Source organism: Vulpes vulpes, chromosome 10, assembly GCF_048418805.1.
Source record: "Vulpes vulpes isolate BD-2025 chromosome 10, VulVul3, whole genome shotgun sequence".
In the NCBI taxonomy this organism is placed as follows: Eukaryota; Metazoa; Chordata; class Mammalia; order Carnivora; family Canidae; genus Vulpes; species Vulpes vulpes.
Genome location: NC_132789.1, coordinates 8,519,256 through 8,663,130, shown reverse-complemented (window position 1 = coordinate 8,663,130; position 143,875 = coordinate 8,519,256). Strand labels below are relative to the sequence as shown.

Below are 143,875 nucleotides of genomic sequence, written 5' to 3'. Positions count from 1 at the left end.
ATCAACTTCCACAATGGGCAGCATTCAGTGGTTTTCCAGAATGCTGGCAAGGAAACATTGGGTTGCTGCTGGCAAAGACCCACTGGCTTGGGGTTTGACACCAGAAAAATTGCCAGAATAATGTGAGTAGAGTGGATATCACAGAGTTTACTATTTTTGTTCTTTGCATTTTCTTTTCTTTTTTATTTTTTTAAAGCTATCTCAAATTGTTTGTTCGTTTGCTTGTTTATGTATTTCTTAAGTAGACTCCACATGCAGCATGGAGCCCAAGACAAGGCTGGAACTCATGACTCTGAGATCAAGACATGAGCTGAGATCAAGAGTTGGATGCTTAACCAATTGAGCCACCCAAGCACATATATATATATATATATATATATATATATATATATATATATTTGTTTGTTTTTTAAATAAAACATCTCAGGTATTTAAAAAATGATATTAAGTCCCCAAATTGGAAACAACCGAAGCGCCTCCCAAGAGGTGAATGGATAAACATCTTCCTATCTATCCATACTACGGATACTTCTCAGAAATAAAAAGATGTGTTCTATTGACACACATAACATGTGGAAGCTTAAGACCATTATACTGAGTGAAGGAAACTAGTCACAAATAGAGCTCACTCTGTGTGATCCCATTTATCTGAAATGCTAGAAAAGATAAATCTAATCTGTAATGGTAGAAAGCAAATCAGCTGTTGTCAGGAACTGGGTGGAGGTAGACTGACGACAAAGGGCATGGAGAAAATTTTATGGGCAATGGAAATATTCCATATCTTACTGGGTGGTGGTTACATGAGTGTATTCACTGGTCAAAATTTATTGGACTGTAGACTTAAAATGGGTGCATTTTATCATACCTAAGCTGTACCTAAACAAAGTTGATTTTAAATGCAGTACTATAACAGACTCCCACAGAACCAGCTTCCCATTTAGAAAATAAAACATTAGAAAGAAAATTGCACCCAATGTGTACCCATCCCCAATTCCTTCCTTTATCCTTTCCTCCTAAATATGATGTGTTTCATAAATGGATCTTTATATTTTTACCACACGGAAGCACTTTCCTGAATATGGTGTTTTTCTCATGTGTCTTTATGCCTTTAATTGCATCATGTATATTCCTAAACCAGGATTTTTCAAACCACAGGTTGCAAACTGTTCATAGATTGTAAAATCAATTTAGAGTGTCATACCAGTATTTTCTTTCTTTTTTTTAGATTTATTTATTTGAGAGAGAGAATGGGGAGGGGACAAATGGAGAGGGAGAAAGAGAATCCCAAGCAGACTCCCTGCTGAGCATGAAGCCCTACTCCATCCAGGCTGGACTTGGGACTCTGTCTCACGATACTGAGATCATGATCTGAGATGAAATCAAGAGTCAGAAGTTCAACCAACTGAGCCACACAGGCACCCCACATGATCAGTATTTTACAAATTAGGATAGACTAGGGTAAGATAGAATTAAAAACTAATAATGAGAGTATATCACCTGTAGTAAGAATAAGTACTGTCTTCTGAAACTTTAGCTCCAATTTTACATTCGTGTGTACATGTACTGGATTGGAACATAACACATCTTTCTTTATAGCACAATGTGGCCCCAGAACAGTTTGAAAAACACTGTCCTAAACACACAATACTGTATTATCATTTTAAACTTTTATGTAAATAGTATCCTACAGAACTAATCCTTCCCTGGGACGCCTGGGTGGCTCAGCAGTTGAGCCTCTGCCTTCAGCTTAGGGTGTGACCCTGGAGTCCCAGAATGGGGTCCCACAATGGGCTCCCTGCATGGAGCCTGCTTCTCCTTCTGCCTATGTCTCTGCCTCTGTGTGTATGTGTCTCTCATGAATAAATAAATGAAATCTTAAAACAACAACAACAACAACAAAAAACTAATCCTTCCCCAACTGGCTTTTGCTCACTCAACATTAGCTTCCAGATATATCCATATTAATCCACATAGCTTGCTTTCATTCATTTCCACCACAGCAAAAACATGCCCAAGTTACTTCTCCACCCTCCCATTGTTGGACTTTTTTTTTCTTTTGCCAAATGGGACATTCAAAAAATAGCTATCTGTCACTATCACCACCATTTCACACTGGGAAGGACATTTTACTATAAATAAAGCTGGAAAGCCCTACTCTCAGAATCAAAGGCAATCTTCTAAATTAAATAAATCTGGCTTTATAAAAATGCATTCTATTTGCCCCTGGGAGTTAAGATTGTTGATTTTGTTCCTTGTTGACTGTTAGTTTGTTTGCATGTTGTTGTAAACTGGGAAAAACATAGTCCACCTACATATAACATAGTCTTGGGCTAGCTACTTCTGGGAAGGGGGAGAAGAATTGAGTAGAATGGAGTAAGGGTTCCAAAGGAGTCTAAACTATGTTTTACTTCTTTTGTTACCTAAAAACAAGTCTAAGTCAAATATGACCAAATATTAACATTTGTTAGTTCTAGAGCATGAACAGGGTCATCCAAGCTTTGCTCTAAGCATTAAATAGTTCCCCCCCAAATTTAAAATATAAAAAAATTAAAAAGAGAAAAAATAAATCACCAAATTGTACTTGCTCTAAGTTTTAAAGAGTTCATTAATTTCTAATGTTTCAGCATTGGGGGGTGGGGGCCTGAGTGGCTCAGCTGGTTTAGCGTCAAGCTCTCGATTTCGGCTCAGGTCATGATCCCAGGGTCACGGGATTGATCCCATGGCAGATTCCATGCTGGGCATGGAGGCTGCTGCTTGGGATTCTCTCTCTCTCTGTCTCTCTCTGTCTCTCTCTGTCTCTCTCTCTCTCCCTTTCCCTCTGCCCCTTGCCCCTAACTTCCTGCTTCATGCTCTCTCTCTTTCAAAAAAGAAAAGAAAAATTTCATCATCAACCAGAGTTAGGAAATGTCCATCATAGGTAAAACAGATAAAAGATAGTTTGTTCTTCAGGGTTTAAAATCCAGCTTGTCTGTTTTCTCTGTGATCCTGAGGAAGTCATTTAACTTTCCTGAGCCTCATGTCCCTCATATGGAAAAAAAAAAGAAAAGAAAAAAGAAAAGAAAAAAAAAGAAAAGAAAAGAAAGAAAAGAAAAGAAAACTTCAAAAAAAAAAAAAAAGAAAAGAAAAAAAGAAAAGAAGAAAAGGCTGCAATAACTCAAATGTCCATCCATGGATGAGTGGATAAACAAAAGGTGGCATATCCATACAATGGAATATTATTTGGTCATAAAAAGGTACTGACATAAAAAAAAAAGGTACTGATACCTGCTAATGTCAATGAACCCCAAAATCATCACCCTCAGTGAAAGAAGCCAGACACAAAATGTCACATAGTATGGATTTTGTGACCACATAATCCACTTAGATGAAATGTCCATGATAGGCAAATATAGGGAGACAAGAAACAGACTGGTGGTGGCCAGGAGTTGGGAGGAAAGAGGAATAGGTAGTGACTGCTAATAGGTATGGGGTTTCTTTTTGGGGTGATGGAAATGTTTTGGAACTAGATAGAGGTGATATTTGTGCAACACAATGAATATACAAAAAGTCACTGAATTGTACACTTTTTAAAAAGATTTTATTTATTTTGAGAGAGGGCACACACATGAGACAGTGAGCACGGGGTGGTGGGGGGTAGTGGACAGAGGCAGAGAGGGAGAGAGAGAGAGAATCTTAAGCAGACTCTGCACTGAGTGTGGAGCCCGATGCAGGGCTTGATCTCACGACCCTGAGATCATGACCTGAGCCGAAACCAAGAGTCGAACATTTAACCAACTGAGCCACCCAGACACCCCTGAATTGAACACTCTAAAATGGTTCATTTTGGGGCACCTGGGCGGCTCAGTGGTTGAGCATCTGCCTTTGGCTCAGGTCATGATCCCAGGGTCCTAGGACCGAGTCCCATATCAGGCTTCCCACAGGAAGCCTGCTTCTGCCTCTGCCTATGTCTCTGCCTCTCTGTTTCTCATGAATAAATAAAATCTTTTTTAAAAAGTGTTCATTTTATGTGAATTTCATCTCAGTTTCAAAAGGTAGGAGGGCTGTGACTCCTAGCATTACTGTGGATAAAAGTAAACATGAACACATATGCAAGGTCCTGGCACTGTCTGGCTGGGAGGCACCATCATTGCTCAAAGGGCCATCTCTCCCACATGGGGGAAGGCAGGGCTGGGCTTGTTTTTCACCTATGAGGTCAAGCTAGTGACTTGCCCAAAGCCACGCAGTGAATCACTGGTAGACTTTGCATTAGAACTTACTTGGCTTTTCCAACCTGTGAATCCAGAACAAGTTCACTCCATTCTGCTTCTCCAACTTGATACTAGAATGGCATTTTACGGTGTAAAAATATTTTTTCTCCTGATGATCTTCTAACACTTTGTAGAGGCTTAGCATGGCAGAATGGTTAGAAATGATGGCCCCTGCTGTCAGACAAATCTGGGTTCAAATCCAGGCTCTGTCACTTCTTAGCTGTGTGTTTTTTGGTGAGTCATCTAAGCTCTCTGACTCTTGATTTCTCCATGTTTAAAATGGAAATAGTTACTTGAGTGGGAATGAAACCAGAAGATATAATAAAGCAAGAGTTAGGTCAATGCCTAACATGTAGTACATTCTCAATAAATAATGGCTGTTAGTGGTCAAAGAAGCTACTTGGGCAAAGCACTTAACACATAGGGTTAAAAGTGACAGAAGAACAAAACTATTTCAAAGTCACTCTGTCACAGGCCCCAGATGCTTGAAAGCAGTGGTCCCCAAGGGGGGGTGGGTGGGAGAGGGGGTGATTTCGGCTTTGCAAGGGATATATAGTGGTATCTGGAGACATTCATGAATGTCACTATTGGGGGGGGGGAGGTGCTTCTGGCATCTAATAGGTAAAAGTCAAGGATGCTGCTAAACATCCTATGATACACAGAGCAGCCCCTGACAAGAGAGAATGATCTGGCCCAAAATGTCAATAGTGCCCAGGATTGTGAGACCCTGCTGTATAGTGAGCCTCTCATTGCCAGACTTACTTCCAAATGACAATGTGGTCCACCCTCCAGATACTGGGATAGCTTTCACAGTGAGTAATTTTGTGAAGCTAAGGAACTTTTAGCAAGGTGATAATCATCCTAATTTCTCTGTTGAGTAAGTCCAAATGGAAGTACATTTGAGGCCTTCTCAAAGAGAGACACACCTAACATCAACATAGACTCCATGAGGGCCAAGGATGGTTCAAGAGATTTTACTCTTTTAAAAGATTTTATTTATTCATGAGAGATACAGAGAGAGACATAGGCAGAGGGAGAAGCAGGCTCCATGTGGGGAGCCTGATGAAGGACATGACCCCAGGACTCTGGGATCACAACCTGAGTCAAAGGCAGATGCTCAGCCACTAAGCCACTCAGGTGCCCCTCAAGAAATGTTAAAGACCCATGTAAATCCTCCCTGTCAGAGGCTTGTGGGAACATCCTAAAAAATCTGCCCCCCCCCCAGGGGTGCCTGAGTGGCTCAGTTGGTAAAGTGTCTGCTTTCAGCTCAAGTCATGATCCTGGGGTCCTGGGATTGAGCCCCACATCAGGCTCCCTGTTCAGTGGGGAATCTACTTCTCCCTCTCTGCCTTTCTGCCTCCTTGTGCTCTCTCAATCTCTGTCAAATAAATAAATAAAATCTTAAAAAAAAAAATCTGCTCTCTCTAATCATGCATGGAAGGCCATGAGCAGAGACTGGCACACAGTAAGCCTTCAATAAATGCTAGCTATTCTTATCATCTTCATTGCCACCTTGTTACTACTATCTCCCCAAGTACATTGAAAGGTACGTTCTCACAACACCCATCTGAGGTGTGTGATATTGTCCCCATTCTGCAGATGAGAAAACAGAGGCTCAGAGCAGTGATGCGACATTTTTTCCATCAGCTTCCTCTCTGATCTCCAGCTTCCATACTTACGCACCAGTCCATTATCCCCACAGACACCAAAGGGATCTTTTTCAGACTTATTTAGAGAGAGTGTGTGTGTGTTGGTGGTGAGGAGGTGCACAGGGAGAGGGAGAGAGAGAATCCCAAGGAGACTCCCCACTGAGCAAGGAGCCTGTTATGGGGCTTCAATCTTACAACCCCAAGGCCATGAAATTCAAGAATCAGATGATCAACAAACTAAGTCACCCAGGTGCCCCCAAAGGGATCTTTTTCAAATGAAATCAGATCTTATTTAGGAGAAGATGCTCTCTGGGTAATAATGTACAGAATTTTTTTTCATTTTTATTTTTAAGTAATCTCTATACCCAGTGTGGAGCTCAAACTTACAACCCCAAGATCAAGAGTTGTATGCTCTACCAACTAAGCCAGGCCAGGCACCCCTATTATGTAATATTTTCTGATCCAATGTTTCTTTATGATTCAAGTGTCTCAAAAAAAATTAAGAGCAATGCCATGGTTGGGTTAGATGTTAACATTAAAAGGAAACTGAGTGAAAGGTACATGGGAACTCTTTGTACTATCTTTATAACTCTCTGGAAATCCCAAATTATTAAAAAATAAACTTATTTTAAGAAATGGATCAGATCATGTTACTTCTCTAAAACTCTACAGTGATTTCCCACTAGCCTAGGAATAAAATCCAAATATCTTCCCATTGCTTCCTAGTCCCTGAGAAGTTTGGTCTTTGTCCATTTTTTCAGCCTCCCCTCCCAACATTTGCCCCTCACACTATCCTCCAGACACCTTGGCCTTCTTTCAATCTACCAACACTGGAAGATTGTTCCTGCTTCAGGGCCTTTGCACCAACTGTTCCTTGTGTTACAACAGTTCTTGCCCTATGTAGTTCTTCACCGTGACTTTATCCTTCAGATCCTTTTTTTTTTTTTCAATTTTATTTATTCACGGGAGACACACAGAGAGAGGCAGAGACACAGGCAGAGAGAAAAAGAGGCTCCATGTAGGGAGCCCGATATGGGACCCGAATTGCCCTGGGCCAAAGGCAGGCACTCAACCACTGAGCCACCCAGGCGTCCCATTTATCCTTCAGAACTTGATTCAAATGTCAAATCCCCTGAGTCTCTCTCCTATGTAGTCATGTGACTCCTTCTAATTCTTTCACAAAATTCACCACTCTCTGAAATTACCTTCTTTGACTTGTTTCTCTGTTCCTGTCTGTCTTCTCCAATAGACTGGGAATTCCATGAGGGCAGAGACTATGTTGGTTTGCTTACTGCTGTGTCCATAGCTTCTTAAACGGTGCCCGAAACAGACTAAGGCTTCAAAGAACACTTGCCAAAAAGAGTACCAGTGTCTGTTGGTAATACCACAGGACATTGAAACAAAGCTGTGGACCCTGTCTAAAGCTTGCACCCATATTTTTTCCTATGGTTCTCTACTTTGTACGGAACCTCCAGAATACCTGGGAAGGTCCGGATGTGCTGGTAAACTTCATCAACATCATGTCTTTGTATCATTTAACGATGATCCTGATGCTCATTTAACTGGGATGAGAGACGGAAAAGAGTTCACCCCAACTTTCTGGAAAGAGTTCTAAATTATTGGTTAAGGGCCAAATGTAGCCCAGATAGGTTTTGTCAGTCTCATATAGTGTTTTAGAATAATTTGAGTTCATGACCAGCCAGTTTAAAAATTAGAACGTTTCACATAAAAATTCATATGTCCAAGTTCATCTGAAAACTCAGAGGATCTGGCCACACTGCACCTATTTTTCACATGGCCTCAATGAATTGGAACTGGAAGAAGCTGGCTCCTTAGGTGGATGGGGTGTGGGCTCTACAGATCACCACTCAGGTGCCTGAGTCCTCCTCAAAGCTAAAGTATTCCTAGAAATACTGTTGAGTTTTCAAATATTTTGGCCATTGCCACTCTTACATCCATGTTTTATACTCAATGTATAAAACAAGAGTTTTATACTCAATGTATAAAACATATCATAGTAATAAAAAAATAAAACTTGTTTTATACTCAATGTATAAAACAAGAGTTTTATACTCAATGTATAAAACATATCATAGTAGTAATAGTTAATATTAAGTGCTTACTGTGTACCACGGTGCTGCTCTGGTGGACACAAGGGAAGGAGGACTAGAACCCCAGCAGTTCCCCATCATCTCCAGCAGCCCCTAAGAAAGCTCTGTGGATCCAAGGAAGAGCACTCAAAATCCCATTTTAATACACTATCCACATTATCTAGATAGGCGGAATGAAGTATAGAGAAGGGAAGGGACATTCCACCTATTAGGCGGTAGCCTTCCAGGCAAATATTTGTCTACTAGTCCTTAGGGAGGCCATTAGTATTGATAATGGCAGAAAAAGGCCAACAGGGGATCAGTTCTTTCTTGTAAGAGCTGTTTGGGGTTTCTGGGAGCCATACAGGGCTACTCTGTGAGTCTATGCCACTCTCAGGCTCTAAGCCAGCTAATAATGCACGCAGACATGTCAGCAAAACTGGACTCAAGGGGAGTTGTCCAAAGAAGAATGGCATGTGGATAGGAGCCCTCCCTATGCCCCAGTCCAGTCTGATGTTCTCCTCCAGCCCTGATGACGTCAACAGATATTAACTTACTGCCATTTTGTGTGGAAAATCATGGCATTCTTGTGGTAGAGATGTGTTTAGATCATGCCATTTGGTTCCACATTTATGTGTCAGGGTTGTGCTAGGTGTAGGGGATTTACAAGGGCTTTGGTTTCTAGCTGTCCTAAGTACTAACACTCACTCTGCAATTTACTAGCTGTGTGACCTTCAGAAGAAAACCTAGCCTGTGTCTCACTTTCTTCATCTGTAAAATGGAGATGATAGAAATAGTACATAATTCCTAGGATTGCCTTGGGAATTTGACGGGATAATTCTTGGCACATACTAAGAAAATGAGTGTTTTTTTCTCCACTGCACTTATCAGAAGCTGATATTTTTATTTGCATCTTTGTTTATTGTCTGTTGGCTTACTAGATGACTCTACATGAGAAGGGCCTTGTCTATCTTACTCACCCCTGCTTCCCAGCCTAGAACAATGCCTGGCACAGAGTAGGTGTTCCATAAATATTTGTCTGCTGAATGAATTGCTGTCTTCATATTCCTGCTCTAATTGCCATTGCGATGATGCACCCTGCCCTGGAGGAGCCCAAAGTCTCACTGAAACCAGCAAGAGCCACCCTGACCTCAACAGCCAGCTGTTCACAACAGTGCTGGGCATCGACTCTGAATGTCACCAACTGGGCCCTGTGCCCTAGGCTGACAAACGACACTTGTGTATCTTCTGGTAGACAGAGCTGCAGCTCGGGAGAATGAGTTTAAAATGGGAAAGTGGAGTTAGCAGCTGAGCCAAGCAGAGGGAACCCTGAATCTCAACACTCCACCCCAAACCCTCCTGCCAGCAAGGGAAACACATGCAAGGAGCGGCCCCAGAGAGGACACTCTTACCGAGGGATTGATTCCCCGGCTTGGTGCAATTACCTCCATGGCATTTGGAGATGGGACATGCATCCTGCGTGCCTTGAGAAACAAAATTAATTTCTCGGGGGTTGAGAAAGGGCTTTGCAAACTAAAACGCTGCAGGAGAAAACAGACAAATGTAAAGGTCAGGAAAGGGAGCAGATGTTTTGCTGAATGTGGGCTGCACTTCCAAACCCAGCTAAAAGCAACGCGTAGCCCCCGGAGGTGGCTTCCTGGAGAGGGATGCACTTAGAGAGACCGGGAAGCCTTGGGGAACCGGCCTAAGTTTCCTAGGATGTCTGCAGAAGCCAGGATTGCCTGCACTACCCGCACTGCCGGGGGCCCCTGCAAACTCCCTCCTCTCTTCTGGCCTCGAGCTCCAAGGCGCGAAATCTGCAAATTTTCCCTTTATCTGCTTGCACACGCTTGTTCACCGTCGTTCTGGCTGGAATCAGGGTAACTGTTCCGATGATTATATAACTTGCCGAGTTCAAGAAAGATAATCCAAAGATAGAAATAATGAAAAAATTTTGAGTGGATTAAAAAAAATTCCCCCCAAAAGCAAAAGTTACAGAGCGCGCGCGCGCGCACACACACACAGAGACACAAACACACACACAAATATTTATACATACCCATAATCCCACCACTCAGAATGAATAACTGTGAGCCTCTTGATTTACCAGGGAGACGACTTTTTAAATTAGGGACAAAGTAAACCTTTCCCTATCCCCCAATTCCATCAAATCTGAACCCAAAATAAGTCAACCTACTTCACTTTAATACTGTCTCCACCTCTACCCCAGATTTCTCTTAGGGGGTAAATTCCAGGACCCCCCGAATTTTCCCGGTGGGCTTTCACAGGGCCAAGTCTGTAAACATCCGGCCTCAAGGACAGTCTCCGGCGGAGGCTGCAATCCCAAGAGCGCCCAGATGCATCTGCCACCTCAGCTCCAACTCGCGAGTGCAACTTTGCAGCTCCCGCTCCCGCCAGAGGGCCTATTTGCTCGGCCCGTTTGGCGGAGGGATCCCACGCGCGAGCGCAGCTACGCTCAACCGTCTCCTCCCCCCCCCACCCCGCCGCCCGCGATCTGGCCCCGCCCCCTGCTCGCGCTCTGGTCCCGCCCCCTCCCGCGCGCCCTATGGCCCATAAAGAAGTCCCGGCCGGGCCGCTGCACTCCCCCGCGCGCATCCGTGCGCCGACCGAGACTGGCTAAGGAGTCGGCGGCCATTTTGTTCTTCTCGTGGTTCCAGTGGGGAGAGAAGGAGGAAGCAGGGAGCGGGGCGGTTGGGGGGGACCCGCCGCGGCTGCTGCCACCGCCGCCACCACCGCCTCTGTGCTCGTGGCGTGGGAAAGGAGGTGCGAGTCCCGGGCGCGAGCCGGCGGCGGCGCCGCTGCGGGAGGGTCGGCGGTGGAAGGCGATGGCGGATATAGATAAACTCAACATCGACAGCATCATCCAACGGCTGCTGGAAGGTGAAGGGGTCGGCGGACGGGCTGAGGGGTGGCGGGCGCCCCCGGGGGCTCGCGGGGGAGGGGTAAGTTGGGAGGCTGGTTGGGCTGGCAGCGCCGAGCGGAGCGAGCCCCGCCAGTGGACTCGTGGGGCCGGGGGCTGCAGCCGGAGGGAGGCCGGCTGGGGTCCCGTACTTGGCCCAACCCGCGGATCCCGCCGGCTCCGCTCATCCATTGCTCGGAGGTGCAGCCTTCCTCCCGGAGATTTGAAAACTCCGCTCCCCACCCCCACGTTTCCGGTCCGTACCCCTCTGCGCCCCGCAAATGGGACCAGTCTTGGGAGGAGAGAGAAGGCGGGGGGCCCTGGTCCCGCCTGCAGGACGGCGTGTTCCTTACTTTCTGGTACCCGTCCTCCCGGAAACCAATTTGATGGGGCTGAGAGTTCCACCGGCTTTGGGGACTAATGTCCGGTCTTGCCTTTTTTTCTCGTGTGGGGCTGGGGTCGGAGGACCAATTGCTTGTTACTTGATGACGAGCATTGATAACCCCCGAGGATGTCGGAACCGACCCCCTCCTGCCTCCCCAAATACTCCCCTTAAGTTATCCTTCTCTCGAAGAGGTCTCAGCGCTCCTTTCTAAACGTGCCACTGAATGTGAAACCAGCGATGATGACAGTTTCGTTATCTTTCCAATATGCCAGGCTCTCTATTAAGCGCTTCGGTTGCATCTCATAATTACATTTATAGCAATAGCGTTTCTAAAGCGCTGTGTGTCAGACATTCTTAGAGCGGTTTACACACAGTTCTTAAATTCTCCCAACAACCTTGAGCGGTGGGTGCTTTTGTTTTTTTCCCCCCGTTTTTTGGAAGAAACTGAGAGGTTAAGGCACTTGACCAAGGTCACACATTAGTGAGAGGTTTCAAACCCAGGCAGCCGGGAGCTAGAACTTGCTACGTTCAAGACACCTTAATGTTTGAAGGAAGGAGGTTAAGCAGAGGTTTAAAAAAAAAAAAAAACTTTAATTTTAGCTGGCCTTAGACTCCTGAGGTGCCTGACAATTGATTCGTATTGATGTGGGATACAGATGAAGTTTGGATTTTAAAAAGGGTCGCTGAAGTGAACCTCCCCTCGCCCCCCCCCCCCACGCCCACCTGAATTCTCAAGCCTGTCTACTAATGCTAATGTCTTTTTCTGAAACTTTGGAAGAATTCAAATCTCTTGATTTGGGCGCTGGATAATGTAGATTTGGCTGAGTTTTAACTGCTTTTTGCCTTAGTTCTGTCCTAAAATACTGTACTGTAAATGCTTGAGAGATGGAGTCCAGAGCAAGAACAGTTGGGACAGCTCTGGTACTAGAATTTGTAGATTTTTATGATTAAGTCATTAAGATGAAACTCCTGAAAATATCTTAATCCATGCTGAGATTTTTTACTTTTATATTTTCTTAAAGGAAAACCCCGTTGAATGTCTAAAGTCTCTTGAAATGTCGGTGGCATTTGTGGTTGAAAGCCTTGTCACTCCTTCAGTACTTGGCATTTATTATAAGAACTATATTTTTCATGATAGTTAATACAGTCCTTTGATTTATATGAGGCTATAGCCAGCCAGAAACCGATTAAACCAGTTTGCACTAAGAAAGGACCTTTCTCTTAAATATTTTAGTATTAAAAGCTTTAACTTTTGCATATCTGTGCAGGGTTATATATGGGTAGATGAGCTTTATTTCACTAAGGAAACAAAAACTTGGAATCTGTGTTTAGAATAATCAGAACTTTATTAGAATAATCAGAACTTTAAAACTAAGTCTTATTAACTTTACTGTGTTGCCCATAACTCTGTATTCACATAACAGATTTGTTCATTTTAATCTTATTTTTTAAATCATGCTAAGAGATTTTACCTTGATGAATCATCTAAAATGAGATTAATCATTTAATAGTTCCTCTTTATGTATTCGGTTGCACTTGAAAACTAGAATTTTTCTTTATATCTCATTTTCATTGAAATTAATATAACAAAGCATGGCATTTTAATGCCTCCAGAATGGGCTAACTGCACAATACTGTATACTTCAGATTTGCTTTTTTTTCTCATCAATGTAAATTTGGCAGAGAAACGGTTGAAGATGATCCATTGAGGGGACACACACACATCCATGTTAGAAGATGTTGATAATAAATTTTGTGATTTTAAATACCCCCAAAATGTTTTTCCCTAAGAATTTTAATTAAAATGTAAGTATATCAAAATGGCATATGAGTTTTGTGATCTTTTTTGTATGTTCAGAATGGTCTTTTAAGACTGTGCAAGGTTAGTTGAAAAGTGGCTCGGTAACAGTACCAATTCAGTGAGGTCTTACTTAAGAAATTAACAGTGTGTTGATTTGGAAGGTAGCTATGAAATTCTTTGCTACTCTAAACTTAAGTAGTTTTTTCTTAAGTGGTTTTTTTTTTGTTTGTTTGTTTTAAGTGAAGATTATATAGGTCACTTAAGTGACCCACCTTGGAAGTTGTTTTTTTTGTTTGTTTGTTTGTTTGTTTATGATAGAGAGAGAGAGAGAGGCAGAGACACAGGCAGAGGGAGAAGCAGGCTCCATGCACCGGAAGCGCGACGTGGGATTCGATCCCGGGTCTCCAGGATCGCGCCCTGGGCCAAAGGCAGGCGCGAAACCGCTGCGCCACCCAGGGATCCCTTGGAAGTTTTATCCAAGCTCTGCCTCACTGATGATAAAACTTGAAACTCAGTTTAACTAATGTTCAATTATTTAATAACTATACTATTAAAGTTGGGAGATTTCGAGAGAAAATAAGCCTGCCATTGATTTGGTCTGATATTCCTACCGTGTTGGAGAAAAGTGAGAGGGCAGTTTTTGACTTTGTAAGTGACCTGACTCAGAGAGATGGCTAGTACTTCTCTTGCACAGCAGGCAGTGTAACTTATTTCACTTCCTGATTTGCAAAAAGCATCTTTGCTCTGAAGATGACCATTGTCAAACTGCAAGACCTTGTCAGGCTCTGCATAATTGTTCTCCTTACCAATGTGACTTCTGCCTTGGCCCTCAGAAAGCATTTCCTGCGTTAATCCTCTGTGTAAGAGTTCATCTGAAAATAGTGTTCAGATACTTCGAAACTATAAAATCAAGTGACCCATGTATTTAGCTTTTTGGTGTAATATGAAACATTTATATTCTAATGTTAAAAAGGCAGCAGTGCCTGGTCTTGAAGATCATACAAAGGACAAGCATGATGGCAAAACAACAAACATTGATAAAAATCTGATCAAAGAAAACAAAAGTAATCTTTTCTAATAAGACTTCTGAAATGATTTTTTAATAGGTCAGATAATTTTGACAGTTAGGCTTTTCTTGAGCAATTATCATAGGCCATTTTGTTGATAAAGACAGTAATGTCAAAAAAAAAAAAAAGACAGTAATGTCAAAGCTTACGTTATGTTACTAATTTCCTTATTTACAAGAAGTCTGTGTTTCAATGCCTCCTGCTCTTCCCTCCCCTTGCAGCATATCAGTAGTAGGCCTCATCCTCTTTTCCTATGAGAGACATGATCTGCAGCTTGCACCAATCAATCCTAAACCACAGCATGGAAAGCATTACTCTCCTTATGCCTGAAGTGCCCCCTTGTTTGTCAGTAGCAGGGGCGTCAGTGAAATCTAACAGGTTGGTGGCTTGTGTCATCATGTGCTTGAGGAAATGTAAGCCAAGAGAGCAGAGGCCAGGCTTTCCTTCTCCCCAGTGGTGAAATAGAGGCAGTGCTGGGTCAAGCATTAGTAATCTGTTGTCAAAGTAGAGGTTGGTTGGTGAAATCGTTTTATGGCTTTGAGACTGCAGTCCTATAATCTTCGACCTGTTCTGCAAATTATGTGCCTGTGCCTGTCAGTGTACTTGAGGTAGGTAAGGATTACTGATCCTGAAGCAGGGCAGGGGTTGATAATGATTTTATACCCACTTCACATTAACTTCATTTACAATGAGGGCAATTAGAAGACATTAAAGATTGAAATGGGAAGGAGACCTTATTCTGATGTGAATTGCTTTAAAACTGGAAGTCTCATTCAAGATGAATAGGGAAGAATTTTATATTTTTGGAGTTAATGGGATTCTGGGATGAATTACTGAGTTTTAGGATCAGACTCCTGTATCCAGAGCATGTAAGAACAGATGATTTACTTACAGGTCTTAATTATTTACCTGAAACCTCCAGTGTCTCCACTACTCTAGAGTTTGCTGGCGCCCAGAATGAGTGTCAACTGATAGTAAGCCTTACGAAAATGAAAATTACTCTTAAAATGTAGGGTCAGACCTCAGGTCTCTTCAGTGGTATTTTATCAAAATGGGTTGTTAGACTTGAAAAGAAACATTTTGCAATAAACTGGTTTCATAGTAGGTGTAGAAAACTCCAGGTACTTGGAGAGCAGGAGATAGTGTTTTCTAACTATATCCTGAATATTTGTCTTAAGAAAATTGGTATCGCCTCTAAATGTCCAAAGTATACACCATTGTAACATTGTGTGTCACCCATACTTCAATAAAAAAATGCACAAAGTATAGCACCAGCAGTTAGTAAAGTCCAGAATGAGGGAGTGTGTGGCGTGGAAACAATTCAGATGCTCTCAAAGTGGGAAGTCTTCCTGCTGATAACTTTACAGTGAAACCATATGATTCTTGATAACATTTTTGTGGTTTATATTTTTTGTAGAAAAGAACTCAGTTGTTTGTGGAAAAGGTTTAATGCTGCAGGTATTCACTGTTGTTTGTCTTGGTTTGAGGTCTTCCAAAATCTGTCATATATTGGAAGGTTATTTATTGATTCTGTCACTGAAATGAATATGGTGTGCAGTAGTCTGAAGATTACCACCTACTTTAATAAGATTATCCTAAAACTGCAAAGTCTGTGTTGGCTTATTTTTACGCTGGTTGTGCCATTTTTAGATTCTAAAATCTCATTATAATTCATCTGGAACTTTTCTTTTTGTGTGTACTGTTCCTTTAATAAGACTTTCTTCTAACAATTAAAGAACTTTTAATTAAAGAGCAAGAAGAATACTTTTTTATTATTCATAAATAATCCCAAAGTCTTATTTCCTTGCATAGTTTTCATTTGTTTTGCTTTTTGCCAGGCTGTCAGAAAAGTTAGTGTTGCTTATGAGAAAAAGCTGGCATTGCAAATAATCACTGATAATATTCTTTTATTATTTCAGCTTTTTGTCAGTTTGTTTTTGATAAATTGACTGGAAGCTTTTATCATGTGCTCGTGTTCGTGATTTGCCAGATAAATAAGTTTCTACAGAACAGCCTTTGCTGTTAACAGCTATAATTCACTTTTCTGAATCTTTCTAGTCAGATAAAGGTTTTTACTCAGAAGTCATAAAGTTCTAAATTGGTATATGAATGTCTTGATCACTAACCTACACGTTTACAGTGCCTACTAATTTCCATGCAATGCCTAACAACTGGATTTATGAGAAACACTTCTATCTGGAAAATGGAATTCTTTCTTGTTGAAATATTTTGGATTCCTTTGGCAGTTGTTGAAATAACTTCATATTTACAATTTGAACTAGCACGGCTACTAATTAGGAAGGTAACATGTGACCACTCTTGAATTTCCCACCAAGGGTCTCCTTTGTGTGCATGTTTCTCCCATTGCACACAGAACCACAGTGAGGGCTTTAAACCTCAAGGTAAGTATTGACTAATGTTTATTGAGTAGAGCTACACTGTAATTTTCTTTGTAGCTACTAGAGATAAAATGGAGATGTTTTTATTTTAAAAGCCTCTGTCTTTAAAAAAAAATAAAAAATAAAAGCCTCTGTCTTTTTAATGGTATTGAAGATCCCCTTAAGGTGAACTTTTAGTTTTATAATCTTGATGGAAGGATAGTTGTAGTCAAGCATTTGTAACAAGCTGCAGTTACCTATTCTTAATTTTCTGTGTCTTCCACAAGAGAAAGGACAAGATTCTTGTCCATTTTGTTTACCAGGGTATCCCCAGCGTCCAGAGGGTCTGGCACATAGTAGATACTCTGCAACTATTCTCTTCAATGTTTGAAGCATGGTTAATAAATGTTGACAGTCTTAAACAGATTGCCTAATTTAGTTCTGATTTAATGCTTCTCATTGGTAAGGATGCTTTGTGATTTTCTATCCTGTCTCAGAATTTTCTTAGGAAGCAATGACCATATATTAGGATTTGGGTAAAGAACAAATCCTTAGCTGGGAGGGTAATAGTATAGTGGAAGCACCACTAGACCTAGAGTTCGGTGGGGCCTGGTGTCCTTATAAGCTCTGTGACCTTGGACCAAGTCACTGAACCTCTCCCAGATTGTAACAGAAGTGACGGAGCCTAACTTCATAGGATTGTTGTGAGGATTAAGTGGCAATGTAAAACCCTCTAGTGCAGTGCCCAGCACATGATGAGTGCTTGATAAATGTTAGCTACAACTTGTAAGTAATTCTATTGGATGGAACGTTGAAAATAGTGAAGTAGATTTATGTGCTATTGGCCAATATGGCCATTTTTACGAAATATCTAGTGTTTTGGGGCTGCTAATACCCATTTTGAAATCTTCTAATTGTTAGCCAAATCATCTTCAACTTGAAATTTAAGATTAGTCCTAAATTTTTGCAACTAGAAAAATGCTCTATTAAAGGCTGATAGGAAAATGACACTATTGCTTTTTTTTTTTTTTTGACACTATTGCTTTTTTAATTTTAAAGCACAGACACCGGTTTTTTGCTAATTAAAAGTATGTAGTCCAGAATACATGTTTAATTCTAATATCACAAGTCATCAGTACTTGGAGATTTATCCAGATTTCATTCACACAAGTTTTGAGCATCTGCCACATCTGGCCATGGACATGTACACTGCAGAGCCAGTCATGTAGTCTTGGGTTTTACTTAGTCTACCAGAGCGTCCAGATGAATAGGTGGAAGCAAAATGGCATTTACAATACAAAGTATGTGTGCCCTGAGTAGTTTCTTGGTGTTGTGAAAGCATTTCAGAAAGCATAAAGTAAGCTTATAGGAGAGGCTCTGTGGGGCAAAGTAATATATAAGCAGTCTTGAACGATGAGCAGGTATTTGCCAATTGGTAGATGATGGTGTTGGTGGTGTCTGTTTTCATAATTTTATTGCTTGAGCTAATTGTAGGGAATTTAAGAAGCTTTGTATTTAATGAGCACTGTTCCTCAGGTACAAAATCTTAATTTGTTCTAGAAAAACTGCATTTAATCCTTATTGCACATTAAGAATAATTTTTGTTAGCAATGTTGCTTTTTTACTTACCTGTACACTCCAGAGGACCAACAGGAAAACAAAATAAGAAAACTATCATAAACTATTGTCTAAAGGTGGTAGTGGGAAACCTCCAAAACCGGTAAAATTTATATTAGCAACATTGATTTAATCTGATGGCATTGATTTAATATGATAGCATTCATATAAAAAGTACAGCCTTTGTTACATATAGGTGTAGATTAATTATTGTATACTCTCCTAAAAGACTTAAAGTGGACTATTCATTCACAAGTTTGGGGCTCTGCTGAAAAAGATTGAGATTGAAAACCAGAAGCTTCTAGGAGTCCCCTCCTAGCCAAAAATAAAGTTTCCTGCTGGGCAGTCTGCCCAAGCTTGTGGTATAATTGCTAATGATTGGGGTTTTCTGGCCAGTGAAGCAGGAATCCTACCGTCTTTTCTGACAGGAGTGTTTCTTGAATTCTCTGCTGTGTGTTAGGAGACAAAATTACTGTGGTTCTGGAAAAACCATTTTTTATTGCTCAGTTGCTCTGTAGTATTATAGATGTGTGTTTCATATCTTCCCTCAAAAATTATCATTACTTTGCTTTCATCTTTGTTGCTTCTCATTTCATAATATTTTGATTCGAAGGAGATTGATGATAGTTTACTTTAGTTACATATTTTGGGGTCCAAAGTAGTGATTTGCTCAAGACTATAAAACCAGTACAGAAACTTGGGGCTGGCTCCCAGTTCCACTGCTCTCTCAACATTTTCTCTTGATTATGTGCTTCAGGAGTTTGGCCCTTTCCTCTTGTCATCTTTTCTTGCTTACTGTCTTTCATTGAAGGATACATAGTGTTCGGTTTCTGTTCAAAACCTTTTTCTTGGGGCACCTGGGTGGCTCAGTGGTTGAGCATCTGCCTTCAGCTCAGGTCATGATCCTGGGATCAAGTCCCCCATCAGGCTCCCCACGAGGAGCCTGCCTATGTCTCTGCCTCTGTGTCTCTCATGAATAAATAAAATCTTAAAAAACAAAACACCTTTTTCTTCAGAGAACTCAGGGTTTCGGTGGTTATTTAGGCTGAAGAGTGACTTTGCCTTAGACAATAAATGGACACAGCCATTTTTAATAGGAAAAATTATCAACAAGCATCAGGTTTTTTATTTGTAATTTTTATCACTCTGTAAAATAAGATTTTTACAGAACAAAGCTAGATACAAACCAGTTAAACTTACTGCTTTGAATTTGTTATTAAGCTGAATGATTTTGTAAGTTAAATATAAAGCCTCCAAAACTGATAAAATTTAGATTATCAACAATAATTTAATCTGATAGATTTTGTGGTTTTGTTGAAACAGAATCATTTTATATTAGGTTTCATGGTGGAAGGATGTAACCTAACATTCTATATTTAGTCTGGTCCTATGTTTTTGCTTCAGTTCTAATTCATAGAATGTCTGCTTTTATAAACCTTTTATACAAAATGAGAAGTAAGACTGATTACAAGTTGAAGATAATCAGTGCCTGTATTTAACCATACCTTACCATCAAGCAGACCACCTCATAACTGTAAAGCTAAGATATTAGCAATTCAGTGCTATTTAAGCGGTACTTAGTGACTGTCTAATCTGCTACAACTGGAATCAAAACAGAACGTTTCATTTTGGGACACCTGAGTGGCTCAGTTGGTTGAGTATCTCCCTTAGGCTCAGGTCATGATCCAGAGTCTGGGATGGAGCTCCACATCTGTCTCCCTGCTCCTCTGGGAACCTGCTTCTCCCTCCTCGAGGAGCATGCCCCTGCCACTCCCCCTGCTTGTTCATTCGCACGCTCTCACTCTTTCTCAGAATAAATAAAATCTTTTAAAAAAGAAAGAGAGAGAAAGAAAGAAAGAAAGAAAGAAAGAAAGAAAGAAAGAAAGAAAGAAAGAAAGAAGAAAGAAGAAAGAAAGAAAATTTCGTTTCCTGCCTACCTGCTGATAAATGAACTGTTACAGGGCTGGAGTGCTTTACTTTGATAGGGAGTAGACCTCAGGCGTGGTCGGATGTGGGCTACACCTAGTGCTGTACCAATATTTATTTCTTCTATTTCTTGTTTTGTTTTGTTTTGTATCTGTTCAGATTACTAAGAAACCTTTCTTATAGCGCTCACTGACATCCTTTGCCCTCTAAGGGCATAATCGTATTCACAGATGCAATCGCAGAGATCGCAGAGCAAACATGTACAGTATGTACAATGAGCCTAAAGTGTGTTTCAATAAAATGCAAACAACACTTAAATTTTTTCAGAGAACTCTTGAAATACCAATCATCCTCTGAAAAACACTGGTCGGGGGAAGGTTCCGAGCATTCAATCTTTTTTATTTTTTATTAAATTTTTTTAAAAAGATACACACGTGGCAGGGGGTGGGCAGAGGGAGAGGAAGAGAGAATCTTAGGCAGACTCTGCACTGAGCCTGGAGCTCAATCACATGACCCTGAGATCACAACCTGAGCTGAAATCAAGTCAGACACTTAGGAACACCTGGGTGGCTTAGCAGTTGAGCTCTGCCTTCAGCTCAGGGCATGATCCCGGGGTACTGGGATCAGGTCCCACATCGGGCTCCCTGTGAGGAACCTGATTCTCCATATTTCTGCACCTCTGCCTCTCTCTGTTTCCCTCATGAATAAATAGTCTTTTTTTTTTTTTAATTGTCGACACTTAACCGAGTCACCCAGGTGCCCTTCCAATCTCACTTTGTTTTTTTTTTGTTTGTTTTTCATGAGAGAAAAAGGCAGAAGGAGGAGAAGCAGACTTCATGCAGGAGCCCAATGTGGGACTCGATCTGGGAACTCCAGGATCACGTCCCGAGCCAAAGGCAGATGCTCAACTGCTGAGCCACCCAGGCGTCCCGCAGTCTCACATTTTAAAGCAAGAATCCAGGGATCCCTGGGTGGCGCAGCGGTTTGGCGCCTGCCTTTGGCCCAGGGCGCGATCCTGGAGACTCGGGATCAAATCCCACGTCAGGCTCCCGGTGCATGGAGCCTGCTTCTCCCTCTGCCTGTGTCTCTGCCTCTCTCTCTCTCTCTGTGTGACTATCATTAAAAAAACAAACAACAAAAAAAAAAAACTCTGCTTTAAAAAAAAATAAAAACAAGAATCCATAGAATCAACTCAGTAACATGACAATCTCTGAAATCTGTTCTACAATTACTAATTCATTTATTAATTTTTTTAAAGTTTATTTATTTATTTATTTATGAGAGAGAGAGAGAGGCAGAGACACAGGAGGGAGAAGCAGGCTCCATGCAGGGAGCCCGATGTGGGACTCGATCCCGGGACTCCAGGATCGCGCCCTGGGCGAAAGGCAGGCGCCAAACCGCTGAGCCACTCAGGGATCCCCCTACTAATTCATTTATAAGGCTGGAGAAGAGTAGACAAGATTGGGGGCAGAAAGAGAAGGTCTGGTGGACAGGCTGTAGGTGAACAAGGCCAATTGTGCGGCTTGGATGCAAAACTGAGGCCTTGGGCTGAGCCACAGCAGGTCTGATTTCAGCAAGTAGCAAAAGAATGCCTTTCTAACAATATTCATACACAGTGTGTGCCCCTTTGTTCAGGATACTGTAAGAAGTCTTAATTTGCTATAGAAGATGCAACTAAATAAAATCCTATCTAAGATTTTTACAGTTATAATTAGGCATTAAAACCATATTCTTTAGAAGTGTTACAAAAATAAAGTCAGGCCAGTTAAACTGTTTTTGCCTCCTCCTTATTAAAACTTGTGCCTTTTCAGATAATTTTTATGTTAAATTGTATCTTGACTTCATTTGACTAACTGGAGTTTTTCTCCCTACAGTGAGAGGGTCCAAGCCTGGTAAGAATGTCCAGCTACAGGAGAATGAAATCCGAGGACTGTGCTTAAAGTCCCGAGAGATCTTTCTCAGTCAGCCTATCCTACTAGAACTTGAAGCACCACTCAAAATATGTGGTAGGTTTTGGCACATGAATAGTTGCCTTTGGTTATGCAATTGATTGAGTGACTTGAGGATATATGGATGTCCTTGTATTAGCCAGCAGAATTGTTTGCTATTTACGAATAACCTGGGAATACTTAAAATTAAATAATTTTAACTTTAGAATAAATATTTCTGATGGACTTAGTTTACTTAGATGTGCTTCAGATTTTCTAAAAACTATTTCACTAAAGTAATATAAACATTGCATCAGAAAGAAACGATACCGAATGGAGAGCTATGAAAAGGTCTGAACTATATAAATATATGTGAATTACATTTACACTTAAAGCAAGACATTATGCTTAAAAAATAGACCTCCTTTGATACTGTTTTGTAGTCTGTTTCTACATGATAGAGATAATCTGTATAAAAACTGAAATTCATCTGAGTAATGCTAAATATTTTAGCATATTTGACTACATTGATAACATTTATATGTTTATTTTTAAAGTAAAATGCTCTGTGGCATTATATAGCAGGGAGATATTGAGAGCTGAATGAATTTGGGCGTGTGGTGTGTGTACCTTTGTTCACACAGGTCTGGGGCACACTAGCAGTGCAGCAGTTCTACTGACACAGAACCTGCAGACTGAGCTGCCAGAGATCTGATATTGATCAACCAACCTGAAAGGGAAAGCCATGTTACTTAGCAAGAAGGCCTACCTGGGCATTAATAATCCTTTCCACAAAATTAATTCTTAATTAACTGAGTTGTCTGTGAGATTCTGGACATAAACATATGCTTAAAATTGTTATTAAGCTGAATTGAACTAAAATATGATAGAAGATTGGAAATTAGTGTTAGCCGTCAAATTTAACTCTTCATTATTAGAGGTCAATCCCGTTATGCAGTGTATGTTTAAAAAATGTCTCCAGAATTTTTTTGGTGGATTAAACAATAAGTATGAGGGCACTGTGTAACAGAACTCTTGCTTCTAGGTGATATCCATGGGCAATACTATGATTTGCTTCGACTTTTCGAGTACGGTGGTTTCCCGCCAGAAAGCAACTATCTGTTTCTTGGGGACTATGTGGACAGGGGGAAGCAGTCATTGGAAACTATCTGCCTCTTACTGGCTTACAAAATCAAATATCCCGAGAATTTTTTTCTTCTCAGAGGAAACCATGAATGTGCCAGCATCAATAGAATTTATGGATTTTACGATGAATGTAAGTACTTTCTACATCTAAGGAAGATTTCCTCAAACTGAAATACTTGATCGTAAAACGGCAAATATTTTGTTAGGATTCATGAGCATTTAGATAAAATGTTTAATCTGTCGTTTTCTATTTCATAAACTTGTTTTTTCTTAGGTTAGAAAAATAACACTGCCACTGCGGTATATATAATAATGCCCTAGATTCTTTTATGATGTGACTATTTGATTAAGAAGTAATGATTGCAGTGGTGGCTTCTTTAATATCTTTGTTGAACTTAATTTTTAGTACAACTCTGAGAACCTGTCCAAATCTGTTTTTAACAACTTTATTGAGATAAAATTTCATTCCATAAAATCTTAGTGTACAGTTCAATGATTTTTAGTAAATTTATGGGGTTGTGCAACTATCACCACAGCCCCAGGCAAACACTAACCTGTTTTCTGTCTGTAGATTTCTAGGTAATTTCATGTAAATGATATCTGGAAATATATAAATAACTGGTTTTTAAATTTTGTGATTTGTTTTGTTTTTATTTTTCCTTCTGGCACATGTGTACCCAGGACAAACAGCAGTTACTGTCCTAAAATGTGCTGAAAGGAGAAAGCAAAATTATAAAACGAAAAAATCGTTTGTATACTATTTTATACATATTACAACCCATTTTGGATTGTTTAGTTGTGCACTTTGGGTTGGTAGTTGACAAAAAAACTGAAGATTCTTAAAGCTTTAAAAATTGCTAGTTTGGGTGGAATTTTGTTTTTGTAGTGTTGTTTAATAAGTATAAAATGTTTAAAGAAAATGGTTTGAGTCCTTACCCTTACCCTTCTTTTGTGCTTACCATTTCTGCTAGGAGGAGCTTTGGGCTGGGAGGAGAGAGGTGGTTAAGGAATTCAGTCAACTACTACATTTGCCAGTGATGATAATAAGACCAGTTAAGAATTGTCCCTGTGGTCCTCCCCTAGACTATAGTCATAACCTGTAGTGTGCTGTTTTTCCGTCTCTGTTCCATATAGATGTGTTCAGCTAGATCATTTGTTAGATGTGCACTACTAGAAAGATTGTATTTCTAGACTTCACTCTCTTAATCTCACCCTCTGCCAGTTGTATGTTTGCCTTGTCTAAGGCCCTAACACCCAGCTGATAAGATGAGATGGGAAGGGATCACCAAAGAAAAATCTGATGGGTTCTGAACTGACTAGGGCAGTTGAGTCTGTGGCCAGAAAGGTTTTTGTTGTTGTTGTTGTTGTTGTTTTTAAGTAATCCCCATACACAATGTGGGGCTTGAACTCACCACCCCAAGATCAAGAGTCAGATGTTCTACCAACTGAGCCAGCCAGGTGCCTCAAGGAAGATTTGATTTTTGACAATGAGTCTATCAGAAGTACCAGTAAAGCAGTTATTACTCCTAAGGTAGTGAAATGAGAGGCAACAAGTTTTATAAATTGGGGGGGGGGGGTGTTTTTTTAAGATTTATTTACTCATGAGAGACACAGAGGGGCAGAGACATAGGTAGAGGGAGAAGCAGGCTCCCTGTAGGGACCCTGATGTGGGACTTGATCCGAGGACACCAGGATCACGACCTGAACTGAAGGCAGATCCTCAACCACTGAGCCACCCAGGTACCCCTATAAATTGTGTTTTGGATACTTGCTATAGATGCTACTTTTTAGAACAGGTTCCTTTTATACACTGTTTAGCAAGTACGTTGATGTTTTCATTGATGAAGCTCAAATCCAGATGATCTCTTTGTTGTGACATATATCCAAGTGTGAGGATATTCACAACATTGTATTCAGCTTCTTTTTAATGCAAAAGCACATCTTTATGTGCAAAATGCACATCTTTAGATGGTCAGCATTGGTTCTTTCTTGTTTGGTCATCAAGACTTACTGATTAACCTTCTGCTCAAGCTCCCTTCACCCCCATCAGGCAGGTATAACTTGCCATACAATCTACTTGTGGGCAGAAAGGCATCTTGACAGAAATGGCTTTCGATTAATGGTTTACAGACTTCAAAAAAACTGTTGATAATTAAAATTTTAATTTATAATGAAAAGCTTTATTAAAATGTAGATTTTCATGGAACAATTTAAAACCACTGCTTTAAGTGATAAGCTTATTTCACAAGTATAACACGCTTTCTTCTGTACTACAGTTTCTCTCTCTGCCCCCACCCCAACTTTATATAAAGAGTGCAGTCCTGGGGGGCACTTAAGTGTCTGCCTTCAGCTTGGGTCATGTGCCACAGTCCTGGGATTGAGCCCTGCGTTAGTTTCCCTGCTTGGTGGAGAGCCTGTTTCTCCCTCTGCTGTTCCTTCCCCTGCTTTTGTGTGCACAGGCGTCACATTCTCTTTGTCAAATGAATAAAATCTTAAAAAATAAAATAAAATAAATAAAAATGTAGTCCTAGAAAAGCTGGAGTATCTGTTGTTAGAAAAAAAATGTGAATATGTATTATCCTTTTCTGATAACCAGAGCTGTCTGATCTGTAGTAATAGGAAACTGCATTAGCGGATCTGGCTCAGAATCCCTGGATTTGGAAGTTTGAAAAGATCTTGGCAGTTACCCAGACTAAACCTTTCTGGAGCCAGATGTTCCTTCTGGTCTGAAGTGGCCTTGGGGAGGAAGTGTAGAGAGTACAGAAAGCAGGACTCTAGGACTTAGTTAAGAAGCTCAGAGGGCAGCCTCTGTGGCGCAGCAGTTTAGCGCCGCCTGCAGCCCAGGGCGTGATCCTGGAGATCTTGGATGAGTCCCACGTCAGGTTCTCTGTGGAGCCTGCTTCTCCCTCTGCCTGTGTCTCTGCCTCTCTCTCTCTCTCTCTCTCTGTGTCTGGAAGGGAGGAAGGGAGGGAGGGAAAGGAAGGAAAGAAAGAAAGAAAAGGAAAGGAAAGAAAAGAAAAGAAAAAAAAAGAAGTTCAGAGGCAACAGGAGGAAAAATCCTACTTTTTGTTGAAGGAGCCAATAAAGATAGAGGAATCGGCAAGACAAGCTGGAGTGTATTGCATTAGTAAAGAATTAGGGAGCAAAGCAGACAGACTTCAAGAAGGAAGAGGATTCATCAGCACTGGCAAATGCAACATGTAGGCAAAGGAAGAATCCAAGCGAGTCCTTAGCCATTGGATGGTCTTCCAGAGATAAGCTTCTGTGGAAAATGGGAGATGGAACCAAATCACTTTTATGAATGGAGGTTAGGATTAGCCCAGCCTTGTTATTTTATCATTGTTGGAAAATTGGAGGTGGTGATTGTGTACAGGTTCCCTTTCAGCCTTTCATGAGAGGAATGCTGTTTGGTTTCCAGAACCCTCCAGTGAAGAAAGATAAGGAATTAGTGAATTATTGACCTCCAAAGAAGTACAAAACAGGGTGAACCATGGTGAGAGTTATACCCAGTCATAGAAAAATACGAATTATTAGTAAGAAAGAAAGTCTTCCTCCACAGAGGTAGAAGTCAAGTTTTTTTTTAATTTGTATTACATTCCAAACTCTGTGCTAAATTCCATATCCAGCTGATTGGCAGTTGAGTGGAAGGTGTGGTTTAGGATCCTGCTGCCTGGGCCAGCAGGATGGACTGATGGACTTTCTAAGAGATTGAGCTTTAAACTTGTAGATGTCCCTAGAATAAGAAAGGAGAGGAGTCGAAGGACAAACTTGGATTTAGGAATGAAGATTGTGCTTTGATCTTTGATTTTTCTGGTACAGAGGGTACAGGAGACAAGGCACCCAACAATTGGGCCGTTCTCAACCCAATTCAGACAGATCTGTGCTTCCAGAATTTATGAGTAGGTTTTTAACTCAGAACATAAGTGAAAACAGTACCTTAGAGTCCTGCTTTTGTCTAAATCACACTATGACTCCAGAATGCAGGGAATATAGGGGCTAGTAAGGGAAATATAACCACCCTATAACATTGTTTCTCTGGAGGACATTCTGAGCATTTATGGCAGTGTTAAGAAGTTATCCTGGAGTGTCTGCAGTAAGCAATCTGTATTCCCTTATACTTGTTTGTACCTTCTAGAGTGTGTAGGGCTAGGAGTTAATCTGGTACCAGTGGGCTATTGATAGTGGGAGATGGAATAACTGTTAATTTTATGAAGCTTCTTTAGAAGGAAGATGGTAATGGCACATGTGTAAGCTGTTCATAATTGCCTGTGGGTTGAGATTGGACAAAACAGACAACTTAGATTCCAGAGTTGGTGCTACCAAATGATGATTGGGGGTTAATGATAATCCTTAGTTATTACCTTTGGGATTCTGATTTCAAACCTCTATGGGATTTTAAAGTAGATCTAGTTCTGTTAAACCTACCCTTCAGGCAATTTTTAATAAAAGCATAGTTCTTACTTAAAAAGTAATTAGCCCCTTATTTTGGGAGAAGTTGTCCTGAGAGAATGAACCTGCAGAACTCCAGTCCCTTTTTAACCACCCTGAAATTTTCACAGGTAAAAGAAGATATAACATTAAACTATGGAAAACTTTCACAGACTGCTTTAACTGTTTACCGATAGCAGCCATCGTGGATGAGAAGATATTCTGCTGTCATGGAGGTATGTGGGCTGATTTTAGTTCCAGATAGATTTTGTTCCCTTCTGAAGGGTATATACACTTTGACATTTATGAGTTGTCATTGGGATGACTTCTCTGTCAGGGTTCTTTTTTATTGATGTGCTACATCATGGGTCCACTCTGGTGCATCCAGGATCATTTGGATAGAAATCTAAAGTAAGAAATTGATTTGTTACAGGGAATTCTAGGCTCTGTAACAGTTTGACTTGAAAATAGAGCAGAAAGTGTTTTTAAATATAAAATGAAGAGCAATTAATGTGCTGTATCCTAGATCCTCCAGAATACTGAAAATGTGAGTAGACTTTCCTTGATCTGTTTTTCATCCTCTCCTTTCAGAAATTTTTCTGACTTGGATTTTAAAAGTGATTTTATTTTTCTCAATGGTTGTGCTTTGTATGACATAATTAATTAAGATAGTAATTGCGAAAAGGATTTCTTGTTGCCTGTGGTCAGAAATTAGACAACTGTCAAAGAGCCAATACAACGAATGTATTTTAATAAAGCAGTTATCCCTGCCCTCCTGTATTTCAACTGGTTTGGTAGAGCTGGCATGTGATTTTTTTTTTTTTTTTTTTTTTTTTTTTTTTAAGTAAAAACTACCCCCAACATGGGGCTCAAACTTAAAACACCAAGATCAGGAGTTGCATGCTCCACCCAGTGAGCCAGCCAGGCATCCCTGGGCATGTGATTTTAAATTCAGTTGAAAGTCAGCTGCATCTGAGCTGGTCTGATAGACTTGATGGTCCTTGGACAGCACAAATTTCCTAGAAAGCTACATCACACCTGAGTATCTGTACCCTCTACACCCAGTCATTAGAAATGGTTGGCAATCTAGAATGTACAATTGTTCAATATTATCATCAAAGGAGTTGAGGAGTGGTTGTCTAATAAATGACTAGATTTTAATTTTATAGAGCTCTGTATGTTGAGGTAACTGATTCCATATACCGTTTAAGCATACTGTGCCTTGTAGATTGGTGCATATGATAAATTGCATTGCTTTTTCAAAGTTGTTTTTCTAACCAAAGCTTAATATAGCCATAGTTTTAAGCTTTCCATGTTAGACTCATGGAGTATCTCTGTAAGCAAATGGAATATTAAAGTTCTATTTTCTTCCTCTTTTTTTTTTTTTTTTCCACTTAATAGGTTTATCACCAGATCTTCAATCTATGGAGCAGATTCGGCGAATTATGCGACCAACTGATGTACCAGATCAAGGTCTTCTTTGTGATCTTTTGTGGTCTGACCCCGATAAAGATGTCTTAGGCTGGGGTGAAAATGACAGAGGAGTGTCCTTCACATTTGGTGCAGAAGTGGTTGCAAAATTTCTCCATAAGCATGATTTGGATCTTATATGTAGAGCCCATCAGGTATTGATTTTGAATTTTACATGTACACTTAAGAGCATGTGTGTGAGCACAGATTCTCCTTGTTGATTTTAGTGGGTAGGTATTGCTTATTCATACAAAATGTCTCTGCAAGTGACCTATAGGATATCAGACTCAATGGGAAACTGAAAAGTAGTTTTGCTCACCTGCAGTTTACACTTACTTATACTGAAAACGTTTTCTCTCCAAGGTGGTTGAAGATGGATATGAATTTTTTGCAAAGAGGCAGTTGGTCACTCTGTTTTCTGCACCCAATTATTGTGGAGAGTTTGACAATGCAGGTGCCATGATGAGTGTGGACGAAACTCTAATGTGTTCTTTTCAGGTAGATGATGCTTTCAACATTGTTTCCTACTGTTAAGGCTGAATTTTACTGACTTTTTTTTAGAAATTGCTGTTTTCTGCCTACTGTTCATCTATGTTGAGTAGACTAAGTTTTTATTTTCCCATACAAGTGTTAGTTCTAATTCAGTAATGAGTGAACTGCTTTTTAAGAGGGGGGGGATTGTCAGAGAACCTTAGCTGCCATCTTGAATTTAACTGTTTTTACATTATTTAAGTGGGGTAAAAAAAAAAAAGTTTATTGGCTCCTTGTGCTTATAGTTCTTTTACTATAAATCTAAAACTTAAAATGTCAGTGTAATGTTCAGCTAAAATTAGAGTAGAACTAACTGCCACGTGCCAGATGTGCTGTGTGATTACTCTGTTTTCCCACCACTTCTTTGTAATTTCTATAAGACTCCATTCACCTTGACATCATTTATTTGGCCCTCACTTGGCACAAAAGTATCATTTACACGTAAAGTCTGTCTGAATCTTTTTCTCATTCTCTTATTATGATTAAATTTGTACAATTTCAAGCTAGCCCAATCATAATCATAAAGCCACTGAAGTCAATTACTTGTTGTTTTACCAACTATCAGGGAAAACTTGCAACTCCCAGCGATTGTGAGAGGGCTCCCTATGGGTTTGAAAAACACTGCTCTAGAGATACTACAAGATCTGACTTCAGAAAATTGTCATTTTATCCAGAGGCCAAATAATTTGTCCATGTATTTCATCTGTTCGTCATAGCATTTATTACCAAAATGTGTACATGTTAGCTTGGTTTGTTAATATGTTAGTGGGACTTTGAGAGTTCTTGGGTCTGTTTTAAATAATCAGAAACCTTTCTAAACAAAAGATTTGAGTGAGAAATCTTAAGATTTTGAGTTGAGACTATTTCTTAAAATTGCACTCTTTTAATCTTTGCAGATTTTAAAGCCTGCAGAGAAAAAGAAGCCGAATGCCACGAGACCTGTAACACCTCCAAGGGGTATGATCACAAAGCAAGCAAAGAAATAGATGTCATTTTGACACTGCCTAGTTGGGACTTGTAACATAGAGTATATAACCTTCATTTTTAAAACTGTAATGTGTATTGGTCAGCTTGCTCAAATAATGTGTTTGTGGGGTCCCCTCTTCCATTTTTTGAGTTAATGAATGGCATTTGCTGGTTATAACAGCAAATGAAAGATTCTCCACTCCCAAGAAAAAATGTTTTGTTTTTTTAATTCTGTATTCCTTTTGCAAACAACTTTAATGATGGTGTTAAAGCTGTACACCCCAGGACAGTTTATCCTGTATAAGGGGTAAGTGTACAATTGATCTTTTTAAAATTCAGTTCAACCCATGAATAATGTAAATGCTCGTTTTCTTTAGGATATAAAGAGAGCCCTAGGGTGCTCAATCTGTACATGTTATTGTCATAAAGTGCATACTGTTGATTACAAACCACTGTGAACATTTTTTTTTTTAATTTTGTTTCAAAGGGATTGCTTTTTTCTCTCATTGTCTTGTCATGTACAAACTAGTTTTTATAGCTATCAACATTAGGATTAACTCAACCTTGCCAGCATCACTGGTATGATGTATATTTAATTAAAGCACACTTTCCCTTACCGTATACTCAAAATGACGATTAAAGCCATTATTTTAAATGTTTGTGACTCTTTCCTAAAGCCAAAGTTTCTGTTCAAATATGTATTGACACACCCCTAAGTACAAGGTTGTGTACATGGTTGTGCACACATGCTACCTTCTTAGGGATTCAAAAACAGGTTTTTGGTTTTGAATAGCAATTAGTAACATAGTGCTATTTAAGGTATTAATGATTAAAGTTAATAACATTTTGTACAATTTCCATATAGTCTATTCATTAAGTAATCTTTTTACAGTTACATCAGGCCTGAACCCGTCCATTCAGAAAGCTTCAAATTATAGAAACAATACTGTTCTATACGAGTGACCGATTATGCTTTCTTTGGCCTACATTCTTTATTCTGCGGTGAAGTTGAGGCTTATAAGTCAAAACAAAGGAAATAACTTACTATCCACCAGTTTATACAGAACTCACAGAATCTATGACTTTTTTAAACTAAGATCTGTTAAAAAGAAATCTGTTTCAACAGATGACCGTGTACAATACCATGTGGTGAAAATGAATTCAGACTTATTAAACGACGAACTTGTTAAATCCTCTCAGTGTCTATTTATCAGCACAATACACACAGGAGAACTGTTGATGGCATATTGAATAGATTTTAATGAATAAATTGCTCTGGAAACCACACAGTTTCAATTTGGATTTGTTTTCCTTCAAATAGTCTGTTTTCCAAAGATGGACTATAATATGGATGCTCATGTTTGTGGAGGTCTAACCTGGATGTAACTACGTTTCTGAAGTAGGGTGATGAGATTGAGCTGTCCTCCCCTGCTGTTTAGGAGATGTGGGGCTTGCTGAGCTGCCGTGTCACCTGCACCCATAGTTATCTGTTGGTCTGGGTTCACTTGAACAACTTTCTTTTTCGGACTCAACCCACCAGTATTAGCATGCACAGTTCTTTGTTCTCTATTCCCCAATTTGTACGGAACACAGTGTTGTATCATACTACATGTGTCACAGTTTTGTGAAGTGCATATTAATTTCTTACAGTACATTAAAAGTGGGCAAAGAACATGTCATTTGCAAAGCACTTTCTTCTATCAAAACCTGGTTTCCCTCAGGGAATAGGAAATCCTCCTAGTAAGGGACTGTTTGAACTAGTGATGGCATGTTGATAGAAAAGCACCCGGCTGCTGGGGTCTAGCGTCCCATCTGCACTAATAGTCTCTGGTCCTGAGGCGTTGGCCACAACTTCCCTTCCAGCATGCTCCTGTCAGCCAGAGAGGTTGGACCTCCTGACCTCTTGCGCCTTCTTATTCCACATTGTGACAAATCCAGACTTGTATTATTTTACTTTATCATATTCTCCCAGACCTCTTTAACTATAGGAAGAAAGATGAGCAGCATTTGATTATGTCAAAGGCAGATTTCATGTGTCCTTAATCTGTGCCCTGGACATTATCAGTTGTGTCACTTCTAGGATTTCAGAATTCTATAGTTAATAAAATTGGGCCTCTTTACCCAGGTTATAGAACGTGGAGTGGTAGCTTGATTAAAATTCTTTGAGAAAGGACACAGCACCAGGTAAGTAGGAAACAAAATCAACCTTTGTTTTAGGACATGCGATCTTAGACGCTAATTATTTGAAACTAGTATATGATCAAAGAACTTGGCGCCCTCCCTTATAAATCCCATTCTGCACTAACCTTACATTCTCACTTGTAATTTCTCTTCATGTGCATCTGGTCACATCTACCATTGGCTACATTCCATCCAGGTCATGGCTCCTTTCCTGGCTGTGTGATTTGAGTGTGACTTAAATGCTGAGCCACAGTGTCTCTTAGAAAGCACCTGCCTCATTGTGACTCTTGAATGAAATGATGTAGTGTGCTCAGAGTAATGCTTGACTCATAATAGTATTATTCACTATTTGTTACTTTATCATTAATCTCAGTTGTTTCATGTGGTTGAATATCTAAATTCTCTAAGGCACTAAGTAGCTATTATATATAGCCTGTAATGACCTGATACTAAGCCATGGACAGCCAAGCCAAGTACTTGTGAGCACTAACTGCACATAAAATACTGATAGATATCTTCAGCAGATACAAAAGAAACAACCAGGAAACATACATACAGTTGTTGAATGTAATATTTTAAATTCTAGTTTTCTTCTGTGTGATTTTTTTTTTTTTTTGAGTATTCTTGCTCTCAAGATGACTGCACCAGTACAACACCTTTAGAAGGATGATAGCTATCCTTATGTAGCTAAATAGTCTGTATAATATAGTTGAAACCTATCTTTTGCAATCACTGGTTTGTACTTACTTGACTAGGCCCGCCTGTGTCTAGCTACAATGAACCACAGAGATGCAGACATGGCATACTTCATAGTTACAGATACATAAATGGAATATGGGACATGGGAATTAGAAACAAATAAGATTGTTGAGTCATGAAGAAGGCACAGAATTCAGACTGAGGGAAGGGAAGATCACCTGAGTTTTTCTGCTGTGGAACTATGATGGAAGGTTGAAAGGAAACTGCTGGGAAGTGAAGATAAGATAATAGCTGGCAAACTGAGGCAGAGTGGGCAAGACGAGTTCTTCCAAAAAGTAGATTAAAAGGTTTGAAGCGGGCAGCCCGGGTGGCTCAGTGGTTTAGTGCCGCCTTCGGCCTGGGACGTGATCCTGGGGTCCCGGGATCGAGTCCCATGTCGGGCTCCCTGCATGGAGCCTGCTTCTCCCTCTGTGCCCCCCCCCCCCCCCCCTCTCTCTCTCTCTCTCTCTCTCTCTCTCTAATGAATAAATCTTTAAAAAATAAGTAAATAAATAAAAGGTTTGAAGCCCAATGTGCCCATTTCCCCACATCTTTGGAAAAGACAGACCCAAAGTTCGTTCAGTCTTGCAAACCAGCTAGCTGGACTCTGTAGGGATCATGATTTGGTTTTTTTCAGTTCTGTACATCAGATGTACGCATCAACCTAGACCAGAAGAATAGGACACCCCAGGCTTTGCTTTCCTCACCTGCAAAATAGAGAACTATGAATACTGACTGGATTGTGAAGATTGAAAACCCATATAAGGTGCCTAATACATGGCTTATACATAATGAGCATTCAGTAAGCAGCTGAAAGATATTGAAGGATATTTCTAAGATTTACATCAATGGCCACAAAAAAGGAACTTGGGAAAACTTGTCTGAGCATAGGCAAAAATAGATTTTCATTCACCCCTGGTGGATTGCTATGTCAGCTTCAGATGAATAAAAATGAAGACGTGGTATCAGTGCTTTCAACCACATCCCAAGACCAATGGAATGAAACTTCCTGGCATCCCTGAATCAGTGCATGATAAACAATTGGGTGGTCACAGAAATGACTGCTGTTTAGCTGATCACGATGGCTGCTGTGTAGTTCAAACGTGGCATTTGGATTTCTTGCATATATCAATTTCAAATACAGGTAAGCATTTTAGTTGTGCAGATTATGTCACTTTGTCAGTTATTTGAAGTATATATGTTACAGGATGAAAGCACTTCAGTTAGTTTTGAACACTTCTGTAATCAAAAAGTTTAAGAAAGCAATAAGTAGAAAAATAGATGTTATCTAGTTAAGTTTGAAAGAATTTTTTTTTGAAAGAACTTTAAGCTTAAAAGTTTTTAGGAATTTTGAAATAGGCATGCAAAAGATTGGAAATAGTATGGCAAAAATCTTAAGTGCTTCTGAAAATAGAACGCATCTTGCAGTACACAAAGCTTGAGATAGAGGGATTGTGTACAACTGAATCATCAACCAGATTTTTTTAAAGTCTAGGAACTAAGGAAGATGGGCCTACGTCCCTATCTTACTATTAGAACATAATATTCAGTGGTAGGGGCAGCCACAAGACAACATTCTCTTCCATCAACCTCAGGTAAAGATGAGCATTACTTAGTATTACAAATGTGCAGATGCCATAGGAACAGTAAATCAACTGATGGTGCTAAGAAAGTTCCATTCCTGCCTAATGTCAAACTTTGGAAAATTCTGACAGTTTGAATAAAGTTTTTTTGTTTTTGTTTTTTTTTTCTGGCTAGATTTCACACTCATTCCTGTGTCCCAAACAGCCAGTTCTCTTATAGTGATGTTTGGCCGTGACCAATACAGAATTTTAATAATCATTCAGCCAAGATGTATATTTGGCACAGCTGTAGAAAAAATTCTAAGGAGCCACTTTAAAATGCATTCCTGTTTTCTTCTAGCCACCCAATTAGCACAGTATCAAATACCATGTCTCCCAGAGAGGACCAGCCCACACACCAGTTGTTCAGGGCTGGTATACAAGAGAACAGTAACCAGTCATTATGTTCTGGGACAGACTGGCTGCTTGACCTTTCCAGCAAAACCCTGGCAAGTTAGGTAGGTGTGGCGGGAGAATGGGTGGGTTAAAGCTGTTTCTGCTGAGGTTGGCAGAAGTTCATTTGCTATCTGCTGGAGATTTGCTCCATTCGCCAACTCCAGGAGCCTTCAGAGGAGACAAATTTGATAACCTGATACTTACCAAAATGAAATCACATCTTTCCAAGTATTGATGACCCACCTACAGACACCAGTATATTTCTTCTCACGTTTAGTGCTAACTAATGATTAAGGGATAGTTGGAGTTGACTCACATAGTTTCTTAGTTGGGAGACCATGCAACGTAAATGATAAGATGCATGGATCTGTGGATCGGGTTTGGCTAGATTTTGCTCATCAGCTTGACTCCTGTTCTTACTGCTCTTCTAGAGCCATTGGGTATTTCCCAAGACAATGGAATGAGGACAAAAGAGGAAAGAAAGCCAGCTATCTTAATGATTGCTGCAGTGCACATGGCTTACTGGGTGCACATTTTGGTCACCTCTGCATTTATAGAGTTGAGAAAGGAGATTTGCATTTTCCCAACTCCAGAAAGCTGGGATTCTGCTAAGACAATGCTGTTCATACTGACAGGTGGAACCCTTCCAACAAAATCCTATCAAAGGCATACGTAAAGTGAGTAAAGTCACAATGGCTCTGTAAAAGCAGAGCCTGGGGCCTCGTCCCCCACCAGCTTCAGTCCCCAAGGATTGAAGCCAACACTTTGAGAACTACTGCTTACAGGTCTGGGTTTGTAGACCAGCATCGGTAAGAAGTCACTACAACTTCACCATTAGAGCTTTCTCAGCTTTGTGATGCCTTGTCTTAATATCTAACTAGCTAAGGGTTTTAATCCAAGCTCTCCCGATAGTCAAACAGGTCACCACTTTAGGATTATGTAGCTGGCTTTCCCTTCTTAGCATTGCATCATGGGACAGATCAGGAAAGATGCTGTAGATCTGAATACAACATCTTAGAAGGCCAGGGTTTTTCATTGGGGGGGGTCCCAGGCTGCTTTCCTTGTTTCTTGATTGTGTGTACAATTTAATTAAATGTATTTCACTGTATGTATATCAAGGTATATTACCATTTTATGTTACATGTTTCATATTCTGTATATTTTTTAGTGTCTTTTTTTGGTGAAATATCTGAATACAATAGAAACGTATGTAAAATACCAATGTGCCCACACCTGGGTTAAGAAATAGAATACTACCAATATCTTAGGAGCCGCCTGGGTGTACCTCCCCAATTACATCTACTCCCTCCAGGGTTAACTACTATCTTGAATCTGAAATTAATCATTTCCTTGCTTTTTATTGTCTGTGTCTCTAAACAATATATTAAGTTTTGCCAGTTTGTGAACTTTATATATGCTGTGTATATCCTTCTGTGAATGTCTTCTTGAAATATTTTCTTTCAACTTTTTAAAAAGTTTTACTTATTTAAGTAATCTCTATACCCAATGTGGGGCTCGAACTCATGACCACAAAATCAAAAGTCTCACGCTCTTGACTTTTTTTTAGAGGTTTATCCATGTTGACATGCTCAATTCCCATTTTAGGTTTTTTGGGGTATGATGGGGGGGTTCTCCTCTTGTCTTTTTTTCCTATTTTTTTCTATTTGTTTAGCTTCAGAGGTTACTATCTTTGCACTTCACATTCTCTGTCCTTTGGGATTGATAATAACACGTTAGGCCCCATTCTTCCATTTCCCTGTAACCTCTCTCTCTCTTCCATCCCTGTCCCTAAGCATTCTGAATGGTATCTTCAGCTATAGCTTCTAGTTTACTCATTTTCTCCTCACTTGGTTCTTTTTTTCAAAAATCTGCATGGTCATTTGTTGTCATTTGTTTCCCTGCTAATCTTTTTTAAAAAGATTTTATTTATTTGAGAGAGCAACAGAAAGAGCATGAGTGGAAGGAGGGGAAGGGCAGAGGGAGAGGGAGAAGCAGACTCCCCGCTGAGCAGGGAGCCTGATATGGGGCTTGATTTGGGGCTCAATCCCCATCCTGGCACTCTGGGATCATGACCTGGGCCAAAGGCAGACACTTAACCAGTTGAACTGCCCAGGTGCTCCCCTGGTAATCTTTTTAAATCTTATATTCTATTTCTCTAAGTATAATCACCATGGTTACTTTATATTCCATCTGATTATTCCAATATCTGAAGTCTCAGGGGCTCTTTTTCTATGGCTTGTTACTCCTACTGGTTTTTCATTGTTGTTTTCATGTGTTTTGTGACCTTTGAGTGGGAGCTGCCCACTTTTCCTTGCGTCTTTGCCCACGGGCAGTCTCTGTGGCCTGGATGGAAGTTGAGTTCTGTCAGCCAAGATGGAGTTTGCCTCTGCAGATAGGCTGTGACAGTGATGATACAGAAACCTTAATAAATTCCTCACTTGAAAGTTTTCAGATTGTACAGGTATCATGAAATGAAGCCTCAGACCTATACATTTTAGTGGTGAATTCTCAGGAGAGAGCTTTTTATTTCTCTCTACCCAGTGCCAGGGTCAAGATAGGCAAGTCCCTTTGCTGTCTCCTTATGTCTGGCAGGGTTATTTCCTTATGCCATTATTCCTAGCTGGATTCAGGGTCCACTGTAAGTAGATTGAACCATATGATGCCTACAAAATTCAGCAGTGTCATAAAGCTTGTCCCCTCTCCCCCTCAAGGCAACTTTCTAATAGACTTTGAATAGGTCCCAGGCTTTATCCCCTTCCCCAGGAGCCTTAGAGAGTTGTAAAAACTGAAGCAGAGTGTCTCCAGGGTTTTGTAGAAGCCTTGAAGATAGAAGCCATTTGGGTGCTCCCCTGCCTGCCAACTCAAGTTTTCTATTTCCACTTTGTTAGGGAGCAATCTATGCCAGGCCTGTAGTTTATTTTTTAAAAACATACTTTTTATATTTGATTTAACATTTCAGTTATTTTAATCAGGAGGGTCTCTCAGGATCCTTCTTCATACTTTGGTCACTCCAAGTCTCTTAGCTCATTTCTATTTCTAATAGTTGATCTGGGAGCGCCTGGGTGGCTCAGTCAGTGAAGCATCTTCCTTCAGCTCAGATCATGATTCCAAGAATCTGGGATCGAACCCCAAGATGCGCTCTCTGCTCATGTATTTTTCATGTGTTTTGTGTCTCAAGCGGGGAGCCTGCTTCTCCCTCTCCTGCTACCCTCCCTCTGCTCATATTCTCTCTCAAATAAATAAAAATCTTTAAAAAAAATAGTTGATCTAATTAAGTTGAATCCTTGGCATTGTTTTTACTGCTGTTCTATGAATTCTAACACACGACCTAAACACAGAGATGTTAGAATCCAGGTGCTTGTCAGATTTCTCTTTAATAGTCTCATCCTTTGATCCTAGATCTCACTTCAAGTGGGAATTATTTTTTCCTTTATATTTAAATTGTTTGAAGTTACCACCTGCAAGTCCTTTTAAGGTCAGAGTGTGATGTAGAAAATATTCTACTGGGTAGGCGTATTGTTACTGTTATTTTTAAAACTCCTCTGTTGATTTGCGTTTTCCTCCCGTAAGAATTTATTAGACCACTTGGCTTCCATACCAGGAAGCGAAGCTGCTGTCCTGGAGAGATTAATTATCAGGACTGATGCAGGCCAGACAGCAGAGGCCCCTCACCCTACAGTTCCTGGGTTACTGAAGTGAATCGTGGGCTCCCTGAAATTGCACGCAGTGCATTACCTGTGAGTGCATATGCGAATCTTTCTAAGGAAAAGATTTATAGTTTCATCAAGTTTGCATAATTAGAGAGTGTAAGTGGTGGTTTAAAATGAGTGAGTAGACTTGGGTCCTACCTCAAACTTCATTTGACTTGAAAGTGGATCTTCTCGTAGTTACTGTAATTCTAGGGAGTTTCTAAAATATAAAGATAAATTCTTAGGCCTAGAATTTAATTCTCTCTCCCCTCGCCCTCTTTGGTCTCATGTTTTGAAATGATATTCATGCACTCTTCTTAGTAATTATCTCATTCGTGGTTCCTTTGCCAAGAGTAACAGATCCCATTGGTAATAACTACGTTGTGCACATTTGTGTTCATTTTGATGAATAAACAGTAGAATCATACATCTTCCAGCCATAAGAGAATTTTCTGAGTTGTTAAGTTTCTGAACAATATAGATGGGTGAGATTCAGCTTAAGCTTTCTATTCCTTTAGAAACCATTTGTTAGAAGGAGGAACGCAAGCTCGGCATTATAAGGTTTTCCGGGAAGTATGCTGCTCAAGCTAGTTCCTTTATACACAGAAGTACCCATTTTTGTGATTAGTTTGTGGATACTCGTGGCCTGGGGCTGGTTACACTAGCTCCTGAGTCTACAGAAGCCCACAGGGACAGCAGTTCCTCCTCCTGAGGGCCATGCTGGGCAGTGTTTAGAGCACAGGCTCTGTAGCCTTAGGCCTGGGTGGGGATTGTCACTGCCCCTTCTGATTGTGTGGCCTTGGGTGAATCCTTTAACCCCTCAGTGCTTCCCTTGATAAAACGGGGATGATAACATCTACATCAGGGAATGCTGATCAAATTTGATCAAAATGAATGATCAAAGTTAAAAGCTTTTTAACACATGGAAAGACCCATTATAGCTGTGCAATACACCTGAGGCATTATTATTATTATTGTGACTCCTGCCACCAAATCCAGGTAGCATTAAATGAATGGTGTAAAACAGTTAAATAAAAGCAAAACTAAAAAAAAAAAAAAAAAAAAAAAAAGCAAAACTAGAGGCACATGTGTGGTTTAGTCAAGCATCCGACTCATGATTTCAGCTCTGGTCATGATCTCGGGGTTGTGGGATTGAGCCCTGCAGCAGATTCTGCACTCAGTGGGGAGTCGTTTGTCCCTCTCCCTCTGCTCCTCCACCTGCTCATGCCCACACGCTCTCGCAGGCATGCATGCACTCTTTCTCTCAAAATCTTTCTAAGAAGGGCTTGAGATAGATTCTTTTTAAAGAATCTAAGTTGCTCTCACATTTGAAGATTTTTTTTTTTAATCCTGAAAAACAACTCCATTCCCTCACCATCATGTACTTGATAACCAAAAGTGGAAGTACCTGTGAAAAGCACTGTTAGAAAATTCTACTCTGAAGATCTGCAGACTTTTCTGCAAGTAACACTAAGCTAACCAGGAAATTAAAAACTCACTATATACAGTCTCAACAAATCAGTTATAAGTTAATATCTTTAGCATCTTCAATCTTCTAATTTATTTGGAGGGGTACAATATACGTAAATAATTTTCTAAAACTGCAGACACCATAAGTATTTAAAGTGGATCTTCCCTTCATCCCAACCCCCCAGATGAAGCTGTTCCCCCTACATTGACTCTCTACAGATAAAGCTGTTTCTGTTTTTCCGTGCACCTTTCGGGAATATGCCACAGATATGCACACATGCACCAGCATGTATGAGTATACATCCTACTTCACTTTTTTTTTTTAACATAAAAGGTACTGAAACATTGTTTTCATTACTTAACTATATACTGTAAACATCTCATATTAGCATATTATAGAACTAACTCATTCTTTCATCTCCACCCCTGATTCTAATTTTTCAAAAAGCTTATTTAAAAAAACTCATTCTTGGGCACCTGGGTGACTCAGCGGTTGAGCATCTGCCTTTGGCTCAGGGCATGATCCCGGGGTCCTGGGATGGAGTCCCGCATCGGGCTCCCTGCATGGAGCCTGCTTCTCCCTCTGCCTGTGTCTCTGCCTTTCTCTGTGTGTGTGTCTCTCATGAATAAATAAATAAAATCTTTTTTTTTTTTTTAATTCTTCCTTTGTTGAAAACAGAGAATTGTGAAGTCAGGTATGTAACAGAAAAATGGAGGGAAGGTGGGGAGAGAGCTTTATCATGATCCATGCTTCCCCACACGGGGACCTATTTTATGCCAGCAGAACTGTCAGCCTTTACCTAGAAACATTTGTTCTTGTAACAAGCCACGTTCTCAGTCCTGGCTCCTCAAGTGCAAGTTGAGGAGTACCTACTGAGTTGTTGCCAAAAGAGGGAAGCGAGCTTAATGAGCCCTCCTACAGCTTTGTGATTGTGCCAGAAGGAAGTGGCAGGGATCACATACACCTCCAGGGGCCTGGTGGGCCTGCCCAGGGCAGCTCGGTGCTGGTTCTTTAGTTACTCCAGTGTTTGTGGAACTTGGGTGTAGAGCTAGGGCGGGAGTTTTTCACTATTTCTATGTAGTAGCTGGTCATCATCCATGTGGTTAAAAAGTCGTTTTCAAGGGTAGGAAAGGATAGGCAGTGGAAGGTCTCCTGAGCCTCCGTTTTCTTCCCCAGAGACAAGGAATCCCTAATCCTAATTATAAGGATAAATGGGTCCTTTTTTCCTTACACACTAATTTTTTGCACACTTCTACATCTCATTTTATGTAAGTCTACTAACGTACTCAGTAGTAAAGCTTGGGGCTCCTCCTATATTATGTGTACATACTGCTGCCTTATTCTTTTTAGGAACTGCCTAGTATTCCTTGACACTTTTACTGTTATTAGCTGCCTATGGATGGATTTTTAGGATATTTGCTGCTATAAATAATACTGGAATAAAGATTGTTGCTCATACTGAGGTGTATACATGCTCAATTCAGGTGCTGTGTGTTGAATAAATTCTGTGATGCCAAATTGCATATCAAAAGGGAGGTCAAGGGCAGCCCCAGTAGCTCAGCGGTTTGGCGCCACCTTCGGCCCGGGGTGTGATCCTGGAGACCTGGGGTCAAGTCCCACATGGGGCTCCCGGCATGGAGCCTGCTTCTCCCTCTGCCTGTGTATCTCTGCCTTGCTCTGTCTCTGTGTTTCTCATGAATAAATAAAAATAAAATCTTAAAAAAAAAAAAAGGGTGAGGTCGATTTTTTTTTTTTCTAACTCTTCACTCTGGAAAAATGTCAAATATATACCCAAATAGAAGAGTATGAAGCCCTCTGCAGCTGCCAACTCAGCCAAGCTTGTGTCATCTCCTTCCCTCCCCAATATGATCACTGTGGAAGATGCCCTAGCTAGCTATCACTGTACTCTAGATATTTCAGTTTGTACCTCTAAAAGATGATTTTTTAAAACCATAACTATAATACCATTATCATACATAATACCAGTCAGCATTCAAATACTGACATCCATGGGTTCCTAATGAAAATATTAGGGATTGCACAACGTCCACTCTCTGATTCTGTCTTGCCTTCTTCGTTTGTTACCTAGAACATGTCTCTGCAGAGAAACTTCCCTTCACCTGCCACTTGATTACTCTGAATTATATAATATATATAGGAAAGTCAGGATGAATGCTGGGCTCTTTCCTTTTACCAACTTTCAAAGTAAATGTGTCCCCTAGCATCCTCTCACAGGTGACTGGTGAGTTAGGACTTGGTTTGGTTTTGCACTGTTTGGATATCGTGAGGAATATTTGAAATGTTTCAATGTGTTGTCATTCAACATAGGGCTTGAACTCAAAACCTGAGCTGAGATCAAGAGTCAGATGCTTAACCAACTGACAACCCAGGTGCCCCAGGAAACACATATTTTTAAGAAAAAATAAATAATTAGGTTATGCTGATATTTCCAGTCCAGATTTAGGATTATACAATTTTTGCTTCTTTGATTTTACATTGTTGTATCTCTCCTCTTAAATAGTGAAAATCTTAGTTCCTGGCCACAGTAACCTAATTATTTGCTTCATCCTATAGTATATATAATGATTTCACGATAATAATATAAGTATTATTTTGTGGGGGTTTTGTGTTTTTTAAAGAATTTACTTGCCAGAGAGAGTACAAGCAGGATGAACAAACAGCAGAGGGAGAGGGAGAAGCAGGCTCCCTGCCGAGCAGGAAGCCAGATGCACCAGGACACAGAGCTTGATCCCAGGACCCTGAGATCATGACCTGAGCTGAAATCAAGTGTTGGACACTCAACAACGCTACCCAGGTGCCCCAATAATATGAATAATTATTAGCAACATGACTACTAATTTTTTTTTACAGTTCTTTTTGTCCTTAGATTCATTTCTCACCCTTCTGGGATGCACCAATTACTGTTTTAAAGTCACCCAATATTGGGGATCCCTGGGTGGCTCAGCGGTTTGGCTCCTGCCTTTGGCCCAGGGCGCGATCCTGGAGCCCCGGGATCAAGTCCCACGTCAGGCTCCCGGCATCGAGCCTGCTTCTCCTTCTCTCTCTCTCTCTCTCTCTCTCTCTCTCTCTCTCTATGTCTATCATAAATAAATCTTTAAAAAAATAAAATAAAGTGACCCAATATTATTTTTAAGTTATGTTTATTTAATTTTGCTTTTGTACCTAAGGATAAAATAATTGCAGGGTCCCAAAGTCAAGTACACAAAACGAGGTATGTTCAAAGAAGTCTAGCTTCTCCCCCTGCCCTCTCTACCCTGTCCTTACCTCACCCTGTTTATCCTCCTAAATGTGCATGCATGTGTGTGTGCACGTATGTGCATGTTTAATATAAGTCAGTACATTAGATTCCTAAGCCCTCTTTCTTGGAGAATGGCAGGATCTTACACACTTGATTTCACCTGGCATTTTTCCTTAACAGTTTCTCTTGGAGACCATTCCATGGCAGTCTTTGAGTTCCTCTTGCCGTTCTCCAGCCTTGTGGTCCTGCAGAGTGGAAGGTACCATATTCTATCCGACCAGTTCTCTGCCAGTGGACACTGGGGCAGTTCCCAGCCTGTGCTCTCACAGTCGTGCTGTGGTAACCGACTGGCACATACATCTTGCCATATGACTGGCCCAGTGTCTTTGAGATAGGTCTGTAGAAGAGGCTTTGCTGCCTCAAAGGATAAATTTATATGCTTTTTTGTTAAGTTTGATATGTTAATTGCCAACCTACTTTCTAGCAACAGTGTTTGTGAGTAGACTGGTTCATTGGAAATGCACATTTGCAAGACTATGGCACCCTGTGTATTTACAGATGTCCTTGCTTAACCCTTGAGCCCCTTGAGCCTCCAGTTAGTAGCTGGTCACAAGAGCCAGGCCCTGTTGACCAGGCTTAGACAAGGAAGGGGGGATGGGACTATGCTGACAGAACCAGGAACCATGATTATTTTGATGCCAAGTCTCCCTTGGTCTTTCGTTTCTTCTGATTCTTCTAGGTCATTTCTTTGAATTTATGAGCGCATGTCTGTATTTGTGTGTGTGTACATGGCTAGATGTGTCAGACATCAAGTTTTTTTTTTTTTAAGATTTTATTTATTCATGAAAGACACAGAGAGAGAGGCAGAGACACAGGCAGAGGGAGAAGCCTGTGTCACCACAGGGAGCCTGATATGGGACTTGATCCTAGGACCCCAGGATCATGACCTGAGCCAAAGGCAGACAGACCCTCAATCACTGAGCCACCCAGGTGTCCCAGACATCAAGTTTCAATAACTCACCAGTAAGTGCCTTCTGATTACAGGTCAACACACCCTCAGTCCCTTCCTTCAAAGCCAAATATTTGTTGAATGGCTGATATGTCCTAAGTGGACATTAGAGGTGTCAGAACAGTCTCTTCACCCTTCCTGGGCTTCAGGGTTATTTCTGCAAGGGTGAAACTGGATTAGAAAACAATAGGGGAAAAAAAAAAACAATAGGGCCTCCCCATGGTTGATGTGGATGGGAATTTCAGGCTGAGGAAGGGATGCATCTCTGGGCTCAAGTATCCATTTTTCTCTCAGATACACTTTGGGAGGCGGTGTTGCTCACATTAATATTCCCCAGTTAAAAAAAATTATTTATTTACTTATTTGGGGAGGGGGACAGAGGGAGAGAATCTCAAACAGACTCCATGCTGAGTGTGGAGCTCGATGCAGGGCTCCATCCCAGGACCCTGATATGACCTGAGCCAAAATCGAGAGTTCAACACTTAACTGATGGAACCACCCAGGCACCCTGATATTCCCCAACTTTTTAGACATAGATAATCCAAGCTGGTTGTGCTGGATTTTTTTAGACAGTACAGTTGCCTCTCTAAGTTGTTCCCCCATCCTCTCCTGGTATATAGAGGCAAAGGTTGAGTGAAATTAATCTACTACTCCTTGACAGAGACACTGGTTTAGCAATGGTCAGACCAGCCCAAGCCAACTAGCACACAGCATTCCCCTGGCCAGAGTGTGTTCAGAGGTAGAAAGACCATCCACATTGATCTGATCAAAACAGAAGGGAGCCTAGGACCATCCTTTGATTGGGGAGAAGGGGCAGCGCCAAGAATGCCCATCTCCTCTAGCAGGTACAGTATGCCATTGTGAAGCCTAGAACTGCTATATTTTGCAACAAGGGAGGAAACTAGTCTGAGGAAAAAACCAACCCAAGGGAAATAGAGGGGCCAAGAGAACAGCAGAGAAACAGCTAAAGCCTTGATCAGCCCGTACCTGAAACCTACACTATCACTGGACTATTTCAGTAAAGAGAAAAATTTCCTTTATTATACAGGTTAGTTTGAATTGAGTTTTCTGGTACTTGTAGCCAAAATGGGCTTCTTATGTTTTCCATCAAATTACTAAGTGAGTGATAGGAGATAAAGCAGCTTCTCAATAAAATAGTTTAAAATCACCACCAAATATCAACAGTTGTATCATTCAAGGACCTATATATCTTTGTGTTTCGCAAGAAAAATCTTCACAGATCACCTTTGTTCTCTAGCCCAGCCCACACCTTTTGGTGGCACATGGAGTGGAATTGTATGAGAGGTAGTTTTTTTTGTTTTTTTTTTTTTTTTTTGAGAGGTAGTTTTAATGTGCTCATTGCCCCCCCTGCTTCCTTCTCGGACAGCTAGAAGTAACGGCCAGCAGAGTGAACTCCCCCACACCGACTAGGAAGGCACTGAGCTCCCTCTAGTGCTTTTGTATTCCCCCTAAATGAGCAACCATAGCCTAAAGTTGGAGGATGTGGAGAAGAAATGGTGCTGCTAGCACAAACTGATGCTGGGCGTTGCTGACCAGAGCCCAAGAGAAGACCCAGTACAAGTTGGGTGATGTCCATCTTCTGTTTGGTGTGTGTCCTGATGTTGGCCACCTCTCATCTCTGTCCTGAGCCCTGTCCCCGTGTCAGCTCATTCAGTCTTCCCAAGCACAAGGTAGGTATTCTGATTCCCATATTACTGAATAGTGAAGAAACTGAGGCGATTGTTCTTACTAAGGCAAACGATGCATTTTTTTTAAATTAAATGTTAGCCCAGCCCAGTAGGCACTTCATAAATATTCACCAAGTGAATGAATGTTGCCTCTTTTACTGGGGTTGTACAAGCTGATAACTCCTCAGTGCCTTTCTTCATTTAGGGACTATTTATAGCAGTTACTCTGCACCAGGGGAGACAGAGGTCCTGCCCTCATGGAATTCAGTCTAGTGGGAGACACAGGCAGTAAACCAAGAACTAAAGGCTGTGGGTATGTGTGCATGAAGCAGGCACCCGGGGCAGCCTGATCTGGGGAATTGGGAGACCCTTCTAAGGAAACATCATTGTGACAGAGACCAGCATGAGAAGGAACTGGCTGGACCCTACTGGCGGACACAGCATTTCAGAAGGAGGAACAGCAGGTGTGCCAGCCCTGAGGGAGGAGCCTGATAGGAGAGAAAATCCAGCCCAGCCAGCACATCTGGAGCACAGTAAAGGGGTGTGGGTGGGGTGTGGAGGAGCAGGGACCAGAGAGGCAGGGCCACCTGCGTTTTTATCCCAAGAGCAAGGGGGAAGCCAGGGAAGGTTCCTGAGCTCTGTGAACTCCAGAATTAACTACTTTATTCCTTAACCTAGGGGTAAAGACATGTGTTTTTTACAGTATTCTGCATAATTATTTGAACGTCTGTGACATTTCCTAACAAAGAGATGAGATTATATTTTTAAAAATCGCTCTCAGTCCTATGTGGCAAGCAGGTCTGAGGAAGACAAGAGTGGAAGTGGAGAAACTGTCACAAGCAAGAAAGTGGTGACATAGCCCCAGGGTGATTACAGTGAAGACAAGAGAGGATGTGCCCCAGCGAGGACAAGGGGAGCAGAATCAAGGGGTTTCACGTGAGTCATCAGGCCCCCAGAGTAGAGGGAATAGAGAAGAATCAAAATCCTTTTCTGATGTGAAAAGCCACGTGCCTAACAGTAAATTCTATTTCCATTCTAAAGACAACAAGCACTAAAGCACGGTCATGACCACAAGGGACTCTGCGACAGACAGAACTGGTGTCAAATTCACCAGCAGTGATATTAGGCAAGACAGCCAGCCTCTCGGAGCCCCCCTTTCTTTCCTTAAAATAAAGACGTTCAGTGGTTGTGAGGATTGCAGAAGGCAAGCGTGTAAAGCATGTCCTCACGCAATACCAGGCACACGGGAAACAGTCAGTGGAAGGGCTCCGTCTGGTTGTTACTGAAAACCTAAAGAGACTCTTTAACCTCCCAAGTTGACGGCAGGATCTGGGCTGGATCCCAGGTCACCTGGTTCAGCCACTGGTTCTCATACTGGGTGCCATGAGAATCCCCTGTCATGCTTGGCAGAAATACAGAGTTCTGGCCTCACCTCCAGAGATTCTGATTCGGAGTCGAGGCCCAGGAATGTGTGCTTTCATCACGTTCAGTACCAGACCATTGCAGATACTGGGGTTTGTGGGTCACACTTACAGAGACATGGGTCCAGGTCCTACTGTAATAAAACACACCCATGCTCCCTTGCCAACCCCAACCACCACCAACCACCACCAACACTGCCCAGGTGGTGATAAAAAGAAAAGTGATAGCTCTACCTCTTGGTAGTTTCTCTTCTGGTGGCCGTGACAGGAACATCAATCAAACTGGCTGCAGCAGAAAGGGGATTTATTGGCTTGTGCAACTCCCAGGTGCAAGGTAGCTCTGAGCACAGCAGGATACAGCCTCCCTGCGACCGCAGAATGCCTCTGCTCCTGTCTGCGTTGGCCTAACCCCCAGGCAAGCCTTCTCCACCTGCTGCCCCACAAGGCCAGGCTCACCCATCCTTGCAAATGGCAGTCCCAGCAGAAGAACTGTTAGCAAAGAGTCCCAGCTAGAGGTTCCCTTGGAGCCCCACTGGCCTGGTTGGGTCAGCCACTCTCGAACCACTTGGAATGAAATTAGGGAATGGCTGACGTTGCCAGAAGAAGGAGGACAGATTCTGAGCAGGAAGAAACTGAAGATGACCACCACATCCAAAGGAGACAATAGGAGAGCTCTGATGAGAAATAGCCCTAAATTACAATGAGCTCTCACAAGCGTGAGACCCCAGTTCCTGGAGATGGTCAGGCTGTGGCCAGAGGGCACTTTGTAAGGTGCTACCCAGAGAAAGGTTTTCTTCCGAACAGTTCTCATGCCTCTAGACCTCAGCTCCTATAATGTCCTCTTCCTCCTTTTCCTAACCCAGGAGACCAGCCTAAACATCACTTTCCCCAAGAAGCCTCCTCCCCCAACTGCCCTGTGGCTTTGCCTCCCTCTGTGGGACTGTAACCATAGCTCCCGTAGACAGAGCGGGCTCAAGTCCTGCCACTTCATAGCTGGGGGACCCTGGACAAGTGACTTCATTCTCTGAGCCTTGTTTTCTCAACTGTATAGTGCCTGGCAGTTTCCCAAAGCTCTCTCTGCACTTCCTCAAATATCAGACTTTTTTTTTTTTAGCAGGGCACATGATGCCCTGAATAAAAGGCACATTACTCCTATTTCCTTGAAGTTAGGTATCCTGGGACAAGAGGGGGACTAGGGACTCCCATGGGGTGCGGGCAGCAGTGTCAGAGACTGGTCTGAAGGCACGGCTAGCATGCATCTATCATCTCTCTCCTGGCCCATACCCTCAGTCCTGCTGCCCGAGACACACGCCACCACCCTTGACCGGGAGGAAGGCCCTGAGAATGGCAGAGCAGTGACCTGGGCACCTTACCTGCCCTGGAATTCAGGCCTCCAGGCTTCGGCATGAAAAACAACTTCTGGTTTGTTCTATCCATGATAATTTAGGGCCCCCTATGATAGCAGGATGTCACCTGAACTCAGTCCCTGCCTCCCAGGGGTGGTTGTGGAGATTAAATGAGAGGATGTGCTGAAGATGCCCAGCATGGGGCCACTGCATAGTAGGTGCTGCCTCCATGTGGACAGCTGTTCTCTCCTCCCAGTTATTATTATTACTATCTTCTTCGTTCTGCCTCCCACAGATGCCTGGGTTGTTGACCGTCTGCCCACCCCACCCCCACACACACATACTGACACTGGGGGCATGTACCTTCACATCAGGGGCTTTGCCTTCTCTCTCTCCCTCAGCTCTGGCCTGGGTTCCTTGGATGCAAATGATAGAAACCAGCTCCGGCAGATTATTGGACAACTGCAAGGCACCCACAGGATGGCAGGGCCCCCCTGCTTGGCACAGACAAGCACTAGCAGCACACAGAGCTTCCACACACGAATCCCACCCTGATGTGAGTAGATGCCAAGTGTTCGCTGTCTCCCCATGTCTCTCCCACTGGCTCCATTTGAGTACACGCCTGCCTTTCAGAAGAGGGCACACCTTGATGAACATGTCCCCCATCCGACCCAACAGGAGTAAATTCATTCCCAAGAGGAAAATGGCCACCAAGCAGCAAATGTCCCAAGTATGGGCAGGGTCTGGATGCTCCAGGAAGTGAGAAGCAAAGACCCTGACCCAAACAAAAGTGAAATCTATCACCTCTCAAAGATGGATGCCTCTCACATGGCTGCTCAGGGCCAGCGGATCTGTGGCTCAATGACTCATCAGCAGCAGCATCACTGGGGCCCAGGTACTTTCCACCCCTGGTTCTGCCATCAGGCTGCGAGCGGAAACTCCAGACTTGATGAGGAAAAGGAGAGGAAGGCCCCTACTGCATTGCTCCTGAGAAGAGAACCTATCCCAGAAGCCCTAGGTGTCACTGGCCAGGGCACTTCATCACATGCCCTTTCTGGAAACATAATGACAAGGACAGATGGAATTGCCAAAATGGGTTTTGACTAATCTCACGAGTGGAAAGAAGTTGGGGGTGGGAGGGGGTCAATTCTGTGCTAATGTGGGACTCATCTGGTCAAACCTTCTCCAGCTGGCCAGGAAGGTTGAACCACATCATTGAGTAGTTTCCATGAGTAACCAGCAGGTGGAACAAGGCAATGCTGCTCCATCCTTTAGTGTGAAGTTCTGCTCAGCAGCCCAAGTCAGAAAATACTTCCAGGGTCTCACAAGCCCCTGCACCCCTGCTCCCAACCAACCACTTCAGACACCAACTGCAAGTCCAAGCTTTTATCTATGCCTCTTTTATTTTTTTTAAAAGATTTTATTTATTTATTTGAGAGAGAGAAAACACAATTGGAGGGAGGTGCAGAGGGAAAGGGAGAAGCAGACTCTCCACTGAGCAGGAACTCGACGTAGGGCTCGATCCCAGGATCCTGACATCATGACTTGAGCCATAGACAACTTGCTTAACCCACTGAGCCACTCAGGCACACCTATGCCTCTTTTATAAAAATTAGAGTTTCCCATGACCCCTCCTCAGGTTTGATAACTTGCTAGGCTGGCTCACAGAACTCAGGAAAATGGTTTACTTATAATTAAGGGTTTGTTCTAGGACACAACTCATAAACAGCCAGATGGAAAGGATGCACGGGGCAAGGTTTTTGGGGTGGCACGCAGAGCTTCTGTGACCTCTCCAGGCATGTCACCTCCCCAGCATCTCCATGTGTTCACCAGCCAGGAAACTGTCTGAACTCTTCCTCTTAGGGTTTTTAACAGAGACTCCATTGTGCAGGCACAGCTGATTGCGTCACTGGTGACTCACGCAGCCTCCAACCCCTCTCCCCTGAGAGGCCGGGTGGGGTGGGAAGAAGTAGGGGGATAGATGTGGGATTGAAAGTTCCAGCCCTTGACAACCACCCCCCATCCTTGGGGCTTTCCCAAAGTCACCTCACTCCCATACATTCAGGAGTGTTGGAAAGGGACTTGTTATGAACAACAGATGCTCCTTTCATCTTTATCACCCCGGAGCCTATTCAGGAGCTGGGGACCAAAAACAAATATCATAAGATGGCCTTAGTGTTCCTATCACTTAGGAAATTACAAGGGTATTAGGCACTCTGGTCAGGAGCCATGGACGAAGACCAAAATATCTATTTCTTCCATCAAAATATCACAGCCCAAACCTCTTTGCCAAATTCCAGACTCAAATCCTACTGCCTACATGACCCCTCCCCTCTGACAATTCAAACCAAATGTTATCACAAACAACTGGGATGTCCTCTCCCAGACTCTTCTGTCTCCACGATGCCACCACCATGCACTCAGGTACCTCCTCCTCCCCCTCCGTGTCCAGGCCATTTAGCTCCTGAACCCACGCCCATGTTTCCTTTCCTACTCCCAGCACACCAGTCCGAGCCATTATCTGGCCTGTACTCCCACCTCTGCCTTCCCTAACAGCTATTCCTTTTCCAGAAACCAGAGTTACCTCGGCAAAAACAAACTGTATCAATGGATGGAAGCATGATCAAAACACAGCACAGCCACACAACGGAATGTTCAGCCGTAACAGAAGTACTGGTCCATGCTATAACACCAAGGGACTTCAAAAACACACTGAGCGAAAGAAGCCAGTCACCAAAGGCCCCAGATCGTAGGATTCCATGTGTAGAAATATCCAGAATAGGCAAATCCACAGAGACAGAACGCAGGTCAGTGGGTGCTGTGGGCTGGAGAGGAGTGGGAATGGAGACCAACTATTTCATGGATACTGGGTTTCCTTTTGAGATAATGGAAAAGTTCTGGAACTGGGCAGTGGTGAACATTGTACAACATTGTGAATGTACTGAATGCCACTGATTGTATACTTTATAATGGTTAAAGTGGTAAAGTTTATGTTATGTGTATTTTACCACAGTAATTTAAAAATCAAACTATGGGGCAGCCCGGGTGGCTCAGCGGTTTAGCGCCGGCTTCAGCCCATGGTGTGATCCTGGAGACCCGAGATCGAGGCCCACGTCAGGCTCCCTGAATGGAGGCTGCTTCTCTCTCTGCCTGTGTCTTTGCCTCTCTCTCTGTGTGTGTGTGTCTCTCATGAATAAATAAATAAAATCTTTAAAACAATAAAAAAAAAATCAAACTATGTCCCTCCCCTGCTTAAAATTCCCATGGCTTCTTGCACTTCACGTGAACTCCAGTGCTTCCTGTTGGCCTCTGCCCTCCTCTCTGATCTGGATCTTGCCCATCTCTGCCCCTCCTACCATATTTGGATAACTCTGGCCTCCTTTTGGTTTCTCACCAAGCCAGGCTCTTTCCCACCTCAGGCCCTTTGCATGTACTGTTCCCACTGCTTAGAAGGCATTCACTTCCTTTCATGACTTGCTCTATCTCAGTTTTCAGCGTTAATTTAAATGTCACAGACAGGCCTTCCCCAACCATCCTACCTCATCTCTCTTTCCACCACTGTAATTGTCTGCCATAACCCCCTGGTTGTCTCTTTCATAATACCATCATTGGGTCCTTGTGTGCCTCCCTATAGAAAGTAAGTTCCATGAGTGGAGGTTGACTCTTGTCTGTCTCATTCACCTCTATGTTCTCAGTGCCTACCACAGAGTTGGCACTGAGAAGCTATATGCTTAATTTCTTTTTTTAAGATTTTTTTATTCATGAGAGACACAGAGAGGCAGAGACATAGGCAGAAGAAGAAGGCTCCCTGCAGGGAGCCTGAGCAGCACTCCATCCCACGACCCCAGGATCACGACCTGAGCCAAAGGCAGATGCTCAACCAGTGAGCCACCAAAGCGCCCTGCTATTTGCTTAATTAATGAAAGATCACCCAGCTCACAAGGGAAGGGCAGAGGCAGGATTTAAATCCAGGTCTCTTTGATGCCAACTCTCTCTCTTTTTTTTTTTTTTTTTTTTTTACAATTTTATTTATTTATTCATGAGATACACAGAGAGAGGCAGAGACACAGGCAGAGGGAGAAGCAGGCTCCCTGCAGGGATCCTGATGCGGGACTCCATCCCAGGACCCCAGGATCATGACCTGAGTGGAAGGCAGATGCTCAACCACTGAGCTCCAGGTGCCCCTTGATGCCAACTCTTATGTTCTTTCTACTCCTCCACATGATTCTGAACTATATTTGAAGCAGGAGCCTTGAATCGAGTATCAGAGAATGGGGTCAGAGTTAGCCATGACCTTTTAATGTAGCTCTATTATCACGTAGAGGAACGTGAGCCTCATGTGGTCACTGCTGTAGATGGATTGTATCTGCTGGCAAACCAGCCTCTGGACCCAGATGGCACATGTAACTCTGGAAATCCAAACAGAGCCCCGACTGAGATCTCATGGACTTCTTTCCTCTTTTCTGCTTCCTCGTATTCTCCTAGAGCCAGACTGGGGCTTTGCCCTAGGAAGGGAAGTAGTTAACTGCAGCAGCTGAAAACACTGGCCTGGAGGAACCAAAACCAGCACTGGGTAAAGCCAGAATGGGCCCAACCCCTGGCCTCTCCCAGGGCACAAGCGGGCCCAGACTCAGGCGGCCATGCTCTGACCTTCTCCAGAAGGCTCCACAAACATCTCCAAAATGCAGACAGGTCCTGGGATGGTGACTGGCTCGTACTTGAGCAAGCTGAGCTTACAGCTTGGTAAGAAATGTGAAGGGGGGTGGGCAGAGACTCGCTTGTGCAAGAGAACGGCGCTGGTATTGCTCAAACCAGACAAGTCCTTCCTCTACAGCAGGAGTTCCTAATCTTTTCTTCACAACATGGGTCCTCTTCTCTGGGGCAATGTCTTTAAGTGCATGAAGAGAATGCCTAGCATTACACAAGGCCCATTATCTTGAAATGCAGTTATTGAATTATTTTTTAAATTGTGGATAAATATAGGAAGTTCTTTGTTGACATATTAAAACTATAAGAACTGGGGCACCTGGGTAGCTCAGTGGTTGAGTGTCTGCCTTTGCCTCAGGTGGTGATCCCAGGGTCCTGGGATCTAGTCTGACATCAGGCTCCCCGCAGGGAGCCTGCTTCTCCCTCTGCCTATGTCTCTGCCTCTCTGTATCACTCATGAATGAATAAATAAATAAAATCTTAAAAAAAAAAAAAACTATGAGAACTAACAGCTGGGTTAGTAATTTTGAAGCAGTGGTGAGTATAAGTTATATTTTGATATATCTGCTATAACTATCTTGGGATTTGAAGATATCTGTGATCTCGATTGATGACCAAGCCTTGGGTACTGCTAATGCAGGTGTGGGCTGTTACCTGCATTCATCATGGAAGGAAATGCTCAATTTCAGGTAATGAAAATAGAGGAATTTTACCCATCCTAAATGATCAGCCTCTTAGACTTTCTGGACCACAGAAGAATGTCCCCGAGTCTTGCCTCCCCAACTCAAATGGGAGCTGAGGACAGAGCTGCTCTTATATTGAGTGTCTGGGAAGGGCTGCCTACCACATGGTGGGCATCCAGCACTACTCTGTTGAGTCTCTTGGATCTTCTAAGGAGATAATCACATAGATTGCAGACAAGAGATTTTCTCTTTTCAATCTTTGTCCTCACTTCCTTTCTGGTCTCACTGCATTAGCTGGGGTCTTCCATACAATGTTGAACAGAAGCCATGACGGTGGGCATCCTTATCTTGTTATGCTCAATATTCACTTAACAATTTATGCAGTAGGAGATCCCTGGGTGGCACAGCGGTTCGGCGCCTGCCTTTGGCCCAGGGCGTGATCCTGGAGGCCGGGGATCGAATCCCACATCAGGCTCCCGGTGCATGGAGCCTGCTTCTCCCTCTGCCTATGTCTCTGCCTCTCTCTCTCTCTCTCTCTGTGACTATCATAAATAAATAATAAAAAAAATTTTAAAAAAACAATTTATGCAGTAGAACTGTAAAGCACCTACTATGTGCCGGATTCTGAGCCAAGGATAAAGATGGGACAAAATTGAGCTCTTTTCCTGTCCAACTGAGAAGACTGAGCACTAGAAGCATTCTGTGGACAGAAATATTGAAAACATCACTAAAGTCTCCCTACTTGTTATGCTGTTCTCAGGATCCTGATTCCTAAGAAGTATAGAAATAGGAACACCTGGGTGGCTCAGTGGTTGAGTGTCTGCCTTTGGTTCACGGCATGATCTTGGAGTTCCAGAATCGAGTCCCACATTGGGCTCCCTGCAAGGAGACTGCCTCTCCCTCTGCCTGTGTCTCTGCCTCTCTCTTTGTGTGTATCTCTCATGAATAAAAAATTTTTAAAAAAATCTTAAAAAAAAAAAGAAGTATGGAAATAGGTCCCTGCTGGTGGGGGTCCCAGTCTCCAGGGCATGGGTAAGTGGGCACTGGCAGTGGCAGCCTTCCTGAGGACCATGGCAGTGCAGGACAAGGAGGCAGCACATGGGAAGGATGATAAGAGGTGCCTCCAGAAGGTGTCAACCCCCTCTCAAATAAATAAATATTTTAAAAAAAATGGACCAGATTGTGGTTCAGGGACTGAAATAGGAATGTTGCAATAACAAAGTGTGACTGAGAAGTCAGACCAGACTGAGATCTTTTTTTTTTTTTCTTTTTAAAGAGAGAATGTAGGGGATTGTGGGGGGAGAGACCATGGGCAAAGGGAGTAGGAGAGAGAGAATACTCAAGCAGACTCCCTGGAACATGGAGCCTGAGTCTGGCTGGATCCCAGGACCCTGAGATCATGACCTGAGCTAAAATCAAGAGTCCAATGCATAACCAACTGAGCCATTCAGGTGCCCCCAGACTGAGATGTTTTAAGAAAGCCTACTGCCCTACAGGAGTGGGGGAGGGGGCAGGATGGGGAAAAGTAGACTCAACAGAAGCCAGTAGAAACAATACCACTGTGCTAGGCAGACTACAGGCCCCTCAGAGATGTCCCCATCCGACCCCCCAGGACCTGTGAATATGCCATGATACCTGGGGAAAGGGACTTTGTAGGTGTGATTAAGAATGTTGAGAGGGGAAGAGGAGACTGGATTATCCGGGTGGGCCCAGTGTTACCACAAGGGATTCCAGGAGCGAGGGAGAAGAGTCAGACCTAGAGGGGAGGAGGGCAGATGAAAGCAGAGGTCAGAGTGAAGCCACCAGCAGCTGAGGAATGCAGCTCAGAGACAAGGAACCGGATTCCCCCCTAGAGCCTCCAGAAGGAATAGGCCCTGCCAACACCTTGACTTTAGCCTTATTAAGGCCACTTGGACTCTTGACCTCCAGAGCTGTAAGATAACAAATTTGTGTTGTTTTTTAAGCCCCTGAGATCGTGATAACACGTTCCAGCAGGGACAGGAAACTAATACCGCCCAAGGACAGAGCCTCCCCCCACCCCCGATTACGCCAGGAGTGGGAGCCTCCATCCTGAGGTTTGGGAAGACTGATTCCAGGGCAGTGCCCGAGACAGGTGTGAGCAGAGGGCTGGGGACGCCCTGGGAGGACAGGGACCCCAGGACGCCGGGCCTGGGAGGCGGGGGCTCGGCCTCCAGGCGGGAAGGCCCCTTCCTCCAGCGCGGAGGCCCCGTCCGCACCCCCAGCCCCGCCGCCTCCAGGCCGGCCTTAGGGCCTCGCGCCCGCGCCCGCGCCCGCCCCTCCGCACGGCGCACTCAGCGGGTCCGGGCCGAGCCCGGGGCCACCCTCCGCGGGACGGGAGCGCGGCCAGAAGCCAGCTCGCCGGGGAGGGCGTGGGCCGGCCCCTCGGCCGCGGGAGGAAGGAAGCGCTGCCCTCCCCACCCCTTCCCGCAGGCCAGCCCGGGACGCGCCTCGGTCCTTCTGCGGGAGCGCGGGCCTGCGGCGGGGGCGGGGCCGACGGGAGGCGGCGGGCGAGGGCCGGGCCCGGGGCCGCAGGAGCGGGTTAGAGGGCGGGGCGGGGCGGGGGGCAGCGGGGAGGAAGGGGCGGGCGCGGGCGCGGGCGCGGGCTCCGGGCTCCAGACCCGCGGTGGCCGCCGGCCGGAGGGCGCAGGGTGAGTGCTCCGGGCGGCGCGCAGCCCCCGCTCCCCCCTCGCGGCCAGAGCCCTGCGGGGAGCGACCCCCGGCCCCGACTCGGGGCCCCCCGGCCCCGTTGCCCTCTGCTGCAGCGTTGCACGGCGCCTTCCAGCGCGGGCGGCCCGGGATTCCCCGAGGGACTCCCTCCCTGGTCCAGGGTCGGGTGGAGGGGCAGGGCCGCAGACACACAGCTGCCCCGGGGCCTGGGGGAGGCCCCTCTTGGCCCCAGTGACCTCCCCTTGAAAGCGGGAGCGCGGACAGGAACTACCCTCTTGTGCTTACCTGGGAGGCAGGTGCCTGCCTTCATCACCTGCTGAGGCAGCAACAGGTAAGGCGAGTACCATCCTTGTCTCCCTCCTACAGGTGAAGAAACCGAAACTCGGGCCAAGCTACTTGCCTTGGGTCCCCCGCCAACGGAGGCAGAGACAGAACTTACACCCAGGTCTGTGTGAACCTCTAAATCCTTTGATTCATCACCTCCGCCTCCCTAGAGAGACTGCAGGGAGAGAAGTGAGGATAAAGGTAGTACTGGGTATTCCAGGAGGAGGCTGAGCTGAGCAAACCTCCAGGGCAGCAAATCCTTCACCTGGAAATACTTTTATGTTTGTTTGTTTGTTTGTTTGTTTGTTTTTTTAAAGATTTTATTTATTTATCTGACAGAGCGAGCAAGCACAAGCAGGGGATGCAGCAGGCAGAGGGAGAGGGAGAAGCTGTGGAGCTGGATCCAGCTCCATCCTAGGACTCCGGGAAGGCAGAGGCTTAACAGACTGAGCCACCCAGGCCCCCCGGAAATACTTTTAAACACTTCTTGGGGCAAGATGTGCTGAGGAATGAGAATGGTGGGTTGCGAGTTAAACTCCAGGACACAGAGGTGCAGCCCCCCTCCCCAGGAACTTACAGACCTCTAGGTAGGACCTCTGCTGGGTGCCGGGGCTCTTGGAGGCTTTGCCTTGGGACTTCACCTCTCCATACCTCGGTTTCCTTGACTGTCTCATGGGGTTAAGCATGCTACTTACCCACAGGATTGCTGAGATTAAGTGAGATGCTTGGTATAAAGTCTCAGCCCAGCAACTAGCCCGAGGTTACTATGGAGCTGTTCCCCTCTGAAAACACTCTGGTTCCAGACGCTTAACCTCAGGTCAGGCAGGGCTATCTGAGATCTGCAGTATTTCCGGACAGCTTCACCAGCAGCTGGAAGCTTCTTGAGTAAGACCAAGGCTCGTGGAGGCAACTTCTCACACTCCTGAGTCCCTGGTGGAAAGACTTGCAGGAGCAGCATTTTGAAAATGGTTGGGTTGAGGCTTGCATAATTCCAGAACTACTCTGCAGTCCCTAAGCCCTTCCGGATCCCTGGCTTAGCAAGAAGGAGGAAGCCCAGAGTCTTATTGCCCCCAAATCCGCTCCTCATCTCATCCCCCACATCTAAGCCAGCAGCAGGTTCTACTCCTCAGCATATCCTGAATCTGGCCATTTCTCTGCATCCTCATCATCTTTTGCCTCCACTTGGCCTCCCTGCAACCACCCTTGACCCCTTGTCTACCAAGCCCTCTGTGAGATCAGACGCTTGTGTCTTGCTACCATCCCACTGCAGCCACCCTGACCTCCTGTTGCTTCCTTGGACTTGCTAAGGGCCTTTTTGTTTTTCCCCACCTTCTTAGGGCCTGTGCACGTGGTCTTCCTTCTGTAGGGAATGCTCTCCCCGGTCATCTTCTTGTGACTTACCTCTTTGCAATTCAGGGACCGCTCTACAAGTTGCCAGATCAAGTCTTCCCTGACCATGACCCTGGCAGGAGCCACACTTGCCTGCTCTCTTACTGCATTCTTGTTTCTCTTTCTTCCCATGCTTAGCCATGAGTGATGCCAACTTGCTTATGTGTTTCCCTGGTTCCTTGTTTGTTCACTTGTTTGTCACCAGGGCCCTGACTTTTTTCTTTTTCACTTCAACCATCAGGGTTCAACTTGTCATTGCTTAACAGCATTCTTTCTGTTTCTACACAGACCTCAGAATTGTCATTCCTTCTAACAGCCCCTTGCCTTCCTCAGCTATTCTCTAAAGCGGGGCTTGTGGGGTCTTTCCGGGTTCTAGCCATCATATCCAAATTAGCTTGTCCACAATGCACGTGGTTTGGGTTTTTTGTTTTGTTTTGTTTTGTTTTGTTTTTTTGCTACCAAATGATTTTGTTTGAGATAATGTTTTCCAAACTGATGTATTCAAATCAAGAGTATGATTATTTTGAAGGCACTTGCCATTTATCACCAGAAGGTCACTGAGGAAAAACCATGCCTGGCAATATGGTGCAAGTTTTCCTGCAGCCCTACAAGCACTGAGTTTTATCGCTTTTGTTTTCTCTAGTTTAATGGGAAGGTCATGTATGTATGTTTAACTTTTCTGTTGCTTGAATTAGTGAAGCTAGGTGTTTTTCTATATATGTGCCAATTCTATTTCCTGTCTTGTGAAGGAAGGAAATCTCCAAGGCACCTTAATTACTCCCTTCACCTTTGCTTATACTAAATGTTCCGCTTGAGCCTGTCTCATGAGAGCAGGGCAAGGGCCCCCGGGGGCTAGAACAGGAACACATTGAGGCCGAATTTGGCTGGTTGCAGAAGCTGTTCTGCAAATCAACCAGCAGGAAACTCTTGAGAGTCCCTTGTGCCCGCAGCATGATACTAAGGAGAGAAAGAACTTAGTTTTCCTTAGTCTTTGTGAATAATTTTTTCTCAAATTATAAAAGCACATGGGATGCCTGGTTCTTCATTGGAACATTGGGGAAGCAAAAGATTGGGAAATAATCTAAATTCTGATCACTTGTGGGACTACACACATTCTTACAGGGAAATCTTACGGAGTCGTCCCAAGGAGTGTACTTGATCTAGCACACACTGATCTAGAACAATCAAACATACTGTATTCATCTCCTATGGCTGCTATAACAAATGACCACAAATTTTGGATGGCTTAAAACAACATGAATTTTTTACTTTAAAGTGCTGGTGATCAGATGTCCAAAAGCAAGGTGTTGGCAGGGCTGCCTTCCCTTTGGAGGCTCTAGGGGAGAACCTGTTTCCTTTCCAACTTTTAGAGGCTGTTCACATTCCTTGGATTGTAATCCTTTCCCTCCTCTTCAAAGCCAGTAGAGTAACACCTTCAAATCTCTGACTCCCAACTTTGCTTCTGTACTCACATATCCTTCTGTATCTGATTCTCCTGCTGTACTTATAAAGACCTTTACAATTACATTGGGCCCACCCAGCTAATCCCCACCTTGGGAGCCTTGATAGAATCACATCTGCAAAGTCCCTTTTGCCATATAAAGTGACATACCGATAGGTTCTGGGGGTTAGGACAGGTGTGCCTTTGGGGGTCATTATCGAGCCTGCCACACCCCAAAGGGAAGTAAGCAAGGTTCGGAGCAGTGTGTGTAGGCTCACATTTGTTTAGGTTCAAAAAGAGAAAAAGAATAAATATGGATCCACTTGTTAGAATACCTATGAAGGCCACATAGGAAACTGGGTAGGAGTGGCTGCTTCTGGGAAGAATGGGTAGAAAGTAGGCTAACTGGTCATAGTGTATCTTTTTTGAATTATTTCAGTTTTTTAGTACATGCATGTATCACCTACATTAAAAATAAATTTTAAGGGGCATCTGGGTGGCTCAGTTGGTTAAGCATCTGCCTTTGGCTCAGGTCATGATCTCAGCAGGGAGTCTGTTTCTTCCTCCTGGTCTGCCCCCTCCCAACTCATGTGAGCTCTCTCTGCTTTCTCTCTCAAATAAATAAATAAATAAATAAATAAATAAATAAATAAATAATCTTTTAAAAAATTTTTTAAGAAGTAACACATACTCATTGTAAAAGTTTAGACCTTTCAGAATTGAAGGAAAATACCTACAAAAATCAGTCCAAATCACTCTTTTTGTCCAGCAATAATCACTGTAAAAGAGTTTGTCTATATCTTACAGACTTATTTTTTTAAAAGCATTTGTAATTTTTCATGTAGATGGGGTCATACTGTATTCGTTATACTGTAATGTGAATTTTTTTGTTTTGCTATATTGTTTACCTCTTTCCTCTTCCCCATGTGAAGAAGCTTTAACAACACTAGGGTTTCTCACTCTTCAGATATACCTTAACTGACTTAACCAGACCCTCAGTGGTGGACATCTAGATATGTTGCTGCTTTCCAGAGCATTCTCAAAACTGTAATGTACGTGTGTGTATCTTTTGTTTTTGTTTTTTTTTTTAAGTTTAAACTGGAGTGAAATTCACATAACATTTTACAATTCAGTGAACATTTAGTGAACAATTCAATGACATTTAGCACATTCCCAATGTCACACAACCACCACCTCTATCTATCTAGTTTCAGGACATTTTCTTCAAACCAAAAGGAAGCCCTGCACCCATAGAGCAGGCACTCCCACCCTCCCCCCCCATCCCTGGCAACCACCAGTCTGCTTTCTACCTCCGTGGATTGGCATATCCTGGGTATTACTTATCAGTGGAATCATGTAATATGTGAAGCTTTGTGTCTGGCCTCTTTGATTTAGTACAATGTTCTAGGGGTTCATGTATGTTGTAGCATGGATCAATACTTCATTTCTTTTTATGGTTGCATAACATTCCGTTGTATGGATATACATCTTTTATTATATCCATTCATCCCCTAATGGATACTTGGGTTATTTCCACCTTTTAGCTATGAGTATGTACTTATATGTATTTGAGTACCTGTTTGCAATTCTTTTGGATATATACAAAGGATGTGCACCCTTCCACATAGGCTTTGAACTTTATGCTATTTTTAGATACTGTTAACAGTTAGCAAGTTAAAAATAATTTGTAACAAAGTGTTGCAGAGCACATACTAAGATAAATGATTGCAGGATGTCAGATCTAAAAAAAATGTTTTCTTATTTTCCAGATCCAGAGAAGACAGGAAAATGGCCACCTGGGATGAAAAGGTAAATTAATTTTGGTGGACAAGCCATGTTAAAGGACCTCCCCAGGCCTGAAGAGAAATCTTTTGGGTGTCTCAAACAGGATAAAGGGAAAACACGTGTTTGGGATGTTCCTGCCATACCAAAGTGTCTATAAAACAAAGGTGAAAACTATAGCAGGAATTCATAAACCTCAAGATAGTCTAAAAATCTGAATCAGAGCCTTCAAATCTCACCTCTGCATTTTAATAACCATGTGTCATTAGGCCAGGACCCTCACTTCTCTGAGACCTCTGTTTCCTTATCTGGGGAACGGAGAGAAAGTAATCCTTGTTCCTGAAGGCTTATCGGGAAGAGGTGAGGAGACAGTGGTCTCAAAATGCTAGACTGATATTGAGCCCATAAGTGCTTTTTCCCTACTGCCCATTTTACAGGTAAAGACCCTTGAGCACAGAGAGGTAAAGCCACTTGCTCAAGATCACACAGGTAGGAAGTGGCAGAAATAGGATTTCACCGTGGTCTGACTCCAGAGCAAATGCTTTGCCTCCTGTACCATGTGACCATCCCAAGCTGAACTATTAAACCCTGTCCTTGATATCTGGGGTGCAGGTATGTTGGGCTTAGGGGGACATCAGTTGTGAAAAGCGAGGATGAGGTAGAAAGGAAGTGTTCGCTTTCATTTCAGCTGTTCCCTAGGGGGGTGCAGGGGTCGAGCCACGTAGAGCTGTCAGGATGGTGCTGGAAGCTCCAGGTAGAAGCAGGGTAATCAGAGCAGGATCCAAGAAGCAGGGTCATGGGATGATAATGATGACTCCTTTAATTCCAAGAGTCATTTGGATTTTAGAGCTGTTTACAGTGTGGCAGGGGGAAATGGCCCAGGGTAGATGCTACCAATTCTGATTTTAGAAATGTTGAAATCTGGGGAAAATGTTCATCTTTAAATTAATGAAATACAGTGGCAGAAGTAGTAGCAATAATAACCTGAACAACATCTATCGAACACTCCGTGCCAGGCATTTGCTAAGGGCTTTCCATGACTTTGTTTTTTTAATCCTTACAACAGCCCTATGCATTAAAGCATTATTATTTCTTTCTCCCATCTTACAGATAGGGTAATTGATGCACAGCAAAGTTTAGCAATTTGCCCAAGGTCACACAGCCAGCAAGAGGTTCAAACCCATACTGCCTGGCTTCCAGGCCCTAATTACTGACTAGTGATTGCGCCCTTTTTCAAACACAGTCAATCCCAAAGATAGATGAGGTCTCCAGAGGGAAGAGAGCAGGGAGTGAGATCACAGGGGCAATCCTCCCCAGCAATCCTCTAGGGCAGATTCTTTCCCTCCGTCATTAATTCATCTAACAAATGTTTATGGACACCAGCTGTGTCCTGGCACCCACCATATCTTTCAGGCTGTAGCAGCAGCAAAGCAGCAGACTGGTCCCTGCCTGCCTATGGATTCCTCTCTAGCGGAGAGACAGACCCCTATCAAATCACAAAACTGAGTGTGTAAAGGTGCACATGGGCAGAGCTGTAAAAGAGAGGCTGTGGTTGATGTGGGCCCCTCGCTGGGGCCACTGAGGTCTTCAGACCTTCTGACCAGATCAGAGCCTCTCTGACCTGACTCCTGGAGGGCCAGACGAGGTCACCAGGTACAGGAGGAAGACCAAGAGGGTGTCTTGGCAGAGGAAGCAGCCTATGCAGAGCCCAGAAGGCAGATGGAAGGGAGGCCTCGAGGAGGCCAGGGTGGTGCAGTGTGGTGGGGGGCCAGGAGGTGCTAAGTCTGGAGAGGCAGGGCCAAGCAGAGTGCAGGGGACACCGAAGGTTCTGGTGCTGGTGCTAAGAACAGTGGGTAGGCAGGGCAGCGACCAGTCAGGCCTGAACTTGGGAAAGTTTGTCTGGTGTCCTGTGGGGAAGGGAGGAAAGGCCAGCAAGGTGGGAGCCCTCCTATAGGAGAGCGGGGGCGTGCATGGTGCTGGAGAGAAACAAGCGGGTCGGGAGGGATTTGTGAGTGAAGTGCCCATAATCTGGGGGCCAGAGTGGCAGTGGCAGGTGCACAGAATGTGGGACTGATGTTCAGAGGAAGAAGTCCCCTTTCCTTTGGAGGGTCATGAAAGGTTCTGCAGAAGAGGGAACCTTTGGATTTGAACTTATGGGGTCCAAGGAAAGGGCGTTTCCAGTGGCAGAAAGAGCATGGACAAAGGCCTGGATGCGGCTCATGTAGAGTTCCCCAGAGCAGAGGACATTTGTGGGGGGCGGGCGATGGTGGAGGTCCTCCAATGGCCAGCTGAGGAGACTGCACTTTCATCACAGAGAACCCTAGTTCTAGAGTGGATTTCCTGCTCACCTGGGAGATGGTAGCATACTACCTGCTGCCCTGTGACTCCAGGCTGTGAGCTCCAGTGAGAGCAGCTCAAGGCTGGACAGCCTGGATTCAAATCCTATCTGTGCCCCTTGTGGGGCAGAGTGTGTGTGTGTGTGTGTGTGTGTGTGTGTGTGTGACCTCAAACCAATTTCTGAACCTCTCTGAGCCTCCATGTCCATGACCATGAGTGGGGTCAACAGTCCTCACCATGTAGTTGTGACCCTTCCTGGGAAGGTACTGGATGCACAGTGCCTGCCTCCTGAGAGTGAGGAATTCCAGGAGTTCCAGTGATTGTCATTAATCAAAGGCAAATGGAACCAATTCCTACTTTCCTTCATTTGTAGTTCCCTATTAAATCAGGCAAACCCAAACAAGCGGAAATGCTCGATGCTGGTTATTCCATGAAACCAGCTCATACCTAGTGAGGGGCTGGATCAACCCATACCACCGTTCTGGACAAAATACAATAGTCTGTGTCAAGAATCGTGAAAACGTTCATAATCAAACCTGGTCCTCTCACTTAAAAGGAAATAACCCATAAAAAGAAAACGAATGGATAGCACCGGATTTCGCAGCACATAAGGGGCCACTGATAATAGATGTCCATTATATTGTCCTATGAAGAAAATAATGCTGCCATTTACTATGACATAATGTGACATAACACTGAAACTGGTCAATTGTGAGACATTCAGATTTCAGGAATGTTAAAATATGAGAAAATGTAGTCTTCGAATCGGTGATAAAGGTGCTAGAAATGAGGAGCAGCTGGTAAATGCAGTAGTGAGAGCGTTAACTTCTTGGTGAAATTTCTTGGCCATTAAAAAGGCATAAATTTGATGTGCATAACTAGGAGAAAAATAAGATACAAAATTGTCTGCAGCCTCTGATTATAATTAGACACCTTAGGCAGAAGATAAGGCTTGCATGTGGGGATTAACACGAATTTATGTCTTTTTGCTCATATTTTCACAATGCTGAAGGAAATAGATCTGGGGTAAAGGTCTGCCGGTGGGTGAATGACAGCAGGTAAAGCTGGGGATGGGGACTGTGCAGGGGGCTCTGAATGAAGCCAGGGAACTGGTGGGCTGGGTGGGGGGAAGGGGGATGGCTTAGAACCACAGAAGCACAGAGTAGGACTGCAGAACCAAGGACCCACTGGGGGTGAAGGGTGAGGACAATTGCTGGGGGGATGGGAGGGGGAAGGACTCCCAGGAGGAGGGGCACAGGAGCCTTTTTGTCATGACACAGAGGCCAGGACAAGGGGATGGCAGCAGCAGCACTGTCACCAGCCAGGGAATATTGGGCCAGGACCACTTGTAGCAATTGAGCCTCTATTGATGCAAAGAGCAAGTTCCTTTTAGTAATTTATGCCTGTGGAGTGAATTTGTGTTTTAAAAAAAAAATGTTTTAATAGAATTGCTTTTAGGAGCTTTTTAATTGTCCGGCTGCCCTGGTGTTTAAGGGGAAAATGATGGTGTTGTAAGGAGAAACTGGCAGGGTTTTTTCAGACCCATCTTACTGGTAGCCAGCTCTGAGGAGGGGGGGCTATGGGGGGCCCCTTCCCACCTCCCTGCACCTCAGATTTTCTCTTCTGTGAAATGGGAGCGGTGATACTCCCTCTAGAGTTGTGGGGATGAAAGAAGCTCCTGCATGGATACCGTTCACTGAGCCAGGGCCCGGCTGCAGGAAAGAGCTTGTGGACCCGGTGACGAGGATGAGCTGGGTTCTTAGCCATCAGCTGACCTCGTCCTCCTCTCAGATGATTGCATGACACCAGCCACATCTGGGGAACTGGGAGCCAATGTGCTGAGAAATCGCTGTAGCCCTTTGCTCCTTTCTTGTGAAGCATCTGGAGCTTTCAGTTTTATTTACAGTGCTGGTACTCAACTTTGGCTGCACGTGGGAGCTCCCAACATGCAGGCCAACCCCAGACCACTGAATTGGTCCCCTCCCATGCCCCCAGCAACCGTCCTCACCCTTCACCCCCCAGTGCGTCCTTGGTTCTGCGGTTCTAAGCCATCCTCCTTCCCCCCACCCAGCCCACCAGTACCCTGGCTTCATTCATAGCCGCCTGCACAGTCCCCATCCCCAGCTTTACCGGCTGTCATCACAATCTTGGGGCCTGGGACCCAGGCACTGGGTTTTTTAAAAAGGTGGTTTCAAAGCGCAGGGAGGGCTGAGAGCCACTGGTTAGACTATGGCTGGGTAGGGCCTCTCTCCATGGGCTGCATCACAGTGAGGCAGGGTAGAGGGGTGTCCTGAATTCTGTTTGTCCCATCTTTTCCACAGCCAAAGCTTTTTAAGACGTTGGGGCCACAAGTTGCCTGGATGACTCAGTCACACTAGTGATAGGTCTTCATTTCTGGCCAAATAACTTTTTTTTTCTTGTTATATTTTTGTTTTCTTTATGCTTTCATAATGAAATAACATGACTGTGCTTTCCAGTTAACATGGCTGATGTCACATGCTTTGAACCAGGACTGTCTCCTCTCTGGCAGTCATTCCTCTACCCCAGGCAAATCGACCAGCCACAGCCTCCCCATGCCTGTGTCTTTCAAACTCAATCCATTGGTGACTCCTGCAATCCATTAATGGGGTGCTGTCAGTCGTTTAAGCAATGAAATGGAATAAAATGGAAAACATGAGTGCTCACACTTACAAACTTAGTCTTGGTTGTAGAACACACATATGTCGGCATGTATTACAAGGCAGGATTAAGATGGTTTTTTTTTTTCTCATTGAGTAACACAGGGCTGAGCTCCCTGCCAGCCCTGAGCTCTTCCCAGCTGTGAGCCAGGTCCAGGGTGGTGCTCAAAGAGCAAGAGGAGGGGGCTCTGGGCCGGGCTGCCTGCCTCAGGATCGGAGCTCTGGTTCTCATTGGCTGTGTGCCCTGGGGCAAGTTGTTCCACCTCTCTGTTCCCGATTTCCTTGCCTGTAAATGGAGATGCTTCAGTCTCCACCTCCTGAGGCTGTTGCAGTGTGTTCACAGAAGGCTTCGTACAGAGCTCAGAAGTGGCAGGTGCTGGGAGTGGGGGGTTAGTTAACACTCACTATAGCTCCTGCTCTGGATGTTCTTTTCCACCTCATCTCCACCCAGCCTCACCATCTTCTTGCCAGGTTGGCAGACTGGGACAGGAGAAAAATGCTGCAGCATTTCTGGGGGTACCTGAGCCACTGGTTGGACTCCTCAGCCCATAAGCAGCAGCCCCCATAGTCTGATCAGCCACCAGTGGTGGTGGTTTACGTCAACCTCAGACTTCCTCCCCACCCTAGAGAAGGAAAAGCTGCCACGCTTATTTAAAGACTTCCCTGATTTTAAAAATAGGTATTCCTCAGAACACAAATCCCCAGGGGCTGGGGGCGTGGCACTGGTGTAGGTGACCTGCTGCTGGAAGTCTTCCCACCTCCCAACAGAGGAGACCTTAGCTCTGCCTGGGGGATTCATTTTGCCATCCAGGTAGGTTCAGCAGGAAACTGCAGTCTGCCAGGCATGAAGGGCCCTGATGGTGGGTGACAGTCTCAAACACCGGACCCTCCCAGTTCCTCTGGTAGCGAGTGGTGACAGCGTGAGGTAGGTGTCTACCAGGAAGCCTGTGAGAGACACGGTGCTTGAGGCTTCTGCTGGGGGCTGGTCACAGAGGTACCTTCTGTCCAGCACTTGCAAGATTCCAGAGTCCCCGAAGGAAAGCAAGTGTTCAACATAAACCCCATGGTGTACCCAGTCTAGGCCTGGTGAGCTGGTCGTATCAGTGAATGGTGGAACCCTCCAGATGCTAGCCAGGGCCAAGCAGGCCTTTCAAAGGACAGTAGCCTCCAGCCTGTCCTGCACAGGCAACAACAGGATTAAGGTTTGAGAAGTGCTCTCTGGCTGCTGATGGAGTGCAGGAGGGTAGCGAGGAGCTGCCCCATCCTCCACGTGAGAAGTGTGAGAAGTATCGGGGAGTCCAGGGGGTGGCCGAGGAAGGGAGGAGAAGGCTTAGTGATGCGTAGGCTATGGGGGAGAGAGAGAAGGAGGGGGTGGGTGGGCGGGCGGGCGTTGGGGACAGCTTCTCTGAGTATGTCTCAAGTACCCTGGACTGGAAGATAAGAGACCCAGGCACGCGTACAGGACTGTCCCCTGACTGGAGACATTTGCTTTGTTGTAGGGCCTCAGTTTCCCCATCTGCTAAAGGAGGGAAGATGGCACCTCAGAACCTTGATTCTACCTCTCATAATATCATCTTCTTGTTGCTTTAAAAAAACAGCTTTCCTGCCATACTTTCCCTCTCTGGCAGAGCATTTTAGAAAGAACAAAGCTGGTAGACTTGAGTTCATATGCTGGCGTTACCACTTATGTTTCTTTGTTTCTTACGGTATTTGTTCCATTGTTTCTGTCTTCTTATCCAGGGATTCCAGTAATATATATATTGGTTCATTCCCCTTCCTGCCCAACCCCCCAAATACTTCATTCAGCACTCAATTCTCTGTAGGTGGGATCTCCCTCCAAAAATGGATCTTTCTTATGGTTAAATCTAATAGAATAAAATTTGGAAGTTTCTCTTCACTCTCCAACTCCCTTCCCAGAGGGAAGGTTTGGGATTGGTTTGGTTTATTTGGTTCGGGTCATTGATTTGGTCTGGTGAGGTTGGTGTTTTTTTGTTTTTGGTTTTTTTTTTTTTTAGATTTTATTTATTTATTGTTGAGAGAGGGCAGGGGGAGGAGCAGAGGGAGAGGGAGAGGGAGAGACAGAGAAACTCCAGCAGATTCTGTGCCAAGTGCAGAGCCCAACATGGCCCTTGATCCCAGGACCCTGAGATTATGACCTGGGCCTAAACCAGTAGTCGGATGCTTAACAGACTGAGCCACCTGGATGCCCTGATTTTGTCTGTTTTTAACGAAGATGGCGTTGTATGATATCTGGCCTGTGGCTGGTTTTCACGTAGAGTTCATGTGATCAAGGACACCTTCCTGTGTCAGCATCTGTGGCTACACGGGCTGACTGCCTTCTGAACAGCTGCCTGGTATTCTCCAGTGTGGATCTGCCACGATGTATTGAATGATGGACTCATTTCCAGGTTTAGGCTCTTGTAGCAACACCATAGGGAGCATGCATGTGCTTATGTGAGTCCCTTGTCAGGTCCAATGATAGGGACATTTTAAATTTTGATAGAAACTGGCCAAGGCTGATCCCTTCCTTTACTCCCATCCATACCTGGCACGTTGGAGAAACTCAAACATTTTTTCAAAAGATGAAAGAAACTGTCCCTTTGCCCTCCTAAGAAGAACATACCCATTCGTGTGCCCCCTTCCCTAGCTAGCCTCTGTCATCCTGCCACACCGTGTAACTTGGGGCAATTGGTCTCTCCTCCCTGCACCTCAGTGTCCTCTTCTGTGGAGTGGAGAGTCTGCCCTGCCTACCTCTCAGGGTTGTTATGAGCATCAAGCGAGAGCAGAAGGGGTGGAGGTGGCCTGTAAGCTGTGAGCAAAGGGAGGCACTTGCTGCCAGAATTGGAAACAGGCGGTTTTGTGACCTCTGAAGGACCCAGTTCTCTCCTCGGGGTCCAGGATGGATGTATGGTCCACAAAGATAAAGGGAGGGAACACACCCTCCATGGCCACCCATCATAGGCTGACTTGGGCACATACTTTCTGCATTAGCTTCCTGGAGCTGCTGTAATAACCACAAACCGGGTGGCTTAAAACAACAGAAATGTACTCTGTCAGTTCTGAAGGCTCGAAGTCTGGAATCAAGGTGTTGGCAGGGTTATTTCCTTCTGGAAGCTTTGAGGGAGCATCTGTTCCATCCCTTTCTTCCAGTTTCTGGCAGTTGCTGGCAATCTTTGGCATCCTTGGCTTGTAGATGGAACACTCCAAGCTCTGCCTCCATCCTCACGTGGTCCCCTGCTCTTCTTCTAAGAACACCAGTCATTGGATTTAGGGCCCACCCTAAATTCAGGATGATTTCATCTCAGGACCTTTAACTAGTGACACTGACAAAGACCCATATTTCAAGTAAGGTCATATTCTGAGGTTCCACATGGACATGAATTTGGCAGCCACAGTTCCACCCACTATACTGCCCTAGAAGACAGATCTCCAGTCCCTGGCTGTGTGGCTTTTTCTCAGCCGTGTGTTCTAAAACATGGGCTCCAAGTCACAGCAGCCCAGGAACAGATCCTGGCTCTGCCATTTTTTAAATGTGTGACTTGGTTCAAGCCAGCTGCCTTACTAAGACCTGAAATGATGGCCTCAACCTCAGGGAGTTGTTAGGAATAAAATTACATCATGCATTTAAGGAACTTTAGTGGTATATTAATATAATAAAACAAACTAATAAACAATAATAATAGATGTCACTGCTATTGTGTCTTACTGGAGTTTTAGGGCAGGAGATGTTGAATAATAAGCAAATCAGGCCCCCAGAACTAGGCTGTGGGAGGGAGCAGAGAAATGGGTACTTAAGGGACATCAGGGGTCTGCCAAATTTCTTTAAAAATACCTTCTTCTGTGATTGTTGGATGACCACAAAATAGGGACTTTTTCCCTCCTACAGATGGCAGCTTCTGACCAAACCTGTAAAAGCAGACGGTCACAAGAACTTTTTTTCTCTATCTCTCCTAGGTCTGTTTTTCTCATTTCCCCCCTCTCCCCAGGTAGTAATCTTTCTGGTGTGGTATGTGTGATGTATAAAAGAAAAGCAGGCGATACATTTACCTTTGAGTGGTAGCTCTTGTGGTTTGATATTAATTCATTTATTAGACAGTTACTGAACGCCTCCCTGTGACTGAGGAAGGAAGAGTCCCTGCCCGCCCAGAGGTCGCAGACCAGGGCAGGAGACAAATAGTACAGAGATGCCACAGCACTCGTTAGTAAGTGGCAAGACAGGGAAATAGAGGAGGGACACTTACCCCGCAGCTGGTGGCTAAGGAAGGCCTCCCCAGGGAAGTAAAAGCTAGATGTCTGTAAGACCTGAAAGAGCAATAGCGTGCGAAAGGCAAAAGATCTACCAGCCAGTGGGCACAGGTGTGCAAAGTCCGAGAGCAAGAAGGAGTGAGGCTTATTTTAGAACATGAGGCATTGGGTGCGGCTGGGGTGTGGCAGAGGCAGGGGGCCTAGGGAGGAGACCAGGGCCTGGGGGCACCCAGAGAGCTTTGCCTTTGTCCTGAAGGCAGTGGTTAGGGGGGATGGGGGGATGGGAGGGAGACTAAAGGTCGTGGGGGAGGGAGACTAAAGGTCGTGGGGGAGGGGGCAGAGGCAGGTGAGAGCGGGGACACTGCAGAAAAGGCTTCCTGGCCACTACCATGTGAAGAAAAGACAAGGAAGGAGGCCAGTACAGGCATCCAGGCAAGAGGTGATGGCAGTAGGAACGGGTAAGAGGGAGAAGAGAAGGGGGAGCGTGAGCAGCCATGTTTAGGAGGTTGGATTGACAAGCCTTGAGGGAGAGAGAGTAGCCCAAGATGACCTTTGGCTCTTGGCTTGAGCAACAGGGTGGACATGATGCTGTGCCCTAGGGAAACACAGAAGGAAGAGTGGACATGGGGGAAAGATAAGAGATGGATTCAGTTTGGGTCATAGCAAACTAATGACCTGGCAGGGTACCAGACATCATCAGGCTGGAGACTGATTTGCACATGAGACTGATTTGCACATGTTCTCAGTGTTGAGAACACAGGTGTGCTGAGACGGGCGAGAGTTGCCCTGCACAAGCACAGGGTCAGAATTGGGGTCTAGGGGACTTCCAGTGGCGTGGGGCAGGGACATGGGGGCCAAGGAGGGTGGCTGGAGATGGGAGAGAAATCCAGAGGTGGGATTGTCAAGCAGAACCAAGTCACCAGTGAGAAGAAGCAATACTGTCAGGGTGGGAGCCCCTTTGTGGGCTTTGATACAGAAAGGTGATCCTGGAGAGAGTGGTGTCGGGATGTAATGGGATGGCAAAGGTTGATGCAGGGGAGATGGAGATGAGGGGTGTCTGGTGCCAGGGGCTCTACTGGTCTCAGTTGTTGGGGTTCCAAGTGACAGACACAACTCAATCTAGCTTAAGCTGCAAAGGGGATCTATGAGTTCATGTGACTAAAATGTCTGGGGCTCGCAGAGCCAGGCAGCAGGCTGGTGGGCAAAGAAGTACAATATCCATGGACGATGATGAAGTCAGGGGAGTTTAAATGAGAGTTTGTGTTGCCGAAGAGGAACGGCCAGCACTTCTGGAGGGGCAGCTCCAGGCTAGGCACCGAGGTCGAGGTCGGTGCTCACTGAGTCAGCCTTCCATCCTCCTGGGGCAGAGTGGGAGGAACCCCAGAGCCCACGTTTTCCTGATCAGCTATCTTTTTGACCTTTTCTGAAACTTCTCTGCTTTGGGTATACCATATTTTTTACTTAAAACCAGAGTTGTTTTCTGCTCTGCTGAGTGCTGTCAATATTTTCATTTTCATCCCAAATTACTGAAAGTTGCTTTTTACTGGTCACACAGTTTCAGAAAGAAAAATTTCCTCTCCAGTAAAATATAAATGTGGTTTTTGCAAAGCACTCCCATGGCTCCCACCACACTGAGAACTAGCACAGAAAGTTTCCATCTGCCAGGTAAAGTGTTTTGGGGGCAGGGGAATTATGGTCAGTAGCTGCCCAGAGGACCTCAGGATAGCTGTGGACCTGGCGCATGGCCAACCCTAGGAGCCTAACAATGGAGAGTCCAGCCTGAGATAAGCTGCAGCCCAGCATGGGAGACTGGGTATCAGTGCCCTCAGCCAATAGATGCTTGATGGGCTTCTGCTCTAGGTCAGGTGTCACATGAGACTCTGGGGACACAGGCCTTGCTTTCCTGGAGCCTAACTGCTAGTATGGAAAGAGAAGTAATAAATGGTCACACACAAAAAATCCTGATTAGAAACTGTAAAAAACAGAGGTTATAAAATTGAGAAGGGGTCTGATTTAGATTTTAGGGGTCAAGGAAGAGGGCCTCTCTGAGAAAGGGACATTTCAGCTGAGGCTCAAGCAGGCATAGAAGTGAACCAAGCTCAGAGTTGGGAGAAGAGTAGTGCATGTTGAGGGAAGAGCCTATGTGAATACTGAGCCTGGGGACAGTGCAGAGCATTGGAGGAAGAGAAGGGCAATCAGCATGGCTGGAGTGTGGTGAGCAGGTCATGGGGAAGGAGATTAGATCAACTCCCACAGGGCTGTGTATGTCATAGGAAGGATCTTGGATTTTTATCCAAAAAGCAGGGGGCTGTGATATGATCAGGTGCTGGGATCAGAGTTAAGGGTTTCTTAGGTCTGCTCAGGCTACTGGTTGGAGAATGCACTGGAAGAACTGGGTCCAGGGAGAGCAATCTATGAGGAGACTGTTGTAGTCTTCTGGGTGACAGGATGAAGGCTTGGACTGGGGTGGTAGAAGAGGAAGAAATGAATAGCATATGTGGGGAGAGCAGAGCCAGACGGGCTCCAGGATCATGGATGGGGAAAGAATCAGAAGGTTCACTCTTAGGAGGTTACGCAGTGGTCATGAGCTCTCCTTGGACCTCTCAGTATCTGAGGAAGTCTCCAGTCGGGAGCTCCTAAGGCACCTGAAGCAGACAGAAGACTGAGCAGAGTAGGCAGTCTGGAATCCAAACGGTGGGATTCCTGGATATAGCATTTGAAGCACCACCCCCTCCACACACATCCCATACATCACCCTGCAGCCTTTGGAGTGCAGACTTCCCCGGGGCACTTAACCAGAAAATGGTGGAATTTAGGGAGGCTTCTGAATTCCAAGAGGCGGTGTCCTTTGTCCAGATTTGGAGTTGGGAAATGTACAAGGCCTCATAGAACAGATGAAAAGACAGTGGACTGAGAGCAGGAGAGTTTGAGTTCTCTACTCCCAAGTGCACTGAAACCTTGAACAAACCCATCTCAGAAACGCTCCCATGTCTGAAAGAGTGGGGAGATCAGACCAGGTAACCCCTGTGGACTCTAACCTTTCCTGAGCTCCTGAAACCCATTATGAAAAAATCTGAGTATTTATCCAAGGTGTATTATTGGAGAGAGATCATTTTATTTTACTTTGAAAAGTGTAAAAATAGAAAAGAATACAAATATTATCAAGTACTTAGATAATCATCATCTTGAATAAACAGCTATTAACATTTTGTCATGTTTTCCTCAAATCTGTTTTTTTTATTTTTTTAAGATTTTATTTATTTATTCATGAGAGATGCAGAGAGAGAGGCAGAGACATAAGCAGAGGGAGAAGCAGGCTCCCCCGGAGGCAAGGAGCCGATGCGGGACTTGATCCTGGACTCCAGGATCACGCCCTGAGCCAAAGGCAGACACTCAACTGCTGAGCCACCCAGGCGTCCCTTCCTCAAATCTTTATCTAATTTAAAAAAATGTTTCTCAGGGGCACTTGGTGCCTCAGTCGGTTAGGCATCTGCCTTTGGCTCAGGTCATGATCCCAGGGTCCTGGGATGGAGCCCTGCATTGGGCTACCTGCTCAGCGGGGAGTCTGCTTCTCCCTTTCCCTGCTTGTACTCTCCCTCTCTGTCAAATAAATAAAATCTTAAAGAAAGGCTGTTTTTCAGATAGCACTCAGGTGTTTTTTGACTCCTTCCATTGTTGGCTCTTACCCACCTACCTGCAGGGCAACCACCATCATGAATTTGGTGTCTCCTTCCAGTCCATTTGTTTTTATGTTTGTCCTCCCTGGTGTTCATTGAGCTTCCTGGATCTACATGTTTATATTTTTCCATCAAATTGTGAAGTTTTGGGACTCCTGGGCAGTGGTTGAGTGTCTGCCTTCGCCTTAGGGCATGATCCCAGAGTCCCGGGATCGAGTCCCACATTGGGCTCCCTGCATGGAACCTGCTCTTTCCTCTGCCTGTGTCTCTGCCTCTCTCTGTGTGTGTCTCTCATGAATAAATAAATAAAATCTTTTTTAAAAAATTGCAAAGTATTTTTCAGCCCATTATTTGTCCAAATTCTTTCTGCCCCAGTTGCTCATCTTTTGGTACATGACGTACATGTGTATTAGATCACTTGATATTGTCCCTAAGGCTCTATTTTTCCCCCTTGCCTTTTTTTCTCACCATGTTTCCACCTGATATTTTCTGTTGCTGTGTCTTTAAGGTCACTGATATTTTGTCCTATGGTATCTAATCAGCTTTGAGCCCATTTTGATTTATATATATATATAAATATATATTATATATAAATAAAAATATATTAAATATATATTATATATATAATATATATATTAATATATAAATATATATTAATATATATATATATGATTTGAGCCCATTTTGATATATATATATAAGTATATATTATATATATGATTTATATATATAAATATATTATATATATATGATTTATATATATATTTTTTCCATTTCTTTATTAAGAGTCTCTGAAAAAAAAAAAAGAGTCTCTGTTTGGGGCATCTGGGTGGTTCAGTGGTTGAGCATCTGCCTTTGGCTTACGTCGTGATCCTGGGGTCCTGAAATCGAGTCCGGCACTGGGCTCCCTGCAGGGAGCCTGCTTCTTCCTCTGCCTATGTCTCTGTCTCTCTGTGGGGTCTCTCGAATAAATAAATAAAATCTGAAAAAAAAAAGAGTCTCTATTTGTTCCCTCATTAAGCTCATATTTTCTTTGAAATCCTTGAACATATTTATAATAGCTATTCACAGGTCTTTGTTGGCCAATTCTATTATCTCTGTCCATTTTAAGCTGGTAAGCTAATGTTTCCACTGGTTATAGGTCATGTTTTTCTGCTTTATCTGTCTAGTAATTTTTTACTGCATACTGTGTATTTATAAATGCTACATTATTGAGTGTTTTTTGTTCTTCCTAATAGAGTTTGAGTTTTATTCCAATAGGCAGTCAATTTACATGGGCATCTGCTTGATCTTTTCAAGGCTTCTTTTAAAGTGTATTTGGGACAGATCTAAGGTAGTTCTTACTATACAGCTAGATTATACCTACTAATATGGCATGACCTTTCTGGAATTTCTACTGAATGCTCAGGGTATTCAACAAGATATTTCTACTTTGGATGTTTGGAACTCACATCTCTCCCAACCTTGCCTTGTGTCATCTCTGGTAGTTTTTCAGCTGTTTAGAATTCAGCTAAAGTTTGATTTTTTGGAGCTCCTTCTCTGTAGAGCTTCCATTTCTCAGGTACTTTGCCATGCAAATTCTTGAGGGAGGGAGGCTCAATAGCCTTGAGCTATGGTCTTTGCTGCTACAGTCCAGAAAGTACTCTAGGCAGAAAGCCAGGGTGAGTGTGGGGCTCACCTTACCTGTTTCTCTTCTCTCAGGGACCGCAGTAAATTTCATATGTTTTATCCAGTTTTGTAGTTTTTTTTATGGCAAGAGGCCTAATCTTTTTTTTTTAATTTTTATTTATTTATGATAGTCACACACACACACACACACACACACAGAGAGAGAGAGAGAGAGAGAGAGAGAGAGAGAGGCAGAGACATAGGCAGAGGGAGAAGCAGGCTCCATGCACCAGGAGCCCGACGTGGGATTCGATCCCGGGTCTCCAGGATCGTGCCCTGGGCCAAAGGCAGGCGCCAAACCGCTGCACCACCCAGGGATCCCAAGAGGCCTAATCTTCTACCAGTTATTCTATCATGACCAGAAAGAGAAATCCTATTCTTTAGTATGTTTACACTTCCACTTTATACTTATCTAAAACAGCATATAGTAATATTTTGCATGTATTTTTTTAATTTTACTTAAGTGATATTATATTCATATTCTAATATATCTTCTTTTTAAACTTAACATACATATTTTTTTTGAGAGGGAGAGAGGGTGGGGGGAGGGGTAAGGGGAGGGGGAGAGAATCTTAAGCAGACTCCATGCCCAGTACAGACCCCAAAGGTGGGGCTCAATCTTACAACACCTAAGATCACAACCTGAGCCAAAATCAAGAGTCAGACACTTAACCAATTGAGCCACCCAGGTACCCCCAAACTTAGCATATTTTTAATTTTTTAAAAGATGTATTTACTTATTTGAGAAAGAGAATGCATGAGCACATGCACAGGGCAGGGCAGAGGGATAAAATCTTTAAGTAGACTCCCCACTGAACACAAAGCCCAGTGTAGGGTTTGATCTCACAACACATGAGATCATGACCTGAGCCAAAAACAAGAGTTGGACGCTCAGCCAACTGAGCCACCAAGGCACCCCTCAACATATTTGTAAAGACCTATCCACATTTATGTATTTATTCAGTCACTTAAATATTTGTTTTTGAGTGTGTATTAAGTGCAAGATACTGGGCGTGCCATTTGCCTGAGATGGAAAAAGTTCTCTCATGGAGCTTAGAGTCTGGGGGTGGAGGCAGATGATAAACAGATAAACAAGTTCATATATAATGTCACCAATAAGTGCAATAAAGAAAAATGAGGGGCATCTGGCTGGATCAGTCAGTAGAGCGTGCGACTCTTGATCTCAGGGCTGTGAATTTGAGCCCCATGTTGGGTGTAGAGATTACTTTAAAAATCTTAAACAAAAAGAAAGGAAAAAATGAAGGACGATGTAAGTGGATGCAGTGTGACTGAGGAAGGGCGACCAGATAAGGTCTCAATGGAGGTGATATTTGAGCAGAAGCCTGACCTAAGTGAAGGTGTGAACCATACAGATGTCTGGGGGAAGACATTTCCAGGAAGAAAGCCTGAGTAGGCTGGAAAAAAAAAAAAAACCATGTGAAGGTTTTGTTGTTTTGTTTTTTTGTTTTTACGTGTGAAGGTTTTAAGGAAGAGCATGACATGATCTCATTTATATTTGAGAAAGTTCTTTCAAGTTGCTGGATGGAGAATGGATATTGGGAGGAGGTTAGAGGCTGCTGTAGTAATCCAGGCAACAGATAGCAAGAAATGATGGCGAGAAGTGGTCTTTATTGGAAAGTAGTTTACAGGTGGGGCCAACGAAATTTACTGTTAGGTTAGTATTGAATGAGGAGAGAGACATTTAAAGAACGATGCCAAAGTTATTGGCCTAAGGAACTAGACAAATGAAATGCCCTAAACTGAGATGGGGACTTTTTGGGTTGCAGATGAGTAATTCTGCTTTGAACATGCCAGGTATAGAAGATGCCTTTTAGATAACTAAGGGTGGATGTCCTTAGTTGAGGTTGGGATCAGAGATAGTGTTTCTGTATAATTCATGTACAGATGGCTTTTAAAGCTATTTCTCTGAGGGACACCTGGGTGGCTCAGTGGTTAAGCATCTGACCTTGGCTCAGGTTTTTATCCTGGAGTACTGTGATCGAGTCCCACATCAGGCTCCCTTCATGGAGCCTGCTTCTTCCTCTGCCTATGTCTCTGCCTCTGTCTCTCTCCCTCTGTGTCTCTCATGAATAAATAAAAAATAAAATCTTTTAAAAATAAATAAATAAAGCTATTCCTCTGAATGAGAAGCCCTAGGAACTGAGTGTGAAGAAGAGACACCTGAGCCTTAGGAATGTCAATACTTAAATATATGGTCTTTCTCTTAATGGAATCCAGCAAAAGAGACTAATAAGAAGTAACCATTGGGGTGGGAGGAAAACTGGGAGAGTATGGAGTCCCAGAAGCCAGTGAAGGAAGGATTGATCTACTATGTTCAGTACTGCCAAGTGGATACCTGTGGATGTCATCAGTGATACACAGTAATGAAGCTCATTCATTTTAACTGCTATATAGTATTCCATTCCATGACTAGAGAAGGCTCATTCTTCTATCTCCCACCATTTAGGTGGACATTTGCAGTGATCATTCTTAAACATATCACTGATTTGAGCACATGGAGAGGGGTTCTCTTTGGAGACTTTTTCGGGATAGAATCACTAGATTATTAAGGAAAGATATGTACAGCTTTAACTTGACAAAACAGTGTCAGATTAGTTCCCAAAATGGTGGTGCCAGTGTCAATTACTGTGTTTAGTGTTCAAGACCCCATTGCTTCACATCTTTACCAACATTTGCTATTGCAGACTTTAGAATTCTTGCCATTCACATTTTCCTGAGTCCTAGTGAGGTTGTGTGTCTCTGCCATTTGGGTGACCTGCCTGTTAATATTCATTGACCAATTTTCAATGGAGTCATCTTTTTTTTTTCTAATTTGTATGATTTCTTTATATATTCTGGATGCTAAACCTCTATTAAGTACATTATGTGACTGTGGTGTGTGTGTGTGTGTGTGTGTGAGAGAGAGAGAGAGAGAGAAAGAGAGAGAGAGAAACATAAAAGCTTTTAGTTTTGATGAATCAAATCTATCCATTTGTTTTGTTTTGTGTCTTATTTAAGCAACCTTTCCCTATTTGAAGATCATGAAGACACTTGCCTATATTTTTGTTGTAATACTTTTAAAGTTTTTTTTTTTAATGTATATATGTTACAGTTAATGCATCTGAAATTTATTCTGTGTAGGATGTGAGGTAGGGATCTTTTATGTTTGTTGGTTGGTTTCCTATTGTGAAGGCCAGATGTCCTGACCTCTCTAGCCCTTTCCCATTGATCTGTACTGCCACCACCATCACATTCAGTTTCCTACAGGGGTATGGGTCTGGTCGGGCTCTCTTTTCCTGTTCCGCTGATCATATTGCCCATTCTTGGACTCATACCCCAAAGTCTTCATTATTGAACTTTATAGAAGTTTGATATCTGGTAGGGTAAGTTGGGCAAAGGGAGGATTATTTGCTTTTTTGCTTTGAAGTCATTTGTCTTTAAACAACTGTCCATAGTAGACTTAAAATAGCACTGGCTGAACTTAGGAAAATCTATTTGCTACTCACATTTCAAGAACTGATCTGTGGCATGAAGTGGGGCGGGGGGGGGGCCTCAGTTTTCTGTGAAACTCTGGGTACTTTTACTTTTGGCTTTCCACACCCCTGCCCTGCCAACTCTCGCCTCCGGTTTTTCAGGTTGTGATGTCTCTGAACCATGGGGCCGCTCTTCCGGTATTTACACGTGGTGGGTATTTTGTGACTGGGCTGCGGTACCAAGTTCATTGGTTATTGCCATCCAGACCATAGTGACAGGCCTGATGGCTTCTGGGGTTTCCTGTTGCCTCACCAGCACTGAGACCCTGCATTCCAAAAATAAAAGCACAAGAAACCACCGTGACCTCACGGTCTCTGCTTGCATGGTGCTCTGAGTGCCAGGACACTGCACCCCTGTGGCCCGGCCCAGGCCCACTCCCTGCCAGAGCAACGTGAGGTCCGCATGGTCTGGACGCGCTCAGAGGGCCTGGCCTGAGCGCTCGCTCTCTCCCCACTTCCTCTAGGCCACCTCCCGCAGGGCCAGAGTGGCTCCGGCAGAAAGGATGAGCAAGTTCCTGAAGCACTTCACTGTCGTTGGGGACGATTACCATGCCTGGAATGTCAACTATAAGAAATGGGAGAATGAGGAGGACGATGAAGAGGAGGAGCAGCAGCCACCAACAGCTGCCTCGGGCGAGGAGGGCAGAGCCGACCCCACTGCGGCCCCCACGCCCAGGCCCCCCCTCGACTTCAGGGCCACATTAAGGAAGCTCTTCAGCTCCCACAGGTTTCAGGTAGGTGGGCAGAGGCCCCAGAGGCTGGGGTGGGACAGAGCCATCAGCCAGTAGTCACGAGGCGAGTGTGGGGGCCTGTCACTGCCCTGTTCCTTCCACGTGTGTCTCCCGGGTACGAACCATGGCTCAGGTGCCCACATGGCGCCAGGCGGATCCCGTGTCGTCAGGGAGAAAACCAGTCATGGACCAAAGTAGGTGAGAGGTCTCCCACCTGACAAGTGAGTAAACAAGATGTGGTCTGTCCCTACCTGGCCGTGAAGAGGAATGAAGCACTGACTCCTACCATGAGTGGATGAACCTGGAGAACATGACACTCAGCGGAAGAGGTCAGGCACAAAAGACCACATACTGTAGGATTCCATTTATGTGAAATGTCCACAAGAGACAAATCCACAGAGATAGACAGCACAGGTGGTTACAGGTCGAAGGGAAGGCAGGATGGCAAGGGACCACTTCACGCCCACAGGTTGCCATGTAAGGTCATGAAGACATTACAGAGCTACATGGTGGTGGCGATTGCACCCCCTGGGGAATGTGCCCCTGCCCCTGAGCTATGTGCCAACTTGAAAATGATTCAGATTTTGTTATGGTAAATTTTATGTTATGCAGATTTTAGTGTACCTGCTCATAAAAATAAACGAAAGCGAAGATATTGGAGGCAGAGAAAACATTCCTGCACTCACTCAGCCAACACAGAGGGCCTGCCCTGAGTGGAACAAGGCCAAGAGGGTCCTGTGCCTTACAGACTTATCACCACAGGGGCTTCACTCTCTTATCTCGTGGAGCCCGGTGTCGCCCACCACCGACCTCCTGGTGCACGTACAGGAGAACCTGAGAAGGACACGCAGACTTCAGAGAACAGTGAGGGGTTCGGTGTCTATTGGCATCTGACTTTGAAGCACAAGTGCGGGTTGAGTCTGATGGGCGCTGTCTTAGCCCCCAGCCCTCAACTGGGCAGGCGGGTGTCTGGAAACCTGTTCTGAGAGGCCCAGGTGAATGCAGGAGACCCAGGGACACTAGGGAATCACGCAGCCTCTTGTCAGCCCAGGTCCCAAAGTGGAATCATTCTGGGGACCCTGTTGTAGGTGTCCTCCTGAACTGAAATAAACCAGCACCCCCCGCCCCCCCCAGAGCTGACTTCCCTTCTGGAAGCAGAAACAGCCCTTGCCCCTCCCATCACTTGTCTTTGTTCCAGGGTAAAATAGAAAAAAAATTTTATTTTGGTCTTTTCCTTGCTTTCACGTAGCATAGAGAAATGAAACAGGCCAAACAGCCCAGCAGGCTCAGTGCATTCCTATGTGTCTGTGACAGGAAAGGAAATGTGGTATTAAGTTGTTGGGGTTGAAATCCCAAACCCTCAATTTCAGAAGCAGAAAGACAGAGCCAGTTTCCTTCCAGCTGCAAGGGGAACCCTGGACCTCCCTGCTCGGGGAGGGCCTTCATCTCCTGATTGGGTCACGGGGCTGCCCCCTGAGCTAGGACCTCTAAGGACACTCCTACTGGAGAAGATGACTGACCATTGAAACATAAGTAGGGCTGCTTAGTCATTCACTTGACAGTTGCTTCTCGAGCACCCACTGTTGTGGGGGGATAGAGTGGCAAGCATGGCAGATATACCCCGTCACTCTCAGAGGACCCATGGCCTGTGGAGAGGCAGGCGCTCCAGGTGCTGTCGCCCAGATGATGCTGGTTACAAGTGAAGAGAAACCCTCTGTAGGGAAACAGAAGGGGGCTCTAAGAGATCCTAGGGGTAGGGAGACACCTGACCTAGGATTGGGTGTCAGAGGATGTGTCATGGAGGAGATGACATTTCCTCTAACACCTGAAGGTTGGGCCAGGCTCTGAATGGGAAGGGGAGGAGCTTGCCAGGCAGAGGGGCTGCCTTTGCAGAGGATCTGCCGCATTCCTGGAATTGAGAAGGGTCTACATGGCTGATGTGTATAGCAATTAGAGGGATAACTTGGCAAGAGAGGAGGTGCTAGGAGGTCATCTGTGGGCAGTGGGTGGCCATGGAAAATCTAAATGTATGGGTGGGATGGAGTCACACAACCTGATTTGTAGAGGGGCTTAGGGAGACCACTATGGAGCTGGGGATTTCAGTTCAGGGGTTTGATCTCAGCCAGTAGAATCAACGTGCAAGAAGATTCTGGTATCCCTTTCTTGGATGCATTCTCTACCTGTTTCCATGGTTTGAAGCAGCCTAGGAGACCTGATATATAGTTAATTGCCATCACTTCTCACACAGAATGGTACAAGCAAGGGAGAGAATGTGGGGTGTGTTGGGCTGCTGTGGAATCCATGGGTGGACAGCGTAGCTGAGCCAGTGGAGGACACTCAGAAAGGTCAAGGATCTTCACTTCATTACCTGCTCACTATGGCTGGGCCCTGTACTAAGCACCCCTTGCACATTACCTCATATCATGCTACCACTGTCGTTCTACGGTGGAAAATTTGGTCGACCCCATTTTCTCCAAGAGGATGTTAAAGCCTAGAGTTAACACCGGAGGCTGATCAGTCTTGAGAGATGCCCAAGGTCTAGGCTAGTGTGAGAGGCGGCCCAGGGCTGCAGCCCCAGAGCCTGTACTCCGTAGAGCTGCAGAGGCCTGGCCCTCTTTGCCTCGTCTGGATTTGGAACTAACCAGCTCACCTGAATTCTCAGCATTTCTCTTTGTGATGTGACTCCCCTCAGAAATAGTGCTGCCTTCGGAAGTGGCAAATTCAGGTTCTGGGGATTAGTTGACAGAGGCCAGGACTGGGACCCACACATTGTGACCTTAGGTCTGTTTTAATTGAGGCTTTTCTTGAGAAAATGACGTAAAGTCGATCATTTTAAAGTGCATAATTCAGCGGCATTTATTTAGCACATTCACAATGCTGTGCAACCACCACCACCATCTCATTCCAGAATGCTTCCATCACCCCAAAAGGAGAGCCAGTACCCATTAAACAATAAGCCCCTGGCCCCTGATAACCGCTTATCCGCTTTCTAGGTGTACAGACTCACCTGTCCTGGACTCTTCATATAAATGGAATCAGACAATGTGTGGTCTCTGTGTCCGGCTTCTTTCCTCAGCATCGTGTCTTCTCCAGTCGTTCAGGTTGTAGCTCGTATCAGGGCGTCTTCCTTTTTATGGCTGAAAAGGAAGAAGCCATAAAATGTTTTTAATGTCTGTGCGCCTTGTTCTTAGACCAGATGAGCTCTCACATCCCTTTAGCTCTAAAATAAAACCAAGGATGAAGGAAGGGAGGAAGGGAGAGAAGAAGAGAGAAGAGAAGAAAATCAAGCTGCCAGAGGCTTGAATCTTTACTGAGCTACTGAATTTGGATACGTATGAAAAACTTCATTACAAAGCAATTTGCCATGTAATTTTCACAGTAAACCATGTCCTCAAACACTTTAATTACTGAAATGATTAGCTATGGGCTGAAATGGTCAAAAGGTTTACAAGTCCGTCTTTACTGAGGCCTGTTCCCTTCCAACCTGAGGGCACGGGCACTGCCAAGGAAATGGCAGACGAACGCGTGGCATCTACCTAAGAGCAGCAGGTGTAGGACGTGGGGCCCTGAGGGACACAGTGAAGGCCCAGAATTCCCAAGGGAAGAGAAGGATGACACGGTGGCCTTTGGGGTTCTTCCCATTGCTGCCATTTCTGCCACCAAACCCTGTAGCCCCTTGCCCTGCCATTAGAGCCCCTGCCAGTGTGTCCACCGCCTCTGTCACTGTCAATGAGAGCACACAGGCGATGCACCCTGGTCCCCACCGTCCTCCTCCACCAGCAGGTCACAGAGCTGCTGAGATTGTCTTTCCCACACCTCTCCTCGGTCCCCAGGAACTAGGACTCCATCAGCCTGTTACCCCTAATGAGCACAGTGAGCAGGGGCAGGTATTGCCGGCTCCAGGCAGAAGCTATTTCATGCATACAGTGGACATCATCGTAATCTCACTACCCAAAGGAAAGCAGTCCCCAGCGGGCCTTCTGTGACTCAGATCTCTGAGGCAGATCTTTTTAATTATCTATTGAGCATCTGTTCTGGGTATACCCTGGCAAGAAAATCTCCAGAAATAGGAAAATTAAACTTAAATTTTTTTTTTTTTTTTTTTTTTTTTTTTGCCATCTAGGAATTAGCAGTTTTGCTTGGGAGATGCTGAGAAACAGTCAATGAATACAAAAGACCAGTGGTGACTGTCACCCATGCAGAGAAGCTCTAGGAGGACAGGAACTGGCTGGGGGGCGAGTGGTGGCCGACGGGCCTAGAAGGCACTCGCCAGTGGGCAGCAGGCTCTCATCCTTGGCATCTTCACCTAATGGTTTCCCTTAAATGTTTCTGGCCCTTCAAGATGAAAGGTCTCACAGTTTCTCGCTCCTTGCCTTGGTCTGCAGGTTATCATCATCTGCCTGGTCATTCTGGATGCCCTCCTGGTATTGGCCGAGCTCATTCTGGACCTGAAGATCATCCAGGGTGACAAGAATAACTATGCCACCAAGGTAGAGTGCCAGCGGCCCCTTACTACAGTTCACGTCTATGTTTCCTGAGGTGGGCAGAGGGGGGCAGATTGCACCCACCTGGGAGTAGCAAGTCCTTAATGGACTAAGTCAATTGGGTGCTTTTAACGAAAGAGCAGAGAAAATGTCTTTCTTTCCAAAATTGTAGACAAGCATCTACTATAGAAGGAAACCTTCTCATTTTACTTGATGGCTTGAATCTCGAGTGGTGCTAGACCGCGAAGCTGGGGTGTGTCACTGCTTCTAGAGGGAGGATCTAACCAAGGGCGTGATACCATCCCATGTTTAGCAGCAGATGAGCTATTTCTCACAGCCTGTCAACATTCTGACGTGGTCCCTCTGCTGGAGATCTGCCCACTGGTTTTTCCCCAATTCACAGCTGCTGCCTGAGCCCATCCCAGACATTTGTCCAGCTTTCCCAAGGCAGCTGCTAGCTTTTCTTCTCTGGCCAGCCCAAGTCCTTCCGCAGATGGATGAATATTTTTCCTCTCTCTCCTTTTAACACAATCAGTGACATGCTTGCTGTACTTTTTTTTTTTCCTTAAGTTTTTTTTTTGTTTTTTTAATTCATTTTCGAGGGAGTGTGTGTACAAGCAGGGGGAGCGGGAGCAGGAGGGGCAGAGGGAGAAGCAGACTCCCTGCTGAGTAGGGAGCCCAACGTGGGGCTCAATCCCAGGACCCTGAGACCTGAGCCAAAGGCAGACACTTAACTGATGGAGCCACCCAGGTGCCCCTCACTGTCTTGTGCCTTTTCCCACAACTTTTTTTTTAATATTATTTATTTATTTATTCATGAGAGACACAGAACATGAGAGAGAGAGGCAGAGACACAGGCAGAGGGAGAAGCAGGCTCCCCATAGGGAACCCGATGTGGGACTCGATCCCAGGTCTCCAGGATCACAACCCAGGCTGAAGGCAGCACTAAACCGCTGAGCCACCTGGGCTGCCCTCCCACAACTTTTTAAAATGAAAAATGGCAAATACACTTTTTGCTACATTTGCTTTATTTCTCTATATATCCACAAACACATTCATGTATTCTTGACTATTTGAAAGTAAGTTAGACATCAGGACACACATATTGAAGTATTCTTCAATATGCCTCAGAATAAGATCTTTCTCTCACAGAACCGTAATCACATTACCACACCTAAAAAATTATAATTCCATAACCAGTTTATATTCAAATTTCCCTCATTTGTCCCACGAATATCTGTTATAATGCTTTTTTTCTTTTCAAACCAGACTTCTGACATGATACTTGGTTGTATCTCCTCAGTCTCTTTTAATCTAGAAGAATCCTCCCACCTTGCCCCCTGCCCAGAATCTAGCCAGTCATTTTGTAGGATGTCCCACATTCTGGACTTGTCTGTTTCCCCAGAGGTCCTTCAATTTGTTCATATTCTTACCTTGTCCTTGTTCTGTAACCTCTGTACACCAGAGGTTAGGTCCAGTTAGCAAGGGTCCAGTTAGCACTTTTCAGTGCTTGGCTGATGGGCTGTTTTCCTTATAGCGTGGCATGTCACTATCACTGATACTCAGTGGGATCACTTAAGGTAGTAAATGCTGAGCTGTTCCACTGTCCAGGGGCACTTTCCTGTTGCAGTTATAAATAATCTGCACAGTGACACTTGACTGCCATGTATAGATCCTCCATCCCCAATTAACATCCACCTGATGGTCACTGCCCAAGTCAATGAATACACTGGGGGATGCAAACTGAGATTTCTAGCACTCATTTTACATCTAGTAGGTGGGGTTTTTTGGTGTTTTATTTTTATATATATAAAGAGGAGCTTTCCTTTTTTCCCCATGTTTGTGTGTATCACTAAGGACTCATGAATTATTTTTTTTTATTCAGTGTATTACAATCATAGTTATTCTGTTCAGTGTCCGAATTGCCCCACTAAATTTGGTCACTGTGAGTCTCTTTAAGCTGACTGCTATATCCTTTTAACATGACTACATAGTCTTTGAGCATTTCCTTGCTTTCTGGCCCAATATAATGTCCCAGCTCACTTTGTACTTTCCCTGTCCTAGAATGGAAGTGGTTACTTGAATGAAAACTAGTACTTATAAATCAAGATCTGGCAACCCTCTTTAATTACCATCTACCTTGGTGATCATTTCTAGTCAGTACTTAAGAGTCAGCCTTGGTCTTTAACAATTACATAGAGCTCCATTTGGAGGCACTGTAATGCATTTGACAAGTGCCCTCTAACAGATATTTCTATTCTACAAATGATGTAGAAAGTCTTTTGTCTGCAAATGATGCTGCAGCAAATATTGCTACAACATGCCTTTGTGCACATGTGAGCGAACATAGCTTTAGGCTAAATTCCTAGCATTGGAATTACTGGGCCAAAGGGCATGGTGGAGGTTTTCAATCCTGCCAATGGGAGCAGAGGGCAGAGCAGAGCCCTTGTCTGCGGTGCCCCAGCTGTAGCCCCAGTTGGAGAAGAGCTCTGGTGGAGTTTGGGATGGGTCAGACGAATGCATTCACTCTCTGGTGCCCGGGCAGGTGCGCTCAAGGCCAGGTCCTCTGTGTGCCATGCCCCCAGCCTGTGGCCAGCCCTGGATCTGTTCTCACTGTGCCTCCTCTGTCATCTCCAGGTGTTCCACTACTCAAGCTTTGCCATCTTGACGCTTTTTATGATAGAAGTTTTTTTAAAATTATTTGTCTTCCGCTTGGAGTTCTTTCACCACAAGTTTGAAATCCTGGACACCTTTGTGGTGGTGGTTTCCTTCATCCTCGACCTTGTCCTCCTGTTCCAGAAGCATGAGTTTGAGGCTCTTGGGCTGCTGATTCTGCTCCGGCTGTGGCGGGTGGCCCGGATCATCAACGGTATGGCCCCTGCTCGGGGTAGCCACAGAGGGAGTGCTGGGTGGGTGGAGCCTGGGAGTAGACCCCCAGGTCCTGGCTCCATCTCCTCCTGATTAGTGTTTTCCAGAGAAAAATGAAGTGATCTGATTTGGTGTCCCACCACTGCCCCTATGGTTACAAACTAAGACATGCTCAGAGGGACCACTTTTCTCTGTCAGGCCTTATTTTCCTGATTACTAGAAGATATTTATAGAAGAGGCCAGACTAATCTCTGGTTAAGTCCCTCCAGCTTGGTTCCCAGAGCACCTTTGTTTTTAATTTGGTGTTTCCTAAGAACATTCTCCCAAGCCTCATCCCCGGGGGGTGGGGGCAAGGATGCTGAGAAATGCAGCACCCTGGATTCTGCCCCTTGGAGGAAGTCACAGCATTTGTTGGCATGAGGGAGACTCTGAGAACTCTGGGTTCCCCAGATTAACCAAGTGGACACCTCAGGCAGAAATAACCCCTGTTAACATGTTGTAGACTTTGGCTCTAGAGAACACACTTGGGGAGATAATGCTCTACCAGACTTCAGGTAGAGATCCTACTCCTTATTACACACATCCTAGTGGTGCAGAGAGGCTTTGTTTCTGAGAAGCCATGTTTCTGCTATTAGCTGCTCAGCTCTCAGTGAACTAGTCGGAGGTACTCAAATCCATCTGTGAACCCACCACATCAGAATCACGTCCAGTGCTTCTGGAAGTCTAGGGTAGACCCTCACAGGGTATCTATTTTTGAAGTGCTAGCAGGTGCCTAGGGTGTCCAGCCAGGTCTGGGCATCCCCAGACAAGGGCTCAGCAGGCCAGGCTGTAGGTCATAGGCAAGGAGAGTGAGTGAGACAGGCATGGAGCCCTCTAACGTGAACACAGGGAGCTGGCAGGTAAAGTGTCATATCTCCAACTCAGGGCTGTGTGAGGGGCTCTGCCTGTGGACACTGTGGGCTCCCCCTGGTTTTAGGAGCCAGTTCAGATCTACTGATGAAAGCCCATTAAGCATATTCATTTGGGCTGTCAAAGGAAACAAAGGAAGCTTTTCACTTATTGAATAAGCTTATACTAATTCATTATTCATTGAACAGAAAAATACTCTGTGCAAAGGTTATGTGCCATTGAGGTAGATGAACCATTACTAACTATGAATGACTCATGAACACAGTTACTACCCATTACTCTATCACACCATGGTGACATTTGCTTTTGCAGATAAAACCAGAAGCCTGAGATTTGTTAATTTTCTTTGTCTTAATGGTAGCAGGCCATAGGACTGCCTAACGCCATTGCCGCACTGCTATCAAATATAGTGGCAGGACAGTCTGAGAAGTCTAAAAAAGCAACACAAGCTTTAACTAGACTCAGACAACCAAGAATGCCAGGGACCAGGGGCCATTGCTCCCGGGCGTCATGGCCACCAAGTCCAGACATGGTCTCTCTTACTTGGAAGGTGCAGAGCATCCCCTGTTGCTGCACAGTCTCTTGAGGCCATGTCCCCACTGTGGTGTGGGCATTTATAAAGGAGCTATCAGATAAGGCTGATAACCCCTCTGTTGGCCAAGACATAGTTGATTACCTGACAGCTGACCTGGCTGTAGCTGTGGAAGGCAGAAAACTGAGAAAGTGACAATCCCAAGGCTAAGCTTGAGCATTTCCAGCCTTGAACTTTTGTGTACAGTATTGCTGCTTACATGTGAAGGAGCTTAACACTCATCTGGTCAATGACTATTAAGGAATTCTTAGCCCAAGTGAGCTGAAAGGAAATATTTTACAACTGGGTAGTGAGTAGCTCAGGAAAAAAAAAAAAAAAAATTCTGACCCTCCTAGTTCTGATGCCTTTAAGCAAATGGACTGTTTTGTCTGTCACCATTCTTCCCAACTATATACACTTATAAGGAATACAGGGTTGTTGTTTTGTTTTGTTTTGTTTTCAAATGGTTAAATTAGAAACCTCTATCACTGAGACCCTCAGTTATTTTACAGGAATAATTATCTCGGTTAAGACACGTTCAGAACGACAACTGCTGAGGTTAAAACAGATGAATATACAGTTGGCCGCCAAGATCCAACACCTTGAATTCAGCTGCTCTGAGAAGGTAAGAAGACATTTTTGGGAAAATGCCATCTGTTTGCCTTCAGCACAGAGCTTCACTCCGCCAGGCCTTTGCTCAGACATCACCCTTTGCTCAGTCTTCCTTGTCCTTTCAGATTCAGATTAGGCATCACCTCCTTCCCCAGAGCTATGCCAGGTGTCCCTCCTCTGGACCTCCTGTCACTGCAGTCACCCACTGGGTCCCAGCTGACCGTAGCAGGCTCCACTGGCAGACTCCACCAGGAATGTAGCCTCCATTCAGCTTTGCATCCTTGGGGCCCATCGAATGATTGCCACGTCCCTGGCAAGGTTCAGAAGGTAAAACTGAGTTATCTGTCTGCTTTTGTTAATAACAGGAACAAGAAATTGAAAGACTGAACAAGCTATTGAGACAGCATGGACTTCTTAGTGAAGTCAACTAGACATGTACCTGCTTCGTCCCAAAGACAAGACTCTGCCTCACAGGCTTGCATCTCTGATGAGAAAGACAGCTGCCCCTCCTGGGGACCGTCTGGGGGAGAGATCTGGTTTGATGCCTTTGCCTCACCCCCCACCCAGCTCAGATTCTGGGGGGTTAGGGTGGGGGGAGTCTATGGGAAGCCTCACTCTTTCTTGGTGTGATCAAGAGCTTCCCATCCCATTCTCACCCCATATCACAATGTATTACAAACTATATTTTCTCATGTTGAACATCTAACTCTTGCTTGAAAATGAACAACGAAGCTGGACAACTTCTAGTTGTATATAAAATTTAATCTCATCAAATGTACTTTCCCGTTTCGCATGTATGAGGAACCAGTGCATCTTTTCATGTGAGCATTCTGAAAGACAAAAGAAAAAAGGAAGCTACCTTGGCTACCAGCCCATTCTAGAAAAGTCTTATCTTTTCAAACTGTTCTAAACATTCCCCCAGGAGGTTGTTCACAGGTACCCAGCCCCCTCTCTGCAGCAACCAGCTTTCTAACTGGCTCCACCCTGTTCTGCCACCTGACAACATTTTCTCAATTACTGTACAATTAACGTATAAAAGAAACTTTTTCCCTTGAGCCCTCCTACTCTATTCTTTCCAGCATCAAAGGCTTGGAACTGCTCTGTGGCATCCCATACAGCCCATCAGATGGAGAGCTCCAGTGCCTGCCACAGAAACAGCAATTAAACCCAAGACTCCATGTAATGAAGACGACACTGGGGGGAGATCCCTTCACGAGACCGTGTACTCTACTCACATGAGTTTATATGCAGTATTTTGCTATTTTTGTATTTATCTCCACAGGACATGAACTACAATGAGTAGTTTAAAAATAACTCATGTTGAGGTGGATAAACTGGATAAACCCTCAACACCTATGCTACTTCAGGGTCTGTCCTCTTCCCCATCCTCCCAAAGGCTCAATTTGGTTTCTGCACGTGACCTATGTGCTAACAGTACTGGAAATCACCAAGACCAGGTGGCACCACATTCTAAGGTCAACCAAGTAGAATAAAATTTCCAAAAGGAGGAGAGTGAATGGAGAGGGGAAGTGTGTGGTCTGAGGGCAACCCTGCAGATCTGTGGTAGAATCTCAGGATGGCTCCAAGGGAGCCCAGGCCCCTCGATTCTGGAGGTGCGGTGCTGTCTCCTTGATTAACAACTTACGTCAAACAAACGGAAAGAAGAAATTAAACGGCAGCCTGGCATTGATGGTTGGCCGAGCTCTGAAGCCTGCCTTCGCAGGTGCAGACACATCCACAAAAGTAACCGCAGTGGAAATAAGAACCGTCCTCTCATTTCCTGAGTCGGTCTGTAATAAAGAGAGTGTTGTGAGTCCTGCTTCCAGTGTGTGCTCATGTGCACAGGGTCACAAGGTGGCATACCCTGTGCTCCCTTCCCTCCTGGGGCCACGGTCAGCCCATCTCCTAGGCGCATGCAGGGCTCCTCATACGCTCACTTGGATGAGAGGGTTTTTACCCAGGCTGTCCTAACCCACCAATGTCAACCACAACTCCATTTTCAAAGAATTTTAAAGATCAGCTCCAAACAAGAATACTACTGTGAATTCAACTGTTGTCAGTGGAATGTTTTTTTCTCTAAGAAAATGCCAGATTATTTTAAGAATTCAGATTGTTTAAATTTCAGTAATCTTTTTCACAAAATAAATTTCACTATCACGCTTGAGTTTTGTCTGGACTTCTGTCTTTTTTTTTTTTTTTCATTTTTATTTATTTTTATTTATTTTTATTTATGATAGTCACAGAGAGAGAGAGAGAGGCAGAGACATAGGCAGAGGGAGAAGCAGGCTCCATGCACCAGGAGCCCGACGTGGGATTCGATCCCGGGTCTCCAGGATCGCGCCCTGGGCCAAAGGCAGGCATCAAACCGCTGCGCCACCCAGGGATCCCTGGACTTCTGTCTTAACCCACACCTCGAAACCCCAGTTAGACCTACCTCAGGAAAGGGGGATGAAATGAGACTTGCAGTTACGTTTACAATTTTAGCCTGTGGGTTCAGTAAGGACCCGTATTTGGTCCACTTCACTTCTATAAACAAAGCCACTGGGAGCTGGCAAGAATCCTGCACAACAGAATGCCATTAATCAATCTGAACATTACACAATTTCATGTCAAACTTAATCTGCACTTCAGAGCTTTAATTATAAAGTGTTTCACATATTACAAAATGTTCTGAACAAGAGAGTGAAGAGACTCTAGAAGTTCAGATAAAAACAGCTGAGAGCACATATTTTAAAGTACTCAATATTCCCAAAAATATTTTAACACTTAAAGCATTTTTCCATCCTCTCCTGTTTCTAGAAAGGTCAAGATTACTTGGAAGTTGTGGAGATCCCAACAACAAACCGCAGAACCTTGGGCCTTAACTGCCCAACTTCATCCACCTCAGAGATTCTTGAGGGGAGAAGCTGGCATTGAGTGGGGAGGAGAGGATGGTGGTAGTCATAGAAATTAAACCTAATTGTGTATCACGTTAAGATGCACCTAGAGGAAATGTAAATGTTTTCTTTTCATTTAATTTCATCAGTTGGCAATTAAGATGTTACATAGGGGTATCAGCCGAGGGTAAATTGTCAAAGATGCTAACTCTCCATGGGTGCTGCCTGCCTGCAGGCTGGAGACCTGGGAGCCAGCCTGAGGTCTCTGCCCCATGGAGGAGCAGGCGAGTGGGCCTTCTAACCCTTTCCCTGCCTTTACATCGTGTTTGTTGGCAAATGTGACAACCACTGAAGCTGCATGATGGGTAGAAGGGATTCCATTGTAATCCTTTACTTTTGTGTTATGTTTGAAATTTTCCGACAATAACAAGTTTGTTTGTTTAATATGCCTCTTCGGGGCATAAAAAGCTAGCAAGCCTGCTAAATTTGGTGCCTGCCAAAAAGGCACTGGTGGAACTCCTTAGCTGGGAACTGCCTTTTAGGAAGTTTGCAGGCTGAAAAAGCCTTGTGAGTATCTGTTATTAGAAGAGGCAACACGCAGTGGTAGAAGCGAGCCTAGCACATGCGCTTGTGTCTGCTGCCACCTGAGTTTCCTGCAAGGTAGGTACCAAACCTCTCTGGGCCCTCTGAGCTCCCTGCAGCAGCACAGACCCTGAAAATGCTAATGTCTGCACTGCCTCCCAGGCGGTTTTCCCTTCTTAGGGGGTAGTAATAATGTCTTAACCTGTTTCTGAGAAGCCAGAAACGATGTGGCTGGTTCCGAGGGGGCAGAGTAGAGACAAGAGCAGCAGAACAGCAGGGACTACTGATTAATCACGGGTCCCTGCTGGGGACTGAGGAGGAGGGCCGATCAGAGCCAGAGAGCTAGTCCTCACCCTCATTGTCCCCCTGCTATAAATATGCTAAGCAGATAATGAGAGGTCTGAGAAGCTGTGACAAGCAAAAGCTGGGCAATTAAAGGAGAAGATGGAGAGCACGCCTCCAGTAACGCCTCCAGTGACTGGCGGCCTACACTCTGATGGCTGAGACAAAAGAAAAAGGTGGGCAGAGGAATCACGTGTGATCAGGAACCTCTTTGTAGGATGTCAACTTCCATTAAACTCCTCAGGCAACTTTGGAACTGAAAGCTCTCACTCACGTGGGGGCTGCCTTTACAGACCAGGGAATGATGGCTCGGGGAGCCCCGTGGACAGGACGAGTCTCACTTCCTGCCACAGCGCTCACGCTCCTCTGCCCTCACACGATGCCTTGTGTCACACCAACAGTGATCATAGGAGGGGTCGGCATGGTGACAAGTCCCCATGTTTGGAGTAACAACTAGGCCCCACAAACGTTACTTTGTTTAACTCAACCACCTCAGGAAGCTGATACTCCAGCCTCACTCCCTATTTCACAGGTGAGGAAACAGGCTCAAACCCTCACAGGCGAGAGGGCTCACTAAGGGCACAATCAGGTCTCAAGACCCAGGCCCATCTGTTCCTGCCCACAGCTCTCTCTCCCCCTCAACAGGTGGCTCCCCTGGCTACCTCTACCTCCCCACTGGGCAGAAGAGCAGTGGGAGTAGGAGAGGCCACTTGCACGTGGCCTTCAACTTCCCCTTTACCTTCATGTGGGATGCCTGGGTGATGAAGTGGACAGGGACCCAGTCCAGCACATCCTGGGCCTGGGAGTTTCCAAAAGGGGCAACATAATCTGGGAAGCCTTGGCCCTTCAGGAGGTTCTTCACTTTCTTCACTGCGAGCTGACACGTGATGGCTTGAGGCAGTCTTTTGGGAAGGAAAAAGAGGTCAATGGAATGGGGCTGTTCATTCCAGCAGTTCTCACGGGGCTTATCTCTCTCCAAAAGGATTATTTGACAGAAGCCAAAATGCCTCTGCCTCTAACTCTGAGAAATCTTGGTTGGCCATGGAAAGAGAAAACAATGTTTCCCAAACTGTTCCATTGAGAGGCTCTGTAGAAGAGATCTATGGCCAAAAGTTTGGGAAACAGTACATGCCTATGTCCCTCCTGGAGCACACTGGCATATTAAAGGCTCTGAGAAGTCCTTACAGTAAGGAATTACAGTTTTTGTTTTTAAAGAATTTTTGTTTTTTTGTTTTTTAAATATTTTATTTATTTATTTATGAGAGACACAGAGAGAGAGAGGCAGAGACACAGAGGAGAAGCAGGCTCCATGCAGGAAGCCCAATGTAGGACTCGATTCCAGGACTCCAGGATCACGCCCAGAGCCAAAGGCGGCGCTAAACAGCTGAGCCACCCAGGCTGCCCAGGAATTACATTTTTAACTTTAATTGGGTTGTTCCTCAAACAAACAAATTGGATCACAGACATACCCCGACTAACTCTTTGGAAATGTAATCCATGGGACAGAACAGCCTCTGAGAAATATTGGTCTAAAGTGATCAGAATCAATAATGTAAATGGTATGTGTCAGTCTAACCAAAACAATGATATAATTACCCTGGAGGATGTAGGGATGAGAAGTGACTGGGTAGTAGGATAGTGACTGGGTGGTAGGGTAGTGGAAGAAAAGAGAAAGAACCAAATTTTTGTCTTCCATAGTGGGAACTCAACAATTCATAAAACCAAAATATCAAATAATATTACACACAGGTTATTGACATATTTGGGAGTAAATTTCCAAAAAATCAGCTACAGGAGTTTTAAGTGATCTCCTGCGGAGTGGGGGAAATGAGGGTAAGGGCTGGTGTCTTTATAATAAGCCATGCAGGGCTGGTTGACATTTTACATATGTGTTTGGTGTTAGAAAGATAAAAACAGAGATCACATTCAGGCTTCTTCTTAATGCGTTTGTTACACCACATATATTAAGTCAGAAATATAGGAAGGATTTTCAAGCAATATATTTTTGCTGTGAACTCAAGTGCTATGCAATCTTAAAACCTACACAAACGTTGGGATTTTTATCCTGCCACATCTGATAAGAAAAATGACTGCAACAGTTTTCCTCTGAATCATGACAAATGGTTTATGGAGGTGAAAATTAAAATTAGAAAACACAAGTACTGTCACTAGTGATAATGGGACTCACTGTGGCTTTCACAGGCGCTCACTGGCTGATGCAGAGGTTTGATTAAAACGGGGAAGATTAGGAATGCTTTGTTCTCTGATCAACACAGACAAGTTCCAAAAGAAGTAAGTTCCTCTCTTACCTTAGTTTACAGCCAGATTGCATATCATAACCAAATAACACTGGGGTCCGGATCCCCTCTACTGCTAAGCAGTCCTGCTCCGCTGTGCTACGAAGAATGGTAAGTTGTCCGTATCTGTTCATGGTCTGAATAATCCCAGATATTCATAAAAAGTTAAGGGACAATCACCCAGTACTAAAACAGTCCGATTCTCAGGAGATGGTGACATGTGTGTGACAGAAGAAATGAGTGAAACCCAAATATCCCTTCTCTGGGCCTCTGCGATTTTGACAGTTTTCCCAGGGCAGAACAAAAAAATAGTTCTATTTTCCTTGAGTAGTAGATCCTCAGAAGAAAAGTCCTCAGAAACGTTCCGCCAAAATAATTCCAAATTTTCAAAACTACTAAATTTGTTTAAGAGTCTCTGCTTGAGTATGTAATTAAATGTATCCAAAAGTCTGTCAACTTTTCTGTCTTGAGATTTTCATTATAAAACACATTTTCCTGGACCATCCTGTTTCACCCCCAACCACCAGACACACACAACCCCACTTGCTGTGCAGCTGGACCCACCACCCACCAAAGCTACCCAGAGGAAGTCCTGACCAAAACTAACCTCCAGCCCACAGGACCCTCACCAATAAAGAGAAGAGCCACACAACACATGGACAGGGAGATCAAGCTTCTTCTCCACAGAACCAAAAAGGATATCCCTTCTGAGGCTGAAATCCAGCAACTAATGGGAGCCCCACAACATAGCCAGGGTTTCCACTGAGAAGAACTGGCTTTGTATTTTGCTGAAAGACAATGCAGAGATGCCCCCAAATAATTCTCATTTTACTAAGGAAGTAGGGTGAAAATAAAATGCTTTTCACAGTAAAATCTGGGATTTCTAACCAATAAAAGAATTTCTCCCCCTACTCAGAACTATAAATATGTCTGCTGAGTGTAGGAGTACATCATTCTATAAAAGAACAAGCTCACGTGGAAGAGAATCTTATTCCCGGAAAGGAAAAAGACACAAAGACTCTGCCTGATTTCATTACAAACACATGCTCCATAAAGCCCTTTGTTTAGTACAAGTGGATAGGTGGTAATATTTCTAAACTGAGATTTTTTTTTCACTGACAAGTTATGATTTTTTACTTGCAATTAAATATGTGTACAAAATTGATCAAACTTACCTGAATGAAATGAATTTCAAACTTCTGCTCCAGTGGAACTACTGCCTGGCTCACTGTCCCCAGAAGGAGAGAGAGGCCAGCCTGTGTTATCTCACCTGCAGATGTGTATGTGAGGCTGTACTTCACCTAAAAACAAAATGGTACTCCAAATATACCTGTGCCCATTGCATTTTGGTAGCTGTATCAACTACTCAAAGTACATACAGGAGGCAAATCCTTTCCTATTTCTCTACTCATGGAAGCTTTTCTCTCCTGTCCCATCAGATTTCAGGAGGCAATGCCCCAGCACCACCCCCAGCTGACAGGGTCATTGGAGCCTCTCTGCACCTAGTTACATGAGTTCCAAATCAGCAGGTCTGAGTGGAATATGATCAATTTCTGCAGAGAAAATGTGTTAAAAACAAAAGCAATAACAAATTCTGATACATTCTTGAAAGTCACTAGGTTTGCAGAGAAAAATCACATGTGATTATTTCAGAGACCTCAATTAAAGCAGCATCCTCTAATAACACAGCATAAAGCCAAGAAGGAGGGAAATCAAGAACACCAATACCTGAGGATGGGCCAGAACACTCTTTGGAGGGCATTCAGTTACTGCCTCAGGCCTGTGCAGCTTGAGTCCACCACACACAGACTCAGCTTTCGAAGCCAAACTGGGCACCTACCTCAAGAACGACGTTAGTGCAGATTTTAACATCCCCAGCCTCAACCAGGGTCTGATTCAACATGACCGTGTCCTCCAGTTGGGTTAGTGTTTTATTCAGAGACTGAATGAGGATGGAGTGAACAGTGATAGGGATCTGCAAAGTAAAGGGAGACCTGGCTCACAAGGGACACTGTCAAACAGAGATGAGTGGGTTACAGTGATGAGAAACTGGAGACAAATCCTTGCTAATACACAGCTCAGCAGAGGAAAGCATGCTACAGAACAATATGCATACTCTAACTGCACACTTGCAAAAATTCAGATATTTATACGTACATACATTTACATACAAAATACTAGAGAAGAATATAACCAAAGCTTTGAAAGTGGTTATCTCTGAAAACCTATGTTCACACAAGAACTTGTACACAAATGTTCACAGCAGCATTCCTAACAGCCAGAAATAGAAAACAACATAAATGTCCATCAACTGATAAATGGAAAAATAAAATATAGTGTATACATGTAAAAGAATATTATTCATCCACAAAACGGAATAAAGTGCTGACTCATTCCACCACATAGATGAATCTTAAAAACATCATACTAAGTGATAGAAAGCAGACACAAAAGGTCATATATTACATGATCCCATTTATAGGAAATGTCTAGAGCAAGCAAATCCTTAGGGACAGAAAGTAGATTAGTGGTTGCCCAGGGGCGGAGGAAGAAGACTGGAGAAGAACGAGGAGTCCCTGCTAATGGGAACAGGGGTTCCTTCTGAGGTGATGAAAATGTTCTGGAATTAGGTGGTGGAGATGGTTGCACAAGCTTGTGAAAAAAACACTGAATTGTACACTTAAAAATGCTGAGTTTTGTGGTATGTGAATTACATCTCAAACATTCACACACACTCACAACTCCATCACACTACCCAACATGTGTAAATGTACTCTCACCTCCAAAGCACAGCTCCTACCAATAAATGCACTCGCCCTATACACACAGATGCATGTTCTCCATAGTCCCAGGACACAACCCCCTGATCCCTACCCCCCTACCTGAATATATGCTTGACCCAATTCATGCACAACTTCTACGCACACCCTCACACATACACACTAGGTGGTGGGATCACTGGAAGAGAAAACAAAGAAAGACAAATCTTTCAAGCAGCATCAGGAAGCTCTGAATAACCCAGTGCTATTAAAGGGCATCTTTCATTTATGGCCATTGCCAGCAGAGCGACAAGCAGCAAGCAATCCTTTAAATGATTCAATCCTCTAGGGAGCTGGGCCTCTTCATACTGTGTGACAAATCTGACGTTTGTGCTAAATGTCAGCACTTAGAAACCACTGTTCAGGAAGGAATCTACCTTGTATCTAGTTGTTTATATTGCTTTGAACTTTGCCCTCAATCGTGTACCATGCTGTTTAGAATTCAAAATTACTAAGTGTTTAACTGTCATTTTATAGATAAATAAGTAGTTCTTACATGTCTGCTTCTATGACCAAGAAGACCTGTGACTATCCTTATAAGTCAAACTCTAAGAATGTGACATGGTTCGGAAGCTGTCAGGTGACAAGAGTGGCAGAAGGGCCACCCCAATCACAACACCCTCCACATAACAAGCCCCTCTCTATGTAAAAGTTACACAGGGAATCCCGTGCTATGAGTCCATGAGCTCTTCAGTGTACATCCTCAGACAATCCTGGGTCCCTTTATTTGAACCTATTGATTCCTGGTTCAGCAATAATATGTGGTTCCAAGAAAATGTACCTCCTTCCACACCAGCCCCTGATGGAGCCGTTTGGGTGGTATGTGGGTGTGACTGTCAGACACCACAGGGTCCAGGTTAGACAAGCTTTGGAAAGATGGACGGATGAGGATAGGTGACAAGAGCTGCACTGGTACAGCCACTGGGATAGGCAGAGAGTGAAAATGGTAGGCCTACCCTGGTTTCCTGAATGTCCTATCGGGTCATATCCCATTCCCATACCACCCTGTGCAGATACTTACTGAAATTATAGAGCCAGAACTTCATCTTTCATTGATGGTTCAGCAGATATTAACTGATCCCAGGCAATCCTAACGGGCTGCACTTAATGGGGAGCCTGGATCCAATTTTTATATTCCTGAGCATCTAACAAATCTTAGAAGTTGCTTTTTAAAAAAAACTTTAAGCAAATCTCTGATTTGAGACAACTAACACACTTCAAACATGCACTGGACTTACTGTATGGCACACAGTACACGCCTTCCATAACACCCATCATCCTCACAATAGGTCTTCCCTGCTTGACTGAACCTAAGCATTCACTCAATTAACACATAACCCACTGAGTGCCCAATACCTACTAGGCACCACCCTTGGCACTACAGATATATCATGATTAAGGCAGAGAGGGTTGCTGCCCCCACAGACAGTTCAAGTTTTGAATGGTAGAATCAAAGCACTTTTTTAAAATTTATTTATTTATTTATTTTGTGTGTGTGCATCATAAGTTTATTCCCGATGCGGGACAGATTCCTTCCATCCCCCAAATGAATCACATGCTGCCCTGGAGAGATCTAGGAGATTCTCCTGCCATATCCAGGGAAGGAGTGAGAAAGGCAGGTGCTGAGGACAAGGCAGGCTTTGCAGTTCCCCAGCCTATTATCGTCCCCTCCTCAACAGAGGAGAGCTACTCCCTACTATTAATAGTCTCATCCACTCATCCCTTAAAGAAAAAGCCTCCACTCTTTAAAAAAACAAACAAAAAAAGACCAAAAAAATCTCCCTCAAATATGGGAGGGAGGAATCCCAGGCTGTGACTTGAGGTGAAAGGTCACTAACAGAAGAGGGAAAGGGAAGGGAGAAGGAACCATCACTGTTTCTGCTGCAAGGCCTCATTCCTCGCTGCATCCTGCAGCAACTGTGTGTCCACCTCATCTGCTGGCAACTGCACGTAGCGGACCACTGAGCCACGGATGAAGCAGTTCTTCACTGACAACATGTGAGGATATTTCTCAGGGTCTGTGACACTGATGTCAGTTAGTTTGATGTTGAGATACTGATCCACAGAATGGAGGGTTCCACAGATGCTCAGGTCATTCTTGAGTTCCACGACCAGATCCTTGCTCACCAGGGACTTGAAAAAGGAATAGGAGCGCTCACCCATGGCGCTCGAGACGTGGGACGCCGGTGGGACCGGGGAGGCGAGGGCCGGGAACCGCGGGCCTGGGGCCGGCGGCAACCCACAAAGCACTTTTTAGAGGTTAGAAGTATTTGAGAGCTAGTCTATTATATGGTTTTCAAACTGGATTCCTAGGATCCATAGAATTCCTCAGAAGGACCAAAGAGGAGAGAGATGGGAAGGCCGGGCAGGTGGAGGGCTCTGGGTCCCACCCCTGCTCCAACCAGGGGCTTTGGATTCAATCCAAATTACACATGGGGAGAGTTCTGCTTGAGATCACATTTGAAAAAGCTCTGTAACTAAAACAAATTTGAAAATACCTTCACAGATGAGGAAATCCAGGCCCACACACAGAAGTGTGAAGTCCAAAGTCACAAGACTATTTCCTTCCAAATGTCTATCTTAAACACATGTTTGTATCTTGAGACTTAATGAAATCAGTTACAGTAGGTATCACTGCCCCAAGTGCAGCCTGAGTGCCAGACACTGCACAGAGCACGTCATGTGCATTCTCCCACTTGAGCCTCACATCGGTCTCTGGGGCAGACACTTACCATCTACTGGACAACTGGGAGGAGTGAGGCACATGTCACTTGAGAAAATAATGGCAAAGCTGAATTTTGAAAGGAGGGTAGCCAATCCCACGAGCTCTGAAAGACTGTAACAAGGCCTAAGCCTTCGGCCTCCTTGGGAACTGTATTCACAGACCCAAAAATAAGGGGTAGATGCATGTTCCTTTGCTCTAATGTAACCACAGAAGACCTTGGCCACCTGATCACAGCCTGATAGAACCTCCGGGCTGGGTTACAACAGAACCTCCACGCACACCTCAACCCCTGAAGCTACACTGGCAATGTTCTGCCCCCACACAGGTGTGGACACTCAGGGGCAAGATACTTCTATCGTCTACGGGCACAGACGGCATCCTGGGAGCTAGCCAGCTCTCCAGACAAGAGACCAAGAATATCCCAAGATATGCCAGGGAAAGCACAGAAACCAATCACGCCCATTGTCTGTCAAGACAGCTATGCCATTTAAATATGAAAAAGTGCCAACTGCAAAAACAGAGAATTTGAACATCTGCCCCTTTTGTAACTACAAAAGGGTTAGCTACTAGGGAGCTTCCCTATTCCATTACTGCTTGCCTTTTGGCAAATGATTTTGTTACTGACAGTAAGGTATCCTTGTAATCCTAAATGTATTCATTTCAAAGGGCTTAGGAATAAGACAGTGTATTATAAACTACCTTACTTTCCATCAAGAAATACTCTTACCAGGACACCTGGGTGGCTCAGCGGTTGAGCGTCTGCATTTGGCTCAGGGCATGATCCCAGAGATCTGAAATCGAGTCCTGAATCTGGCTTCCTGCATGGAGCCTGCTTCTCCCTCTGCCTAGGTCTCTGCCTCTCTCTCTCTGTCTTTCATGAATAAATAAATAAAAATCTTTAAAAAAAATAAATAAATACTCTTACCTCTGCCTTTGCTCTTAAACCAGGTACCTAAACAAAAATAAACAAGTTTTGTTAAATACAATGAAAAGAAGCATTTTTATTACCTTTTCAGACTACAGTTTAAAGGGCATAATTTTCTTATTAAAGACTTCATTAAAAAAAAGACTTCATAAAGAGGAAAACAATTTTCTTAATCAAGACCTGCCACCTACATATTTATATATCTATGTCACAATCAAAGAGGTAATTTTATGTCTTACTTCTATATTCATTTCCTTCAGATTGGAAGCTTAATAGAATAGACCAGCATCACAGAACTGGTCTCAGATGCCTCCATGCTTCAGTATCATTATTCAGGACTTTCCACATGGTCACGAGTGACACAGCACCGTGGGAAAGACATGGCTCCTAGCCTTCTGGTCACCCTCCTGCACCTGTCCTCACTGGAAGGCCACCATCGCTGGCCCAGGCCACTTCCATTGCCTCCTAACTGCTCTTCCTACCTCTAGCCGAAACCCTTCAAGGGAGAGCTCCTACCTCCCCAACACAGCCAAGCACTCTTTCCAAAGGCACAACCTCCCTTCGCTTTCCATCCCCATCTCCCCCAGCCTCACTTCTCATCACAAGACACCCTACGGGGCCAAAGGAAGATTTGGGAAAGGGGCTGAGTAGACACGTCTGGGGAGGTCTGTTCTGGGAGAGCTGTGCCTGCACACCAGAGAAGTCATTTCTGAGACCACCAGGAGAAGTCAAATAACTGGAAGAATTCACAGGCCTATATACCTGACTTATGAGAAGAGGGGAAGAGGGAAAGTGAAGGGAGAGGAAAAGCTTAAACTTGATTCTGAAGGCTGCAGCCCGGATGAATACTGAGGTCATGGACCACTCTACTCCTTTCTTGTTCCCCCAAAAATAAGGATCAGGAGGTAGAGGTTCACAATAATGGAATAGTTTTCCATCATTGAAAAACCCTTCACCTCTCGTAACCCTCCATGCTAGGTTTCAGTCACTGCAACCAGAAGGAACTGATTTCCTGCCTGCTCTTTCCTATTTATTTCATCCGCCAACCAGAAAGTAGATTTTCTTTTCTTTTCTGGCCTGTTTCTCAGAGAGGTATCTTTTTGGTGCTAATATGATAATTACGACCATAGATATTAAGATGTTTTTATAATTTCTATGGTTTTCAGTTATTAGTCTTTTTTATTCAGGAGAAAGACATTATTGGTTATTCAACAAAATGAATGAAAGCCAAAAAACAAAACAATAAATAAAAGTAAAATATGAACTATATAAAAATAAAAATTATTTTAAGTGATTCTTTCAATATCTTTGATATCAGTATACCAAAGAACTAGAGAAGAAAATGTTAAACTTCAGTTGTCAATCATGTACTGAAATTATTCTATACTTGTCATATTTTAAAAGGGTGCAAAGAACAGAAAACAAATCTGATGAATAAGTTTCACTTCAAAATAATTCTTACCCTCAAAATTTTAGGGCTGCTGTAATAAGCCATGCTCAGGGCTTCAATTTCTTCACACTGTTCCAAATTGATCCTTCTGGTGCACTTAACAGCTTGGTTCACTAGAAATGCTGGAAATCATAACATTCCCAAGGGAAAAAAAATGAGGGAGAAGAAACTTTTCCATTGTCCAATGGTAACGAAAAAATTGTAGTCTAAGTAAAACGATAAAATAATTTAAATACAGATATACAATATGCTTAAAATAGGGCTTGAAATTATATTTTTAATAGGTAATACACTCACACGATTCAAAATTCAAAGGGCACAAAAAGATATTGAGAGACTCTCCCTCCAATCCTTGTCTCCTCCCATCTATCCCCCCAGCCACCACCAGAGACAACTGCTTATCCTCAGAGATAATCAGCAACAAGTTTGTTGTGTAGCTTTCTGGAAATATTCTATGCAAATAAGTGTGTGTATATATATTTTTAGTATTTCTTTCCCCTTTTAGAAACAAATACATGTTATATAGTCTACACTTCACTTTTTTTTCTTTTACTGAACAATGTATCTTGGAGTTTAGGCTATCTTAGAACATGAAGAGCTCCCTCATCCTCTTTTTTTAAAAGGGATAATTAGTATTCTATTATAGATATGTTATAATTTATTCAAGTTTTACATTAATAGACACTTAAAGTTGTCTCTGGCTTTGCCATCACAAACAATGCTGCAATCTACTATTTTGCATGTAGGCCAGAGATTCTGTAGGACCAACGCCTAGAAGCAGAACAATGGGTCAAAGGGCATATGCATTTGCAATTTTGATACATATTGCTAAATTGCTCTCCACAGAGGTTGTACCAATTTACAGTCCTGCCAGCTACATAGATGAGTGCCTACTTCTCCAGAGCCCTAAATTTCTTAAGCTTTGCTGATCCATTAGATGAAAATGGTATCTCAGTTTGGTTTTAATTTATACTATTCCTGCTGGGATGCCTGGGTGGCTCAGCAGTTGAACGTCTGCCTTTGGCTCAGGGCACGATCCCAGGATCCGGGATCCAGTCCCACATCGGGCTCCTTGCAGGAAGCCTGCTTCTCCCTCTGCCTGTGTCTCTGCCTCTCTCTCTGTTCCTGTTGCAAGAAAGATTGAGTGTCTTTTCAACAGAATCCATTTTTGTTCCTACATGAGATGATGTTTCATTAGGCCACATGCCACCATACACTACTTAGCTTCTTCACAGCAGTGCTGCCTTAAGGATTGGAACGCCATGCCTGCTACCTCCCACTGCCAAGACAGTTACTCCACAGACTCCATGATACTCCTGAAAGGACAAGCAGGTCCCATGGGAGGCGGCTATGTGGGCTACATCCCCACTCCACTACTGCCAGAGCAAGCCTGAACAAGAGACTGAATATTTCTCAATTTCCCCATCTAAAAAATGAATGACCTGACCTCGGAGGATTATTGTGACAGTCAAATGGAAAAACACATGCAAAGGCACAGTAAGTGCTTAGTATTAGCTATTAACAAACTTTAGCTTCAGTGAAGAAAGAACTTTCCAGAAACTGGAAGAGGTAACTGAGTGAGCTAGTTTCAGGTAGTGAGGTCCCCATCACTACAAGTGCTCAAAGCAGTGATTGCATATGGCAGAAAAGATGTGGTTGTGAATCTGACCTACATAATCCTTGAGGTCTCTTTCAACTCTAAGACTGTTTCTAGTTATGAAGCCTGTATAATTATGGTTAGTATAAGTTGAAACGAAGAGCAAACTCTGTTTATAGAGAGAAAGAAAAATACCAACTGTCTTACCTGCAGGGTTATCATCAGTGCACAGAGATGACGTAAGGGGAGAGGGAAATCTCAAGAATGAATCTGAAGTCTGCAGATGAACCCCATACTGTAAAGAGACCAACCTCAAGCTATTATGGTGCTATTAAAGCATTCATCCAACACTTACTGGACACCTACCACGTGCCAGGCAGCATTACGGGCATCAGGAGCACAGTGATGAGCAAAAAACAGATATGGTCCTTGACAGCATGGAGCTTACACCCAGCTGCCCCACCCCTTTCTTTGAAGGGTATATGTATGTTCCTGTATGTGTGCATATTATTGTATTTGCAGACTTTTTTTGTTTTTTTTAAGATTCATTCATTTATTTTAGAAAAGGAGAGAGAGCAGGAAATGGGGCAGAGGGAGAGGGAATCTCAAGCAGACTCCCGACTGAATGCAGAACCCGACATGGGGTTCGATCTCACAGCTCTGAGATCACGGCCTGAGCCAAAATCAAGAGTTGAATGCTTAACCAACTGAACTATCCAGGCACCCTTGCAGGCTTTTTTATTACAGAATCCTTCTGGAAATATATAAATATATTTGTAAATATATTTATATATTTATATATTATAAATATATTTATAAATATAAAAAGCTGACTTAGTGTCTGCCTCTGCAGACAGGAACTGTGTGGCCAGGAACAGGGGTGAAAGAGGTAATTATTTTTTACTAGCAATAATTATTTAAATAACAGATACAGTACACATTAAAATCATAACACGGACTGGCCTTCTTTCCCCAAACCAAACCATATGAAACCTTTCTCCAATATTCAAAACAAAATTTAAAGCTATTGTGCATACAACCAATTTTCTCAAAAAGTATCCAAATGCTTCAGTGTCAACAAGGGTATGGGGAAACAGATCCTCTTCACTAGACCTGGGACTTTAAATTCCTGTAATCTTTCTAGAGGGTAATCTGATATGGATATTTTAAATCTCCATTCATTTTGGCCAAGTTAATCCATTATAGGAAGACATTCTCAGGATTCAATCAAAGATATAAATATCTATAAGAATGTTCATTATGGGGGATCCCTGGGTGGCACAGCGGTTTGGCGCCTGCCTTTGGCCCAGGGTGCGATCCTGGAGACCCGGAATCGAATCCCACATCGGGCTTCCGGTGCATGGAGCCTGCTTCTCCCTCTGCCTGTGTCTCTGCCTCTCTCTCTCTCTCTGTGACTATCATAAATAAATAAATAAATAAATAAATAAATAAATAAATAAATAAATAATTTTAAAAAAAGAATGTTCATTATGGATTGTTTATAATAGCAAAAACTAGAAACAAATATCTATTCATAATAGAATGGCTCAATAATAAATGCTGATACATATGGAGAAGGGATACTTTGTATCACTAAAATGTAGCTCCAATCCTAGCTCTGACAAGTTACTTTCCTATATGGAAGTTTTTCTTATCAGTTAAATGGGGCAATGATGTATCTCTTTTGGGGTTGTGTGAAGTAATGTCCGGAAAGCTTGCACATGGAAAATGCTCAAGAAATGTTAACTTTTATACTGATATGGGGAGATGCATATAATTCATCACTGAATAAAAATGGAAGCTTACAGAACAATATAGATAACTATAAATTCTATTTCTACACAACACTATATATTTTTATAGATGCATTTAAAAATCAGGAATAGGGATGCCTGGGTAGCTCAGTGGTTGGGCATCTGCCTTTGAATCAGGGTGTGATCCCGGGGTCCTGGGATCGAGTCCCACATCAGGCTCTCCCCACAGGGAGCCCACTTCTCCCTCTGTGTGTATCTCTCATGAATAAATAAAATCTAAAAAAAAAAAAAAAAGGAATATACACCAATCTGTTAACAGTGATTTACAATGTGCATTTTAGTGCACATTGTAAATAGGGGCCTTTCCATCCTATGTACCTCCATACTTTTAACTTTTAGAATTAGCACAGGATGCTTTTTTACTTCTCTTTAAAGATGCTTCTGAAAAATCTGAAGCTTATTCAAAGTTAATGAATATTGCATTTAAAAGTTTACTAATGAATAGATATAAAATAGCACACATTTTCCTAAAGTCTCTAAAACTAAATATAGCTTTGAAAAGAGGACCAGGCACCCAACCAATCCCAGCAGCATGACTCAAGCACTCTGCTGCATTTTTTGAGGTGAAGAAGCACAAAGAATTCTACAGAGACAAATGAAGGCTTATTAAAGAATAGACAACTTTAAACCCTATGTTAGAAATCAATGACTCATTTTTCGTTTCTGTGATCTCTGGTTTCTAGGCATGAACTTTAAGTTTTTCCTTCTATAATGTGAATTCTGTCTTGGGGAAGCCAGTTTTGCTGAGAACATACTGAAAAACTAACTTACAAGGACAAGATATTTACAACAGGATGAGTAGACTCAAGTTCTTGGCTCACCTTATATTTAGCAGTATCTGGAGTGTCCAACTGGGTTGTGAAAGAAAGCTCTGATTCTGAATTCAAGGAAAATCCTTCAGATGTTTCCATCAATTTATCAAAATTATTTTCATCAGGTTCTTCCGGATTAATAAAGAATAGTGCGGGTTTATCTGTTTTTAGAAAGGGTATTTTAAATCGACATAGAATATGTACATTATATATATATAAATAATATTTTGGAAACAGTTTTTAGTAGTATTAAGGTTGATGTGAAAAAAAAATTGTGTCTCTTTCCATATTTACTTTACCCAAAATTTCTTGAGTCTTATTAATAAACCGGATCTCCAGACTTAGCCTGCTTCTCTAACAGCGTAGAAATACTAGTTTCTAAAGCCTGCAGGCAAATAGCACAATAGAAGCCAATAATAGCCAATCATTCTCCAGCTCACAGAATGAGGAGTCTCCTGCATTAACCTCTAAGGCAAAGTCCTCTGCAAATGGCCACAGGGACAAAAGATGTTGCTTCTGTCTTTACACAACCACCTCCAAATCAAAGCCCAGAAGAATGATGTGCTGTGTATAGAACATATCAGGAGATGGACAAAATGGGCTGGTATGTTCACTTGCCTGATGATGTCCTAGAACCTAACAATGACTGACTGGTCACTACTTTAGATTATAAATCCCAGAGCACTGGGGCACCTGGGTGGCTCAATCAGTTAAGTGTCCTACTCTTGATTTCCTCTCAGGTCATGATTCAGGGTTGTGAGATTGAGCCCCAAGTCCGTCCTGGGTGTGGAGCCTCCTTAAGATTCTCTCTCACTCCCTCTGCCATTCCCCTCTACTCTCTCCCTGCCAACAACAACAACAAAAATATTGCAGAGCATTAGCCTAGTTTTCAACTGAAGGGAACAAATTCAAAATATACAGATGATCTGACAAGATGATGAAGCTTAATTGATGAAACATAAATACAATTCTCATCTTAGATATCTTGCTAACATTTTACACTTACAGGTACTTTGGATCTAAACACTTAGTTGAGCTAAATGCTCAGATAAAAATAAAGATCCTGTTTTCATGCAAATATTCTTAGTAAAAATAAAAGAGAAAAAAGGAAATTGAAACCAAAGCTGAACCTGATTTTTAATCATTGAACCAAGAGGAAATAAAATATATATATATATATATATATATATATATATATATATACACACACACACACATACATACACACATATATATATATATAACCTAAATAAATCTAGATTCCTTTGTGTGTCTACATATTGTAAACACCAGAGAAAGAAGTATGAGATTTCAAAAGACAACTTCATAAGCACATTAGTTTTAAAGAAAATGTGCATGCCCATAGGTCTATAAAGTTACTTGCAGTGGCCTGTGAAATGGCCTCAGAAGATGCACCTTAGTCAAACTTTAAAATGATTGCTTTAAATCTACCTGAATGAGACATTTTTACATATAACAACTTTTTAAAGAAAAAACTTTCCAGGGCTTCTCAAAGGGTATCACCATCAAATACTTACAGTTTGTAATATGAATACAGAAAATAGATGGATTAATCTGGTCGACAAGTTTAAATATCCTTTGAGGTGGATTTGCTGTAAAATTCAATGAATAGATGGCTGCTTTTTGACTACAAAACTGACTATCGCCCCTGAAAATTAAAAAATAATAATACAAAATTGTTAAGGCTTTTGCACACAATCTTAGCAAGATTATTTAAAAACTGTCAGATGCCTGAACTGTACTGTGTTAACAACTACATGGAAGATATTTATGAAAGTGTGATGTTAGACTTCAATCCATTTTTATTTAGTTTACTTGGTGTTAAAATGTTTAGCATTTGAAACTTTTTCCTCTAAAAGGTAAAACATTAAGACAAATCTTTAAGGAAATCTCGTCAAGTACGGAATACAGATCAGGGTATAATTTTGATGTAAATGAACCTTGTAAACTCTGACACATCAATCATATAAAATTTTGCAGAACTTCAGGTTGTCTGTAAGTAACCAGAATGGATCCAAAATTCCTTGTCTTTAGAATAAAGCAGTCTTCAAAGGACTGTGAAAATCAGAAAATGTGAAGTCATCTAGAAATCTGGGGGCTTAGAAGTTAGGATATAGTCAAGACCTCAACCAATCCCAGACTTGACAAACTCTAATCAATTTGATATAGACATGGTGTGGAGGGGCACCCAGGTGGTTCAGTCGCTTGAGCACCTGCCTTCAGCTCAGGTCATGATCCTAGGTTTCTGGGATCCAGTCCTGCATCAGGCTCTCTGTTCAGTGGGGAGCCTGCTTCTCCCTCTCGCTCTGCTGCTCCCCCTTCTTGTGCTCTCTTGCTGTCAAATAAAGTCTTAAAAAAATATGGTGTGGAGATAGAGATGTAACAAAAAAGGGATCATAATCCATCTACTGTTTTAAAGCCTTTTCTCAATCTGTATTGCCCAATATTTCCCAAGTCATTGATATGTTTTTACAATATTATATGAAATGGCTTCATTGTATACCAACTTACTACAATACTCTAAATGTTTCAGTCAATTCTCTGCTGTTTGGGTTGTTTCTAGTTTTCCCTGATTACATATAATGCTATAACATCATCCTTGCACATATATTTTTATGAATGTCTCCAGCTATTTCCTTGGGCTATGTTCCCTGAAGTGGAGTTGCTGGGTCAGAAGTTAGATGTGTTGCTCAAGACTTCTAAGACCTATTGTCACATCTCCCTCCAAAAAGGAAAGATGTGTGCTCTTGCCAAGAATAGATACTATCCAGTTTCTACCCTTTGCCAATTTCATGGGTAAAAATTTATCTCATTTTATTTTGAATTTCCTCATTTACTAGGGAGCTTAAATGTTTTCCCATATAGTTATTGCTCACTGGTATTTCTTCTTCAGTAAGGTGCTTCTTCACATCTATTGACCATTTTTTATTAGAATGTTTGTCTTCTCATTGGTTTGTGAGAATCCATAGTTTTAAGAATCCCCTTTGAGTATCATATGTTGTAAATATTTTGTCCCTGTTTGGCTACCTTTCAATTTTACGGTGTTTGCTAGTAATTTTAATTTTTTTAATAATAAAATTATCAATCTTTCCTTTTGTGGTTTGCCTGTGGGCTTATGCTTAAAAGACATTCCCTAACCCAAGATTAACAAATGTTTACCTATATTTTTCATTTTTTCATTAAATTTTTTGAACACTTCACTCCTTGATCTATTGGTAATTTACTTTGGTATAACGCTATGAAGCAGAAATCTAACATTTTTATTTTTCAATAGTTATCTTACATCATTTACTGAATTTATCTCATTGTTGTAAAATACCATATGTACTATACATTAAATAAATAAGAAAAAAATACATGATACTTCTTTAAAATCAGTAGGCATAACTGATTGTTGGTCTTTCTATTCTCTTCCCCTGATCTACCTATCTTGAAACAATACACATTATTTTCATTACTGTAATGTTACAAATGTTTAAAACCTGATTGTTTGCTCTTCTTGTTCAATAATGGAATGTCTTGGCTGTTCTCACATTTATTTTTCTAGATGAATTTTAGAATCTTTTTTTTTAAAGATTTTATTTATTTATTCATTTAAGACACAAGGAGAGAGGCAGAGACATAGGCAGAGGGAGAAGCAGGCTCCATGCAGGGAGCCCCATGTGGGACTCAATCCTGGGACCCCAGGATCACACCCTGGGCCGAAGGCAGATGCTCAACTGCTAAGCCACCCAGGCATCCCAATTTTAGAATCTTTTTGACACATTACTCCTTCCCTGACTGGAACGACACTTATAAATTAAGTTTTTATGAGTTAGTTTACTTATATAATGATTCTTCCCATCCCATTACATAAACTATCTCTCCATTTATTCAAATGTTTTGTCTATTTCAAGTTTTCTTCACATAAATTCTGAGTACTTCTTATGTGACTTTTTAAAAAAAGATTTTATTTATTTATTCATAAGAGACACAGAGAAAGGCAGACACAGGCAGAGGGAGAAGCAGGCTCCCCACTGGGAACAGGGTACAGGACTCCATCTGGGAACCCCAGGATCATGCTCTGAGCCAAAGGCAGACACTCAATCACTGAGCCACCCAAGCATCCCCTTATGTGACATTTCTATTGAGTGCTATAAGACTTATTTCCATTATGTTTTTTGATGATTATTGCTAAAGTATAAGGAAGCTAAAGTGACCACTTTTCAAAAAGCCCTGTATAGTTCTAATGGTATATTAATCATTACTGTGGGCATAAAAATATTTTTGAAAAAATATTAGTATTTATGAGAAAACATCTAGCACTGATAAATTTATGAGGCCTACTATGTCTTAAAGGATGTGCACGAGTCAGACAGAGAAGGAATGGCTAATCAAGTGCAAGAATGGCATTGGCCAAGGATGGGTAATGTACTGGTGGGGTCTAGAAAACTCTTGAGTACCAAAGTTAGACTGCATGGAGGATTCAAGATGGGGGTTAGTAGGAAAAAGGATCTGAAAGAGTTTGGGGATGGATCTGAATCCAAGCTAAGGAGTCTGTAGGTAATGAGAGCTTCTAAAGGCTTTTTAGCAAGTGAGTGACAAGATGATGTGTGAGCTTATACAGAGGGAGTAGGAATGGACAGACACAAGGGCAATGCAGCAGAAATGCTGCAGGAATGCAGGCAATGCTGAAGGAATGCAGCAGAAGGGGACTCCTTTTTTTTTTTTTTCTTAGAAGGGGACTCCTAACTCTTCCTCTTCCTGTCTGCCCACTCTCAAATCCTGCACAGTGGATCGGTATCAGTTCTGTGTATCTCTCTAGTCATGGGGAGGAGGGTACCTATTCATCAAAATCTGCAACAGTTTCTTACTCGGCTCCCTGTTCCCAGGCTTAGCCCCTGTGACCACTGACCTTGAGGTTTTGGTTACCTCTTTAGCTGGCACCTGTGCTCCAAGACTCCTTCATGGAGCTTCCTACTGGAAAGGGGTTCTCCCAACCCTGGGACAGGGATGAAAGGAACTCGGAGGAAGACAAGACTTTGAGGAGGATCCAGGAGTAAATTTTGATGGGATCAGAGAGGGCATCCCTCTGAGCTCCCTGTCTAGACTGTACAGCCTTCCCAGAGAATGGGAGCAAAGCTATACCTACCTCCCTGAGGCCCGAGACTATACCAGGAGGAGGAGGTACTGTGCAGGAGAGCCACCAGTGGTTTGGGGGTATGAAGTCCCCCATGGCCTCAGAAGACTGGCTCTTTGGGGTACAGGGTCCCGGATTCTCCTGTGAGATCCTCTCCCCTGGATGAAGGCCAATGACTGGGTGGGTGGGAGACCAGAATGAATGAAAGGCCATTCATGCTGCTTAAGATGGGAATCGAATTGCCTCACCCCCTGATGCCCTGCAGAATTCAGGACAAAATCCAAAACCCTCAGCATATACTCAAAACCTCTCAGGCTTGGACCCCTGCCACTGTCGCACACTCTTCTCAGCCTCCTTCTCCAGCCACACTGAGCTACCAGCAGTTAAAGCAACAGTCATACTCCTTCACCCCCAAGACTCTGCCATGCGGCTCCTTTAACCTAGAATGCCTTCCTCTGATACTATGCTGGCCAATTTCTACCTGTCCTTCAGGACCCACTCAGATCGTCTTTTCTAGAAAGCCTTCCCTAGTCCAATTGCCCAGGTTAGATGCCACTCCTCTGAGTGGTCTCCATGCTTGGGGCAGAACTGTCACCCACTCCTCTATCTCCCTTACTCTACTCCTTACTCAGTGAGCTCCATGAGGGCAGGGCTACACCTAGCCCACCTTATAACCCTAGTACTCATGAAGGTATGGTAAGGTATGAAAGAAGGCTAGATGGGAGAAGGCAAAGAGGAGGCAGGAGTCGGAGTAGCCTCCAGGTTCTGGCCTACTTGTCTGCCTGAGAAAACAATGGTAGAGAAGCCAAGAAAAATACTAGAGTGTTGGTTAGGGGTGGAGGGGAAAATTTTATTCATCGATTCAACTCACTTCCTTTTTTTTTTTTTAAAGATTTTATTTATTTGTTCATAAGCGACACACAGAGAGAGGCAGAAACACACGCACAGGGAGAAGCAGGCTTCATGCAGGGAGCCCGACACGGGACTCGATTCTGGGACTTGGGGATCATGAGCCAAAGGCAGACACTCAACCGCTGAGCCACCCAAGCGCCCCCAATTCAACTCACTTCTAATGAGGGCCAACTATGTGGCAAAAATTGCGCTAGGCACTAGGGGCATAAGGGATATTATTCTTGCTCTTATGAAGTTTACATTTAGTGAAGAAAACAGACATTAATCCACTAATCTTAACAATAAATTTACAAATCATTAGATGATAGGATTAGCTGATGACAGTTTAGCAGATGTAAACAAGCCTTTCATGAATTAGAACCTACATAATGAGAATAATCAATTAATTGGGATTATTAATTTTAATTTCATTATTTCCACACTTCATATTTAGAAGAAAGTCATAAGCAAAACTAACTCAAAAAAAAAAAAAAAATCATGAGGTCCTTTCTTGAGGGCACTATGGATTCAGCTCTAACTTCTATACCAGAGGTCCACAAACCACACCTAATTTTATAAATAAAGATTTACTGAAAGATAGTCATGTCCATTCGTTTACATGGCTGCTTTTGCTCATCAATGGTAGAGGTAAGAAAGTTGCAACAGAGACCACTGGCTTAAACCTTAAAATATTTACTATGTGGCCTTTTACTGAAAAAGCTTGCTGACCCACATTCTAAATAGTTTATATCTAAAATTTGGTATTGACTAATACAAGAAAAAATGACATTCTAAAGTATGATCTCCAATGGAGCCAAAATCTGACTCTCAGGCTTATACTTATTAAGGCAGAAAAGCAGAATGATTTCTAACAAAGACTGAACCACTCAGTAGTCCAGTAATCTAATAATTAGTAGTCCAGTAATTAGTAATCTAATTACAACATACCATTCTCCAAACATTTTTATAATACTATAAGCAGATTCAATTTCCCATGGGTCATTAAGGTAGTTTCTCATGAGGGGAAGCTGGATGGGTCAGTTGGCTACAGGTCTGACTCTTGTTTCAGCTCAGGTCATGATTCATGGGTAGTAAGATGGAGGATGGAGCATGGAGCCTGCTTGAGATTCTTTCTCTCCATCTGCCTCTGCCCCTGCCCCTCCACTTGCTTGTGCACATTTGTGCACTGTCTATTTCTCTCTCTCTCTCTCAAAATAAGTAAAATCTTAAAAAAAAAAAAAGATAGTTTCTTATGGGAAAAACACATTGTACTTCCAAAAAGCATTCAATCTATTAAGTATCAATTGCTACAATTTGCTACAAGTCTAAATTTGAGTTGGCTATCTCTGAATATTATTTGGTCCCATTCCAAATAATTAACCTCTTTTAAGTGCTGTATTTTTCAAAGAGCTTTGAAATCTGAATTACAAGAAACAAATCATTCAGAAGATATTATTTACCTTGTAATCAACTGGGAATATCCTTTTCCACTGTTCTCCTATACAATGTGAACTGTGAGAATCCCTAGATTTACATATCAGAAAGCATAAACAAAGCTTTCCTGTTTAATTTTTTGTTACAAGTACTATGTCCACAACAAAAGCTGTAAAATTCAACTGCATTTTCCACCTTAGGCTATATACATGAGACTAGTCCACTTACACAAAAATGTGCACATTATCCGTTTACAAATCAGAGTGAAATGTAATTCAATCTCTGAATACAAAGATTTCCTTATATTCTTAACAAAGTATACCCTCTCTTCTTTTTTCCCTGCACTATCATCTGGCTGGATGCAAATAAGGGAGCGATACTCTTCCACATATTGGTTTGGATAGCATGGCTTCTTAATGCAAAATACTGGAAACCAGGTTTGGGTTTTTCAGCCTGGAAGATTTCTCACTTTTTGTCCCTAGATTTTATAATCTCGGTTCAATTTCATCAAAACTGCATGCGTCACAAACTTACGTGACAATTGGAACTGAACAGGCAGAAAAGACACTGAAATCCATGGAGCTGCAATCAGGATCACAACAGCAATTGACGTCACACTGTGCTGGAGTCAGGTCACAGACACACAAAGCAGCAACTATAGAAACAAAAGAGGTGGGATGCAGAACTTCACCATCAGCAGGGTGTGACTGCCCCCTGCCACTGCAAAGTACCAAAAGTCTATTTCATAAAAAGGTCCATTTTATTTTTCCTATTGCACTTTGGGGAAAACCTGTGAAGTGAAAATTAGTCCATTTGGATGCTTCTTAATCTGAGATATCCCCAAAGTAGCTAATCATCTGACTCACTGGGAAATTTCTGTTTGTGCTCAACCTATAAAGGCTTATTTGGTAAGCTATGAAACCCAGGCATTTGTGTTTTTCAAAAACTAACCAGGTAATGCTGATAACTTAAGAACCAGCAAGCTAAAACATTTGCTGGACCGTAAGAACCACTGGTCTAATAGAACAGATTCCCAAGTTCCTCCTGTGGAGATTCTGATTCAGAGGAAAAGCCCAATGAAGGCCACTAGGAATCAAGAGTTCTCAAACTTGTTTCTCTCTTCAAGTGTCACCTGTGGCTTTGAAGTTGAGCCCACATTCACAAACTATTGACCAAGAATCAAATTGGCTCAGGTGCTTTGTACTTGGCATTTTGGAAATATCTTTGGTAATTTAGACAATAAAGCATATGGGGGATAGAAATCTTTGCAACATTTTTCCTTTTTCTAGAGAGAGAGAGAGAGAGCCCTGAGGAGGGGTTGGGGGGGGAAGGCCAGAGAGAGAGAGAATCTTAAGCAGGCTCCATACCCTAGGCGGAGCCCCCAGAGGGATCCAATCTCACAACCCCGAGATTATGACCTAAACCCAAACCAAGAGTTGGACATTTAACAGATTGAACCACCCAGGTGCCCCCACATTTAATTTTTAATAATAGTGACTCTGGATTTTTTTTTTAGGATTTTATTTATTTGAGAGACAGCGAGCAAGCACAAGCAGGCAGAGCAGCAGAGGGAGTAGAAAAAGCACACTTCCCATTGAGCAGGGAGCCTGGCATGGGGCTTGATCCCAGGACCCCAGGTAAAGGCTTAACTAACTGAGCCACCCAGGGTTTATCATTAAGCTCTTTCATCTTTAAAAGGGTCTTTTCCCCCATTTGGTAAAATAAAATAGGGAACTAAAAATCCAGAGAGCCGGGGCACATGGGTGGTTCAACTGGTTAAGTGTCTGCCTTCGGCTAAGGTCAAGATCCCAAGCCAGGCATGGGGCTCTCTGCTCAGCTGGGAGTCTGCTTCTCCCTCTCCTACCCCTCCCTCCACTTATGTACGCACTCTCTTGCTTTCTCTCAAATAAAATCTTGAAAAAATTTTTAAAAGATTAAAAAATAAAAATATTGAATTAATGGTAGTAATTATTGCTGGGAAGGAGAGAATAAAATCAAGCTTCAGTCTTATGCCTCCTTTTTCAAAACAATAATCTCATGCAAAACAAGGATCTCAAGCAAATGGTGGTAGAGAGTCTATACAGCATTCTGATTTGCACGTATGAACTATTTCACAATAAAAATGAGCTTTAGAAAACCATCGCTCAATAAAGGTAAAATATTTTGGAAAGAAGTGTATGAATACAAAGAGGAAGGTTTTGCCAATAAATACATAAACCTTTCTCTTTTTCTTTTAAAGATTTTATTTATTTATTCATGAGAGACACAGAGAAAGAGGCAGAGACACAGACAGAGGGAGAAGCAGGCTCCATGCAGGGAGCTCGATGCGGGACTCAATCCCAGGTCTCCAGGATCAGGCCCTGGGCTGAAGGCAGCACTAAACCGCTGAGCCACCTGGGCTGCCCTACATAATCCTTTCTTTTTTTTTTTTTTTAAATTTTTTATTTATTTATGATAGTCACACAGAGAGAGAGAGAGAGAGAGGCAGAGACACAGGCAGAGGGAGAAACAGGCTCCATGCACCGGGAGCCCGACGTGGGATTCGATCCCGGGTCTCAAGGATCACGCCCTGGGTCAAAGGCAGGCGCCAAACCGCTGTGCCACCCAGGGATCCCTACATAATCCTTTCTTAATCTGAGACACAAAAGTCTTCCCCCTGAAGCTTACATACTTACCTCTAGACAAGCGCTCCTTTACGTGCTTAGTAAAATGAAAAAGCAACTTGTGCATGCTAACGGAAAAAATTGTGTTTAGGGCAGCCCCGGTGGCGCAGCGGTTTAGTGCCGCCTGCAGCCGGGGGTGTGATCCTGGAGACCCTGGATCGAGTCCCACGTCAGGCTCTCTGCATGGCGCCTGCTTCTCACTCTGCCTGTGTCTCTATGAATAAATAAATAAAATCTTTTAAAAAAATTGTGTTTAGGTTCCCTGCCTTATGTGTTTAAAATTACAATTTTGATTTTTCAGAACTCAGAACCTTTGTAAGTAGCTCTAAGACTAGTAAAGACAAAGCAATCATGTTTAATAACTACACTCAGGGATGAAAAAACCAAAAAGTCCCTCTCTGGGATGTGAGTGTCCTTAAACGGCCAACAAGGGTCTACTGAGCACTCCCAGGCTCTAAGTAGCACTCAGCTGCTCCTCTACACCTCTTAACATGTACATGCCTGGCTCTAGAGAAAGACACTAAGGAACAGAGCTCAAATCAAGAAGAAAATTATCACTTTTCTCTTCCACCTGTAACCCATCCAGCACATGGTGTCCAGTTATCCACTCAGAGCCCCTGCTCCAACACAGGCCAAGACTGTGTTATAATATCAAGCAAGGAATTGACCTACCTGAAAAATGGGGATAATCCACATCATAAGGGATTAAATGAGATACATTACAAACCAGAAGCTTAGCACAGGGCTTGCTATACAGTAAGCAGTTAATAAATGCCAGCTGTCATCTATTATTATTTTCATGGGTCTTAAGAGGGGTCCTTTAAGAAGATGAAGTGCAGGAATGCCTGGGTGGCTCAGTGGTTGAGTGATCCCGGAGTTCTGGGATGGAGTTCAAATCTGACTCCCTGCATGGAGCCTGCTTCTCCTTCTGCCTGTGTCTCTGCCTCTCTCATAAATAAAATCTTTTTTTAAAAAAAAAGATGAAGTGCAAATTCATCCCCTCTCCTGGTGCTGGAAAAACAGCCCTGAATACATGCCCTAATAACAATGATTCAAGAATAGCTTCATTTTGGGGAGAAATCACATAAACAGATGGAATACTTAAATGGATAAAAAGACAACTGAGTCCAAAAACCTTAGAGAATTTTGGATATCGAATACTATGCCATCATCTGTCCCCATTTATCACATATTTACTTCCCCCGACTAATTCATGAAATCCGATATAAAAGCTTTGTTTATATACACTAAGATACAAAATGTATTTCTCTGTACTTTTCCTCACTCATTTATATTTTTACTTATACATTTATACTTACTCCTCACTAATTTAAAAAGGAGGCCCTAAAAAAAAAAAATAAAAAAAATAAAATAAAAAGGAGGCCCTTTGGAGAAATGATGACTCAGGAACTGAAATCCTAGAGTCCAGGAGGTCACCCGAGGATGAGTTTTCTATTTACTAATACTGAGCCTTAAGATCTTTTTCTCTTAATAAGGGGGAAAAATAGTGCATACTATTGGAGTTAGAGGACTTTTTTTTAAGTCAGAGGACCTAAAGGGGTTTTTTTGAGATCACAAACCCCTTTGAGAAACTGCTCACTGCTAACAACCGTCATCGAGAAAAATGCATATTCACAAAATTTTACACTCGGAGTATCTCAGGGTCACAACTATCCCTTCCAAGTCATCATGTCAAATCCGATTATAAAATATTCACTAATGTCCAACTCCAGAATTAGACCACTTTCTGAGAAAGAGGTTAATTATCCCTCATGATGAATCCTAAGTGGGCATAAACCCTCACCCCATAACTTCACACCTTCAACTCAACACAGGAGGCATCCTGGGGTTTCATAATTCGAGTCAACAGAAAAGGGCCTAGTCACATTTAGTAAACTAGACTTTTGGCGTCTCTTTTTGATAAATGAAAAGTTCAACACCTCTTAAATGCATACCATTTCCACAACTGCCCAGAAACTTTGGATTTACATAATTTCCATCGCTGGCTGCAAAGGTGCAACGACTCGTGCATTTATTACCTTAGGCGTTGATGTTGTCCAGGACCACCGGAAGTAATTTTATAGGTTTTATATTGTCCCACCTACGCTCTCTTGAGCCTCGGTTTTCCCTCCCGTATGAAAGGGACAATGAGGTCTACCCTACCGGTTGCTGAGACAATTAAGGCCCACGAAATACTCAGCAATGCCTGCGTACAGTGTTCAGTAAACGTTCGCTCTCATTAGGACATCCTCACCCGGGCTACCTGCTCCAGGTTGGATCATTCTGGATCCCTAGAACTACCACTTGGTACCCACCGTCCGTGACCGGGGTGGGCCTGGGGCCAGAGGATGGCACGGGGGCCTCGGGGGTCCCAGGGGGCCTAGGAGACAAGGCGGGTCGCAGAGTCGTCCGGGCCGCCTCCGCAGAGTTGAGGCCTTCCGTCGTCACAGGCTGAGGGGCCCTGGTCTGGGCGCTCACGGAGGCCCAGCAATCCAGGAGCATAAGCAGGAGCGGCGCGAGGCCCTGCGGCCCCATGGCCCCGCGGAACCCCACGCTACCAGCGGCCGGGACCGCGCGTTGCCTGGCAACCGCGGCGGCCTGGCGCGGGGCATTACGGGAAGGGTCTCACCGGGCCGCGCGGAGCGGCGGGGGCAGGGGGCGGGGCCTGAGCGAGACCGGCCTCTAGGAGCGAGAGCAGGGATAGGGGCGGAGGCGGAGGTGGGGTGGGGGTGGGGACGGGGGATCGGGTGGGGACGGAGGTGGGGGTGGGGGTGGGGACAGGGGCCGGAGGCGGGGCCGGAGGCGGGGACCGGGCGGGGTCGGGGTGGGACGAGGGATGGGGAACTGGGTGGGTGGGACGAGGGCCTCGGATCTAGGGCTGTGTGATGCTAGTCGGGGCAAAGGTTTCCAAGCAGACTGCAGTGCTTGCGTATTTCCAGGTCCTGTCCCGGGATTCAGACTCAGTAAGTCTGGGGCAGTGTTCAGGAATCAATATTTTTAACAAACGTCCTGACAAAACTAGTGAGGGGGACGGAAATTTGGGATCCTATCTCCTAAAGCTACTATCGAAAGAGCATAGAGAGCGCTTCATCGTCCTGGAATTTTCTGTCACGCACTGTCAACACTAGCTTTGCCTTTTTTTGTTTTAGATGGCCAGATCTAAGGAGGTCGTCAGAGAACTTCTATTCACCCTGCTGTGATGAGGGGGACAAATGAACACAAGTTTTTTTACAAACAAAAAAATTGACAAAAATTAAGTAGAATGATATATACGTTTTAAAGGAAAAAAAAAAAAACCAAACCTGTATATGACTCTATAACATGACCTGGGGACCACAAGTTAGGAAAGCGCCTCCAATCTACATTGGCTTATTTATAAAGGTACCGCAGTGGAGGGATGCTAGCTATCTTTGACACTTAATCTCCTTACAATTCAGAAGCAAATGTCAAATCGAAATGTCATGGTATTTACTCAAGAAACACATTTACCAATTCAGAAAAAAATGCCAAAACATACATATACCTATTTATATAGCAAAGCTAAATCATCAGAGTGGCAGCTTGAGCACCTTTCTCCGGCATACCTGACAAAGCGTAGAAAAATATAATTGGATCAAAGGTGTACTACAGATAGTTCCTTTTTTTTTTTTTTTTTTTTCTTTCTACAAAGGATTGCTTTAACATCTGACTGAAATTCTGGACCATTTTTAACAGCTGATGTAATGCTTCCCTTAAAAAACAAACAAAACTGTATTTCCCAAACCTTTATTTCGTAACTTCTAAATCCAGGATTTATTGTTTTTATAAACCTTCTCTTTACTTCCAGGTACTACTTCCTTTTCTATTCCTTGATATCTGTGAATCTCTTTGTCTTGTTTTCTGTTTTGAAATTAGGCTGTTGGATTAAACTTTGATGAAGAGTCCTTTGACTCAAATTTTCATTTTATGGTTTGGGAAATCATCTCACCCCCTTTTTGTCCAATCTCAAACACTTGGTAGGTTGCCCAAAGGTAATTTTATGACATCCTGCAAAGTTGAAATGAGGGCTACATTAACTCAGATCCATTTTGCAAATCTTGGGAATATTGAAACTTTTCACTTCACAGGTGATCACTTCTGCCAGGTTTTTTTTCATCTTTCTCCCTTTTTTCTGCCCTGCCCTTGTTAGATTCCCTCATTAGGATGGAAGGACACAAGGAAAACCAATATCAATTTCCATATCTTATCTAAAACTGCATAATTTCAGTTGTGCATAAACGTTTGTGATTAAAAATGTCCATCTGTTTCTCTAGGATTATTGGCGATTTCAATTCCTTACAGCCTGTGCCAACATTGGGAGGAATAAAGACAATTCAGCTTTTTGGAATTCTGCATTTGGAAGCTGCCTTATATGAGGAGCCTAAAAATCCAAAGACAGGAGTGGCTAGGTGGAAAAATAGCTAAGGCTGACTTTCTAAGGCAGCATTAACCACTGTCTTGGTCTTTGGTGTGGTTTGGGGTGAACTTGTTTCTAACCTGTCTATAATTAGGTATCCAGTTTTTCCTATCTTTATTCAACTTAGCCAAATATTTTATAGATAGGGAGGCAGAACCATCAAGTTTCTAAAGGAATTACTTAGCATTACAAAGAGATCAAGGTTGTGTGAGAATAAAGGATTGACTACCATTTTGACTGAAGTGAGCAGTCCAGTAATTGATTTCTAAATCAACACCCAGGAGAAAAGAAGATAATCCTCAGCTTCTCTCCTCTTCCCATTCTTCATGTGCCCAGTCAACCACCAGGCACTATTCTTGTTCTGAAACATTATTGGGACAGGAAGACTATTTGAGCAGACTTCACATTCTTGGAAGTTCCCAAATTTACAAGTTTGACCTTTTCTGAAATGAAGTAATAAATATAGTCACAGACACTCGCAAGAATGAAATAAGAATTCCTTGTTTGCCAGACAACTTTAAACCTGCATCCTATTAATAGACCATACTGCAGTTCCAATAAACTAGTTGGATTTTTTAAGAATCACTTTCAGTTTTATCATTTGCATATTGAAACATTTCAATCACAATGAAAGTTACTAAAAAGAACACCACTGAACACTGTACTGTGATCAGATTTGACATTTTGCCATACTTACTCCATATTTCTTTTTAGTCAGTTTCATGAGGGATAGTTTATATACAGTATAAATTTGTATACAGTTTTTGCCATACAGGTTTTTCTTATGGATCAATGTACAGCTTTTTTGGTATAGTTTTATGAGTTTTAACAAACACATACAATCATGCCACCACAATTACAGTCAAGATATAGAACAATTTTACCTCCCGCAAACCCCTCCCACTAGCCCAGGCCTTTAGGACAGTGATCTATGTTCTGTCCCTAAGGTTTTCCCTTCTCCAGAATGTTACATCAATGGATCATACAGTATGCAGCCATTTGAGCCTGGCTTTTCACTTAGCCTAATGCCTTTGAGATCTATCCATGTTGCTTATGTCAACAATCCATTCCTTTTTATTATTATTGTGTAAAAAATACATGACATTAAACTTACCATCATAATTTTTTAACGATTTTATTTATTTATTCATGAGAGACAGAAAGAGAGAGGCAGAGACATAGGCAGAGGGAGAAGCAGGCTCCCTGTGAGGAGCCCGGGATCGTGACTTGAGCCAAAGGCAGATGCTCAACAACTGAGCCACCCCATGTCCCCCATCATAATAATTTTTAAGTGTATAGTTCAGTAGTGTTGAGTGTTTTCACATTGTTGTGCAATAGATCTCTAGAACTTCTTTCTCCTAAAACACTAAATACTAATCCCCCTGCTCTTCCTCCCAGCCTTTTCTATCCACCTTTCTATTTTCTGTTTTTGTGATTTTTTTTTAAAGATTTTATTTGCTTGAGAGAGAACAAGCAGCAGGGAGGGGCAGAAGGAGTGGGAAAAGTAGGCTCCCTGCTCGACGCAGATGCCAGGCTTCATCTTTAGGACCCTGAGATCGTGACCTGAGCTGAAGGCAGATGCTTAACTGACTGAGCCACCCAGGTGCCCTGTTTTTGTAATTCTGACTGCTTTAGATATTTCATATAAATGGAACCATACAAGTGGTTCCTTTTGAGACTGGCTTATTGCACATAGCATAATATCCTTGAGGTTTATTGAGGTTGTAGCATGTGACAGGATTTCCTTCTTTTTAAGGCTGCGTATTATTTCATTATATATATATAATATGTATATTTCTTCTTTTATTTTTTAAAGACTTTATTTATTCAAGAGAGACAGAGAGAGGGAGGCAGAGACACAGGCAGAGGGAGAAGCAGGCTCCATGCAGGGAGCCCAATGTGAGACTCGATCCCAGGCCCCCAGGACCACACCCTGGGCCAAAGGCAGGTGCTTAAACCGCTGAGCCACCCAGGGATCCCTACCACATTTCTTTTTGAAAAGAATTTATCTGAGTGTGGTTGACACCCAATGTTATATTAGTTTCAGGTGTACAACATAGTGATTCAGCAAGTTTATCTATGATGCTGTGCTCCCCACAAGTATAGCTACCATCTGTAACCATATAATACTATTAAAATATCATTGCATAGTCTTGGCACCCTTGTTGAAAATCATTTGGCTATATACGTGAGGGATTATTTCATTCCACTCCTTTTTATTGCTGACAAGTATTCCATGATGGATATACCATAATTTAATCATTCACCAGTTGAAGGTATTTGAGTCTTTCCACTTTTTGTAATTACAAATAAAGTCACTGAAAGAATTCATATATGGATTTTGTATGAACATACGTTTTCATTTCTCTTGGGATTATACATCTAGGAGTAAAATTTCTATATTGTATGGTGGGTGTCTGTTTAATTTTATAAGAAACTGCTCAACTTTTTTCCAAAGTGATTTAACATTGTACGTTCCCACGAACCATGTATGAGATTTCTAGTTGCTCCACATGCTCATAAAAACTTGGTAGAGTCAATTTTGTTTCCATTTTCACTTTTAACTATTCTAATAAGTGTGTGGTGGTATCTCATTGTGGCTTTATTAGTTGGCTTTTAATAAATTCAGTCATCTCATGACGACACCCTTACACTGCATTTTAATCTTGGGGTGCCAAAAGCATTTGCCAAATATCTTTTTTTTTTTTTAAGATTTAATTCATCCATTCATGAAAGACACAGAGAGAGAGAAAGAGAGAGAGAGAGGCAGAGACACAGGCAGAGGGAGAAGCAGGCTCCATGCAGGGAGCTCGATGCGGGACTCAATCCCAGGTCTCCAGGATCATGCCCTGGGCCGAAGGCAGACACCAAACCGTTGAGCCACCCGGGCTGCCCATTTGCTAAATATCAAATGAAGAAACGAATTCTTAATTTTTCTGTAAACAAAGAGCCTCAAAAAAATGGGAGTTGGCCCTTTGGTGCCACAGAGGGGTACTGCTCTTTCCTTCCCCCACTTCTATTTTTATTTCTTTGCAGTAAACATGTTTTCATCATTGTCCTCAGGACCTGCAGGTAGTTCTGCTTTTATTCAGCCCTTACTGGAAACCTGTTAGTGAACTCTTCTTAAGGCCTGAACCTCCTTCATTTTGCCCTGTCATGGGGTCAGTCACTTCTGCTATAGCTTGTTTCAAAGCATGTACCTTTTATTAACCTAAATTTATTGGAAAGAATCTGGAGACCAAAGAAAAATAAACACAAGATTGGGTAAGTCTATGTCAAAAGCATCAACCTCACACTGTTAAAGCCCGTTTTCCTTACCCAAAATCAGGACCCATGATCTCGCAAGTCTGTGTGTGGTTATGAAGACAGTGAAAAAAATTGGAATGTCCTGGAAACTTCAGATTTATCACGGCCATAGTTATGAAAAATCTGGATGGAATGGTCACTAATCCCAAACTCCAGAATCCCCATTTCTACATTATTGTCAATTTATTAAGGGGAGGAAATGGCCTGATGAAAAAAGATTTATTTTATCTAGGTCTGTTTGGACATGCAAGCAAACCGATACCTCTTTTTGATTGAGATCATTTGTGAATTCCTTAAAAGAAAGAATAAATGTCCTTCCAATCTGAATCTAGCTACAAATTCTCCCTCAAAGGCGGCTTCTTACTATATGGAATAATAAAATATTAGTCATATTTTAACTTCTATCCCTTCCAACATAAATCATGAACAGGCCTAAAAGTTTCCTTTTAAAATGTTCTCTTTAGGGATCCCTGGGTGGCTCAGTGGTTTGGCGCCTGCCTTTGGCCCGGGGCGTGATCCTGGAGCCCCGGGATCAAGTCCCACGTCAGGTTCCCTGCATGGAGCCTGCTTCTCCCTCTGCCTGTGTCTCTGCCTCCCCCCCCCCCAAATGCCTCTCATGAATAAGTGAATAAAATCTTTAAAAAATAATAATAAAATAAAATGTTCTCTTTAGGATATAAGCTGATAATTCTAACAGTTTCTGGGGAGGAGGAAGGAAGGAGAGTCACTCTTCAATCTCTTGTGCCTGTATTACTTTTCAGATAAAATCAAATTGATTTTTCTTGAGGTACGTGGTTGCCTCAGTCGGTGGAGCATGTGACTCCTGCTCTCAGGGTTATGAGTTCAAGCCCCATGTTGGGCATAGAGCTTATTTAAAAAATAAATTGATTTTTATTTATTTTTTAATTTTTATTTACTTATGATAGTCACACAGAGAGAGAGAGGCAGAGACACAGGCAGAAGGAGAAGCAGGCTCCATGCACCGGGAACCCGACGTGGGATTCGATCCAGGGTCTCCCGGATCGTGCCCTGGGCCAAAGGCAGGCGCCAAACCGCTGCGCCACCCAGGGATCCCTGATTTTTCAATTAAATGAACACAACAACAACAACAAAAAAAACCCAAAATTTTAAGACATATGTTCCTCCTCTTTTTAAAAAATGTTTTTAAAGATTTTATTTATTTTTTTGAGATAGAGAGTAAGCACAAGATAGAGTGAGCGCACAAGCCAGAGAAGAGGCAGAGAAATGAGGGAGAAGCAGGCTCCCTGCTGAGCAGAGAGCCTGATACAGGACTCAATCCCAGGACTCTGGGATCATGACCTGAGTCAAAGGCAGATGCTTAACTGACTGAGCCACCCAGGTGCCCCCACTCCTCTTTTTAAAAAGGATTTTATTTGTTTGTTTGCTTGTTTATTTGAAAAGCAGTGAAGGGAGTGGAAGAGAGAGAAGCAGACTCCCCTCTCAGTGGGGAGTCTGACCCCTGGGCATGACCTGGCCAAATGCAGACACATTAAGTGTCACCAAGGCACTCCTATGTTTCCCGTCTTTTTTTTTTTTTAAAGATTTTATTTATATATTCATGAGAAACACAGAGAGAGAGGGGCAGAGACACAGGCAGAGGGAGAAGCAGGCTCCATGCAGGGAACCTGACGAGCCCGACGTGGGACTCGATCCCCGATCTCCAGGATCACACCCTGGGCTGAAGGCGGCACCAAACCGCTAAGCCACCCTGGCTGCCCTATGTTTCCCCTCTTAATCATCATTCTTACATTCCATTAGGGAGAACAATTGGAAAATAGGGAAAAATCCTTCCTTCCTCCCAGCTTTGCCCAATGTCTACTGCTTAAAGTAGACTTGAAAGCACATTTTAAAGGTTGGGAACATTTTCAAGTCTAAAAAAAATTAGATTCAAACAAATACTGTAGGCTTCTATGATTATACCGTAAGAAGTGTTTACTTTCAGTGATGCCTGGGTAGCTCAGCAGTTGAGCGTCAGCCTGTGGCTCAGGGCATGATCCTGGAGTCCTGGGATCAAGTCCCTCATCAGGCTTCCTGCATGGAGCCTGCTTCTCCCTCTGCCTCTCTCTCAGTCTCTCATGAATAAATAAAATATTTTTTAAAAAAAGAAGTGTTTACTTTCAGGAATTATTGAAAATATATGTCAGTCTTCTTTAAAAAAAATTTTTTTTAAGATTTTATTTACTGGGGACTCCTGGGTGGCTCAGTGTTTGAATGTCTGACTTTGGCTCAAGGCGTGGCCCTGGAGTCCCAGGATCGAGTCCCACATCAGGCTTCCTGTGGGGAGCCTGCTTTTCCTCCCTCTGCCTGTGTCTCTGCCTCTCTCTGTATGTCTGTCATGAATCTTTTTTAAAAAAAGATTTTATTTATTCATGAGAGACACACAGAGAGAAGCAGAGACACAGGCAGAGGGAGGAGAAACAGGCTCCTTGCAGGGAATCCAATGTGAGACTCAATCCCAGGACTCTGGGATCATGCCCTGAGCCAAAGGCAGACACTCAACCGCTGAGCCACCCAGGTGTCCCTTAAAATTTTTTTAAAGGGATGACACTGAAGGAAATCATTTGGCTACCTGGTAACTTCTGTTGGCCAGTAGTCACCATGATTTGCAGACTGGCCCTCTGTTTTGACATTTCAGAAACAAAATCTTTCCAGATCAGCCCAGAATTACTGGGTCATGATAAGCAGATCTGCCAGAGGTCAGAAGAGATGTCCATTTATTGCTCCTACTTATCTTTCAGATTTTACCTCTTCCAGGAGGCCCTCCACCCCCGACCCACCAAGGAGGCAGACTTACAAATTTTAGAGCAAGACCAGTCTGGGCTAATCTAGTTCCATCTCTTATTAACTTGGTACTTTTCTGATAAAAGCTTTCATACTGATGATTCCAACTAAAATCAAGACTATGAGGCACCTGTCTGGCTTAGTTGGTAGTGCCTATGACCCTTGATCTCCGGGTTGTAAGTCTGAGTCCTATGTTGAATGTAGAGATTACCTAAAAATCTTTTTTAAAATAAAAAATAGGGGATCCCTGGGTGGCTCAGCAGTTTAGCGCCTGCCTTCGGCCCAGGGCCTGATCCTGGAGTCCTGGGATGGAGTCCCACGTCAGGCTCCCTGCATGGAGGCTGCTTCTCCCTCTGCCTGTGTCTCTGCCTCTCTCTCTCTCTCTCTCTCTCTCTCTTTGTGTGTGTGTCTCTCATGAATAAATAAATAAAATATTTAAAAATAAATAAATAAATAAAAATAAAATCAAGACTAGAGGGGTTTTATCTAACTATATTCATCTTGCATATGTATTTCTTTTGTCCCAAACCATAAAGGTTGGTTCCCAATAACTTCAACATAATTTATTACTTGATTTACCCCACAATACACACTTAGCACAGTGCTAAGTCTCAGAATAACAATTCCAATACTATCACTAAACACATGGGTATTTTAAAAATAGGAGATTTCTTTTTAGCTGCATGCTTTCATTTAATCCCTGTGTTTTTATCATGTTGCCACCACTCTTCTCTGAATGCTATCTCTGAACTTAGAGCTGTTCTGTTTGTTGTTCTCCAAAGAATAAACACCTAATCCTCTGCGAGGATCAAGGCAAGGTGTCACAGGAGGGGAATCTGAGGTTATGTTATTGGATTTCTAGTACATGTTACTGGTACAATTAATGGTCTGCTTTCAATCCCATCTCTCACCCCAGGCACCTGGAATCTTCGATCCCTGAGCCCTTCTAGGGCTCTGCAGCTGCAACTGACTTGCTCCTCATTGGCAAGACCTTCTGTAAGACCTAGGGTTTTTCCATTGAGCTAAACCATCCATCTACTTTCTAGCCTACAAAAGGGATTTGACCTCTCTCACAAGCAGTCATCACATCACCTCTTTGTGAGAATTTAGACCTTTTTCTTCTGTCATGTTAGGTAGTATTTCAGGAGAGCACAGAGATAAGTGCATGGGTTCTAGCCACCCGGTTTCTTTATGTAAACATTTTCCATATCAGGAGTACAGAGGTAGCAGAGTGAATGGTAAAAAGTACACCCACAGTGTTTGGGTTCAGATCCCTGGTTCTGCTACTTGTGAACTGTGTAATCTTGGGCATGCTTTCTGCACTCAGATTCCTCACTTATAAAATGGGGATGATAAGGGGACTGGTTGCAAAATTGTGTGTGTGGCATGGTATTGAACACTTATTAAGCACTCCAAAGCACTTTAAAAACGTTATTAAAGAAAGGGTATAGGGTTCCTTCATTGGAAAGGACGAAATGGAGTGCCTGGCAGGCTCAGTCAGTAGAGAATGTGACTCCTGATCTTTGGGTCATGAGTTCAAGCCCCATGTTTGGCATAACTTACTTTTTTTTTTAAAAAAAAAAAGGAAAGGACAAAATGATATCGATTAATTCTGCCAAAAGGTAAAGGAGAATAGGGATCCCTGGGTGGCTCAGCAGGTAAGTGTCTGCCTTTGGCCCAGGGTGTAATTTTGGAGTCCTGGGATCAAGCCCCCCATGGGGCTCCCTGCATGGATCCTGCTTCTCCCTCTGCCTATCTCTCTGCCTCTCTCTGTGTGTCTCTCATGAATAAATAAATAAAATCTTAAAAAAAAAAAAAGACAAAGGATAACAGTTAATTCTCTGGTGATGTTCTGAAGTTGACTGTATTCTCAGGGCTTTAGCAGCTCTGAATCTTGCAGTTTCATTTTTGTCCTCCAGGTGGCAACCTTTATCACCAAAACTTTGTTCCTCAGCCAAAGCTGACCCTGAGGGGAAAATATACCCTCTATTTTTATTCTTTCATTGTTTTGATCCTTTAGTCAGTAACTATTTACTGAGTACCTACTCTGTGCCAGGAACCTGAAAACAGCAGTAGTCAAGCACATACCCCCATTGTCTTCTCAGAACTTAATGATTTGCTACAGCTCTGGAATTTAATTCAAAGAAGCTTAAGAGGACCCTTCTTCCCCCACATTCCTTCCTCCAGAAAATCTTCCCCCTGAATAAGCAAGCATGAGGTACAAGCCCTAACTGGAGTCCTACAAAAAAACAGAATGTCCTCTTGAGTGAAAATGATGCTGTAAAGGACATTATTTATTACCAATAATTTTTCAGGCCTACTTGCACTTAAAGATTTTCATAAGTTCCACTCTCCAAGGGAAGAAAGGGTTGGGAGGCTAAGGGACATCGAGATAATCACCAATGCAGAGACAGGTATTGGGGTGTTGGAGTGGGTGGATGGGAAGACTTTAGTATTAGAGGCCAGAGATAACAAAATGCAAAATCTCAAAATGCAACCCCCAATTTTAAGCCATACATCTATTTTGAAGAAAAATTATCCAGAATTTGGAAATAAGACCAAGAGAGGGCAGCATAGTTCTTTCAATGTTATCTAGGACATTGTTGGACAAGCCCATCCTAGGATGAATTCTCTAGCAGGGGTCTAGAAACTTCCTGTAAATGTCCATATGGTAAATATTTCAGGCTTTCAGGCTATATGCTCAACGATTCAACTCTGTTGTCTTAACACTCTCTCGTAGAGCAAAGGCAGCCTCAGACAACATGTAAACAAGTGGCTGTGACTGTATTCCAATAAAACTTTATTACGAATATAAGCAGCAGGGCCAGATTTGGTCCCTTACTATATATGTCAGCCAAGGAATATACCTTTGTTTGCCTAGTTATTTACTATTGGTTAAAGGCTCAGTTTTTTGTTTTTGTTTTTGTTTTTGTTTTGTCTGGTAGAGTTTCAAATTTCTATCCAGTACAAAAAAAAGAACCCTGAAACTTATAGTTTTTATAACCCTGTAAAGATTAACCAGTTTTGTATTTAAGTTTCCTACTTCTCAAAATGCTCTCTGAGCTAGTTTTACTGCCTCACTCTTTCCTCTTTAACAAGTTGAATAAATTTTTCACATGGGTATATCCTCTGTTTGAATGAGTCATGTTGTAACTTTTGAAATTGTTTTTTGTTATACTTATGTTGTTCCCCAGAAGTTACTAAAACCCATTTCCTTAGAGCCCTGTGTTATCATGGAGGGTAGCAAAGAAAGAATTTAGGAATTGCAGTCCAATCTGTTACCAGACTCAGAGGAGAGAAACCCCCTGTAGAAGGGACAGAGTTTTTGTGCTTTTGGCAACGAATTTTTTTAAAGCCCGTATCATTTCTCCCCAATTCCCTTTGACACGAATAAGGGACAATTCTTTATATTTCCAAACAATAGATTATGGGAGGATTCGTTTTATCTTACCCAGTCTCAGGTGATCTCTAGGATTTCACTTCCACATTTTAGTCCTGAAATCCTGGCCTCCTCCAATCTACTTTTTTTTAAAACAAGCTCTTCGCCAGGGTGTTATAAACTGAATGTTGACATCCCTCAAAATTCATATTTTAAAGCCCTAATCCCCAGTGTGACTGTAATTGGAGACAGGGCTTTTAGGAGATAATTAAAGTTAAATGAGGTCATAAGGATGGGGATTATGGATGATGTCATAGGCAAACCAAAAAGAGAGGCCTCAGGAGTACCTAACCACACTGGCACCCTGATCTCAGACTTCCAGAACTGTGAGAAAATAAATGTCGGTTATTTAAGCCACTCAGTTTATGGTATTTTGTTATGGCAGTCCAAGCTAAGACATGGCCAAACGTATTCCCAGCCCAGCAGGTTTGCACTGGCTGTTCCCTCTGCCTGGAATGTCCTTCTTCCAGAACTATGAACGGTTGGCTGTTTTTTCTCAACTTTTCATTTAGGTTTCAGATCAAAGAATACCTTTCAGAGTGGCCTTCTCTGCTCACCCTAATGGAGCCTCCCCGCTGCAGTCATTTACCTGATCACTAATGAGATCGGCTATCTCTTCACATGTGTATTGGACAACTAGGATTTCTCTTCAGAAATGCCCTTGTTAAAAGATGAACTTGAGGCATATTAAAAATTTTAGGAGTTTACTTAACACAATCCATTTGAATCAGGCAGTGCCAAACCAGAAGTGGTTAGAGGAACTCCACTAACAGGAGCTAGGAGCAAGACTTCCAGAGAAAACCAGGAAACACAGCAAGGAAATCTCCTGACTGGTTGTACCTAAAAGTGATTGCCTTATGTGAAAGAGCCCAGTTTGGCTGTTTGTGACAGGTTGTCCTTGGGTTTGAATTTCTTAACCTTGAGGAATTCACAGACTTAGGCTTAGCTCTGAGTTTGCTTATATAGGTTCTTAGGGCACTAAGCCACCTCATTCTAACGGTCTCCATGTTTAATTAATTTAACGCCTCGTTAGTAATTTTTCTTTCTTTTTTTCACTTTTCTATTTTGTTTATGTTCTTTATTAATGTGAAGAAGCTCTTTATGTATTCTGGATACTAATCCTTTTTTGACTTTATGCATTACAAATCTCTTGATCTTTGGCTTATCTTTTTTTTTTAAGATTTATTTATTTATTTATTTATTTATTTATTTATTTATTTATTTATGATAGACAGAGAGAGAGAGGGGGAGAGAGGCAGAGACACAGGAGGAGGGAGAAGCAGGCTCCATGCTGGGAGCCTGACGCAGGACTCGATCCTGGGACGCCAGGATCACGCCTCCGGCCAAAGGCAGACGCTAAACCACTGAGCCACCCAGGGATCCCAGGCTTACCTTTTTTAAAAAAATATTCTAATGATGCCTTTTGTTTGTGCAGAAGCTTTTAAAAATGTTACCTGTGGTAAAATATGCATAACATAAAATTTAAGGTGCCCTTTCTAAGTATATGTTTAGAGGCACTAAGTACATTCACATTGCAGCCATTACCATCACCCATCTCTGCAGCCATCACCATCATCCATCTCTAGAATTTCTTACATCTTGCAAATTGAAACTCCATATACATGAAAAAATAACTCCCCATTCCCTGTACTCTTCAGTCCACAGCAACCACCATTTTCTTTTCTATCTTTATAAATGTGACTACTCTAAGTACCTCATTTAAGTGGAATCCTATAGTATTGATCATTTTGTGTCCGGCTTTATACTTACTTAGCATAACATCTTGAAAAGTCATCCATGTCCAAGCAGGTATCATAATTTCCTTCCTTTCTAAGGCTAATATTTCATTGTATGGCTAGACCACATTTTGTGTATCTATTCATCCATGGCTAAACTCTTCAGTTGCTTACTCCTTTGGGCTATTGTGAATAATAAAGCTATGAACATGGATGTACAAATAACCATTCAAATTCTTTTGGGTATATGCCCAGAAATGGAATTGCTGGATCATATGGTAATTCTATATTTACTTTCTGAGGAACCATCATACTAATTTCCATAGCAGCTACAACAGTTCACATTCCCAACATTTCATAAGGGTTATGAACCAACAGTTCATAAGTGTTCCAACTTCTCCACATCCTTGGTAACATCTTATTATTTTCTAGTTTACTATTATTACTATAATAATAATTATTATAAATAAAATACTATAAATAAAAATTATTATTTTATAGTAACCATTCTAATGTATGTGAGGTGCTATCTCTGTGGTTTTGATTTTTATATCCCTAATTAGTGATGTTGAGCATCTTTGCCTGTACTTCTTAGTCATTCATGTATCTTCTTAGAAATTTCTTTTCAAGTCCTTAGCCCATTTTTTGTCCTTTGTGTGTGTGTGTGTGTGTGTTGTTGTTGTTGTTGTTGTTGTCGTCGTTGAGTTGTGAGAGTTCTTTATATATTCTGGATATTAACTCCTTATTAGATATATCATTTGCATATATTTTCTCCCATTCCATGATTGCCTTTTCATTCTGTTGATTATGATCTTTGATGAACAGAAATTTAAATTTTGATTTAGTAGGATTTATCTATTTTTTCTTCTGTTGCCTGTGCTTTTGGAGTCATAGCCAAAAATCACTGCCAATCCAATGTCTTCTCTTCTATATTTTCTTCTAAAACTTTTATAGTTTTAGCTTTCATATATAGCTCTTTGATTCATTTTGAGGAACTTTTAATGTAGTCAAATTGGTCAAAATTTTTCTTAACAATGTGTTTTTTTAATAATTTTTAATAAAATTTTTATAAAAAATTTTTATAATTTTTATAATTACTGAATTTTTCTTAACAATGTGTAATTATATTATAATATATATTATAATATATATAATATATTATAATATAAAATTTTTATAATTTTTATAATTACTGATTTTTTCTTAACAATGTTTTTTTATTTTTATAAAATTTTTATAAAAATTTTTATAATTTTTATAATTACTGAAGCCATCATTTCTTACCCAATATTCTATATTTCCTTCCAAAAACTTTAAAGATTTGCCTTTGACTCCTGGAATTTACTCTAGTATACTGTGTGAGTTAGGGGTCTAGTTTAGCTTTTTTTTTTTTTCCCAGAGAGATAACCAATGTCCTCACACCATTTAAAAATATTTTTTTTTCCTTGGGGCACCTGGCTAGCTAGGTTGGTGGAACATGTGACTCTTGATCTTGAGGTTGTGGGTTTGAGTCTCATGTTGGGTGTAGAGATTACTTAACAATAAAATATTTTTAAAAATAATAATAGCGGCACCTAGGTGGCTCAGTCTATTGAGCATCCAACTCTTGGTTTCAGCTCAGGTGGTGGTTTCAGCATCTTTGAACGGAGCCCTGATGCTCAGTGTGGAGTCTTCTTGAGATTCTCTTCCTCTCTCTATGCATCTCTCCTGCTTACACTCTTCCTTTCTCTCTTTCTCTCTTTAAAATGAATGAATAAACATTTAACATAATAATAATAATTTTTTTCCATTAAACTGTAATATTACCTCACTTCCTCTCAAGTTTCCATAGATGCATGAGTCTCTTCCTCCTCTTAATATCTGCCTAGCTGAGCCTTTCCCTTTCATATCTGTCTGGTCAGTCTACTAAGACCATGGTTCTAGCTTCAAAGAAAACCCTGCCTTCTAGTGGAGAAAGCTAATCCCGCATTTGTGTTGCATTCTTCCACTGGTTCTGTTCTGTAGCATGACAGAAGCATATTTTTTTTTCAGAAGCATATTTTTAAAAACAACTTCATCCCTCCCTGATAGTCTCAGCAAACCTGTTTCCCAGAGACAAAGTCTTCTGGGCATAAGCTTCATTAACTGCCTTCTTAGCTGCTAGGTTTTCATTAGTTTTCTCTAATTCAACCCATAAAGAAACATTATCTCCTATATAATAAGGGCCCTATTTTTTCATTTGTTGTCATTAATAAAATACACCATTCTTTTTTTTTAATGATTTTATTTATTTATTTGAGAGTGAGAGAAAGCACAAGCAGGGGGAACACCAAAGGAGGAGGGAGAAATAGACTCCCCACTGAGCAGGGAGCCTGACTTGGGACTGGATCCCTGGATCCCAGGATCCCAGGATCATGACCTGAGCTGAAGGCAGCCACTCAACCTACTGAGCCACCCAAGTGCCCCTATACCCCCATTCTATAGGTAAAGTCAGAGTCTGGAGCTCCCTAAATCCAAAGCCATTACCATGGTTAATACAATTAACAAATCAAAGCCATTCTGGGATCACAGTCATGAAATGAGCCTTACCAGCCAAATGACAAACCAAATGTGAAGAAATCAGTCCCTCCATGGGTCTGGTTCATTGCCCCAAAGGAAGCTCAGAACAACCTACAGAAGGGTGGATTTTGGGCTGTTAACTCTGTGGCATCCACCTACACCCTGTGTTCACACTGCAAGGAAGCTACAATCTCATAAAGAGCTCTGCTGACCCTGTATAATTTAGATGCCTTTGCTGTTTTATACTTTAAAAGCTTTGTTGGAAGCTTTGTTGGAAGACATAGTACAAGAAGCAAAATCTGTCCAAGAAGCAAAATGTTTAGAGACTAAAATTCTGCCCTCTTTAAGGTAAAGCCTTTGCTGGGACAAAAAGATTTTTCCCCCAATCACCTAATCCCTGTCCTTGCCACCTGCTGAGGTCAAAGCTGTGCTCACAGGGGTTAGGTCAAGGCCAGCTCAAGAGGCCTTTGTACTCAGGCCCCTGCCAGTTAAAATCCTGCCAAATGACTGTAGCTGTCACAAACTGCCCAGGTCAAAACCCACTTGACCCACAATTACCTTTGAGCCTAGAGCCCTGACTGCACCAGAAACTTGATCTCCATGTTCTATTTTAGCCCCAAATGCCAGTCCTCATGCCGCCTGTCAAAGTTTTCTAAAGAGAAAATTAACATGTTGGGGGTGTATGAAGCAATCATTGATTGACCGCTCTCAACCTTTCCAAATTCTAAACCCCTGAGAAGTAGATGTATGTATGAATCAGGCAGCTGGGGCTCAAAAGTATCAGCTTTACTGATAAAGCTGATTGGTGATTATGGCTTCTTTATGATCTCAGTTTCCCCTCTGGATTACATTGAGTCACCTGATCATACAGGCTGGATTACTGCAAGCCTCCCTCATAGGGACAGGTTCCCCAAGATGGAGGAGGAAAAATGAGTACCCAAAGTCAGGCCACAACGAGAAAGAAAAAAAATAAAAGGGACTGGGCAGCATGCTCAGCATCTCTTGCCAAGCGTGCTAATCAGACAATCACTCCTTAGCCTATGGAGGTACAAAAGGAAGAGCTCAGTAATTTTCTTTCACTAGTTTTTCTAGTGAGGAGTGAGAGCTCATCCTCCTATATGTGAATAAGCAGAGGATAAGTTCCCTTCTTGCAGCTCTTTGGTTTGGGGACTTATTCTTGGTTCAATAAATGTAACCATGGTACCTGGGTCACATGATGTGTTTGTCAGGATTCACAGTATTGCAAACCAAACTCAAACAGATTAAAGCAAATGGGGAATTAGTAGGAGTTCAGGGACTGCTCCTTTTTCAGGTAAACCTGGATTTGGGGGTTTGCTCAATGTCACCAGGCCTGTTTCTTACCATCTATAGATTCTGCTTCTCTTTGTATTGCCTTTATTCTCAGGCTTTTCCCAAGTAGTGGCAAAAATGACCAGGCTTGCATTCCACCAGCTTACAAACCCTGGTGAGAATTTCTCCTTTTTTTTTCTTCTGATTTTATTTCTTTTGAGAGAGGGAGAGAGAGCCCAGAGGGAGAGGGAGAAGCAGACTCACCCCCTGAGCAGGGAGCACAATGCGGGGCTACAACCTAGGATCCCAAGATCATGACCTAAGCTGAAGGCAGACACTTAATTGTCTGAACCACCCAGGCGCCCTGAGAATTTCTCCTTTTTATACTTTCAGCAAAATTGCATAGTGGAGTTTTGTTGGCCTACCTTGGGTCATATGCCTTCCCTCTGATCCATCACTGTGACCAAGAGAATGCAATGCTCTGATTGGTCAGACCTGGGCCATATGTCACCTCTGATTCAGTTCCACCCAATCTGCATGAACCAAGGGGGTGTTGGATTATACCTCCAAGGAAAATCAAAATACTATTATCAGAAAATGGGGGGAATGGATTCTAGGTGAGATGGATGGATTCTAGAATCATTGTATATGACCATCATATACAATGCAAAGCAAGGTAAGTTCAATGAAAAGAACAGCCTATGGGTAGTTCCTTCAAAAGGGCTTTGCAAGAGCTTCCTGGACACCTCTCCAGTTCAGCCCAGCTCCATCTTTTTTTTTTTCCAGCTCCATCTTTTAACTTCATATGGGATGAACATGTTACTTGCTCCCTTTCTTCAGCTGTAAAATAAGTTGTTCTATGTGATCTCCTAAGTTCTTTTATTTAAAAGCATTCACTTACTAGATTTATTTAGCACCTGTACAAGCCAGACACTGTTCTGGAGACTTGAGGTAAAGTAGTGAATAAAAGACAAAAATCCCCTGCTCTTGTAGATCTTACATTTTAGTCAGGGAGGAGTCAAACAATAAACAAAATAACTAAGTCCAATGTGCTATGAAGGAAGCAGCACGTGGGACTGTCGGGTAGTCACGCAGGTTAGTAGTCAGAGCAGATGGTACAGGTAAAGGACATGGCAAGTGCTCAAACTATGCTGTCTATTCTCACACTCATTCTTCTCATCACTACTGTTTATTTCCTTATTATAATTTCAATATTTCAATAGTATTTATTACTTTATTATTGTCACTGGCATATTAAAAGCATTTGGTGATCCCTTGGTGTTTCCAGCTTAATATATGTAAGCTTAGTATATAAGGCCCTCTGCAGTAGGTCCTAAACTATTTTTCAAACTGAGATGTAGGCAGCCCGGGTGGCTCAGTGGCTTAGCACCACCTTCGGCCTGAGCGTGATCCTAGAGACCTGGGATTGAGTCCCACGTCAGGCTCCCTGCATGGAGCCTGCTTCCTCCTCTGCCTGTGTGTGTGTGTGTGTGTGTGTGTGTGTGTGTGTGTGTGTGTGATGAATAATTAAATCTTTAAAAAAATAAACTAAGATGTAATTCACATACCATAATATTTACCCTTTAAAGTGTACAGTTCAATTTTTTTTTGTATATTCACCACTATCTAATTCCAGAACATTTTCATTACCCCCAAAAAGAAACTTCACACCCATTAACAGTCACTTCCCATTCCCACACATCCCAGCCACTGGCAACCATCAATCTGCTTTCTGCCTCTATGAGTTTGCCTATTCTAGACATTTCATATAGAATCATACAACATGTGGTCTTTGGGGACTGGTTTCTTTAATTTAGCGTCATATTTCCGAGGGTCATCCATGCCCAGATATGTGTCACTACTTCACTCCTTTTTATGGCTAAATAGTTCCTAAACGACTTCCTTAGCCCCATTTCTCTTTATTCCTCATTCAAACTCTAAGGCTGAAATGCACTGAACTACTTGTTCTTCTCCAATCCTACTCTGCATTTGTTTAGTTTCTATTTCTTCCGCTCGGAATGGCTATCGCCCTCTTCCTCAGACCTCTCTCTCCTACAAATGTCACCTCTTCGTGAAGTGCCCTGACTGTTCTCCCATCCCAATGGGTCCCATTTCTTCTCCCCATGGTCCTTTCTTATTTCAATCGATAAAGCTTATTTTTTTCTATATATTTACTTACCTTTAACTGTTCTGCTCTACTGTGATTGCCATGAAGGCACCAACATTTTCTTAACCTTATCCCACAGCCTTAGATGTAACAAGTGCTCATCAAGTATTTGCTAACTTGCATGTCATTGTTATCACCCAGTGGTTCTAAACTGGGGGCAATTTTGTTCCCCAGGGGACATTTAGCAATATCTGGAGACATTTTTGGCTGTCCTAAGGGGTAAGGTGTGCTACTGGCACCTACTTAGTAGGTAGAGGCCAGGGATGCTGCTAAGCTCCCTCCAATGCACAGAACATCCCCTCAAATAAAAAATTACCTGGCCTCAAATGTCAATAGTGCCAGGGTTGTGAAACGTTGCCATAAACTAATTAGTGCTTCTTTTGAATAGGTTAGCAAAAAGAAATGAGGAGAGATCAGTATACCACTCTGGCAGAAAAATCTTATTAGGGATTTTTTTTTTCTTTTTTTAGGAGCTGGGGGTGACTCCAGTGCAAAGCTCTTTCCTAATGCCACAGAGATGCCCTGGGAGCACAGATGGTATTTTCACCACTTGTTCGCCTTTGAGAGTGACAACTGACCTCCCAGGAATCTTTGAAGTGCTAGGAATGTAATTCTGTTAAGGAAGAAAACTCTTACGGCTTTTTAAATCTACCAAAATGTCAAAAGTGAATTGTGCTTCTAGGGAAGGGCAGGGGAAGGTTTTTTTTTTTTGTTTGTTTTTTTAAAGTATCCTTTTCTGACTTCCCTCGCGATGGTGAAACTTTTCAGATCTGTCTCTGGAATAAATGATTCAAGGGAACCTGAGGAGCTCTCGCCTCTCCTTTCCAAAAACTGCTAAGGAGCTTTAAGAAAGGATTCTGTTCACATGGTGCTCTGGTGAGCAACTCATTTTGCAGGAAACTCAAGGCACCGGTATCATTTACCTGAAAACAGCTAGCCCCCTCAGAGCAGCAGAGGTTACCAGCTTCAGAGTCATATCCTATGTTCCTGCTCACCTCATCTGACCGGTTCTTGTGAGTGACACGGAAATTAGATAATATATGCCCTGAAAATGAAAGGTAGGAGGTCTGAAGAAGTGTGATGAGGCAAGGAATAGAGGTTAACATGCTATTTTAAAAAGTTTGTCCTTGGGGTAGAATTACCTGACAGCCTGGCTGGGATTTGGTAGTGGTGTGTGCCCGAAAGAGCAACCTTTAGCACAGCTGGCATAGACATAAATGCCAAGCAGAGGATCCACAAGGCTCCACCCCCTCTTCTGGGTGTGCTCCAATTCTTGTGGCTCATAAAAAATAGCAAGGTGTGAGTGTCATCTTGGAATCGCCACATCTTTTATCCAGTAAATGAACTTTTTCTTAGTCTCCATATTTGACAAAACGCCACTCACTATGCAAAGTCATTTATTCAGTCCAATTTTTATGAAAACCCTTAAGGGCAGAAACCTATAGAGTACTTGGCACACTGTGAAACAGGGAAGTGTTTTTTTTTTTTTATTTTTATTTATTTATGATAGTTACAGAGAGAGAGAGAGAGAGAGAGAGGCAGAGACATAGGCAGAGGGAGAGGCAGGCTCCATGCACTGGGAGCCCGACGTGGGATTCGATCCTGGGTCTCCAGGATCACGCCCCGGGCCAAAGGCAGGCTCCAAACCACTGCGCCAGGGAAGTGTTTAATGATGACAGTGATTAGAGTAATGGAACAATGTACTTTGAGTGAATGTTTGGCAGGACTTTAGCTATATTAAGAAAGGTATAAAAAAGAATCATTTGAAGAATGAAATGGGAATCCCCAGAGTAACTACACTTCTCTCAAAAGTGAACTAAAAAAGGACCAATCCTTTGGGGTGACAAATATTTAGGTTTTAATAAAACTAAAAATTATTCCAAATTGGATCACTTACCTCAAACTCTAAATTTTCTTTTATTTGTAACTACCCTTCATTCAATAAATATGATTTTTTAATATTATCTATGGTTCCTATTCAGTTTTTCCTTCTTTTATTCAACATGCATTTTTTTCAAACTCCTGTACTATGTGCCAGGCAGTACGCTGGATTCTAATAATACAAAGGCAAATGATTCTTGCCCTTGGGCAATTTAGGATCTAGTGAACTAATTCATTCATTCTCTCATCCACTTATTTTAAGTATTTACTGTGTGCCCATACATTCTGGGGATACAACAACAAATAATATAGGACCCTGAGATAATAAAATTACATTCTATTAAGTAAAAGGAAGCAAAGGCCCTGAAGCATCTGTGAGCATGTCTAGAGCCCTGTTACTGAAGGGGACATGGCACCAAATGGGATGGAGAGATACACAGTAGCTAGAATATGTATAGCCCCACCAGGCATGGTATGTAATCTGTACATTCATACACGCATACAAACATATTACACGTATTTGGTGAACTAATCTTTCCATTAGACTACAAACTCCCCATTAAATTATTTAGGAGAAAAAATTAATTAGGAGAGAAAGTAATTAATTTCAGAGAAAGTGAGTTAATAATAATAATAAAGATCTGGAGAAGGCTACTGTGGATGTCTTTGTGGGATGGACTGAGAGCTTAACAAAAAAAGTAAGGGAGCTGCTTTTCTTCCTTTTTTTTAAATTTTTTTTTTTTTTTAATCTACGATAGTCACACACAGAGAGAGGTAGAGGGAGAAGCAGGCTCCATGCACCGGGAGCCGGACGTGGGATTTGATCCCAGGTCTCCAGGATCACGCCCTGGGCCAAAGGCAGGCGCCAAACCGCTGTGCCACCCAGGGATCCTGGAACTACTTTTCTTGCCAGGAGCTGTCCTTCTGAAGAGAAGAGGTGACAGCTATGGAAGGAGAGAGGAAGGGTCCTCATCTTTGCAAGTCTTTGGCACTGCATAACCTATCTGGGCATCCAAGCCAGAGGTCAGAAGACTGGCATAGACAGGTGGACCCCCCAAAAATAAAGATTTGGGGCAAAGAAATTTGGGGTCTGGAATTTTTTATTTCCAAACTGGCAGAACCATTTGCAAAGCTGAAACACTTCTTTCTATATGGCATATCTATGGTGGTCATTTCTGTATCTCTATCACTATCCCCCTGGTCACCCCCAGTCTAATA

At 43.0% G+C, this 143,875-nt stretch overlaps 3 protein-coding genes and 1 pseudogene across 24 annotated transcripts; 2 read left to right on the top strand and 2 right to left on the bottom strand.

Moving 5' to 3' along the window:
* The first annotated feature begins 10,539 nt into the window (after positions 1–10,539).
* On the top strand, positions 10,540–31,834 carry PPP1CC (protein phosphatase 1 catalytic subunit gamma). Of its 2 annotated transcripts, XM_026018817.2 has the most exons (8): positions 10,593–10,887; positions 21,955–22,086; positions 23,054–23,284; positions 27,714–27,818; positions 28,984–29,207; positions 29,416–29,550; positions 30,480–30,540; positions 31,442–31,581. In XM_026018817.2, the coding sequence occupies exons 1-8, from the start codon at positions 10,833–10,835 to the stop codon at positions 31,510–31,512; spliced, it is 1,014 nt and encodes a 337-aa protein (XP_025874602.1). In that variant the 5' UTR covers positions 10,593–10,832; the 3' UTR covers positions 31,513–31,581. The 2 variants fall into 2 exon arrangements, with proteins under 2 accessions (XP_025874601.1, XP_025874602.1); XM_026018816.2 differs by having other exon boundaries at positions 10,540–10,887; positions 30,480–31,834.
* A 22,105-nt stretch (positions 31,835–53,939) lies between these two features.
* Positions 53,940–92,860, top strand: HVCN1 (hydrogen voltage gated channel 1). Of its 19 annotated transcripts, none has more exons than XM_072722839.1 (9): positions 56,773–56,872; positions 57,814–57,892; positions 61,569–61,653; positions 62,371–62,410; positions 80,986–81,255; positions 85,638–85,742; positions 88,374–88,605; positions 90,597–90,709; positions 91,062–92,860. In XM_072722839.1, exons 4-9 carry the CDS (start codon positions 62,390–62,392, stop codon positions 91,125–91,127), a joined length of 807 nt encoding a protein of 268 aa, XP_072578940.1. In that variant the 5' UTR covers positions 56,773–56,872; positions 57,814–57,892; positions 61,569–61,653; positions 62,371–62,389; the 3' UTR covers positions 91,128–92,860. The 19 variants fall into 19 exon arrangements, with proteins under 19 accessions (XP_072578926.1, XP_072578925.1, XP_072578936.1 ...); XM_072722837.1 differs by lacking the exon at positions 56,773–56,872 and adding an exon at positions 57,188–57,318; XM_072722836.1 differs by lacking the exon at positions 56,773–56,872 and adding an exon at positions 57,287–57,428.
* Positions 86,747–121,730, bottom strand: TCTN1 (tectonic family member 1). Of its 3 annotated transcripts, XR_003238135.2 has the most exons (16): positions 121,379–121,730; positions 116,935–117,055; positions 110,474–110,604; positions 108,945–109,096; positions 106,517–106,604; positions 104,725–104,834; positions 103,263–103,289; positions 98,634–98,768; positions 97,969–98,094; positions 97,496–97,581; positions 96,806–96,946; positions 95,236–95,398; positions 93,131–93,256; positions 92,342–92,486; positions 91,136–91,526; positions 86,747–91,006 (listed from the first exon to the last, which is right to left on the bottom strand). XR_003238135.2 is itself a non-coding variant. In XM_026018881.2 (14 exons), exons 1-14 carry the CDS (start codon positions 121,596–121,598, stop codon positions 92,343–92,345), a joined length of 1,770 nt encoding a protein of 589 aa, XP_025874666.2. In that variant the 5' UTR covers positions 121,599–121,730; the 3' UTR covers positions 91,438–92,342. The 3 variants fall into 3 exon arrangements, 1 of the variants encoding a protein (XP_025874666.2); XR_011994640.1 differs by lacking the exon at positions 116,935–117,055 and having other exon boundaries at positions 121,379–121,678; XM_026018881.2 differs by lacking the exon at positions 86,747–91,006 and having other exon boundaries at positions 91,438–92,486.
* LOC140594141 (U6 snRNA-associated Sm-like protein LSm2 pseudogene) lies at positions 101,069–101,897 on the bottom strand (annotated as a pseudogene).
* Positions 121,731–143,875: the final 22,145 nt, after the last annotated feature.

Bases quoted from the DNA above. Each gene is read 5' to 3' on its own strand.
- PPP1CC (XM_026018817.2), top strand. From the start codon at position 10,833: ATGGCGGATATAGATAAACTCAACATCGACAGCATCATCCAACGGCTG. The intron at 27,819-28,983 runs GTATGTGGGCTG...TCCACTTAATAG, and splicing joins GATATTCTGCTGTCATGGAG to GTTTATCACCAGATCTTCAA. The intron at 29,208-29,415 runs GTATTGATTTTG...TTTCTCTCCAAG, and splicing joins TTATATGTAGAGCCCATCAG to GTGGTTGAAGATGGATATGA.
- HVCN1 (XM_072722824.1), top strand. From the start codon at position 54,052: ATGCAGACAGGTCCTGGGATGGTGACTGGCTCGTACTTGAGCAAGCTG. The intron at 62,411-80,985 runs GTAAATTAATTT...CACTTCCTCTAG, and splicing joins TGGCCACCTGGGATGAAAAG to GCCACCTCCCGCAGGGCCAG. The intron at 88,606-90,596 runs GTATGGCCCCTG...GTTATTTTACAG, and splicing joins GGTGGCCCGGATCATCAACG to GAATAATTATCTCGGTTAAG.
- TCTN1 (XM_026018881.2), bottom strand. From the start codon at position 121,598: ATGGGGCCGCAGGGCCTCGCGCCGCTCCTGCTTATGCTCCTGGATTGC. The intron at 95,399-96,805 runs GTAAGAGAGGAA...CCTTCCCAAAAG, and splicing joins CAATCTGGCTGTAAACTAAG to ACTGCCTCAAGCCATCACGT. The intron at 92,487-93,130 runs GTAGGTCTAACT...TCTTTATTACAG, and splicing joins TTTCATCCCCCTTTCCTGAG to ACCGACTCAGGAAATGAGAG.